Genomic DNA, 122,320 nt, shown 5'->3' with positions numbered 1-122,320 from the left:
TATATACTGGTTCTTTTCAGTAGTATACTTGTAATTGGTAATCAATAAATTTTCAATGAATAAAATTTAGAGTGTACCATTATAAAGAAAATATTAACCCTGATAACCAAGTCATTAAAATCCAAACTTTACAGTGATTAAAGTTGTTTGAATATTTTCGGGCCGGTTATGACTACGCCTTTATTCGTATGTAATTGGTATGGTTATTGATGGATCAATCGATAGGTACAGACGGTACTAAGATATTCAGAAACGGTACATTTACTCTATTTTCGAACACATAGCGAAACTAAACGTTCAAAGATAACAGAGAAACGAATCGGAAAAGCGAGTAAGATCGTGTTTAAAAAGTACGATGTACGATTATTGGATATGCATCTCGATAAAATAAGCTACAAACAACAAGAATATCCGCCGCAGTCGATTAATACCACAGAGCAATTTTCGCTGAATACTAATAACTGTTTGTAGAATAGAGTCAACAACATCACCACCGTACACGTCAATGTGCCATTAATTATTAATCCATGTTAATCACGTATCTATCTATAGCATGTGCAAAGTATATAGCCCTGTACCATAAACCACGCATATATGATTAATGTCCTCACACAGTTGGTAAAAGAATACAGCTATAGTCGAAGGAATATGAAAATCGATTCGCATCAAATAATTTGTTTTTAAATTACGCTAATTGATTTTCAGACCTCATATTGAATTAATTTATTTATTTATATGCAGTTCACCAACGTGCGCTTGAAGCAAAAAATTTAAGAAAACATCTGGCACGTACTTGATTAAGTCAAAACAAAATTATGAAAGAAAGATTTAGAAATTGCAACCGAACTTCGATTTATATTCAATCGGAATAACGTACCATATTATAAGTAAACTATTTTGCTTTAATGTTATGCAGATGTTCATATTTCGATAGATTTCAATGCGTTACGCCGGGCAACACGAATTTTGTGTCTGGATTCTAGATGTCAAATTTTTATTTCCTTCACGTAACTAATAAAAGAAAACATAGTTTTATTAGATTAAGTTTGTTTTTTATTCCAACGTGCTGCTACCGGGTGGTTATGCTATCCACCAAAAACTTCAAGATTTAATTATACACGTAAATAAGACAAAAACAAACTTAATAAGTAATAACTGAAGATTTCGGTTATTATTCGATGTATAGAATCAAAATTTATTCATTCAAATATGAATAAAAAAAAAAATTTATTTTTTGTTTACCTATGTTATAGCTCATTTTGTTTGCGATCGAAAATTTTCTGATGGCATAAATTATCTGAAGTACAATGATTATGTACGGGAAAAAAACCGTTGGATTTACACATGCACAACGGTAATTACAAGGACATCACTTTTTTTGGAATAGATATTATAGGGACTGCGGTGAGAAGTACTTATCATTATGTTGAAGGAACTATTTTGATTGCTTATCATAAACGAAAAATATAATTCTGGGTCCAAGATAAGAACGAGTTTCGTAGATATAACTAGTAAATCTAGTATGAGTTGCTTGAAGTCTTTTTAATTGCGATCACTCCTATACTTTCTTGTAACAATTGCGACGATTTCATGCTGGTGCTACAACAAATTAAGGCCTTATCAAACTGTAAAAATATAGTTAACTGAATAACCGGATTTAATGTTGCTTTAACCACAAAACGTATTGACGTATATGATGAAACTAAATAGATAATCATACCACATTTACTAGTATTTCCAACAATATTCAAACCGTCATTGTAACGGTATTCATTTGACTATGATTTTTTAATAACTGTGTTAAACAAAAAATTTCTGCATAAATAATGAACACTTGCAATAATAAGCTTCGATTCATCAAAATCGAACGACCCACAAGAATTTGGCTCTACACTATTCAAGGCCATATTTTCAGCCTTTGAATAAAGGCATAAGCGTTAGGATTACAAAGTGGAAAAACATTACTCTTCGCGGATATCTGAAAATGTGTACTAAAATTTGTTTTATTTCTTGTAGTTACTAAACAATTCTAGTAAAATGATCATCGTGATAACAACGGTTTATACATCGTTGGAACTACAAAAAAGTCGGTAAGGCAGAGTCACACCTACTAGATTTCCTAGTTACGGCTGCAAAACTCCGTTTCATTTTATAGTCAGAACAGTATTTTTCGGTGATGGTATAAAATGATATTGGTCGATTATTGTACGGTAATCACAAGTAGAAATTCCTGTCGGCGTGGGTAAATAGCCGACGATCGAATTGGGCAATAAAAATGATATGAATCGCCTGTAATAGAAAATGGCAAGCCGGGAAGATATACGCCAAACTCGTGTGTATAATCGACTTTGACACTTGGCGATCAAATTCCCTGAAACGCACAGCGTTTATCTGTGTGCACACATATGTCCTCAGGTTATGTTTGACCAGGAACTGTCTCCTCGCGTAACACGCCGCGGCGATGCAAACGAACAAGCGAACACTCGTGTTTGGCCACTAAGTTTCCATGGCAGCTAAAAATTGATTTATATTTTCCGTGTTAGTAGATCAATGAGCCTTAGTAAGTGCTCTTTATCAGACTGCGGCTTTAGCCACGGAATATGACGTGCGAAGGTATACATAGGTATGTACAATAAAAATAACTAGATCGGGCAACGAAACATTTTATCCTGACTTATTGTTAGCCTGACGATTCGATCAAATCGTGAGCTAAATCGCTATAATTTTACCATACCTTAAAGTAAAAAATATATACAGGCTTAATTGCTTCATGTTTTGCTGATTTAGCACGTTTCTCTTCACTTTAAACATTATTAACTTAACTTTTCACGATCCATTTACATCCGCATCTAATTATAAAGTGAAATAAAACAACCAGGAGTAAGATTTGCGCTACGAGTGGCCAAATTTGTCCCCGTCGACAGGACTTGCACCAACGTTGATGGATGGTCTGGCGGTCATTTGTTAACATTTTTCCGAAAAAACAAATATTCGTACCCAGAAAATGCCTCCGCCCGGAATAAGATAAGGAAAGGTTCATTTTTGCACTATCAATTGTTATTGTCTGCTGCCCGTCGGTTAGGACAAATACGGCCAATTCGGCGCTATCGTCAGTTTTGCACACGTTCTCTATAATACCCGCCAACCAGGTGTGCACGTCTATTTATAGAAGTTTCATACGTACCGCTCCGTGCATTGTCAGTAATTAGCAAACTTTCGATAGCATCAGTTCCGTGCTTGGAAATAGCATCAATCTATTCCAAACTCACTATATAAACTCAAAGTTTGAGCAAGATCTTCGATTCTGTCACATCTATACATGTATAGTATAAATCGATTTGAGAGAATAAAAATTTCGACATATTGAAAATTAAAACAAACAAAATACTACATTTGCTACTATGTGTAATATAAATTTGTGATGTAGTATTTTTTATACGTATATATAGGGTATCGGGTATTACAAAATTATAACAATAGCTGTATTGTTATCACAAGATGTAAGATTTACTTTTTATTAGAAAATAAATTACAGCGAGGGCGAAATAGTATACAATAATATACAATGAAAAGGGGGTGGGGAATTTTTTTGGGATAAAAATTTTTCGAAAGCAATTGTTGTTTGTTTTCTTCAGTATCACATGCCGCACAAGAAGAATACGCAATTGGAGTATTTTATAGAAAGTCGTTTTTTTTTTTTTTCTTTTTTACCGTGTAATTTTTTTTATGTGTATATAAATTTTTTTTTAAGAAATATAGATTTTTTTAGTTTGAGTGCCTGGTCTGCAGTCCCTGGATTATTCACACGATTCGCGCGACATTAATTAACGCTCTTATACTATATATCATAATTCCTAGGAAACGGAGATCGAGTTCTTCCAAGTTTACGCTTATGAAATTTTTATTCTTTTTTTTTTCCATGACGTAATCGTAGCTGTGACACAATCAATAATTTTCGCGACAGAAAAACAAAGAGTAATTATAATTATATTAATAGTAATAATGTTTATAATAATAATCCAACCATCTGCATCAAGTGCAAAATTTTCGCGAAGATGACTTCCTTTCTCTTTACCTCTTCTCGAATAAAACTAAACCAGCGAATATTTTTCCAAACTAATTATAACATTATCGATGCGAAACAAAATACAACTGCAGTAGCTGTTGCAAAGTTTTTCGCTGATAAAATTTATTTAATTCTTCCCAAATACTCTGGCCGCATTGATAAGTAAAATAAAATACAAAAAATCAACATACTTCCAGGTGATTATTACGTACATAGGGCGTTGATTTGTCTAACGTTAGTGAAAAGCCGGGGACTCGTTTATTAGACGGTGGTTTAATTAATCCCTAATTTACCAGGGATGGGCTGGTGCGGCATGAACCGTCTTGTGGACGACAGCATGCTTGGCGATGACTGGCTCGGGTTCCGGATGCGAAACCTCAACGCCGATCAGATGGGGATGACTTATGTGGACGTGACCAACGGGCAGCCTGACCGACTGCGTGTGGGGCACTTTGATGTTCAGAGGCTGCGGGTGCAGGGCCGGTATCGGGGCTGGTTGGGCGACCTTGACGTACTGGGGATGAACAGCGACCGGAGCATGCCCGTGAGAAACCCCGACGTAGTGATGCTCGGGAGCAGCGACCACCTGGAAATTAATTTTCCTTTGATTTTCCACCTCGTACTCATCACGTGCAGGTATTGCCGACAGAGATAGCTATGCAACAACGAGTCTAGGAGGGGAATAAAACTCTCGCAGTCTTCTAGGACGATGGATTTATCATTAGAGAAAGTCGACTCGCGATCAGCCGGGTCACTGCATCACAGGAGTGTACGTCAGACGACGTTTAAGGCTTGCGCAATTGCGGAAATTCCGTGAAATGTACAATGTCAGTTGGAAAATTTATGGAAAAATACAAAATGCGAATTTTTTCTATGTAAATCGGTAGATGGAAAAATCTCTCTTTTCTCTGTTTGAGGGTACGGATTCTCTTTTCCCGCTCTCGATCGCTTCTCTCTCAGTAAAGGCAAAATATCGAGAATCCAACTACTTGTCCCGAGTTAGTTTCAATCTCGAGATGTGGTTAACCGGTGCCTGTGCTTATCGGTTAACATAGGTGGGTTGATGTTCCACCCGATAACCTACTGGTGTTTAATCGAAGAGTAGTCTACCTAATTTTCAAAAAAGCCGGCCTTGTGTGCTAGATAACGTGCCTGGAAAATGCAAAATTAGGTGCAGTGTGGTGCAATGGCGTTTCGATTCTTTCAATATCCTCGCGGAATAAATGTATAAAAATACGACTGTCACAGCGTATAATGGTTCCTACGGTAAGCATGACACTGAAGCTATCAGCCAAACGTTCTGATATCGATCCAAATAAGGTAGTGAAGACCGAGAATCAAAATTTTGTGAAACACCTTGAACCTTCAATACTAATAGAATTATGAATATTAAAACTGAACCGTATTTTTCTATTTCCGAAAAATTTACCACATTTGGCTGCTAACTTTGGCTGCTAGCTTCAGCTTCATACCGTAAACCAACTCACATCGAGTGGCTTAGGCGAAACGAAGCGGCCGATTGCGCATGCGTCGCGCGACCTGCTTCTGATTGGTTCACCGAACTCGACCAGGGATGCGAGCGATTTGACGCTTGCGTGTCAGACTGTTTCCTTTCACAAGAAACTCGGTCTGAGAATTGACGTAACGTGATGTGGTAATAGTGTAAGCGAACGGGTGAAGAGAATCGTGAGAGCGAGAAAGAGTGCGGATTAAAAGCTTTAAATTGATTCTTTCGAAAGCACCAGTATTAAAACTTTACCTGTGGTGCCGCCCACGGGTCGATCAAACCTGGGTGTGCGCTGACGGCCACAACAACGGCGAACAGGACAATCTAAGAAGAAAAGAAAAATTATCTTGTATCACTATTTACATTGTTTGGACTTTCGACTAGAGGAACGAATAAAATAAATATAGAAGTTCGTGTTACATATACATATCGACAAATTTCATATCACCGGTGTACAGATGTTAGGTAACTTAATTTTGTATTACCATTAATCCCGACAAGTCAAAAAAAATACAACAAACGAATCGTATTCAGCTAGTGAAATATCACCGCATTTCAGTAAACTCTTCAATGTGGAGCGCAGGATAGGAGCAGTGGGAAAAGTATGCAATAATCGATATGAATTCCTGCGATATGCCCAAACGAGAGAATTTAATACGCTGCATCGTCGCGTTAACAATCAAATGGTGTATCGGCACTTGAATTTAATTGTACGAGATACCGTAAATGCACTTGAACAAATAAGAGTTCAACGAATAGCGAATTTAAAAATGCTCAAACGTATGTAAAATTTCCAACTGATGAACAGGTTCAAAAAACATGGTGCAGAAAGCACCATGTGCGGTTCTGTACAACAGATGCTTAAAAATCGTAGAAACGATCCTAAGAAATATCTGCTGTCTGGTAACTTACAGCGAGCTGCATGGTGGAGAGTTTTTCTTGTACGATTTACTGGAAAATACTACTTGTTCAAGGGGCAGTTGCGTTTGCTTTTATACTGGGGCCTTGCCCTGCCCAGGCCCAGTAAAGTACGGGCGGGGGCCCGCTGCAATTGCAATGTAACGAGACCGCCTCAAGACCCCTTTCACCTCGCCTGCCGACCCTTCTGGCCCCTTATTAGGCTCTTGTTACCCCCCAAATCTGAGCCCATTGTGCATATCCAATTCGATTTATCTTCCAGTTTTCGTGACTCGACTCTATGAACCGATTTCTCGGACAAGAAAAAGAGGACGATCTTTCTTTGAACAATGGAGCTTCTGGATCGCCCTTCAAAATCGTTATCTTTGTTGCCCTCAATATAACCACTTATTTCTACACACATTGATCCTTATAGAAGTTGAACGTCTCGACAAGAGGTTACCTGTACCTTGGCACGGTTTACTTCGAGAACGTTTGCATCTCCGTTTGGACTATCCATGCCATTTTAGGAAGACTAGCTATTCGTGCAACATTTTGTCAGGTAATTAGATCCTCTATTCTCATCTTATCAACCATGATTATCGCTAATTAAATGCAAGGCCAGTTTCAATAGTGAAGAGGGCCAAAGTTTTTGGTTCTCTTAACTTAATGGTTTTAGTGTGGCGCCGAAAAGACAGAAATTGGTCATTCGTTTTAAGTAAATTGTGCAAATACCAGCAGACTAAAAAAAAAAACATGTCAGACATTGATTCTTTAACACCAAGTTCGAATCCGATAATCAAATGAAATTTTCTTGGAACATTAATTTCAGCTTCTATATACATAGACGGTATCTTCAGGTATGGCAAATCCGAATTGATCGCAATGACGCAGTGCACCTTTGTAAATTATAGATAAGTGCGTTGCTATATTGTATCAACTTGGAAGATGCAGACATCTATAGCTGTAAGTGTCATCATTGCAATGGTTTTACAGAAGTGTTACACGTGAATCGCAAATTACGAGGCTGCATTGTTATTACGGCTACAGTAGGTTCGACGAGGAAAATCGTTAGGAACTGTATCCGTGCAGTACAGTGAATTGCAGGGAGCTTGAAGTGCTCGGAGTGGTAAATTTATGATTGTAATTATGCATGTATATGTATAGCTACCGTACACATGGACAGAAGCGCGGAGCTATGAATTCTTGCAAAACGTTTGAAAGCGTATGCGCTACTGGGTGCTACATTTTGTAATAAACCTTATCGGTTATGCATGAATCATTGTATATAAGAACGCCGGAAACGCGGTAAAGTTGCAGTTCGGTGCGCAGAAATCGAAAGTTTGTTTATAACCGTACATCGGCAAATCTGAAGCGAACGCATCAAATTCCACACTTCCGCTGTAACTCGACTCTCACAAAAAAAAGGCTAGATATGTCGAGTCACTCTTTCATATCTTTATACCTATGTGTTAGCAACATATCAATGACACTAATGTTTTCCGATGAAAAAATTGGTTGCCGATGGTTTTTCATCGATTCTCTGGACCTACGAGGTGGACGGTGACATGAAGAATAAGAAAGGATTCGTTATTCAGTATACATGTTTCAGTTAGATAAAACGAGGTTGCGATTAGTTGGTTAGTTAGTCGGGCACTATAAGACTATGTGCTCCAGTTTCGAATCCAAGGATGGAGATTGCACGACTTCTGAAGTGAGTCCCCGGAGGCAATACAGATTCACATACCTGCGACCGTGCCGATACTAAAGTCTAGAAAGTACACTGAAATCCCGTCTCTACAATCTACTTCCAAGTTTTACAATTCTCAAATACGCCTTTTACTTTTTCAGCTAAAATTACTATCGATTATTTCTTGTTCAATCTAAAGCGTAACTCGCGACGCCAACGTTCGATATCATAATTCATAAATCTCCCGCGTCTGTTGTGATAAACGCCGGGGCTTCACCGAAGTTGCGCGCCACTCCATGCACAGAGGTTCGATATTTACATTTGCACAATGTTGTATCAAAACGGTTAATCATTCAACTCAATCGATAAGTAATAACGATTTAATTAACCGATTGATTTTTCGCCGAGTTGGTTATCTCTTAACGATAAGTGATCGCTCCTTTATTACCCACACTGCTGTCAGAATAATTGAACGCTAATTGGAAAGAACTTCCAATTACATAAGGTACACGATGGAGTTTATAAGGAAATTCAAGTGAATTCAAAATAATTGTCAGTTGCCGGAAGGATATTTTCATTTTACAATGAGCCGTGCTGAAATGTAGAGAAAAAATTGACTTCCCAATCCGCATGAATTTCAGCTCGATCACTTTTCATCGTTCGCTTCGAAGAAAGGAATGCCCCTCGTACCGGATTGCCGGCGTTCGTGATCTCGATTAAATAACACGACGTAATACTCTGCAGTTGCCTCGTGGGCATAGCATTGACGAACGGCATGAAAAATTGCAAGTGCACATAGTATAAATTATAATGATGAATTTTACTTCGGTTTGGTTGTATGGAGCCGAGTAAAATTCCTTTCATTTTCGCTAGCCATGCACGGCGTGTCCGATTCTAAGACAAGTATCGGAATTCCTCAAAAAAATAAACTTTATACGTTACACGTGAAGTAGAGCGTCGATTTTCCGAACTAATTTGGACCGGGTACCGTTCGGATAGTCGAAAATTTGGATAACCGAACAACTTCGTTCCGTGGGGAAAAAGGCGCTAGTTCATTCAAAGTGATGGAATATATTCATTTAAAACCAATTAACGCGGTAACAGTAAACTTTACCAATTGCGTTGGAAAAAACTCGCGGATTTTCTTCTGTTTTACCGCGTAAACTCGTTCATCATAAAATGTAAAATTCAACGCTATGTCTCATTTTTGCACAACTTTGCGAACGGGTGAAGCTTGCCAATGGAAAAAGAATGCATGTAATAAATAGACATTCAGATAAACGAAATAGTCATTCAATAATCTACGGTTCGATTAATTGACGTTCGGATAATCGGCATTCTACGGTATTCCGATGAAAAACTTGACTCTTTGAGTCGTAATGGTAAGTATTCTTGCCACCTATTTCATATTCATTTTTTGTACATGTAGAGAGCGTTTCAAAATATTTCGTTGCGGTTTTTTGCTATTTCTGCTAGTATACTAATGTTTTCAGTACTCAAGAGTAATTATTGCGATATAATGTAAATTATTATTGTTAAAAACAAATTGATTGGAAAAATCGTGAAAATTGAAGTGATAATTCATTTCCGAGAAACGTACCCCTTTATTCATATACATATTTTACATAACTTAAATGTTTGGGGTACCTGATTACGAATTTGAAAATCCAGTATAGCGAATCCAATCAGCTACTACAAAAACTCCTCCACAGTTTTTTTGACTGTATTCGATCAAATTTGAAATTTTCGTCCACCATATTGTATCTGTCATCTTGAATTTTTGAAAGTTGAATTCAGATTTGTAATCAGCTACGCCAAAAACCGTAGAACACTATCTTCTTATAAAAGTTGACACAGCACAATGATGTGTGAGTCGAAGGGTTAAAAAGAAAACAGAACTTCAGCATAATTATCACTTTCTAGTAAAACTAAGAAAAAATTTTTTTCAGAGTAGCAATAGAATATCGTTATTTGTTTCAAAAAACGTTAGCAATCAATATTCTCCATAATAGCACTGCCTATTATCAAACTGACACTGTCATTTCGTGTTACCTCTGAAACCCTCAAACCTTTCTAATTTGAAGTATTTTATGATGCAAAATGTATATTTCAAGCTATCCTGATGCGGCATTGGACATGAAATACCTTGTCTGTATTCCACTATATGTGTTCTGTTCCAATTTGAAAACACATGCCATTCCCAACTTATTATTTGATTAATGGTATTGATGATATGGATTATCATCAGAATGCTGATGCGTAAAGCCTCCTGAAATATTTATCTAGTTCTGCCTTACGCAATTTACCGGTGAACTGAAGGATAGCAAACTCCCGGAACTCAGTTTTAAGGATCGTATTGCACGCAAAGAAGTTACAGCCAGTAGAGAAAGCAAAGGTTTCCCTGTTAGCATACAACCAAATAATACGTTATTTCATCGGTTATTAAAAGAATTGAAATTGAAGTACAAGTTTCAAAGTATATCGCGTAAGATCCACGGGAAAATATTGCTATAAGTAATACGAAATTTATTGCGATCTATAACGAAAACTTTTCCTGTGGCGAATGCAGTGGTAATAACCCAGCGTGATTTGCAAACATGATGTAAAAACCGTTTACTCAACTCGGAATATTAATTGGAAAACAGCATTAATTTTCTCACGAGATGGCATAATAATTTCCTTGCGAGTTGAAACGTTGCGTCAGTCACACCGTAGATATTATAGTCTAGCCTATTGACAGTCGGGCAGCAAAAACGATGAATTTATAAATAATTTCGCCTCAGCTTAACCCGGCAGACTGGACTGGCTTCCCCTATGCACTTTCAACAGCTCCAACTCGAGCGGTATTTGATCTCTGGAGTCGGCATTAGTTCACGGAAGAACGTCAGTTTGATCAGTCTAATTTTACTACCTGTACAAAATGCATAAGCTGCATGGAAATAAATGAAGGAGAATATCTTTTTGCAACTTCAAATACAAACGTTACTGTACATTTTTTTTAACCACTTCGAGACAGAAAATCGAGAACGAAAGTCCAAACAGCGAGAAATAATTGCGTTTATAAAAAGTAAAGTATCAGACATGCAGAGAGATTGTACTTGATTATTATTATTAGATGTGATTTTAACTTAAACACGACAATTTTGAAATAGTCTCTTTCCGCGCCATTTTAGTGACATCACTCTTCAGTACACCTACACCTCATCATCTTTGCGAAAAAAAATGTCATAAGTTGACAATTCTTCGGAATTGTTGATAATATAATTGATTAGTCCAAACCAATAAGGGCAAAAAGAAACGCTTCGTAATTTAGTTTGATGTCGCAAAAGTAACACTAAATAAATTTTTTAGACAAATCTCAGAGGCAAAATTGAGAACGCGTTCTACTTGAGCAAGGATTAACTATGTATAACCAAATTCATATTTCGAGATTGCAACACTCTGCCAATTTCTATGATTTCATGCAAATGGTTTTCCTAATTTTCTCCGTAACTCCCTAACTTTTCACAAAATTCTATAATAGGCGCTGCAAACTTTTCACGATATTAATAGATACTCATAGGCTACCTGTAGCTGTCTCAATAACCTTCATTTTTCCGATAGAGTGAATGTGTAACCCGTTGATTGATCAACTAATTTCTCTCGACCAATCATCGTCGGAACTAACTGTCGCAAAACCAGTCTATGGAATTTTGTCGGACGGTATGCTGTGTCGGTATAATAAACTGGTTGGATACGCGTAATAAAAATCTACCCAAGCTTTTAATAAAATTTTCTCAATAACGCCTCTATCTTTAAATAAGCTCACTTCACGGTATCGTCTGCTACCATATATTCAACCTGCATAGCAGACGGCACAGGCGGGCTTGAATCTGTCAGAATTCACCTCGGAAGGTGTACCTTCACTACTTGCCCCCACATTTACGGCTATTCACCAAGCCCACGAAAAATAGGTCTAGCATATAGTATGAATGTAATTACAGGCCTTAGTGCTACTGCTACAGATATGATGTAGTTTATGTATTACAAGTATGGTTTACGCGTCTTTTTTAGCCTATGTTCCATACTTTATGTAATGCTTTCTATATGACTGTACTATGAAAACTCTCCGAACAGTCCAAAAAAGCAAATTAACGGTCTAGTACTCGAAAGTTTTTTTTTTTTTGTAGTCCTTGATAAAAGAAAACAACAATAAACTATACTTTTGGCACATAAAATATAGTGTGCAACAAGGAGGCAGTCTCTTTATGTCTCGCATATTAAGAACATAAGCGACAAAGTACCTAGAATTTTCTAAAAGGGGTTCGTATGCAATCGATATTTGAAGAGCGCGGGTGCTGAAATGCAGCACCCGGTGTTCATTCCACTTTTTCTCAGCACCGCGCGAATGCGCAAACGAATTATTGTTTTTTTTCAGGTTAGGGCGATGCGCAAGCCACGCGAACGATTTGAAGTGATTGAAATTAGTTCAGCTATTTACCACATTAGTTACGGTCAGTCCTCTGACACACGCTGCTAAAAGTGGTTCGCAAAATGTCGTTCGATTCTGCCGCCAATCTCCACCACTAGTAGCGCTAGTAGTTGTCTGACAAGCTTGCGCGCGGTAAGCGAGGGCAGCGAGCGTGTCAGAAGTCTACTAGCGCCACGTAGAGAAACTAACAAACGGGGACAAAACGCATACACTTGTTTAGTATACGAGCAGTGGTGAGTGCCAGGGGGCTGGTTACGGTCTATCCGGTTGGAATCTGAAACGCACGGAATTGAACGGCTCTCGGCGCATGCGTAATAATTTATTCCGCTGGTAATATTGTTAATTATAAAAAATAATTCTTTTACTGGTAATTTTGATATTTTCTACCTAATTACTTCGCGGTGCTGGTTGTGCAAACGACGTGCAAGCGATTGACACGACAACATATCCGAAATTCAATGAGACCTTCGCATAATACCATTTTCAAAAACTGGGTGCTGAAATTCAGCGCCGATAAACAAGAGCGAGTGATATTTTTCCTATTCAAACCACGCGCAAGCGAGCTAAGCTGCTTTCAGTCGATCATATTGACTTCGGGTGCTAACTTTATCAACCTCAAAAAGTAATGCATGAGATGATTGCCGAGATAAAGCCATCTTCGAGTGCGTTCCGAAAATAGTTGGCAACGCTAAAAACTCCTTAGGACAGAGGCAGAGTTACTCACGAACTCGCCAGCACAAAAGAGATGAAAGATTCGTGACAGCACTGAGCTGAAATCGGAACGCATCTTTCATAATTAACAAGTTGTCACTAGAGTCCCGAAACACCAATGGACGTCGATTCACTCTGGTGCCATAAAATTTATGAATCAAAAAACAAAACGCATGTGTTGGCTCAAGACCAAATCACAGAACGCTTGAGAAACATGTGGCACTGCTTATCCGATCGAGTCCTTCCTTCTCGTACAACTACTTATCCACGGCTGTGTCTACCGGTAGAATATTGTAAATGGCCGCCGTGTCAATAAAATTTCGTTATGTCGATAAACATTTCCTTATATTCATTCATTTCCAATTATTCGAACCGTTCAAATTACTGGTATGTTATCTATAAATGAGAACAACCTCCTGTACGATGAAGTAAGTATAAACTGGGCCACAACTTGAAGCCGGGTTTGTTGAAAAGTCAAGTATTACCGGGACATTATATTCCGAATTTCTACCTTACCCTCAACTACGCCACGAATGAGATGCATTTCGTATTCTAGTTAAAGCCATAGACCTTATACTCCAGGAGTACGCATCTCAATGGCCGCTCGCGAGACTACACAAGCCGTCCAACCGTTAAATGCTATCTCTCTCGCTCTGGCACACTGTCTAAAGTACGACAGACACAGAGTTCGCCTTGAGTTCCGTGACCCTCGTTGCCTTTACCCAGTCTCGAGAGTAGCCATTGTGATACACAATGTCTATGGTCAAACAGGTTTAGTTCGCCAGCCAATCATACTGTTGGGTTAATTGCAAGCAGCCAATGATTGGTGCAAACTTGATCGACCAAATCTGTTTGACGGAATTTCATGGACCTACACGAGTATCTATTTTGTTTGCATATTTTTCCAAAAATCGACTAGGTGATTCACTAGCATTTTCATGTATCTATGTTATACACACCAGAGCAAAACCGGAGCAAAATCATATTTGAAACTCTTTGTACGGCGCCGTTGGTTGAGTTGACTTCAAGTTAATTACTCAAACTAAAAGGATGAAATATGTCAGAATGTCTTTCAAACCGGTTGTATTGTAAAAACCACTCATTATCGACTATAATGTCCACCACGAAAACTGAGCAGGGGCAGAGCCTTGTTCGTAGTATTAAATCTTATCTCTTAAATTTAGGTTAATTTCCTCATTTCTCGACGTTCCTTACGAACTAATTAATGGTTATGTACCTGTCAAAACAGTAGCAAGATGTTCATTCGATTGTATGAATCGCTGTTCCCTTTATTTTAAGATTTCTGTAACTATTAACATATTTAACATTGCACAGTCACTGCAATCTTTCAATTCGTAATTCGTTATATGATAGAGTTCACCAATTCTTATAAATTCGCTCTAGGAAGGGACTGGCGGCAATGATCAGGATGAATACCCTCAAATTCCAATTGAAGCCATGACCCCTCATGATGAATGGACTTACACAATGCGGCGGAAAATGCAGGTCTGCTTAAACATGATGAAGTAGCTTTGTCCACCAATGAATTTGCACATTCATTGCTGAACCATATTTTATAAGAATAAAATTGATGCTGCAACTAGCAGACAAAATAAATGCTAGCTTTTGTTGCCCCTTTTAACATTGCAGTACGACATCTTCAATTTAGTCATAAATTTTATATAATGTTAAACAATGTTATTCCCATGATTTCAGGAGATACTTCCCGGTCTTTATCTCGGCCCTTATAGCGCCGCGAGTCCTTCAAAATTAGAATCGTTGCTGGAATATGGTATAACTCACATAGTTTGCGTTCGTCAAGATATCGAAGCACATTTCATAAAGCCCAACTTTCCTGACAGATTTCAGTAAGTCAAAGTATTCAATATTCTTATAAATTATCAACGATATCTGGATAGACAAGACGAGGACGCAAAATGTTGGTTCTTTTCACCCTTTACTCTAGCATTGTAACTCAGTAATTTCAGTACCAATCTTTTTCCATCTTAATCTTATTTTAATCAAATTTTTCACCATCTCAAAAATCGGTTCCAATTTTTGGAAGCAGTTTTTCTTGCAAAATACTATTCCATTCAACAGAAATTTCACTTGCAGAACTTGGATAAAATTAGGCTCAAAGTAGGAACTCATTTTATCTAATGAATCTAAAGATGTCATATTTTGCATCATTATATTGAACGTATTGAAATAAACTGTTATGAAAAAACACAATCAGCTTGTGTAATGTTTTTACAAATCCGATGGAAAGGTCAATTTGTATTGAAAAATGGATAATATCTTTACTTGCAGATATCTTGTACTGGATATAGCTGACACAGCTCACGAAAATATAATACAACACTTTCAGAAAGTAAAAATATATATAGACGATGCTCTGAGTTCCCGTGGTCGGGTTCTGGTACATGGCAATGCAGGAATATCCAGATCTGCAGCATTGGTATTAGCCTACATGATGGAAACCTATGGATTAACGCTGCGGTAAACCTATATTTTTTAATTCAACTAATGATTACTATTTATTTTGCTTTTGAAATATCCATCATTTGATCATTTGAATAACGAATCAGTAGCGAAATAAAATTAATTGTTTATATACGTCGTCAATCGCGTAACCCGTTCTGATAATAAACACCACATTTATTATAGAAGAGCCTTCGAAATAGTACAAAGGCGAAGATTTTGCATCATTCCGAATGAAGGGTTCTTGGCACAATTAAGAGAATTTGAGCCTATTTATCAGGCACAGAAAACTCTCAGACACGGACAGCAGAGTTCAGCAAGACAGAGGAGCAAACGTACTATTCACCAAATGGACACTGAACAAACAGATGAACAACCTGATGCAATGGATAGTTGATGTAAACTCTAAAAGTATCAAAATTCATACACCAAATCTTAATTAACACCTAGGAACACAAAAGTAATCCGATCTGTACCGCCGTATTTGTGTACGGAATTGAGTTCTGGTAATGTAACAAGCCAAACCACGTTCTGGTCAAAACGCAACGTACTCAAATTCCTCATAAAGTAATGTTTATTCGACATCTTACGTTGAAAAAACATACGCGGAACAACTGTTTTTAATGTTAGTAACTCTGCAATAAAATAATTTCACGCATAATATTAATTAATGATTAAAAATTACAAAACCTAAAATGGGCGATCATATTTTGATATAGGGTATATAGTAGCATCGAGTACCCCTTTGGTGCTGCTTACCATATTCGCCAGCTAAAATATATGCCGTACATAGAAAATAAGACCAAAATCTACTGCTAGAAATGATGTTCACGTTAATGTTTGTATTATTTACCTGGTCTATCATCGCACCCTTAATATTTGTATTTAAAAACTGAATTTATGTAATTAGATAACTTTAAGTTGAATAATGCTACCTTATGTACTCTGTTTTTTATTTATTGATAATTGAAGTTTATTTGCATATGTAATTAATCATCCACAAAAGAATACACATAATATTTTCAAGGACCCTGCTTTTCTCAACTCCTTGAAACTTGGAATTCTAAAGTCTGTGTGTTTAGTGCCAGTAACATAATATAAATAAATATGTGCATATATTCTTGCTGACACTGGACGATATAATGATTTGATAGTAGAGTCACATCCGGCCACGATATCAACGTGTTGATATCGCCATACCAAGAAAAAACCAGTAGTAATTAAACAACTGTTACCACACTACTGGTTTGGTTTTTACTTCTCTTTTGCTAACAATTATCTAAATTATCTACCTATTAACCACAATAATTATTTCTAATACCACAGTAAAAAATATTATTTATTAAATCTGTTATGAATACATAATCACAACATAGTTATAAATTCGTATTTTTATCGTATTACAGCCGGAAGTTTGATACAGACAATGTCATTTCCATCTTGATCTTGAAGTTCCCACTTGACTTTAACGGATACCTATGAATGATATTCATATTAGGCATTAGTACTTTGTACATAAGGCATACCCGTAATGTAGGTGTTTTGAGGCAAGGATACTGATTTCATTAAGAGCTGAAGGCAAGTCAAAAGCGAATACCGAACAGAAGTCAGAACTGACATATAAAATCTTTGTACGGCAGTTCAAGATGTGCAGTTCCGAGCTGCACACCAAAACTGCGGCATAGACTTTATATGGTAGTTCTGAGCTTAGCGGTGTAAACAACCACTTTAGGGATCGAAAACAGGAGTCATGTTACTTTTTCTTGCCTGTGCTAGAGAAAGATATTTATGTCTGTTTCATAGAGGAAACCTCCTTGAGATTTACACCATTTCTATATCAACTAGTTTTTCACTTTCATTATTTGCAATTTATTATTATATACTTATTCCGAACTAACCGAAGGGTAACGTGTGGCTACTGGTAGCTCTGCCTTGTATTTGTAGCTTTGGCCCTTCCTCATGGGACAAGTTATCCCAGACTTAGAGTATTGGCATGCGTCAGCATTTGGCAGATCAAAAGGTATGGGCACAATCATAACAGTGCCATGTACTACTGCTTTCAAGTCGGTAGCATCTTCGTCTGAAAATATTTTTCTTTTTTTTTTTGTCAAAATTGTGAGAATATGGGTGTATTAATTATATGACTATGCTTTCAAACAGATGAGCAGAATAGTTATTAAGAATATTTATTGAGAATCAAATGAAAACGAATGAGAAAGACTATTTATCATATAGTTATGATTTATGATAAAAATTTTCGTTGGTTTCCTGGAAAATTAGTACGGGAAACACTAAAGAAAAATGGCCATCCCAAAAAATTAATTAGACATCTACAAGAACCAAGAGTAGATAAACATTACAACAGCTATAATGATGATAATTGTGCAAACAACAATGAAGAATGTATAGAATCAATTCCCTTTATTGAAGGCCTATCGCATAAGATAAAAAACATACTGCGTAAGGAAAACATCAATGTGTCATATAAAATCACCAACACTCTAAATAATTTATTTACATGTTTAAAATCAAAAACACCTGCGCTTGAACAAACCAATATTATTTATAAGATCAATTGCACAGATTGCAAAAAATGCTACATAGACCAATCTTCGCAACATTTAAAAAAAAAGGATCGCTAATCATAAATACGATATCAAAACACATGATCCAGACAGATCGGCATTAGTGTATCATGCATTGGTTGAAGGACACAAGTTCAATTTTGAAAATATTATAATATTAGACAAAGAGACAAACTGGCACAAAAGAATTACAAAAGAAATGATACACATATCAACAAATAATACTGTAAACAAAATAACTGACATTGACAATCTAAGTCACCTTTACATAGATATTTTATAAGTCGCAAAAAACATATGTAAGAAAGGTCATATAAACAAAGTGCCAGCTCAACAATAACCATCTATACAAATGTATGAAATTAGATCATTGTTGTTATAATTAACATTAAGGGGGTCGGAATGACAGACGGATAGTCACTTCCTTCTGAAACACCATGTAAGCAACAACTAGTAAGCTAAGGAATGTCTAAAAATGCGACTGGGTAATATATTATTATGTTATGACAACCTAACAATAATAATTAATTAGAGGCATTTATGTATAATAATTTTAATTGAAAGTGATAATTGCTAAATTTATACCTGTAAAATTTATATATATATATTATTTTTTGTTTTTTTTAAATTTTTTTAAGAAACCTGACGATGGCAGTCGGGTTCCTGCCGAAACGTCGTAATAAAGACATCATTCTCTATGAACTGCATCTTGTCATCACTGACTATCGAAACCAACAAAAATTTTAATCATACAACCAATACAGGCACGAACTTCTAACTCGCATATAGTTATGATGTTCGTCTTAGTGCGAAATTATACTTTTACTGATTTAGTATTACTTTATTTAATTGCGCTAAAGTTTATCGAAATCAATATAATTGCATTTCAATAATGCATCAAAATATCAGCTTACATGTTGTAAAGTCAATTTCTATCGATGCATTCTTTCCTTTATGCAAAACACAGGGTTGGTCTGAAGTGTCGCAACCTGCTATTTGAACTCGGCTGTAACTTCCTAACTTGGAACCTGTAACAAAGAGAATGTAGAAAATCGAAACTTTTTTTCTCACATATTAACTGCGATGTGGAAAATTTGTCAATGGCGATAACATCTAATTAATACTTTTGTTACAATATCTAAACATAATCGATCAGTTATGCAATCATTTAGTAAATATATCATCTATGCGTCATAACAAAATGTTTGCACAGTAAAAAGATAAATATAATTTGTGTAAGAATTGCACTCAAGTATTGTCTTCAATACTTCATAAATTCGGTGAAGCCAAAAATGGGTAATAAATATTGAAATTATACAAACCGCAATCGAGAATTGGAACTCCATCCGCAATGGATGAGAAACAGAAAAGAGCCACAAAAATTAACAGTAACATGTTAACGCCTTGACAAACTAACGAACACTGACGGTTACGAGAAGAGTCGCAGTTGGCGAGGTTATCAGAAGACAGAGGAAGTACGTGATATCATATTCTTTATTCGTCGAAACGGGATGTACACAGCATATTTTCGAATTTCAAGGGTATCGGGATCAGTTCAATTAGTCAGCGGCGTTAATCTTATCTTGCCAGGTAAACAATACATGAATCACGAACAGATGAATAACAACGTTTGGGGATTGTACTGTGGACGCTTGAGATATCGACTTGTTGCCACTCATAATCTTAAAAGTGCTCAACAAAGCATTAAAAAATTCTTCATAGGAACATCTTTTACCGGCGTAGTCAGTTGCTTGGTTGATAATACGTGAAACTGCTAATACCCCCAAACCCGGCCAGACCCGACTAACTGTTACGAAAAATGACCCAGGATTATCAGTCTTCGTATATCCTCAGTCATCGCATTATAGTTGTCTACTCGCGAGAAAGTTGCAAACAAGAACCGCTGAATCGCCACCTATAGTCGAAATTCGAAGTATATCAGTGAGCAGCCCTTTACGTATCTGTCATTCAACCCACGCTGCAGCAGCATGCAACATTCGTACCCAATTCTGCCGTAAATTCAACCCACGCTACTATGCAGCATGCAACAATCATGCCGAATTCTGCTGTAAAGTAATGCCGAACCACGGTCTTGCATGATCACCCATCTCGTCAATCTCGCGAAAACTGCAGCCGAAGTTATGAGAGATAAGGATATATATTCAGGTTGCTCCGTCTCTTTCACACAATGAGGTGTAGAGCGAGGTGCATTATAACCAACATATACCTCTTTCTCTCTCTCTCCCCCTCACTGCGCCGCTACACTTTCTGTAACCGAAAAGCTACCTTCAGTAGTATATGCTCCAAGGACTAAGCCCAACAAGCCATTGTGGCACGCGACGCTTCCGTTTCAGTTTGTGATCGTAGTGTCACGTCAATCGAACCGGAAGTTACGTATTTCTATACGTCGTCCACGTAGCTGGTGAAATTAATGTCAGTGGTGGTTTTTCGTCAATCACAGAGAACAGTGTTTGAAGTAAACGCAAGCAGTAAGGAACGTAAGTAAATGTCTCGTTCAGAAAAATTACTTAATTATTTTAAATAAATAAATCAAGTACTTATTTATCTTTATTATACTCTTGAGGAGGAGCAATTTCACTTCATAACCTTTAAATATACAAATTAATACACGTTCAATTTACACGACTTTTCACATTTATACCATATGTATCTACTCAGTTTTTGATTGAAATGATTCAGATATTTTAACGTGATTTTAACTATAGAAAACACAATCAACGATGGATCAAGTCACGAAATTAGTTGAACCTGGCCGCCAGTTTGCCAAAGACAGCATTCGTCTCGTCAAAAGATGCACAAAACCAGACCGCAAAGGTATTTAAACCTACCTTGTAACAATCATTTTTAGTTTGCCGCACCACGTTACCTTATAGCAATTAGATTAATAGGCTAAGAAATCTCAGAATTATGTCAGATCTAAAGTTGCCTTATATTAGCCAAAACTTGTTACTACATCCTTATGCTAATAAAAAATACTGCTTGAAGCCAACTAAATGAATCTAAACGCCAGTACGTTTTGAAAATTAAAATACAATCAGGAAATTGTCAATTAAAATTACTGTCCTAAAGCCAGAATTTCAGGAGAGTCAGTACTTCCATTAAAAAAGTATAACCTCAGAGTCAAGTATAGCTTCAAAGATTTCTATTTACCTTTTTCTGCACACATAAGCCAGCTTCTGATTAAAATTTTTATTCAATGAATGTTCAATAATATATAACAATGTGTTATAAAAGAGAATTCGACTAGAATTGATATTCTTGGTATTATGTATAGACTTGCTATTTGAGCAATGCCCAATGCTACATTATATTTCTGTTGCTATTTACATATAATTTTAGATATACGACTGTAATACTGATCACATCCATTTCAACGTTGGTTTTTACATTGATTAAAATTTCTTTTTGCACAGCACAAGTGAACATGCTTGAAGTTGTGTGTAAAAACCTGAAAACTAAAGAATTCACAAAACGTTCCTATGTATTTTTCTCCACCATTAGAAGAACTTGATTATGTCAGAAATATTACATTCTAAATTCAATCAGAACCCTGACAAACGAATTCAACTGAGGTAGATGAATCTTAATTATTTAATGGATATAACTCAAATACTAAATATAATGAATTTACTGGTTTAAAAATGTAATACTAGGTAACAAAAATATTTTCATACAACTTTTTGTGTTGTTATTCATTGGAACGAAAAAAAGACAGAATTTTAAACCAAGTTGTAGAAGTAAAAATAAAGCAAGTCAACGCGTGTTCTTTCTCCCTACAGAATATAAACTTTTTTTTCATCTTTCGTTATTGTGTTATTCTCAAAGACCGTTGCAAATGTTATTGTCATAACTATAATACTTTTGGTAAAAACCAATTTTAGATTGTATCTGCGGTGCACTGTAAATATTGCTGTAGTTCATATTTTGGCACTCACGGTTACAGATTAATTTCTAAATCGTCGAAAAGCACATTAGACTGTGATTTTCTGATTTCTCTAATATGAATACTATGTGAGATTTTAAAAGACCAACATGGCTATAGAGTGACTCTTTAAGTATCAAATATTTTACACTAAATTGTTATATTTACTTTACAGAATTCCAAAAGATAGCTATCGCTACCGCCATTGGATTCTGTATCATGGGCTTCATTGGTTTCTTCGTGAAATTAATCCACATTCCCATCAACAATATCATTGTGTAAGTAGTCCTTTAACATGGGAAATTCATGTATCATTTATCTGCAATATTTTGGTAAATCAGTCTTTTATTGGTACAGTTTCTGAATCCCAATGGCACTGTATACTAATTATTATTTTTCTTTTAATTTCTGTTACAGAGGCTCATAAGGCTAGGCTACAACTGAATTGTTTTAACTCTTAAGGTCCATCAATGTTAATTTTCCCACCACCACCCCACCCATTCTCCTCCTCCCGACCTCTTTAATTTATATCAACGAAATTATTATGGCTGAATTACAGTATGTGATGATATGAGTGTGTGAAAATGAATTTTGTAATAAAACTAGTATTGAACAAAAATCATTTCCCAAGTCATTTGTCCTTTGAGTAACAGGTATAATGTGCAGTGAAAAAATTTGCAATTTGTAAAGATAATGGGAACGAGGATGTAAATTGGGAATAAAAGTGACAGTTCAAGGCACTTTTACACTTTTATTTAAAGAATAGAATTTTTTTCTTCAAGTACAATACATAGTAAAATTTGAAAAGCCATTTTTTCCAATGATTTAAAAAAAATTTCAGGGCAATTTCACTTTTCAATTCGTCGATATCTTTTTCAACGGAAAAATAACTATCGCATGGGAACCCATAGCCAGGTACTGAGTATAGAAGGATATAAATATCAATTCAGCCACTTTATCCGATTGATGAAAATAAAAATTGGTATTAAATATTTTTGTAATAGAAAAAAATATATGTATATATAATATATTATGTAAATCATACTTATAACTAATGTGCATTGCGTATCACGCTGGCAGTATGCTGTGAACAAATATCTCAGGGAGTTATTTTTTTTTTTTATATTCCTTCAATTAAATTGATACCATCAAATCGAATAAAAGGTTTGGCAATTAATAGATTATATTAGACGAAGTTTAAAGCTAGGAAGCGTTAAAAAAACAAAAACATTGAGACTCTTGATATATGTGGAGATTTCTTTTAAGGAAAAATAAGCTATCTCCAAATAGTTATCGAATCTCCTGCTAAGGCAATGCAACGTCATTTAAAACATTGATAAATTTGAAAGAAAAAATGTTGTAATCTATCATTAAATGGTGATAACGTTTCATGGAAGCATCTAAGTCCTTGGACTTTATGCGTTTGTTTTCGTTTTTTGTGTGATTTTTTTTTCTCTACAAGCATTTCGCTAGTATGCAATTAACTAGTTAATTACGCGAATGCTCAATCATCATCATTCAAAGTGTGTTTGTAACTCGCAACATATTTCCCCCATTGATATATTCTTCAAAAAAAAAAAAAAAATACATATACAAATAATGGTCTTTGAACATTGAATACAAAATCTCGCGAGAACAAGAGTGACAAATTGTTGATCGTAACGAGATGTTGAGGGTATTTGAATTAATATCATAACTAACTAATGTACCTCGTAAAAATCAAAAAAATAATGCCAAATCTTTCCTTAGACGTTCGATTGCATATACGTACAGCAAAATAAGTAAGGGACAAGATATAGACCGGCTGAAATTTATTCGTGTTACAAACGCACTTCAAAAAAGGGTAACTGCTACCCACAGTAATAATGAGGTATATCGTTAGGCACGTGGTTCTCTGAACATTTAATCAAATCGGTAAATGTTCATTGATTATCGACAGATTATAAAATACGTGTACATATATTATATAACATATTAATATACATACATTTATATGTGTATATATACACTATAATTATTAAATACTAAAATTATTGTAAGTATCTCTTGAACGTTGAATTGATTCGTTAGAAAACAATTATTAAATTCAAGTGTCAACAAGTTTTCCATACACTGGTGTATACTTGAATCAGCTTCGTCAATTGGGAACGAGAAATATATAATATATTTCGCAAAATATTGCTTGCGTAATAATTTTCTGCACAGCACTGGTACGCTTAGAAGGATTGATTTTAGATTTCTTGTCTCTCTCGTACTAATTACAGCAATTCTTGTCACACATGCGCGAATATAAAAGTAACAATCTAAAAAACAGTATATCCCTAAAATCGATACACATGCACCACAAGTATACATACATACAAATACAGGCATTCATACATAATTGAATATGAAAAGAAACATCAAAAGCTAGGCCTCTGTACGTCTATAGAAATGCATTTTTTAGATATTGAAATATGTTAGTCTGGAGCAGGACGACTAATTTTCAAAATGGATCCAAGAACCTTTGAATCACTCATTGCGACGCCGCATTTAAATTTGCAGCTAACATTATATTCGACTAGAGCTCACTCACCAACAATGGCATCAACGTCACACAAGCAAGATTACGTAAAACGATTACTTTGCAAGTAGAAATTATATCATGTACATATCACTACAAGTGACAACATTCTATCAAATATATACTTATACTCGTAGTGCGAAATGTACGTTAGTTTTCAGTAGCCAAATAACAATATAACACATAGTACGTAAAAGTGTGTTTGCAAATGCAGGTTTGACTATCGAGCACGCAATTCGCAGCTTGTATTCGTGTAACAAGGCATTTGAAAATTAAAAAGTCAAGTCTGAAAAAAAATTAGCTGTAGTTCACATAGGTGTACAGTAGCCACGATGTAGTTTTTGCAACTGTCAGAAAAAAGGAAAAATATTTATATGTTATTTCAATATAATGATGATCGTAATTTCATATTCGCACATCTAAAAAACGCATTTCTTTTATCTACAATGTCAAAGCTTTTAGAATATCGCAGTAGATTTACTATAAAGGAATGTTTGAAAGTTCATTGAAATAAAAATTTTACGATTCTTATAATACGAGTAAAAATAACGAGTTTTCAAACGCCATTACTGTAGTAGTAATAATCAGAGAAAAAAAATACTAAAATAAATCTCGATAATTAAAAAATATTATTATACACGTATAGTCTTACCGCTGAATCTAAGAGTATAGGGAAAGAGTGCTCGCTATTAATCTTAAATTTGGATTCATAAAATACTTATGTCACTAGTGACATCGAGTACAAGAATTTCCCATAAATCCGAAACAATACCTTTTATCTGGAAGGGACACTTGTATCATAAGTTCGAAAATTTAGGGTCAATTTTGAAGAATATGAATTCGTATTTCAATGAGTAAAAGTGAGTTTATCAGAAGCATTGGTTTTCTTCCATTTTATGAAACAATTAGCAATCCCCAATCGCTAAGCGCTTTTGTGCTGTATTTCCATAACACGCTTCGTGAGAATTGACCACAATTTCATTATTGAAAAAAGAGGATTCCTTAAATCTATTAACTTTGTTTATAATTTTTAGTCAAAAAGCACGATCCAGTAATGTGACTAGGTTTTTTCAACCATAATACAATGCGTGAGCTTGTTACTAATTATCTCATTATTTCAAAATTGTCACACTCTAATTTCATATATAATGAAGAATTTCAGAGTGGTTTCCACTTTGTCACTTTAAAATTGAATACATTTCTTCTTATCTTTGTAAAATGAACCACGAAATTTTCGAACTTGCGAAATACAATGATCCCTTTTATTCATTTTTGCCATTGACGGAGAAGTTATTATCAATAGTTAATTACGTTTGAAATCGCATTTGGCGAAACGCAACAGCGTAACATAAATCTACTTTGATCATTTTTTATAGATAAATATCGTATAAAATAACGTTATAATATATCAGAGTAATAATAATATTAATAATAACGTTTTGGCGCAACTATATCACAACTGCCGTTTTAAATAACTCCTCTTTTTACGACATCAAAACTCTGGTATCACAATATATAAGTGGTAAATCACTATTCATTTAAGTGATTCACTCAGTTATATACCTGCAAAGTTTCGTTGAAAGAGTTAAAAAGTGCGCAAAACGAAGCATCGAATCCATAGATATATTATTATCTGTTTTTTTTTTTTTTTTTCTCAACGGGGAGGAAGGAAAATAAGAAATTTAACCAGAAATGAGGGAAGCACGACAAGAAGTTTGTACGACTTGTTAAGGCAATGCTGCATACTCATGGAAGAACTCTAATTCGTCGGTAACTGAGACTCTATATATAGTTTTGCAAATACATCAAAACCAGAAACATAGAATAGGGTTACCGTCTGACATTCACTGATTTGGTAAGAACGGCGTTGAGACAAAAATTCGTTATAATCGTGAAGTAAAAAAGTTATTTTGGCCCGCAATGCAATACTGCCGTTTTTAGTTTTCGAAACTGTCTTCTTATTTTTTATAAGCATAAAAGAGAAATGATTGTCTGGACATTCTGCACATAATTAATACATCAAAATTACTTGCATTACATTTCAAACATTAAACGGCTTGAACTTTGCTAGTCGGTGTAACGCTCAAACAAGCAGTATAGATATTCTGATGGTAAGAATTTTTTTTTCTCCCGATTACACTGAAGATCTCACTGCAATTGATCGACCGAATGCGATAACAAAAATCAATTTCTTTTTTCCGTTTGTAAGGTCATCCGAGAATCAGCATTAATATGACGGGGCCAATTTCAGTCGGTAAGATAGGAGTACATAACACGTCGCCTTAATGCATGTATTTTCTTACGATTAGTATATACGCAGCACTCTCCCCAAGGTACGTGGACACGCTATACTCTTGGACTAAACCGTACAACCGGCATCCGACGTAGGTATATAAGGACTATTTTGCCGGTAAAAATCCTGCCCGGAGTTTCCATACCCTTCAACTTTTACGGGGTAATCCGTGACGCAGTTTTGAGGTTGGTTCAAGGTGGATTGGGCGAAGTTTTCTTGGTAACTGGGCAGAGGTAAGGGTTCGGTAAATTGTTGAAAAGAACTTTCGTTAGCACCACCTTGTTTCAGACACGTCGGACTGTGAACGCTCAGCATTTCCACTAATCGGCGCCTCTGCGTCTCAAGTTCCTGTATCTGTGATTTTAAATCGTGGTTCTGGGTCTCTAATACCTCCGATTCTTGCACGAGTATCACCGTTTTTTCACGTTTTTTTAGCCGGCATTTCGTCGCTGCTATTTTATTGCGCTCCCGCCTTCTTCTACGCCGCTCTTCATCCTCCGGTGTCAACTATTATAGAGAAAATAGAAGATTAACATTACCATCGGAACTGGTAACAAACTTTTTTTTACTGTCAATTATGCATTTTGTACAGCGAGAAAAATTTCATCAGTCACAGTTAGTAATAAAATTCTAGGAAACTTCGTATCGTTACAATGACAGTTTGAATTTTGTTGTAGAAATTACAAGTAGATATAGTACAAGTAACTATCTAGTGTGATCATAGTTGGCAATACTACATTTCTTGGTATAGCAATTTTAAACCTATTTGTTTTTTTCTAGTCAAATAAGGCCTTAATATCAATTTATTGTTGCACCAACGTCAAATCATTGCAATTCTTACCAGAAAATACGGTACGAGTGACCATAATGAAAAAGAATTGTAACACAGTAAATTTCTTGGTTACTGAACTACATAATCATTTTCATTTTGTAGCTAAGGACTGTATAGTAACAACAACTAATAATTTCTCTTTGTGTATTGACACATAATTCGGTGAAATTTCTCAATAGATATTTTACTCACCCCACCACCACGACCGCTGGTGCTACTTCCTTCGTCATCTTCTTCGTCGTCTGCACTACCATCTTCTTTTCTTGTTTTTTTCCTGCACTCGTCCCCGCTACCATTGGCCCGTCTTTTCGTTTGTAACGTCAACTTTAAGCCTACAAGAAAAAAAAAAGTATTTATTATCAAATTTAATAATTTAGGGGGAATAATTCCCTGGCATTCATGCGTGCAATGAATACGTCACATTTAATTTCACGTACACTTCATACGTATAGCTGTACAATTTTTACAATCGAATGAAAGTTTTATATTGTATGATTTCAAACAGGCGAAACCGAATTTAGTGATATTGTGCAAGAATTTAACGCAATGCAATTTCTCGAAATATTAAATACTATTATAAAATGTTAAACTCCGGTCTAAAAACTGAAGGGCATGATGTGTACAGTATATGTTCAGATACACATAGGTACAATATTTATTGCAGTGTATTGTTAAGGGGCTCCAATTCCAAACTTTCACATCATTGATTTGCAAACAAATATATAACTAATATTGCAGAAAATTCTAAATTAGTCAAATGATCAATATTTGTAAAGTATTAGTGACCAGGAGGTAGATTAAAGAATGAAGAAGGTTTGGTCGAAATCCGGTCAGGTAAATAGAAATATTTAATTGTTGGGCAAACGAACATGTTTGCATTTACAACGTTTCGGCCGGGTCCTGCCGACCATCATCAGGCTATAATAATTACAAAATGTTTCAATGTTTCAATCTTCCGTCCAAAATACTGAACTAACAACACCTAAGCAGGCACAGGTCGTCAAATTTTCCTGATGTTTTGAAGGCATTAAAATTACGTTTAAAATTGAAAATACTACTAAATATCCTCTCTTTTCTCATTTAAAATCTGTAACTTCTAATTTAGAAAAAATCAATTGTGTGTACAAAATACCATGTCGGGACTGTAGCAAAAGTTATATTGGACAGACGTCACAACATTTAAAAAATAGAATCTCTGGCCATCGCTCAAATATTAAATGCCATGATACTGAAAGATGCGCTTCAGCAGAACACTCCTTGAGTCTTGGACATCATTTTGATTTTAATAACTCCATAACCTTAGCTACAGAACCTAATTGGTATAAACGTAATATTAAGGAAATGATCCATATTTTTAAGAACAAGAGTAACTGTCAACAAGCACACAGATATCCAACATCTCAGCCATCTATATTCTAACATTCTCTAGTTTTCAAAATTGGCGCTCTTAGTACGTTGTTATCAGTCTCAAATCCATATTGCTCCAACATAGATCAATATCACACCCCATTACCATAGATTTTTGGATCGATATCCGCTAATCTTCACTTCCGTCCAAAATGCTGACCTAACAACACCTAAGCAGGTACAGGTCGTCAAATTTTGTGAGTAATCCGTCTATATCTTGTTTGATCTCTTTTTAATTCAATTCTTACACAATTATTAACTTCTTTAGTCGTCAAATTTCATCCATGTGAACCATATTTTATACCATTTTCGCTAACCGCAATTTTCACACGTAACCTAAAAATTGTCACTTAAACATGTGACAATATATATTGTATAACTAAGTTATAATCACAGCAACTATTCTTACTAACATAGTCTCTGTTCCAATTAGAATTGTTTTCTGAAACATTTTGTAATTATTATAGCCTGATTATGGTCGGCAGGGCCCGGCCGAAACGTCGCAAACGCAAACATGTTCGTTTGCCCAACAATTAAATATTTCTATTTACCTGACCGGATTTCGACTAAACCTTCTTCATTCTTCAATCAAATGATCAATATTATCTCTATGAGTACCACTACACGCTATGTATGCCATTACTATTATAACGCTGCACTGTTTTTCAAACCTTTAATTGCTGATTTCTCACGACGTGTTTGTCAATACTTGAAAAAATGCAACAAAAAATATCCTATACGGATTGAAAAAATTTCAGCCTAGTAGAAAGGCACCTAATTCAATTTCACCTTGAATACTATCCAAACAAGATTAATGTATCCATATATATACAGCGCGTATATTACGTTAATAATTGTGGTTTTTGTGCGCGCTGTCACTGCTGATGAATCGCTTCTTCTTTGTCCCGTTCTTTTTACCCAAGAACCAGCATATACGTACGTACGTATACGTTTTAAACTGTATAAACTGTGACTAATTTAAAAGAAAAGAAAAAAAACACTCGCAATTTTTGTCAAACAAAACGATTATGCGCGAACAATTCCGACGGTGCCCTCGATAAACTTTCGTCGCAATTAAACCGCAGACGGTGATGTGCATACACCGAATAATGCCAATCAATTGGCGAGGAAAAAGAACTTAATGCTGTTAAAATTTACTCCGAATTAACAATTGTCAGACATTTCTTGTACGCCAGAAAATTTAAGGTATAATGCAATCAACAAATCGAACATAAGATTTAACAACCCGATTATTTTCAAATTATCGACGTACTTTGTTCCCCAATTAAGAATTGGTGTTCGACAAAATCGGTTTTTTACTAAGTGCTGAAAAGAATTACATACTATCACAATTTCAAATCTTGCCTACATGCCTTATATGTTATACGCACAACAGATAGATATAATATTCGTAGAAAAAACCTCGCATTACAACGGACTACACTACAACTACAGTAATTAATTTGAAAAAAAACAAACAGCGAAAGACGAGGAATAATCATGATTACAATCAGACGGTCGAACATTGATTGTGAGTATTTACGATACTTGAATATTTGCAAAACGTGATGATTTCTCTGGAAATGCAAGGAACAAAATTTATGAAATTATTAACAAGGACCCAGGTATCATTTTTCTGTTGCAAATCGCTTTAAAATGGTTGAAAGTCTAGTAGATTCGTTCGACAAGGTTTTACTCTTATTATATGTATACGATTGCGTATTTTGATCGAGAATAGTTATTTTCATGGCAAGTGTGTACAAAATGGGGATTTCTTGACGAGTGCGAAACTCGCACAAAGCAAAAAATCTCTATATGCGCATATGCTAAAAATCATATTTTCTGCGCTATCTCCTATCAAAAACTACAAAGTAGTCGACTTTTTGTCGGAGGTTGGAAACTATTTACATTTTATTTATGGTAATTCCGAGTGAGACGGCCATAGGTAAAAGATGGCCGACAGTGCAGTTTCACATGTAGTTTACCGTATTGGACTATAAATCAGAATATACTTCACCCGGAATTACTCTATCACGTCGGCAATAGTAAATCATTAATTTTACATTATTATAACGAAATTAATTATGATCGATTAACGGCGAATCAGCCAGGGTAGTGTAAAGTCGAACGATTTCACTTGACTTTTAACCATATTTTTTTTATCTTCTTCTCTAAATACGTAAAACCCACCGTCTCTCTGGCTGACTGTACGCTTATGACTCCAGAACTACCGAACCGATTACGATTCGTTTTTTTTTTCTATGGATAGCTACATCGTCTGGCCAGGTTTAACGCTATATTTCCTTACAACCAGATCAACAGTTTTAGAGATATTACAAGGATATTTGTAAGACAGGTCAGAACGGGATCACACACTTCCGTGAACCTTGACTAAAATCTTAGATGGAAAAAAAGTTATGCTCAAGAATTTTCAAGGTCTGGAGACGAGCTCTACATAAAAGTCCGGGAGAATATATGGCTATGTCTAATAGTTTTGCCAGAAAGAATATTTGTAGATATTCGCGGGCCGAGCGGCAATATCTAAACTTGAGCTTGCAATTCCAGTATTCTCAATGAGATATTCATAGTTTACGAATATAATGATTTGATAAAAAGTCAGTGTATAACTATCTCGTAACAGAATAATATAAAGTATCTGTTTTCGGCCAACCTGCAACCATCGTAATTACCGAGCACGACTCGACCGCATAACATTAATTGGGTAAAATGCAAAACATGCAGGGTGTGTACCTTCTTTAATAAGTTGACTACAGGTGTGCTGGACGCTTGGAGGGCTCGGTTCATTGCTGCTGCTAGAATCCGCCCTCTCGCGGTTTCGCTCGTGTGGATAACCCTCGAAGGGATTGGTCATGGCGATTAGAGAATTCAAAATTTCTGGCGTCCTTGGCGTGACCTCGGCCGCCGCGACGCCTAGCAGACCTGCAGCTGCGGCGGGGCTGGGATTCACGTTCACGTTTAAGTTATACATTCTTCTTTTTTTTATCTATCTCTCTCTCTCTCTCTCTCTCTTCTGCTTACAGCGGCTTCTCACATTTAATCTGAAACGAAAACAAGAAAAGAAGAACCACCGTTAAAATGAATATAGACCAAAATAATGCAACCTATATCACAGGCGTCGGATTGGTAAAAAGGGCACTGCGTTCGCTGACTCTGATCAACACTAACCGGGATTATTGAAAATCCGTACTAACGGAGCTAGTCTCTTAAATCACAATCATAATTCATAAGCAACGTATCTCAATGCTTTGGTTTTCCGATTTTCTCAATCGGTAACACGCGCATGGAATCAGGTAGTCGAAAAATATCCACGATCATTATCAACGGAGACAATTTGTCCGACACAGTCACAGAAGGACCGTCTACGAGCCGCGTATCGTGAAAGACACGACGGCATAAGAATATGTATAAGGTATACCTCAATACCACCTTAGAATCGCCGTTTGCATAATACACGTGTACGAACGTGTATCGAGGTGTGAGTCGGGCATGCACGCGCGATAGTGTATGTATCATACGTATGTACATCTGTACACAAAACGAGCACAAGACAGTTTCAGGCGGACTCGACGATCGCATCCGTGCCTGCCAGCTAGTCTGTCTGCTCCCGACGCGGTCGGTATCTCAAGGACAAAACGTCTATCAATTTGCATTTTTGTGCATATTTTATCAATTGTCCCGTGACGGTGTTGTATACACTATAATGAAACGTTCCAGCATCGCTTGGTTGATTTCGGAACGACCGGATTCCAATTTGGGTAAAAAGGATATCACGAAAAATTAATTATCATTTATGCACAGTGGCAAACAACGCGCGCGGTTGTTCTCTTGTTGTTGAAGCGTAGAGTTTGGAGTTTGCGCTATGACACAAGAGAGGAAAAATACGCTATATGAATATATTATGGAGATACTCGCGGATGCAACACTGTTGTATAGATTTTGGCACGTATTTCGGATAGGAAATTTATTAATATCCGAGGTACGTATAGTAGTCCAGAAAAGACTAAGGAGGAGAAAAGGTAAAAAACAATAAAAAAAGAAACAAAGTACTTTTGGCCCATCGCTGACGCACGCATGCGGCTCTTGGTTACACGGCTCTACATGTCAAACCGTAAGATAATCGTTCAAAAGTTTCAAGCGCGAGACACATTTATAATATTTATGTTACGAGTCCGGCATCTGTCAATTCGTTTCTCAGAGCTCAGGGATATTCTCGTTCGTTTCGCGAGCCGTTAAACTACAACAATAAGCGAATATTTCAATAATAATAATAATAAACACATCGCATATATTACATTACATCCATGTCGGATTTTAAATATATTGCATATCGATACAGATGTAATGATTATACCGGCGCTCGCTCGCGATCAGAGAATATAGGTATTATACCTAACACATGTATGCCTACGTTCATGTATGCAATATAGGTATTGCTGCGCTCAGAGGCGATGAATGCGATAGGAGTAATCGTGCAACGATGTATGAGCATATTCACATATGTTACATATGTATATATATATATATTATGACATCAGGGTATTGCGTACGTGCGGTTCCCTGCACGTATTTCTCTATATATGAGGCATTCCATAATATCTCGATCAAGTTTCTACCGTGGATGTCTGAGGTTGAGTTTATAATTTTTTATATGAAAGTACATGACAAAAAACGCAAAGGCAATTTTTTTCAGAATTTTTCGACTCAGCGTATCTGGAATATGATTTAAAAACTAGGAAAAGACCTCACTTTCTAAAATCTGAACAAATTGAGAAAAATCTTATAAAACATGAAAAAAAATTTTTGACACCTATTACAAGATGGAGATTTCATAATTTCAAAAGATAAATAAGCAAAACGAAAACAAGAAATAGTTATTATTATTATTTATATTTTTTCGTTTTTCTTATTCATCTTTTGAAGTTATTAAATCTCCATCTTCTGATAGGTGTGTAAAAATTTTATTATATTTTATAAGATTTTTCTGGATTCTTTTATATCCTAGAAAGTGGGTTTTCTTTTTTCAAGTTTTTAAATCATACTTGAGATACGCTGGGACTAAAAATTCTGAAAAAAATTGCGATGGCATTTTTCGTCATGTACTTTCATGCAAAAAATTATAAAGCCAATCTGAGACATCGGCGTTAAATCTTAATCGAGATGTCATGGAATGCCCTATATGCATATATTAAATGCAGATAGTGATCGACCTGATGTAGCGATGCTCGTATAAAGTCGCGCGCGGAATGGAATCTCATCAACGTTTTCCATGGGAATCTGTAACTTAAGCACACATGCGTGTATGTGTATACATTTGTAGCAGAATACTCATCGGGACAACTAAATCGTGATAATTTACTAAAACATTACGCCGCTAAGTGTAGACAATTAGATCCAAAAGAAATGAGTTCCTAACTGATTGTGAGTTTTCTTCCCACTTATAGTTACTAAATGTGCGCAAGCGCAGTGACTTTCATAATGACCGATGTTATACCATGTCTTGCGTCTAGTCGCCAAGATCAGAGGAATTATGTCATTATTAGAATTTGGCTTGAACAGATGATTAGAAGAAAAAACAAAAATGCAGAGAGCCAGCCCGCACATTTTGATAATTTTCTAAAAAAAAACTGGTTTTTTCTTACATTTTACATCAAATTTGGATTAAATTCGAATGTTTTCGCTACGTGTGGCCTTGCAAAAAATTTTCCTAACGATAAAAATGTGTATCAAGTATCAGTCGAAAAGTTGTGGCACATGAGGCATGGGCCACCAACGAAGCGTGAATGCCGACGTGTGCTCGCGTTGGAAATAGTACTTGACGAATGTGAGCTGTCGTTCCTCGATGAAAACCGACGTGAAAAAAAAAAACAAACGCGACGAAAATCGTCACGTCTTTCGTCCAAGTCTATTTTACTACAGCCACACGCATGTTACACATATATTTACTATAGCTCTTTACTGACCGCGTTAAATGTCATATCCGATTTTGACCATAATTATCATATCTTGTGCATTGCTGATTCAAAAAATCGTACCGAGCGCAATTCAATGTAAACTATGCCGAACACAAGTAGCCAAAAAAAGAAAAAAAAATTGTATGCAAAAATAACGCCAGTAAATGTATGCCAGTTGTTTCGGGAATACATTTTCTGGCGTTATTCTCACATGATGAAATAAAAAAGTTTTCGGATATTTCTGTTCAGCGGTGCATAATATATAGAATTACCCTATGTGCGATATTTTAACGTCAGTGATGCGTATGCTCTGATAATAGTCAAAACAGATGACATTTTACTCGGTCGGTAAGAACTGATCGCGAATTTGACCAAATATTTCATTGCACGCGGCATATACGAACTTTCGAACTCCAATCATTTGACTTTTGTTATCTTTATAAGATATTTCAGATGAAATCATTCGGAATTAGCCAATTGAAGAATAGTGATAAATATACAATGAATCGTATATTGCGTTCATAATTTTGTCGGGTGAATTTCCGAACACATAAAACATTATTGTTCTTGGACTTTATCATCTGCCGACGGTAGGACTAACAAGTTGTTCACTTTAATAGTAAATTAGATATTAATGCGCATATTCGTTAATAATATCACGCCAGGTGTAGAATATAGGTAAATCATTGTGTCGATTACAGCTGGGACTGTAAAAAAAAATGTAAATAATCTAAAGAGGAAGTTTTTGTTGCCTCACGTATCCAACGAACAAAGTTTATACGCTGCATGGATATTTCATAATAGTACTTATCGCCTCGTTTCGTATTCAAGTCAAAGGGCCTTCTTTGGCTAACAACGGCACACACACGCAAGTTCGTATGTGTGAAACGCGCCGCGTTTCCGATCACGGCATTATCACATGCACCAACACTTTACGCGAGGATCAATTTATACATTTGTACATTCCTATACAATAACGTGTAAACCACACATCAGCGCGAGCGCATAAAAGGGCCTTGCTTCTAGCTAACTTAGGTATGTACACGACATGCGTGTACCTAGGTTCGTGTATGTATACCTAGTGACCTATATACAAGCGTGGCTCACGATATACATGTGAACGTAAAAGTATAAACTGTAATGCAATACCCGCGCGTTTTCGTGATGATCATAAGCGATGGGACCGAACGAGTTTTCGAACTTGTTCCAAAATAGATGTACAAATAATAGTGATAATGGTGATGATGATTATGATTAGTACAATCTGTCGACGGCTATTTCTCATTGCCAGCAATCAAAGACGTATCGAATAAAATTTTGTCGATAGATTGTTTAAGAAGCAAGTGTCTTCGTTGCATTCGTGCAGACAACGACGATCGACGCTTCGTAAGTGTGACGAAATCCTTATCTGGTTCTTTGGATTATCATACATTAGTGAAATGAATTTCGAATCGTAGTTCGCACGATGCGTTTGTTCGTGTCCATTGATCGTTTTTAAGGCTGCAGCAAGAGAGCTAGCCGCTCGTCAAGGATTATAAATAGAAATCGTTTGATTTTGACGTATGGGTTCAGGCGCTTTGGTATTTGATACGGCAACCAATCGTTACCGAGAATATCTTGTATAACGAAGGTTGGTGATGCACGCGTGTGTGCTGACATGTAACTGGACGTATAGACGAGAAAAATTTTTGTCATCGTAGGTATAAAGATTTTTAGAGATTGAACTAATGCCGAATTTGATTTTGCAGTATGTCAGGCTGTAGAATGATAAAAAGTATAACAGAACAATGAAATCCATGCACTTGTTACTGCTTTTCGTTTTTTCTTGAATGTATCATATTTGCGGCAGAGTAATTATACTTGGTTATAGGGAAATAACGCTCCGTTCATATACGGCGTTGTTAAGATATGATGGATACAGAAATAAATGCTCATTGCATTACTTCCGCATATTTCAAACGTTATTCGTTTGTATAGAAATAGCGCGATGTGAAGGAATATTCGTTTAACGAATAAGAGGAAATTATATGAATCATTGAATGAAGAGTATATTGCGAAGCACAATGAAGAACAAATTTATTTACTATTTAATAACTTAATAACTCATTTTCACATGCAAAATAACGATCCAAGAGTATCGTCTTTAAATTGAATTACGTATGTAGAAGTTTGCATCACGAATTCTTTGGTTCACGATGCACTAAATCAAAGACCGAATCAAAAATAAGTAGCTGTAATAACGTAGTATGTTCAATTATGAATTACAGTAACAAGTTGAAACTATAGATAGACCGTAAACGAATATGTAAGCACGCAGCATATCATGATGCATTATGTGTGCGAGGTAATCGGTTTGTCCGTTATCGACACTAAAGTATCTTGATCGTATCTTGAGAGATATATAATGTATAAATTGAACCTCACGAGTATAGAAAACAAAGAAACACACCTACGAAATACTGATTAACAAGTATTTTCCATTTTACTGATACGCCGTTAAATGTATATGTATACTACTTACGTTCTATACGCACATGTGCATATACCTATAGGTGTACCGATCGATAACTAGAACGAGGTGTTTAAACGTATTTCCAAGGACACCAAATTCCGTTTGGTCTTTTTATTGATGTTTTTATTTTCGTGCACAAATACGCAAATTTCATCATTCAGATAACTAACAAGCACTTATTGATACCTCGCAGATAATGAAGATCTAGAGAAGAAAAAAAAACAGAAAGATCAATTTGTGTAATTTCAGAACCAGATGTAATTATGTTGCAATCTCCTTAAAATTTATTTACCATTGAACAAAGATAGTTTGCCGATTCTTTAGTGAGCAAAGTCGATCAAAAAGGATAAACATATTGTACAAAAAATGACGGTAAGTAAACATATAAATTATTCAACGAAACATGTATTATTTCAGCTGTGTTGCAACTATAATTGATTTATATGCTTGCGTATATACCTATATACGTCGAGGTTGCGTCTGTAGTTCGGCATTCTTTATAAATAATTTTGTAACTACTTTCGCGTACGGGAATGACATTAAGATTCAGGATTCTTTCAGATTCTTGAAGGCGACCCGATCTTCAGCAATATATGTACGGTGTGCAAGTGTACGTACCTATATGCCTATGTAATAAAACTGTAACGTGCGGGAAAGTTACGCAATCGCGGGAGACCATCTGGTCACAAAATTTTTATCATGTTTTTTTGGTCCACTCGACGACGTCGACGCTGCATCGACATAGTTTAAGACTAACAATAAAGCGCGACTGTACAAAGCTCTATTCGCGGAGTCTTTTTCCAGTCTGCGCAAGATTTGCCAGCATTTGCAGTGCGTATCGTTGATGAAGGGAATTTTTAATCTGTAAAAAACAATCTAAAAGAATTTTCAGAATCAGGTTTCACGAAATGTATCACGAAATTTTACACTTACAATGTTGCGTATTCAATCCGAACTTGGAAGGATAAAAAATACGACTGATGATTCACGTATACGAGGAAGTCAGTTTTAGAAGAGTCTCCAAGAGTCCGAAAATTTTTTCAAAAAATTTTCTACAATTTTTTTCAGACTTTATTTGAAAAATTTTTGTAAACTCGCGCAAAATTTTTCTAGTGTTTTTGTGGATTTTTAAAAGTAATGTGAAAATTTGAAGTTCATCGGCTTTGCAACTTTGGAACGATGATCGTGATACCGAGAAAAAAAATACAACACTCCATACATGCACGAGGCTGAAATTAGTAAAGTTAAAGTATCGCAACCTTGAAACAAAAATTACTATTTTTCATCTTAAGAGTAACTTGGATTTTACAAAAATCTGAGTTTTTTGATTGTGTATTTACAATTTACTGAATTTAAATTAATCCTGAAATCGCAAAATAACGACTTTTTCTAAAGATGCATAATTACAATAACGTTACAAATTTCAACCTGATATCCATGCAACTAAAATTTCCGAGTTTTATAACTTTTGATCCATATTTTTCTGCTTCTATCTCAGAGTTACAATTTTTCCCCGACTATTCCAGTACAAATCTTATAAAACGTTTCGGAAAGGTTGAATTTTGTAACCTCTGTCGAAGCGCTGTTTTTCGGTAGAAATAACACCAAGTTTTGCGTTATATGATTGACTAATGCAGTGGATTTTCGAGTTTTTCTACCTTTTATTTCCTGCCGACTACAATGACGATTCTGGAATTGCCTTCATTTCCTCAGACGACACGAAACGTCTGTTACAATTCGCTTAATTCAAATTTCAATATTTCACCAAACCCGCCGATTGATTCAAATTGTTTTCGCACTCAGCGATAAATACCATAAATATATTGACTACAATTTCTTTCAATAAAGTGCAAAACCATACCAGGTCGAACCAGGTAAATAATACAATTTTCTACGGTAATTCCGATCACGAGGCTGAACCTAACAGCCCGAATAATCAGCCAAACGTTCCAATATTCATTCGCATAAGGTAATGAAGTGAAAAATCAAAATTTTTTTCAAAACGCCTCGAATCCCCGATACTTTTATAAAATCATGGGGATAGAACTGAACTACATTATTTCTATTTCAAAAAAGTTTAACACGTTTGGCTGCTAACTCTGGCTTCTGCTTCAGCCTCATATTCCGATCCAAAAAAGTAAGAGAAATAATGTGTTTGTTTTCCTTGAAGAGCGACATTTGGGCGGACCGACTTAAAGACGACGATATTGCATTTTCCGTGATTTCAGTGAGGCGCGAAAAAAAGACTTGTCAGAAAGGTGCAGCGATATATGAGAATAACTATAAGAGAATGTTACATACAAGTGTAATATAGGTGGATAAATATACACGGTATATATAAACATATATCGACTCCAATTACATACGCTACATAAATGATACACAAGATTCATTGAAAACGACGCTTATAGGCGCGGTGTATATTATACCTATATACATACTTATGTACGCATGTGCGACATGGGAATATACAAAATATTCCTCGGTGTTTTATTTCCGCATATCGTACACGTACATAATGTATATACCTATACCTACGTAGGTATACAGGTATGCATACATTGCACGCGATTTCCTCGTCTCTATGTTTGGTGTTCGTGAAATTTATGTTTCCTGCCAGAACCGCGCGCAGCTCGCGCACACAATGAACCTATGCGTGCGCATCGCGACAAGCAAGCAGGCGTCGGACGCACCGTTTGAAAGTATTCTTTCGATGTAGAGGCGCTGCTGCTTTTCGCGGGGTTTCCAAGGCGGCCGCCTACCTCCCCTTCCTCTTCCTCCACCTCCTCATCCCAAAAACCTCGAAAGTTATAGGAAGGATCCTTTCAGAGTTCTACAGCCTTCGCCTTGGGCTCGGTTATTATCGCCTAGCTTTCACGCTGCTTCGACTTCGCGAGAGAGGAGCTAGGGGGGGGAGTTGTAGGAAGGTCCTCTTCGATTTTGCCACGCCGCGGAGGCCGAAGGATGAGACGCCACCTACCTAGATGTTGGTTCTACACTTATGCATATTATACTTTTAGTTCTGTTTAAAGTAAATATGTACCGATGTACGTTATACGTACGTACACATTCAACCAACGCGGTTTATTCCGTTTAGGAGTGTTCGCTTGCTAAAAACTGTTTCTACGCAGGGGCATCCCCGTATCGAATACAAACCAATTTAGGCTATTACTGTATTTTTGATTTTGTTTGTAAAACCGCGAATTAAGTTCTTTGTCTCGGTTTTGATTTTTCATGAAATCATTTTTACTTTACAAATATTCAAACCTCCAGGTTTCACCGATTTTTGCAATTCTTCGAGATTTAACAAAACTTTCTGTCTCTCTTTCGGTCATCTTGTGATTGATCTCATAATGGAACGATCTTTTTTTCTAATCTTGATCGGCGCTTTGACCGATAATGTTTCAGTGTTTAACATTTAGAAAGTATAAAAATAATTCTCAAACATTTTCCACTGTAAGAAAAAAAATATTGAAGTCATGCAGAATGTGAGTATACAGATTTTGGAAATTATTTCGAAATTCTTAGGAGATATAAGTCAAACTGGATTTAAATCGAAGTAATTTATGACCGTGCGTGAAAAAACAAAATAAATATATTTAATTAAATCTAGCACAAGGTCGAATAAATAAAACAAAAAATTTAATTTCCTAATTTTTCAAAAATTGGAATATTTGAATCGGAAGAGTGAACGATTTAAAAAAATGGCGGCTTTAGAGATGCTATTGTCATCTAAACAAGTTGCAACAAAATTGAAAATAGTGAGAGTCAAAATTGGTTGATTTGGTACGGAATAGAACAATTTTTTCACCATTTTACTTTTGTTCATCTCATTCCATTCGTGAATCTTTAATTAGCTCATCTTCCAAACTTCAACTTCCAAGTCCAAATTATAAGTTATCAACGACTTAGATGGCCGTTTCAAATTGGCACAAATATAATTCAAACATGTCGACTGATTGTTAATTTATATTTTTGTGTATAATTATTCGGTCTTATAAGGATCGTCACGAGTCTCTCTTTAAGTTTTCGTGAATCAGCGACTCGTCACTCTACTTTAAGGTGGTTCTTTAGTCAATCCAAAATCCTTAGCTGTAATTGAGACTTGGACTGATTGGTAATTGGAATTTTTTCAACGGAAATGCTATCACAATGATTTCATAAAATCCATAGACCTTAACAAGAAATGATATAACGGTTGTTGAAATAATGATCTTTTCAACGATATGTTGAAAAGTGGACACGAATTTTATTTTCGCGCATTATTCCAACAACTTTGATTTAAATTATACACTTTTTCAAAAAGACGTTCCAGTGAATCCGGAGTTACCAAAGAACCATCTTTCCTAACGATAAGATATCGCTATCTTTGCACAGGCTTACAGATTTGAAAAGAACCTCACTTTTACCAAGAAACTATTTGACTGATGTGTAGATGAATTCGACTACGTAAAAAGTGCTAGTTAATATCATTCCAAAATTGTTAGAACTATTAGATTCAAAATGGCGGGTAGTAAGAGGAATGCTCAATTAGGCGGAAAAAAATGTGAATAATCGATCTTAGCAAAGTTCAACGGTATGCGGACATTTTTTACGTCGATTTCAATATTAATTTGTGTTCTATCGAATTTTGCAGTATGAGGATAACTTAGGTGCCCGAAAGTTGAAAGTTTCGTGTAAAAATTAACACGTTCTCAAGTTTGACCTTAGATCGCGGATTCGTATAAATATTCTTTGAAATGTGTTAAATCTTACAAGTAATATCAACAATCCGCATATTTTTACACAGTTAATAAATCAGTGTTGACACGTTAAATATAATCATCAAATGTGCCGCGATCAAATCCGGAAGTCGGATATATCGCTGCGTAATTCGCAACGTTTCGCAAATGGAGCTGAGAAATTCTACTATATCAAATCTTTTCCACATTCTTTCGGTGTATGAAAAAAGTATCGAAATCGACATAATTATTTTCTCTCACACATATGTTACTTTACTTTCAACATGATATGTATCACACTTGCGGACACTATCATGAAAATTCATGAAATTTAATCGAGTCAAATACCCGAACCCGCATCTCTGCGTCCCGTCTCATACGGGCATAATAATCATCTATCCGGTGACACGAAATTTATGATTGTCAAGATATTCTAGTCTTTATTTTACCTTGCGGCCGAGAAATATATAGCGGCACGCGTAATTATATGATTATCTAATTAAGGACTGAAACAAACTATAATATGATATAATACTTGTGATACGTCGACTAAACCCGAGAAGACTTATTATTTTCATGTTACGCACTCGCAAATATATGTTTATTACAACAGCTTCAAGAAAATTGAACAAATTCGGAGTGTCACCAGAGAATTGCGAGGAAAAACCAAGAATCGCACTTTTTATCGCTTAAAATTTGTTCATCTTCTTCGAAACTTTTGCTACGAGAATAATACCACGTAAGTTTCCTTCAACTTCCAACAGATTCCGCGTACTCGACATTAAAACTTGTAAAAAATTACCTAATATTTACCCTGCAAGTGCCACCGGCAATTATTGGAAATAAACTGCAGACAATAATTCTCTGTATTATATATTCTTGCCGAATTTTCGCATGATGTATGTTTGTATAACTTATCAAATGAACGTACAGACAATACAGTATATGAAGTTAACATGTTTATAGCAAGCTAATATATCACCCTGCAATTTTGTTTATTTATATTTATCTACGTTTCGTTCGCATGCGAACAACGGCAAACTTTTTCCTGTAACCTTTGCCATAGTGGCATATGAATCAACGTGGATTCGCGCGTTCATTCAATCACCGCCGATATTGTCATTCTTATTATTATTATTATTATTATTATTATTATTAAGTAAATTACTTGTCCGATGCATAAACGTTTTGTATAGTTCACATCTATAACACAGCGTATTACAATGAGCGTAGTAAGAAATAGTTATGAATAAATACAAATATCAACTGTAATGCAAAAACTGCCCATAACCGTAACATCTATTGCAATGCGAAGAAAAATTTTTCATCGTAAATGAATTAGTGTTGATTACCGATTTTTGACAAATCTTCAACGATCTTAACTGACCGTAGGTACGTTTGGGTAGTTTTTTGTTTTATCATGGTTGAAATTGGGGTGCTGTTTTAATTTATTTAAAACACAAATTTCACCCGGCCACGGTCATGACGCAATCGTACCGACGATAAATTAAATTGTATACGTATATGTATAATATTGGTGGGTATAATGCGAGTTCCAAAGAAGGATAATCTGAGAACCAGATACGCGCCGGCGAAAGAATAAAGCAAAAGAGAAACTGAGATCTTTCGCAGCTTGAGTTGCGTGCATTTACATATATCATGTATGCATGTGTTTAAGAATATTTATTGTTACAAAGCTATTGACATAATTTCACTCCCAGCTGACAAGCCTTGCTCGACAATATTGCAACGGCTGGAATTGCGGTCTTCGCGAGTTATATGTACCATATTGTTAATCATAACAATAACACTTATGTTCGTCAGATTGCGGTAGAAATTTTTACGCGAAAATGCCATAGTTACCATACACTTTTAACAGGAGAAGAAGAGTGCAAATCGATACCGTAAAATGGATAACGCGGTTGATTGGTCGATCGAATAATAAAATTGCACCCCTCACGCTTGGGTAATTATACTGCAATAATTATACTATAATGCGTATACAATGCACATACATACATAAGTACGAGGTGTACGAGAAGTCACGTACGTAAAAGAAAACAATCGGGGAAAAAAAACAAGGAAAATACTCTGCACCTCATACTACGCAGTGCAAATAGTTATACATGCTTGCAATGTTGAGTACGATACTTTGTTTTTTCATGTTATACGTATTTTGCACAATTTCTATACCGGATTCTTAACGGAGCTGTCATTCAGCAATATTTAGTAAGACTTGAAGAAGAAAAGACTAGATAACAAAGAGAAATTGGTACAGAATGCATATGCATAAGAAAATACGTTTCGAGCATTTTTAGTACACATATTATTGTAACATATTATATGTTATATATATTACAGTGATAGAAAATAATTAAAATTTTTTAATTTTAATTTGTTAGAAGGTAGAATTAATTGAAAAAAATTTGTTTTCACCAGTCAAACGTAAAATTAGGCGCTTTTGGCCACCTGCTGAAAATGAACAAGAGACGCTATTTCCGAATGAATGACATGCTAGTTGGAAAATGACGATTTCTCCACTAGTAAAGAAAAGCTGGTGAAAATATTTCGCCACTAGTGGAAAATTGGTTTGCCATTTCCGAACTAGCACCAAATTTGTCAAGAAATATGGTGTTTTCTTCATTTACAGCTAATTTTACATTATTGTAGTGAAAAATATCGTGTGCAACAAGTGGGCAAAAGTGACGATTACGAGTGAGTGTGATATCCGCGTAATATAACTTCGCAGTTTCACACTCGTTTAGAATCGTCATTTTTGCCCACTCGTTGCACAATACGTATACTATTCTCGTTTCTTTTCTACCGAGCAGATGTCGCATAATATCCACGCATATCGCACACACGCGGCACAACTCCTCCGTAAAATTTATATTTTCCTCGTCTACGTTTGAAATTTATTTACTTTCTTAATCAAGTCGTAATTGGTATACCTATGTGTGTAATACGTGCGTGCAGTTTAATTACTCTTATTTATTTATCTTACTATCCTGTATACGTAGGTATATAGGTGCACATACATTATACAAACGCTCAATAGAACGCATGGACAACTCTCTCATATACAACTCGATGACAAAACACCTGCTGGCAAACGTACGCTTGCGAGCGAAGTGTATTTTCGCAGCGTCTATTTTCAACCGAGATTTTAAAACCCCTTCTTATTTATTTCTCTTTATTTCAATACCGCGAGATTTCTCTTTTTTATTTATCCGAGGCGTGGAAAAAAAAAATAAAGAATGAAGAAAAAAGCGAAAGAAAATAAGAAAAAAAGAAATAACCAGTAACTGAAAATCGCTACCATTTTTTATTATTACATTTGCGATGTGTTAGTTAAACTTGTATAAAAGTCAGGTCGAGCGAAACGCCCGAGCATTGCAGTTAAGAAACTTTTTTTTTTGTTTCAATCAGAGTAATTTCTGCGTAATCTTGATCAATGTATACAATTTATCGGCCAGGATTGAGTAAAACCCGAGAGTTGAAATAATGTTCAGTTTTCTTAATTACTTTCTGCAATACCGCGGAAGCTCGCCCTTTACGTCGCTTATAATTCTTCTGATTATCGTTATTGCGCTGAACGGTGTGGTTTTTTCCTCTCACTCTGTTTCGCGACTGTACGGACGCTATTTATTATATCCTTATATTTCCTTATGTTATCAAAAAGGAAGCGGTTTTACAAGCGGCTAACAACCGGCGGTGTTATACGGTTCGCGATTAGGATAAAGCATTTATCGAGCGAGTGCACGTACATAGCACGTGGTGCATTCCATGCCAAATCACTCAGCCTTTAAACCTCACTGATTTGTATTTTTTAATTCTGTGATTTCCTTATAACAGTTCTCAACCGCAGACCACCGGAAATATTTGAGGAAAATAATTTTTATTCAAGCTATTTCCAATAGATACTTCTATGCACTGAGAAAAATTCAGTAAAACAAATATCGTTAAAAAAAACTGTTTGAATATTGTTGGACTTGCGAAAAACGAGGTACACGTCAACATTTTGCGCTATCGTCGATCCCTTTTTGGTAATAGCAACGCAAATCAGTTTCAGCAATCAGTTTCTTCGGTTTACTCTAGTTTTTTAGTTAAACAAGGCTTTGACATGAATTTCTTGTTGCACAAGCATTAAATTTTCGCAACAGTCGCAAGAAAATCTAGTAACAGTGATCGTAATGAGAAAGAATAGTAAGAGATACTAGACTTTCCGGTAACAGCTAGAAAACTAATTTTCATTTTGTACCTGGAACTGTATTTTTCGATTGTGGTAAAAAATGAAAATAGTTAAGGACCGAGCGGTAACCGGAACTAAAAATTTATCTCAGTGCGGTTTAATACCTATGTTCAATATATCTATCTTTTATTTACGTTGAAATTATTTATATTTATATTTGAAATTCGTCGCGAGAGGACACATTTTTGGACTAGTGTGTGAAGCTTGTTGACATGTGCACACATGAGACGTCTGTATGTGGTTATTAATGTGATATACATTATTTTAGCCATTTAGAACGGCCCATGAAATTATTGAAATTAAATATTAAACTTCCTTTACAAAAAATGTAAAAAGTCGGAAGTTGATTCTCATTTTAACCTTAAAATCATCGATTACATCAAAAAAATGTTTGAACACTTTTTCGGTGGTTTCGAATGAGAACTGTGAAATATTTAAGCACACAAAATAGTTGGGGTACCAGGCTGGGTGATTTAACACGGAATGCCCGATATAGATTATGGAGTTCCATTCGGAGGCAACATTTCTTGTTCACTATCGACTGAAAATCTTATTCTACGTAGCAAAAAAAAATCCTCGCGAAAGAATACTTCTTAAATATAATTTTAAAAGATTGCTCTCGAAATTCAAAGTTTTTCCATTAGAATAAAATGAGGCAGATGTAATTTTTTTTAATTGCTACCACTCAGCTGCATTTTAATTAGACTAACTAATTTCTTGAAACATTTGATTGAGAGTTGAACTCTGTACAAGGGTATCGTTCGAATTTTCGTTGTAAAGTCAATAGCTTAGCCACTAATGAAATGACGTGATTGAAAGATGAATTTGTATACAAAGTTTATCCCCGAAGCAAAATTACAACTTTTCAGCCACATGAGCTGTACGGATTGTGTCCATTCGATACTATTGTAGAAAATTTTATTCTCTGCAAAATGCTTTTACGATCAATTCCATATTATCAAGTGTAACGATATGTGGAGGTGAAAGAATGAAAAAAATTAAGAAAAACTTGGAATCTTAAGAACGAATTTTTAAAATTGGATTTAAGAGAGATTCTTTTGCAAGTATTTTCTTTTGCAGCGCACAACAAATTGAAAAAAAAATATTACTTTCAGACAAAACACCCTATGATATACACACATGGCTTCATACACCGTTTTATACAACATTTTCTGTTCGACTTGCAGTGAATTTCGATCCGTGCCTACATGTTATTGCGTAAGCAGATGTGCTCGTCCATTTTACACTATTGAAATAATTTTTTTTTTTGCTTACGTGCCGTGCGTGGCGAAATTTCATTGCGAAAAGTCCAAGTGTTCACTGAATGTTCTTTGCGTTTTATTTATTTTTCTATTTATTCGGGCAGAATATTGGCTGAATACAAAAATTCTTGCTAGTTGAAGGTATATAATAGTAAATACGCGCAAAAACATATAGATGTAAAAATACCTTCTCGGCTGCTAAACCCTGGTGTTGGCGTTGAAAAGACGCGTTGGAATTCAGCGCGATGTCTTAAAACTTTTCCCAACTACATACAGCTTACATGTAGGTTTATGTATGCTCGGTATATGGGTACGCACTACACTACAACCACGCATAAGTATAACGGCGACTGTACTTTACTGCATTTTGTGATTGTAAAGCTCACTATACCTGTATTATAGATATTATAGGTATATATCTATACGTAACGTTGAGATTGCGAAAGGCTTTAACCTGTACGAAATTTCAATCCGAGCTATCCAAGATGTGAAATACATATGTAGGTATATTATAATTCAGGGTGGCGACAATTTTGCTCAAATAAAAGTCCGTGACTTTTCCCATCGTAAAATTCAGCATTCCCTGTCTTTTCTCACGAAACTTAGGTAATGTTGGGCAGCTTTTATAACCAAAAGCTCCAGAAGTTATGCATCTTGAATAGATAAGTTTAGATCTAAAAAACACATAGTATTGCTTCGTTTCACACAAATATTTAGAAATTGAACAATACCATTTCCGAACGTTTGCTTGACTGAATTTACCAAGCATAGCTGAAGTTTGAACAAGATTTATGAAAAAAGTAGATTTTTCTCCACGTTCCGTCATAATTTCCTGACTATTTGCGGTTTTTCCGGTCTGTCGCCACCATGTATATACATAATACACGATAGCCTTGTTTCGTGGGTAATGTTACAATATATCTGCTCTGTAGGTACATGGGTGATGATGATGATTTGTAAAGATCCCTGAGAAAGAAAAATAATTTCTGAAACTGAAATTTTCATGCAGTGGGATTCGGAAAGGACCGACTGGCAAATAAGTTCTATAAATTTTCCTGTTTTTCTCGCTCTTTTGAAAATATTTTTAAAAATCATTATCTCTTAACACGTAGAATAAGATACGAAATTAACGGAAGAATAATATTTTATATGCCGGACGGCGAGGTGAGAATTGATGAAGTAGGCGATATGCAGATAATAGTTATTGTGCGGTGTAAAAAGATAAGAGAATTGTAAGCGAAGAGAAGACAGAAAATTAACGCAAGGCAAAAATTGTCGAGTATAAGGAACTGCACGAACGAGAATTAGACCAACGGATAATTAAATCACGCGGATAATTAAATCTCACAATCAGCTATACATCAACACAGCTTCCTATACAGTTCCCACTTTCTAAATTTGACTTATTCTCGATTTTGGCAGCGTGGTAGAGCTTTTCAACATCGTCGGCGACGGCGATAAACTTGCGGGTACAAATACGAATATGTAAACTTGAGGCATACCTATGTATCAGATTTCCGGTGCTAACTATAAGCGATACCTGTAATGACTACAATATGATAATTTGAATAACTTTATGCATATATTAGAAGCAAAGCATGCGTGAGGTGAACACTTCACGATGTGAATAACAATTTTTGTGTTTCATTCGTCGATATTATAATGGATGGCTCAAAAATGTACTATTTTCTATGTTTATTCAATAAAATTCACCGCATATTATATGCTTAAGAATGTGTCACGACATTGTCTATAAATGGCTTGGTTCTGTTTTTTCTTTGAAAAATGATCGAGGAGAAAACAATACAGCTTCTCAAGCTTGTTCGTTAAATGTGGTGGTACCTGCTACGCATATTCTATATGCGTTGATTTTTGGTAATATTCATTGATTTTCTAATGGGCCATATAAAATTTAACATTTGTTTCCTATACGTATATAATGCTTTTTTAATTAAGTGATAGGCCAAATGAAAAATCTACCTCGAGCGATATCATATACGTTGTCAGTCATTTGTTAAAAAATTTCGTTTTTTCCTTCTTCTTTTATATATACAATGATTGTGAGAAAAAATTCATTTGTTACAGTTAATAGAAAAATGTGGTAAAATGAGTACCGTTACAATAACGGTTTAAATGTTATTGAAATTACAAGAAAATGTCGTACAAGTGACTATTTAATGTCGTCGTAGTTATCAAAACTAACCTTTTTTTTCTCGTTGGAAAAACAGATCTGTTTGTTTAGTTTACTACATTTTTTCGTTAAATAAGCTCTTGACAGCAATTTGTTGTTGCACCGACATCAAAGTATCGCAATATAGTTGCAAGAAAATATGTTTGTGTAAGTGGGCATAATCAAAAAGAACAGTGAGACATACTGGATTTTCTGGTTACAGATTGTACAAAACAAATTTTCAACTTTCATCCAGCAAGATATTCTTGGTTTGTGGTAAAAAAAATAAAAATAGCTAACGACCGTATAGTAACAACAACTAGGAATTTCTCTATTGATATGAATATATCATAACGGGGATACAGTTCCAATCAAATGTTACTCGATCCGTTTTAGTTTTACCTCCATATAAAACTCATTGCATTATTTTTTGACTCAACTCGACGCTCGAAACATTTTCAAACTTTTCCCGCGTCATTTGAGAATCAGATCATGCGGAATACACGCCCGTAAAGGTTTCCACGTATCATCAAATCCGCAATAACTTCGCCAAGATGAATAACGAGATCTGACCGAGAAAGTAGGATCATTGTTGAAAATGGTAACTGCAACATCGGTTTGATCGGTTGGTAACAGTTTTCTACGTATAGGCCCGTTCGATAACGGCGTTCCATTGGTTTCTCGAACTTTTCAAAAACCTACTTCTTTGGTCGAGCATTGTCTTAGTTACTATTTGTCCCTGTGTTACAGGACACGAGGAATAAAGAATCGGTGCGAATTCAAGCCCGGGATATTACAGGTATAGTGCACGAATGCAGTGCAAGCAAGCTGATTTATTTACGCGTATTTTTAGAAGCTAGCTATTTAGAACCGACACGTCCCGAGCAAACTACAAGTGTTTACCACTCCACGATTTATTTGCCGGTCATTTACAGTTCGTCGCAGTCACGACAGCAACAATTCAGGGGGTTTCTACGTGTCACTAAAAATGTGAAAGAAACAAAACTGTTTCAGGTGTTGAAAATTTGGATCTAAAATTCTGTACTGTATGTAGGTGTGTAACTAGGTAGTTACACACGCGTATGTATACTGCATTACGTAAATGCCATATACTGGAAGTCTGCGACCCTGCACGTGACTTCCCTCTCCTTCCAAAAAAAGAGTACACAATACACAAGTTTGACGCGTAAAAAACGTGTATGCAGGTATTTGTGTGTTCGTGGGTTAATACCCAGTGCGTAAAACTGGACGGAATCCTCGAATCTACGGGAACAACGCGAAGTAAGTACGTACGTACGTGCAACGAGAATTAACATTAAAGTTCAACGCGGGACCGAGATCCGTTGTTGAAACTAAACTTGGAAGTTGTCCAAGGCCGCGGGAGAAGCTGGAAATGTATTGGAAAGGACTCGGTCGAAGAACACGTTCGTAATGTGGGAAGGTGGCTTTACCGATATTCCGTGTAACCATTGCACTCTGGGGGCGGGAAAAACGCGCTTTTCAAATCTCTTGCTCCGCGTATCCTTCCGTCTGTAAAATAAGGTTCGTCGCGTTGCTTAAATATAGGTATGTAATGTACGATATACACTTCTGGTCAACTATATCACTGGTGCAGCAGGAGAAGGTGCGGAATTTGATTGGTTGGGGATTTCGGACCAGCCGATAAAAGTCCTGCACAGCATCCAACACCGCACTATGTATTACAGGTAGTTAAGAAACGCGACGAAACCTCGAAGCTGTATATCGATACAAGTATGTACAGCGATAGATGTAAAGCATGTTGTAGCGTGCGCGGTTTGTTGCGGGACGTTACATGCGCGTTCGAAAAGCATGATGTAGGTTCGAATCCTACCTTCAAGCTAACTTCAAGGTATCAGACACGACCACCTTAGGCCTTCTCCCGTCGGCTGCCGGCGCACGACTGTAAAGTATTCGCGGCCGCAACCGGCCTAGATATATACAAGCTATTTTTAGCACTTGCCGTCACCGAGCGGCGACGCGATTGGCCGAAGGTGACGTACTTCTCGCCCCCTATTGGCCGGCCGCTTTTCAGGAGGGAATTGAAGCTGGGTGCGACTCGCGGACGCGACATTTGTTGACATGAAACTGTCAGGGAATTCGCGGTCGGCCTCATATTCTCTCTCTTTCGCTCTATCGGAGAACTCAAATCGCACCGATATACCGATTGCTGGGTATAGCCATTGTGCATCTCGCCGCCGCCGCTGCGGCTGCGCCACCCGCCGAAGCATCTGCGACGGCCTGTGGATCGCCTTTATGCAACGTTAGCCGATTATCGTGCCCGACGTGTAACCCAATATTTACGTACACACCGGCTAGTTGAGATTTTAACCCGACGCCGTACTCTCATTGAGCGACGGATTCGAAGTCGCGGTCACATGTAGAATTCATTTCAATACGGAAGTCGATATTGGATTTCGTATTATTGTTCTCGGCGATTTATTTTATTGCAGGGTAACATCTCGATTCGTTCATTGATTCAAGTCTGTATTTACGAATAATTCGGAAAACTGCAATAAGGTAATCAACCTCGAAGAAGTGGTGAAGCAGCCAATCAACAAATTACGAACTCTTGAGAAATTACTTATCTTTGAACATACGTCAGGTTCAAGCGTGCAACTTCGTATCTACACGCAAATTTTTTGTTTAACAAGAGTATGCTGAAAAAAAAGAAATCAAAAATGCAGCTGAAAGGCAAAAATGAAAATCAATATAACTATACGAAAATAAACCAATCCTGTCCTTAGGGACAATGGTCTCAAAATGTGTAAATATAACCCAATTTGAGCAATAACAAATCTACCAGAAAAAAGATAAAATTTGAATATTCCGTTATCGAAGAAATGAGACAAAGACAGCTTGTAAATTTAAAAGCTGAACATAGTCGATTGCAGATCACTCCTGGAAGCTTTTATTAAATAATTCTTAGATAATATATCAAACCAGCTGTAGCTTGGAAGAAACATCCTAATACGTTACCTGCAGTGCCTGAGAATCTTTGTACATCTGTAAGGTCATTCGATTTATTTCGAAATCGCGGTACGTAGGTTTTATCGAAATGTTTTTATTTTTGGTTTTAATAATATGTGTACGTGCTGAAAACCTATTGCAATATGCAGATATAGATTTATCGTATTTACGCTGGATAATATATGTATATATATATATATGTGTGCGTGTATTATCGATTACATGCTACTCAATTTGTAATGTATGCCTAGTATGTGTTTGTATTATATATACTCACGCACATATACGTACACAAACTTGTGATTAAATGAGTTACGCATAATATACGAGATGTGTAATTAGCAACGTATCTCCGTTACGCATGTGCAGTATAAGGCATATACCTATATTATAAATATCATATAGGTATAGGCAGTAACGTAATATTGTTGTGAGAAAATGTACGATATTTTTCCAGCCCGTCCTCAAAGACTAATCACTTATGACTAATTTAGGTGGAGGTATAATTTTCATATAATAGTCACTTCGCTTGCAGGAAGCTACGCTACACATAGTCGACTGCACTAGGATAGAATGATTTCATAGAACAAAAGGTATGCCGCTTCGTCCGCTCGCCGAATGATCGCCTCAAGGCTTTTTGAAAGCTCACTGCTCAGCATTATGTATCCACCTATGCATATTATACCTAGGCATAGGTATAATAAATTAATAGTAAGGTACTCTGCATAAATTTAAGCAGATTGTGTGTAATTCTTTTAGCTCGGCCTATTCGCGGTACATAGTTATATACGTATATACACGTAAGCGAGTGCTTATAATAAACGTGTATAAGGTACACAAATTGCGAGTGTATATCACCCCCACGTATGCACATACGATCGCGCCTGTAGCGTCGAATGTTATTTTGTATGTAATTAACATATTCGATGTGGTCACCCACAGCACATAATGTTCTCATAGTATTATTAGATGTTCCCGTGCGTGGTGAGGAACGTTAGTGAAAAAATTCACTGCATGCTTGCGAAATAATGCGTGTAGGTACATACGTAGGTATCGTACGTGTATATCTATATAGGGTCTATCCATATGTATAATAGGCGCGTTGCGTGTATGTGAATCGCCACATTTATTCTCTGCACACGATCTCGTTCTCTCGTGTATTTACTCGCACCGTTTCATTTTACAACTTTCAAGTCCGGGCCAGATTTTCAATCTTCGCAGTAGGTGTATACAGGCTATTTACCACCTTGGTTATTATTATGGATTCTAATTCAAGAGCGGCCGCACTTCATTTAGCTATATTTTTTTAAGGGGTTGCCATAGTCGATTTCGACGTTGTCGTATATATCTCCAAATATCGAAGTCCACGTATCTCAAATACGAAACTGGTCTTGAGAGCCCCATTTTATACACGATTCTGAACGAAAACACTCCAACACATTTTCATTTGACGCAGAAATACATAAATGACATGAATTCTACGAATTTGCTATTGCGATTTCGTAGGATCCATGCCATTTCTTTATTTCTGCCTCAAATGTAAATACGTTAAGTGTTTTGTTCAGAATTGTGTACATTCAAGGGCTGGGTAGCCCTTTTTTGCGTTTGAGATATACCACGTCAACGTCGAAATTAACCAGGACACCTATTTAATAGAAAATATAGCATGGAGATGGAATTACCTCATCTATCGTCGAAAAATGATCGATAGGTCAGATTTTTTAAAGATGTTCCAAGTGACGGAATTATAAATCATCGATTTGCCGTTGAAATGAATTTTCACTAATTCGTCTTACAATTAATCAGATAGACCTATTTGATATTATACCTTATTTATTTCCGTGATCGACAATCGATTCCAACGTTTGACTTCCAGCCATTTTTTAGCCGTTGAAGTTTAACGAGCACCAATAAACTAAATTAGCATGCGCGTTGATGCGTTTTTCAAATATATCTTTAGACGGAACAGAATTTCTCCCACGTCATTTTTAACTATTTTATTTTCAAACTGTTGATAAGGAGACTTAAAAAAGGCTGTAAGTGCTATTTTTTCGTCTTAAATCAAGAGATAAATAATGCAGCGAAGGAAAGGCAGTTTTTCTCCAATTTTGAAACTTTTTGTTGCACGCAATTTTTTTAACAGCTTTTTTACAGCCTTTTTTTAATTCTCCGTTTCGATAGTATTTTTTTCCTACAATGAATTCAGCATTTATTTTAAAGTTTGATTCATCCATTTTTGATAGCTGAATATGTTGATGCGAAGTGATTAACGAAACGACGTGTCCCGCAAATTTCCAATTGTTCGCAGTTGATAATTTTTAATGATTTCTGTAACGATGTCTGTCTTACCGACGGATCCTCTGAACTTCGGCCTTTAATTATCGACTTATGCTTTTTAGTACTAGAGCGCGTTCAATGCGCTACCTGGTGTTGAAAATTCCAATGCACGTCTATTATTATTATATCATGACATAATTTTGTATTTTATACATACAAATGCATACACAGGTTTCTCTCTGCATACACGAAGAGACTATGTGTAGAGATGCCCATTATCAAACTATCATCCCTTTAAAAATGGGTGCCCGCGTAACTTTTTGAGAGAAATGTTCAAAGACTCTTTTAAGTATTACAAAAGCAGGGACCCACCCCCTGATCTTGATGCTGTTATCGATCTTAAAAATCCAGATTTATCCAAAGTAAGATCCAGCTGCTCAGAATGAGAATTTAACAAATTTTTGACGGGGATGTTTTTCAGGTTAGAAAAATTTCACCTGTTGCCATTGAGGAGGAGCAATCTTCGCTAGGGCTCAAGTCTACCGAGGATTGGAATATTTACGAAATTATCGCCAAACCGGGTAAATTAATCGATCAAAATTTTAGCAACTAATTCAAACCAACACACTTTCCGCTAAAGCATTCTCTTTTTTTTCAGGTCTCATTTTTATCGAAAATCCTTTCACCAGCGCCGGTCAACGGTATTGGATAACAAGATGCGTTAAAGATTATTCAAAGAAGCCAAACAAAACGAATCTTGATTTGCACCAAGTCTTATCAGAGAATGAAAACTGGTGGGATGTGTGCTCCGAGTATGTTAATTATAGGGTGAAAGCAGCTCCAAGAATTATTTATATTTTAATTTATCTGACTACGTTATGTGTACAACAATATCTGAGACCTCTATTGCACATTTCAAAACTGTTACAAATTGCATACTAATTAAGGTCGATTGAAGAAAAACTTTTCTCTCATTAACTCACATTTAAACTTGTTACTTTTCAGTAATGTTGAGCGAGCCAAAGTTCTTTTGCCAAAATTAAGATGGGCAACGCTAGGTTATCACCACAATTGGGACACAAAAGTGTACTCCGAAAACTTCAAAGGCGAAATGCCCGATGACATGGTAGACCTCACAGAATATCTTGCGAGAATTTCTGGTCTATGTCATTTCAAAGCGGAATCAGCTATAATCAATTATTACAGAATGAATTCAACTCTCTCCGGGCATACGGATAAATCTGAAATAGATTATGAAGCACCATTATTCTCTGTCAGTTTTGGTCAGACTGGAATATTTTTAGTCGGGGGCTTATCGCTCGAAGATCCAGCCGATGCCCTGTTACTACGAAGTGGAGATGTTGTTGTCATGTCAAAAGGTTCCCGCCTCAGGTATCACGGTGTGCCTAAAATCTTACAAGCAGATTCTATGCCTTGGAAAAATCAAAATTCTACGAACGATTGCAAATCTAAGAAGATGTGCATCGACTGGGATAAAATAATGTCATACATCTCTGAATCCCGCGTGAATATGAATGTCAGGCAGGTCTTAAGACCAGGACAAGTTTCGCTTGATGATAAAGTTTTGTAAATATATTCTTATATTGCAGTATTAACCAAAGTCAATATTTTTTTACACATATAATCAATTGGTAGTATAGAAAATTGAAATTTATTGATAGATATAGCTATAGCGGCTCGATAAATTCTGAAAAAATTGCTCATTGCTCAAAACGTAGATGCAGTCAGATTTTCCATATTTAGAAATCAAGAACTGAAAAATCCTACGTTATGTTATTAAAAAATTGTCATATTTTTTCAGTCATTTGATCTTTGGCTTTCTGTTTTAAAAATGGCACCGAATATTTTAGTTCGTTTTTTACTATCAATGCATTTGAAATAAGTGCTCAAATTAAACCTTGGCTTTAATAAACTTGAAACCTGAGTTTTCAAATTCATAGAATTCAAATTCTCCGAGTTATCGCATGTTTAATGTATGAAGTTATTTATAAACACTTTATAAATTAATTGAAATTAGAAGTTATATTATTAATACCGGTTAGATATGTTTTTTATTCGTAATATAATATCAGCAATAATATAAATTACATATATTATTACAAAATCATACGATATATTGCTTGGCAGAATTATGTCATATCTGTCTGGTGAATCCTTTCACCATTTCATTCGGAGCTGAATTATAAATTATTTAAAAGTTTTATATTTCTTGCGGGAATATATTTGAAATATTCAAAAAATTCCAAGCAATAGACGCCATTTTAACAAGGAAGTATCTGCGTGTATTAAGACGATTTTTTCTGTTCAAACTGTCAACCTTCAACTCATCTTCTGCGAGACGAATATTATCTATTACATTTTTCGGCTTTGAGAATACTCCATTTACAAAATACTTGTCTGCTACGTCTACATTGGCAACATGCGGTTTGAGCAATATCGAAATTGCAATTCGAATTCCGTTTTTTAGGACAAATTTTTTCGACGATTCCGAATCACCGATGCTGGTCATTTTAGACTTCAAGCAGGTGAAAAATTGCTGGAAAAAGAGGCAGGACTCACTTACAACTGTCATTTAATCATTATAGATTTAACATATTTCACACGGGAACCGATGGTTTCTGTCCACAATTTTACAGACTTTAAAGAAACTGTGTAAGACTCTTATTTGCGCTGGACGCTGCAAAGTCTGCGAGTTAATGCCGCGCAAAACGTGAACAGAAAATCAAAAGCGGATTTATTTGACACTAAAATTAATTCCCTTTGATTTGAAATCCTCGAAAATAAGTAAATAAAAGGATTTGAGGATTGAAACTTACTGTTTTTTTGTTGAAATTTCAATATATTCATCCTTGTTAAAACTTTGTCGCAAGCTTGTTTTAAATTATTTCACGCTGCCATTATCTTCTTCCGTGCGGATTTGAGGGCTTACCATATCAGTTTTACATGACATTTTTTACACATAAAAACAACGATCTTCCATTGTCAATAATATTTCACCGCGTGATCCGTTAATTTTAGCATAAATTTAATAGTGATCCGCTCGACTGCAAAAAAAAAAAACACACTTCCTCTCCTTATTATTATTATGTGTAATTATAACAGATTCGATGCTTTTGAATCAAAATATAGTATTACAAAATATGTAGCACGTATACTTTTCATGTAATGTTTTTTTTATAGAGCGCTATTTTTTCTTACAAATTATAATCAATCACTGATGATAGCAACAATATTTATAAAAAGAAGTTAAAAAGTTTAAATATTAAAATCGTCAAAAAATCTATCTATTAGTATAATTCTAGTCATTCTATCGCAAAAACGAATTTTTTTTTGCTGTTGCATTAAGAAATATTCTTTTAATTTTCTGACGATTTTTAAAAACTGAACAATCATATTTGCGCGCATTGAAAAAAACTTGGGCAATATCATATGAATGAATTACATAATCTCTGATAATATTAACAATCTGCCATGAAAATTTTATTCAATCGGAATGCAGCCTCAGGACTATAGATAATCGTGTTGTTTCTAACAATTAAGTCAGCAAATAAACGGCAGACACGACCGCTCGATCGGTAATACAGTTGCGTCGCTAGTACGTTTTGTGGTACAATTGGCACATTTGGTGATATTTTGGGGTAAAAATATGAGACATAACATACGCTATCATTTTGGTGCAACACAATTATTTATATTGAAAGCTACGTCACATACAGAAGGTTTCATTGTATTATTATGTACTCTGATGCGCAAAACCCTGCGGATCGAGCCAGACCTTAGCAAAAATATGTAATGTCGTACTAAAAGTATAAAAGCAGGTTTACACAACCATATATACGGATCGTAAATTAAACGTTATGCAGTTCAGGCAGTTAGTTCACGAGTTGCAACGATTTTCGACTTGGCGCGTAGCCGGTATGCACCGATTGAATGAAACGGTGTGTGCCGCACTTCCGGTTGCGCAGTCGAGCAAGGAACGGTCCGTTTCCACATGTCAGCTGATTTAACTCATTCCTGTCTGCTCGCTGACCGAAAGAAATATGTCTGGAAAGGATAGGCTACCGATTTTCCCTTCTAGGGGGTGAGTATTGTGATTAACTAACGTCATGATCAACACCCTACGCTTTCAAATACTCACAGCGCATATCATAATCTCGTAAAAATGTATTCACATAACTAGGTGTCGTGTATTTGCCATGCTAAAAAAGTGGGTGTAACCCCTCTACGAATAACAGAATTGCTATAACAATATCAATAATTTCGTAATATTCAAACTAGTACATCCTCGGTATTTTCGTGATGGTAAAATTCTTTTCACTAAGAATTATGGGTTTTCGATTTTTCAAAAAATCCGAATTGTCAATGAATTTTCAACACTAAACCAATAAATTGCTTGACAAGTTTTTCGACTCTATGAAATAGTTTCTTCGTGTCTTTAAACACAGGTGGGAATTAAGTTTTTAAATTCCTTTACCCTCACAATTTACGTCATTTAAGCAGGTAATCAACACCTCAAAATTAGAATTTGATGAAAATTCATAGGTAATGTCTTCGTCAATTATCTTTCATATTAAGGACGCAATACGATATTGTCGATGAATTGCAGAGAAGAAATCATCGGTAAGCTTCAAATTTGCTCCGTAAATCGATTCTGATGCTCTTCATCACTTTTATAATAGTACAAGTATTTGTATAAAATCTGTTAAAACCTTCGAGAAATACAATGCTTAGAATAAACGTTTGCATGTTTAAAATTTTATGTGTTGAATACTTTTAGATTTTTGTCCGAAGTCAAAAGGAATTAAAAAAAAACGTCAGTTCCTAAACTCCTTGCAGTATACATTACCTACATAAATTTAACCTGATTTTGATTTTGGTTGAATTTATAAAGCAAGGGCGTCATAGTTAATTGAGCACAACTAATTTCTCTGCATTACTTACAGTGCCCAGATGTTGATGAAGTCTCGTCTGGCAGGAGCACAGAAGGGACATGGATTACTCAAGAAGAAAGCTGATGCCTTGCAGATGAGATTCAGAATGATTTTGGGCAAAATCATTGAGGTAAATTCTTAGTTTTGTAATATATACATTCAGAATGTACCTGTTGCAATTTATTGATACTTGAAATTCAAAGAGCGTACAAGAAATTGTTATAATCTATACAATTCATTTTGAGCCTAACACCAAGATTAATCTGAACTTCATTTCATGTGTATAGACAAAAACTCTGATGGGTGAAGTCATGAAAGAAGCGGCGTTTTCTTTAGCAGAGGCTAAATTTGCCACTGGTGATTTCAACCAAGTTGTACTTCAGAATGTGACTAAGGCACAGATTAAAATTCGCTCAAAGAAGGACAACGTAGCGGGCGTAAATCTTCCAGTTTTCGAATCCTATCAGGATGGTACAGATACATATGAGCTAGCTGGATTAGCTAGGGGAGGTCAACAATTGGCCAAATTGAAAAAGAACTATCAAAGGGCAGTGAAACTGCTTGTCGAACTCGCTTCATTGCAGACGAGTTTTGTCACTCTGGATGAAGTCATCAAAATCACAAATCGTCGTGTTAATGCGATCGAGCATGTCATTATCCCTAGAATTGAACGCACTCTGGCATACATTATTTCGGAATTAGATGAGCTTGAAAGAGAAGAGTTTTACAGGCTGAAGAAAATTCAGGACAAAAAGAAGATTGCCAAAGCTAAGGTAATATACATCTAACTTGAAAATTTAGTGTACGTTGGTCAATTATAGGTATGAATTGATCCCGAAAACTCGCGTATTTACCTTCAAAATATAATTTATAGTTTCTTTTTTATTCACATTATGATACTTTCACATATTATTATGTAGTTAACACCATCAAATTTTTCCAATTTTACTCCAATATCTTATTTACTGCTCGTCACCACAACTCGGATTTTAATTGAAGTTTGACTCCGAGTTTGTATGCCTCAAATTCTTTTGTTCCGCCGATTTTCTATAAGCAATGTTTTTCATTCGACTGAGGTCTGATCTGTCCTGCTATTACGGATCCTTGAATATAATATATTTAGGGCACAAATTTTCTTAGATCAAATATTAATAATATATTGATATTACTGATATATTCTTTATTTTTTGTAGACCGAGGCCCAGCGATTAGCGAATATCGAAGCTGGAAAACACGTAGATGCAGCTAACATGCTGGATGAGGGTGACGAAGATTTACTTTTCTAAAAAGTTTGAATCAGTTTCTGATAAAATGCGTAGTACATGACGCAGAATATGCAGTGAGAATGAAAAGATTTTTACATATTGTATAATCTGTGTGATGCGCTCCGACAAAGTTGAAAATTGAGATGAAAATGATAGAAAAGTTTCGTAATGATTAGACAATACCTGAGAGTCAAAATGAAGAAAAATGAAGGAAAGAAAGAAAAATACCTTTATGTTATGACGATAATATCGATCGATACCAAAACTGTTAATAATACGCATATTTAGGGCACAAAACTTTTTTGTTCCGTGTTGGTACTCTTTCTTTTTGTCTTTCATTTTTATTTCATTGCTCTTAGCCAACGGCATTTTGAGAATGCATGCAAAAATGTTTCTATTCAAGAGTCTCTAATCAAGGAAGCGAACAGCTCCCTAGCTTCCTTTTTCACAGACTCTTCAGCACAGTCGACAGCGGCCCAGCCAGTTTGCAATAATTTATATGTGGTACTTGATGGCATACAAGGTTTACGTGAAAAACATTGCAACGCAATATGTACCTACCAATTTTGCCAATACACATTATATATTTCAGCACTCATAAATCTACTAGGATGTACAGTACATCAATCAGTCGTTTCTGATCAGAATAAATAAAAGTATCACCAATGTATTAATAATAATAATTAGTTTAATTAGGCGATACGATATGAGACGTGATACCTTGCTATCGTTTTGAAAACGTACTTCTACTGTTACTGTTTACTCACATGGGTAGGTCCCGTAAGTGTATTATAAATCATTTGTAGGCTAACATTACATATTGCTTGGAAAAAGATTATTATATATCATCGCAAGGCGTAAGAATGATACCATATATATAGCCATTATTATTTGAACATAAAAAAAAATATGTAAATTAAATATAAAATACGTATAGATGGTTTTGGCTTATTCTCTGTACCTGTATGATATAAAGTGAATTATAGTTATTATTGATCGTAATTTATTCATACATAAGTGTATATTTTCTTTTTGTAACGTTGAACAACAGTTTGAGAGATTATTAATCTGAACAGAATGACTTAAATAATTATGAAAACCGAATTGGTAATTTGGTTGATTTCCGGTGGTTCTATACATGGTATTCATGGTTTCTGCGATAATTATCATTGATGATTGAATAAATGACGCTTATTCTCAGAATCATGGAGTATTATGTCCGCGGTTTAAACACCCGGTCGAACTTCAAATAGTAGCACCGAGATCAATGCAGAATGTATCGCCAGGTACATACATACATTATTAATTATGTAAACAAATTGCTATTTCGTGGGGCTAAATCATTGGATCAATAAGTTATCGTTTAAAGAACGTTGTAAAGTAAAAATTTAAACGGCATCCATCAATGAAGTTCATAACATTTTAATGTACTTCCTCGTATTTAAAAATTTGTTTCAATTGTAACGGAGAGAATTCCTGTGACGTAAATATTGAGAAATGACAAAACAGTACTTCATGCGACGGATTTCAACTATTTCCATTGTAACTAAGCCATTAGCCTGATTAGTCCGGTAAAAAGCATGTGTGAAAATTAGCAAAAATGTTCGAAAAATTTCCCGTTTCCAAATATTATCTACCCCGAAAGTTTTTCCTACGCATGAAGTCACGTTCAATCCAATCTGGAATAAAGGAAAAAAAACTTCTATACAAGCAGAAAATGTAGAACACAATTTTCAAATTTGCCTACAAATTTTGATACATTGCAATCTAACCTAAGATCTAACTGACAACTAACCTCTCAAAGTTTAATCAGTTTTGAATACATCTAGCTCCTGCAGAATATAGTTAAATATTTTGAGTACCAAAACGCTTCGTTATGTCGTGCAAGAATAGAGGTCCTATCGGTATAACGAGATCCCAGAGGCTTTGGAACGATCCCAAAACTGCTGTAGACGAATACTTGTTAGGTTTTGCCCTGACACATCCTGGGACTATAGTTCTTGAAGGTCACAGAGCAATTCTGCGAAGAGACCATGCTGAAATGCCTGGGCAGGTGAGTTTGAATTAGCTTTGATGTCTGTTTCAATTAGTGATTAGCTATGCATCTAGTAACTTTCAATTAGCCTGCATGTGCCCATTAGTCATGGCAATAGATCGATAAGTCACAGTTAGTAGCGTCACCCGACGTGCAACATGTTAGGAAGAAAATCTTATATGTGAGTGAATATTGAATACAGCAAGCGTGATTTCTTTAAGGGACTACCACAATTGGATTGCTATTAATATAACAGGTAAAATTAATATCTGGTGGAGGAGCGGGCAACGAGCCGACACATGCTGGGTTTGTTGGACCAGGAATGCTGACTGGCGTCGTTGTGGGCGATATCTTTTCAGCACCTCCCAGCAAATCGATTTTGAAAGTAATTCAACAATTAGGCACCAATCATTCACCAGGTGAGACTTCTTTGCATACATGCAGATGACATTGCCCCATAAAAATTCATCAATTTCTAGTTTCATTGCTCTAACTACACTAACTTCCTACTGCATCTCTTATATGAGAAAATTGCCTGGGAACAAAGTCAACGATATCTGATAAGCATTAAGAATATCCATAAAGTGAGTTTATATGGTCACCAATTATGCAACAAAAGTGGACACTATCAAAAGCAAGAAAACCCTGTATTTTGTAATGGTGTGGAATTGTCCGAAATACTTGACAAAGATGATTAAACCCTCTAGTGCTCACCTGTTTTCATTCATATTTGAAATACACATACAGCTGGTACAAATTAATAAATAAAATGTGATATTCTTAAACATCTAAGACGCAACCAGACATAGTCAATTTTTTACTTTAACTACTCCCATAAATTGCGTATCATTAAAGAATATTGTTCTCTTCATTACTTTTCATAGAATTTACTGTTGTTGAATATCAAACTAAAGGAACCAGTGTCAATAGATTCTCCGACATCGTGTATCAGTGTGGCTTGTAATACTAAATCAGCAAAAATAAGTATTCTCATTTAGGAGAAGGAAAAACAGACAGTATAAGAATTAATGCTTGAATTTATTTTGTTTCAGGTGTACTGATCATCATTCAAAATTACACAGGCTACCGCATCAACTTTGGACTTGCTAAGTCAAGGGCCCAGAATGAAGGCATAATCGTTTCAATGCTCACTGTCGGTGATGACACCTGTTTAAAATCATTTGAAAAAACAGCTGGGCGGCGAGGCTTAGCTGCTACTTTGTTCATTCACAAGATTGCAGGAGCCATGGCTGAAGAAGGCAGAAAGTTAGGAGAGATTTGGGCAGTGTGTAACAGAATCATAACTTCGGGTGAACTTGCTACCATTGGTATTTGCACTAGGATTCCACCATCAGCTGGTATTTGTGCATGCACTGGAAATTCAAGTACAGAACAGATGGAGATCGGTGCGTTTGGTGAATAATTAATCATTGCCATCACTTTCATCAAGTCATGTATAAAAATTTGTCAAACTACAAATCAGAGCTTGCTGAAGGTACTTTTGGTGATGTAATTCTGTGTCAGAAGTTCTATTCAAATTAAATTTACAGTGAATTTCCACAGGCTTTGGGATCCATGGCGAACCTGGAGCAACACGAGTTGACTTTACAACTGCTAAAGATATTGTTTGTCAGTTGATAGATATCATGACAGACATAACAGCTGAAGCAAGTTTGAAATTTGCTGAGCCTGATGATTCCAAAATAGCTGAAAATAAGGTTGCTGTAATTATTAACAATCTTGGAGGTGAGAAAAATGACAATTTATTTTTCAGTTTGCTAATATGTGCGTGGGATTTTACAGTAGGGTGAATGTGCTAGTGGTCGGCCACCAGGTGATTGGTCACAGCTATGTTACCATGGAAATTCATTACTTGACAATTCATTGAAAAAGTAATCGCACCATACAAATATTGATATAAACCAAGAAATTAACGTGTGTATTCATGTAAAACAATGGTTGGTTATGAAAACTGTTGTAAAAGTCATAAGTATAAATGAAATGGGAAACTTTCAAGTCAATCGATATATTTTATGGCAGATAAAACAAAAGAAAATTAAACAAGTGGCCGACTACTAGCACATGTACCCTACCTCAAAAATTCAGCTCCCATTATTCTTATGTTATTGTTTTGTCATTCAAAAAGGGTCAAGTCAAATAGAATTAGGCATATTTACAATGGAAGTCATACAACAGTTGACCTCTCGTGGTTTATGTGTTGAAAGAATTTACGTTGGAACCCTCATGACTTCTTTGGATACCAGTGGCTTCCAATTGTCAGTGCTGAAATTATCATCAGATACAAGACTGATTAAATATCTCGACGCTCCGACAGCTGTTCCAGCTTGGCCCAAAGTATTAGACTGGGTATATAGTCGTTGTATGTTTGTATATTTAGGTATAATTTATAACGTTACACTTAATTGAGTTTTTATTGTTGTATTTATAGAATGGCTTGAGTACTAACGCGGAGGTAATGAAACTAGGACGAGGCTCTAAGATATCGAGACTTAGTGTTAGTATTAACTATACAAATGTATTTATATGTACCATCTATTTATAATTAAACAACTTAGTCATCGAATCGTATCCAATACTAAATCTAGGGTTTTGTATGCATATACACATTTTAAGTACGTAATTAAATTTTTGTTGGTAAAACTAAGGAATTTTACTTTGTTAGGTTGTCAGTGGCGGTGATATACCGGAAATTGAAGCTTGTGGTCCTGTGCTCGATGAACATACAGCACAAGTCTTTCTTATGATACTAACGTTTGCATGCGAGGCGTTAACTAGCTGCTCTAAGCAGTTAAATATCATGGATGAAGATTCGGGAGATGGAGATTGTGGTACATCTGTTGCACAGGGCACTAGTGCCATAAAAGCCGCAATCAAAGTATCTCCATTTATATAGTACTTGAATCTACAGACTCTCAGTGTAAACTCTCATGCATATGTTACCTTATTATATTTATGATGTTCCAGGAAAAACAAATTTCGGGTTCCAGACCATTTGTTACACTCAGGCAAATTAGTTATATCATCGAGCGAGTGATGGGTGGAATTATGGGTGGGCTTTATTCACTGTTTTTCGATGCAGGTGCTAAGGCATGTGTTTTTTCTATCTTTATATTCGTTTCTTAAACTGCTACTATGTATAAATGATTGGATAGGCCCAAATATAATATGAGTTACCTTAGGCAAATGGATAAGTAGTAGCAGAACGTAAATTCAATGTCAAATGATGATAGAAATGCTAACAATCTTGACAGTTTGTAATTATTACAGGAGTTTGCAAAGAGGTCCCAAAGAGAGCCAGTTGATGCTTGTATGTGGCTCAATGCGCTTGCAGCAGGAAATAAAGCAGTAGCAGAATATGGTCAGGCAACTGCTGGAGACAGAACAATGCTTGATCCGCTGCTCGCAGCCCAAGATAATCTTGTGCAGGCATTAACGTTAAACTTACATCCTATCAGGGCTTTCGAAAATGCTGTGAAAGCAGCAGAATCTAAAGCTATTGAAACTATTAAAATGCCAGCAGCTGTGGGTAGAGCTAGTCTGGTGAAATGCAAGGTAAATTTTCCCATTTTTCGCATTCTTAACTCTACTTGAGCAATGTATAAGACGAAATACTTGTAAACGCATTTCATCATTGTTATTTTAACTTGTCTTTAATTTTTTCAATCAATTTTTTTCTACTTCTGTGTATCATCTGATTTAAGCGATTTGAATATCCGGATCCAGGAGCACATGCAGTTGGAATTTGGATGAGAGCCGCATACGAAGGTGTTAAATTAAAAATGTCATGCCAATGTGAGGATAAACATCTCTATTGACTTTTCAAGAAATTTATCATCACTGGATATTTTTCAAGTACGACGTATTTCACCTGGTTATATTTAAATGTACACTGGTATATACGTATGTATTTACTATAGGTGGATATGCCCACTAGGGTCTATACTTATGTCTGAGAAATGTAAAATAAAACTTTTGTATGCATTTTTTTTTTTTTTTTATGAAGTCGACTTTAAGAACCTGTACATGTATATGATAAATGACTAATACTTTTTGATGAAACGCATTAATCATAAAAGATGTCTTTTCTGATTTATAGTCGGAAATTATAGATAATGTGCGTCTTTTTCACACAGATTAGTTTCTTAGAGTTGCCTACAGTCAGACGTTTCGACACAATAAATCTCGTTCATGTATGGTACCGACTGTGAAGTGGTCTACATTAACGATATTATGCGGTATAATAATCGAGCGTAACGAAACAAAACAAGGAGTTTATTCGTTTGATAAGGCAGTACTTGATCTTATCTCAAAATGTCATGTGCTTCTGCCTGGTTGTTATTTATATTGTATTCCGGGAAATGACTGCCAAATAATTGTTTGCTTGCGCATAACTATTAGTGAAAAGGCAAGTAATTAGCAGCTTTACCACATCGCGTTCATCGCTTACGGTTAGCGAACGTTTTTAAAATTTACATGGTCTCTAGGTTATGTCATATCAAATGTATTCTATTTACAGCAATACGTATTTATCAACTATATGACAAGCAGGTTTTACTCTGAAAAATCACTCTCCGTACAAATATTCATGTACCAAAGTAGCTTTTACTTTCAACTTGTGATATATTCTTTTCTGATTTGTCCAAGTCGTAAATATAACAAACTTCTTTAGTATTTGTTGTATACGTATGTACAGAAGAACACATATTGACTTACTCTAGAAGTACATCCATTCGTATTCGTATAATATTGTCTTAGCAGATGTATATCAATATTAAAAAATTACCTTAAATTCTAGGTAATGTCACAATTACCAAAGAAAAAGAAAAAAAAATATAGATCTCGTGCCGAAGGATTGCTGCCTCTGATCCTTTTACCGAAAGGAAAATGAACGCAGTGATTGCGCTGTGTACATTCTGCGAAATGCACGGGCCTCAAGTAGTATTCACAACACAGACTTATCGCAACTGTTTCGACAACGAGAGTACAGAAAAGCTTAAATTTTATGGGCCTAAGGATGTTCTGAAGAAAGCTGACAGCCTCCAAGGAAAAGCTCAATCTGAAGGCTGTGAAGGCTGCAAAAGTTTGGGAAATATAAAATATTTGAGCAACGAACACGAAACAAGAACCTCCTTTTTGTCCGCTCAATGTCCGCTCACTCAGGAAATAGGAAGTCTATTGAAAGATGCATGTATTAGGTACACGTTTAGCATTGTTTTTCTTTCCATAATGTAACTGAAATAATTTCGGAGTTATCGTGCTCAGTTGAGAACAATTAAGAGGAAGGGTGAAAAAAGAGGATTGAATTAAAAATATAATTTTGTGAACTGAGCTTAAAAAATGGGTAGAATTACTTCCAAATAATAATTTAATATCAATAATTCAGGGTCAATAATTTAATCTCTGAGACGAGGACAAAAGTGGAATAAAATTTTTATTCTTACTCTTTCTTCAAAAGTCCAAGCTTACATTTGGAATCCAGCAGCCTTAGTCTGGGCAACACGAAATGAATTTATTTCAATCATTGATTTTATTGTTTTATAATCTGGAATTTTCAGTTTTTTCGTAGTTAGTACAAGCTTCTACATGTACTAAAGTATGAAAAAATATGTGCTATATTTGGTGTGTAGTGTATTCATGTTTTGTCTCAGATAATTGATCTTCTTAATCAAAAAGAAATTTGATGTGGCTCATTTTGCCAGATATTACATGAGTTTTTATAGTCAACACTCCCTAACAAAATTCCCCACAATTATGCGATGTTAGAGCGACTACGAAAAAACTGTGGTGGAGTGAATTTCTAATGAATGGGTGTGACTTAATTATTCTCCCCTCTTTCTAGTCCTTTATTTCAAGCATCTTATTCATGTACAAAAGTGTAGGAGTAGCTTTGTGCAAAACGCGAACCATTGAATGCAGATGTCATATATTCTAACTACTTCAGTTGCGTATTACGTGAAATAAATTTGTGATTATATTTCTCACATTATGTTCTTGTAAATTCCAGAAGTTTAAGCTGTGAGGTACACTCAGGAAAAGAAGGCATATGCTATTTCGGTGACGACCATAGGGGTCATGTTTTGAGTCAAACGTTCACGTTGAAAGATGCCCAGGTGATTATTATGAGAATACAATGCATCTTTTCTAATTATATAAGATGAAACATTTTCTTGATAAATTGCATAGACACTAAAATAGCACGCAACGCATTTAATGTCAATTTTTTTTTTTACTCAGACTCGAGGATTCAGAAGGTGGTACAGTTTCATAGTGTTTATGCGCGATAAACAATTTCTCTTGAATATGTGGCCCTTCTTAGTTGATAACTTGAGAGAAGTGATTAGAGAACTTCAAGATATTTCAGAGAAAAAGTACAACACAGAAGAAGCTGAATGCCCCCAAAGAGCTGCCAGATTAAAAACTGCTAGTAGCGGATCAGAAGCTAATTCCAATAAGCAGCCTAGATCACTTGGAGATATTACAAATGAAAAGCATGTCTTTGCGAGGTAAATATTCAGTCATCGTCACCATATCGAGCATTCCATGTTCTCTGTATCTAATCCTTTGACAAATGTCAGTGTTTATCAGTATCATTATGTTTCTAGGATACACATGTGGTTAGTGTGGATACTTAGTGCAGGAGCTCGACATTTTGTCGAAATATTACCAATGAATTTGTTAGATGATGAATTGAGCTATGACTTGGAACATCACATAGGTATGTAAAATGACTCAATAGAACTGTTCACCTAACATATTGTCACTATTTTAGGTAAGAAATTACATTATGCCTATCCTACATTCTAAATTCATACTGTTACTTTTTTACAAAGATATTCTGGGCCATTATCGCCATATTTCTGGACTAATTTTGTGCTGAATCCTTCTTCCAACATACCCTGTGACAAATGATATCACTTAGACTATGTGTTCCCATCTTTCGAGTAAAATGCTCAACCGACAATCATTGAATTAATTGAAGGGCAAATTTTACCTAGAAGATAGAACAACAAGCTTTTAAAAACAGTAGTTTACAAATATTATTTTCAATTCTTTCCACAATTATACCTTTCAATTCACAATTGAAAAATGCTTACATGATGCAGAAGTGGACGAAGGCTTTACCCTGGTCAATGCAAAATCACCCATTATACCAAAACTTACACTCGAGGAGACAAAAGTGGCACCAGAGTTTTTAGACGTTTCTTATAAATCGCCAATTACCATTTTGAAGGAAATCAAATGTATTCTTGGAAAAGAGCATTTCCGACAAGTATTGTATGCAAGTTTGACAGGCATTCAAGTTTTAGTACGCGGTTCAAAACTAGAAGTTCTAGAGCTGTTATATGGACTGAGCTACTTGGTTCCAGTAGCATGTAGACGAGTTGTCACGCAAGCAACTGAATATATGAACCCAAATGCGTGCAATTTTATTGGTGAGTGAACTAATTTATAGATCCACTTTTAAAATTAAACTATAATTATACGATACACAGGCGTCGACACATCTGTGGCAGTCCCGTTGCTGAGTTCTGAAATATGTCGATTGGATATCATACCAAAAGAGCATAAAATGGCAAATGAAAACTCGTACCTCATCAGGTGGGCCGGTACTCTGCCTGCAAAGTTACCCACACTATTGGTTAAAATAGAAAAGGCGTTTGATAATGAGAAGCTTGGAGAACCTGTTTTGAAAGCACATTTTGTTGCTCTGCAAGAAGAATGGGCAAAGTATGTATGCATATGATGATCACAAAGAATAGAGTCTTACTGTGTATTATCTACGAAGAAATTTTAGTTCTTGTTTTTTCAGCATAGCCAAAGTAGTGCATGCCATGAGAGGCCGAGGTCACAGAGGAGATTTGTCTGGACTAATGGTGAGTTTAGGAGCAGGTCCTCGTGACCAAAAATTATTGGATGCTTGGTCAATGGGTTTACCATCCAATCCTGCATAATACGGACAATGTATTTACAATTTAGCCGTTTAGGTAATTGATTTGATTCGTTAAAAGAATGTGTACAGTGTGGTTTTGATGAGGGAAACAATGATTATTGAAGTCCGGTATTCATTATTCAATCATTCAATACTCTTCGAGTTGTGTCTATAACTACCTGTAACAATAGACTTTTTTTTATATATTTGAAGTTGTGTTTCCACACATACCGCGAACTTTTTTTGCCACAGTGAGAAAGAACCGACGTAACTAGGATTAAATAATTTAAAAGTATGTAAGTAATATATAACAGTGTTTAACATAGTCGAGGGATGTTGAATAAAATATTCTGTGATCTTATAACAATCTTATAACGTAATTATTTAGATGATATTTCTCAAATCAAATCGACCGTGGTCTGATTGTATGTGCCCCACTACGATATATTATAAAAGAAACAGATTGTGAATAAGGATAGAGCTTCTGGGATATTTGTATCATAATCTTATCCTCCCGTAGCACAATTAGTAATGAATTATTACATCGGCAAATTTCCAAATCACAGTAGAAAGACCTTTATAGAGAGAGTATGCACAGTCGTAATTGCACAAATATCTGTCTTATTTGTGGATAGTTGTTTTCACATGTCTTCGTACTTTCTCTTCTTTGTAGACACAGGATCGTTTTTCATGTCTCTGAAGTTGTCGCAACGTTGCATTCAGTAGTTGTCACCAATTATATTGAATTAATGTGAATCTATTTAAAAATTAGTCATTTATCTATTTCAGTATAGGTATTGAAACGCTGAACGTAGCCATGTACGAACGAGAGGCACAAATATTTAAATCATAAATTTGTATTATTGATCGGAAAGAAATTGCAGTAGAAGTGTATGATTTGGTGGCAAACCTGCAGCAAGGAGTGAACCTGTGTTGTTCATTTTTCTTCAAACAAAGCAGTTTGTTTTGCAATCATGCGCAACACTCGAATCTTACCCACACTGGACAACCATGGAATTGTTATTTCGGTGCGACTACGGTCTTCCGTGCTCCTAGGTGCCAATAAAAATCACAAAAAACAACAGATTCTTTTTTCCTGATCAATCAAGTATAATCGATTATTTTTTTAAATCGATTAATCGGTCGATTAGATTATTCTTCTTTGCAATCGGTTTTTGTTTTTTGACTCCCATTAATGACGTAATACAATATCAAATTATGTAATTAAGGTATTACAAGGATTATTATCATTTCGTACTAAGTATCTATTTGATGTAATTAGTGAAAGATAACTAAATATTTTCACTTGAACCTGAAAAATGGTTTGCATGAAACTATAAATTATAACAAATCTTTTCCACCATTGATACTAACGTAGTCAAATTTACGAAATTTTGATTTCATTTGGATCGTTTCAAAAAAATACGAAATAATCGATTAATTTTTATCGATTCAATCGAGTCGTATTCGATTAAATCGTTAAAAATTATTCGATTCATCGTTTATTTCGTGTTTTTTTCAAACTATGCGTTTGACACCAAAATTTCGTGAATTTCAGTACGCAGTCTTAATGGTAGAAAAGTTTTTAGATAATTTATAGTTTCACTCAAAATATTTTTCAATTTCAGGTAAAAATATTCTTTTATCTTTCTTTTGTTACATTAAATACGTACTTAGAAAATAAGACAATGATAATAAATGATACTTCAATCACATAAATTGATATTCTATTGCGTCGTTCATGGGAGTAAAAAACAAAAAACTGATTGCGAGGAAAAATAATTGATTATACTCGATTGATCGGGAAATAATAATGCATTATCTTTGGTTATTGAAGCTATTTTCAATATAAAGTTTACTACACATATCATCATACATGTATTAAATTGTTAACCTCATATCAGATTTTGAGTCCAACATCTCTCTCATTTCACAGGTTCTCAGAAACCAGGCTAGGATACAATTTACTAATGCATTGATGAAGCCATCAGATTGACTAGCTCAGAATTTCACAATAAAAATCGTTCCTTGATCTATGACGCATTACGCAAGAACGACTATCCTGCCTTCATGTTGTATAAACATATACAGAAGAGGCACCTCTCGATTTTGTCATCTAATGAGTCCAACAACAATGATCTTGGCGACGTTCCTGTTGTTCCAAAAAATTTTGTGTCTATCCCTTACGTCGCTGGCCTTTTTGAGTCGTTAAACAGAATTTTCGCTAGGTACAACATCCAGTTCGTTGGAAAAAACAAGCATGACTTATCCCCATTTTTTTACTCAGGCAAAGACCGTTTACCCTTGGACAAGCGCTCTTGTGTGGTTTACAAAATTCCCTGCAAAAACTGCGACAAGATATACATTGGGCAAATAAGTAGGCAATTACATACTAGAATTAAGGAGCACAAACGTAACATTCACGGCCGAGATGAAAATTACACTGTTTTAACCAGACACTCCATTGAACTAAACCATGTCTTTAATTATGAACGAACTAGCGCATAGCGTCTTAGCTGTGGAACCGGTGTATTACAAACGCCTTCTTCTTGAGATGGGTAACATTGTTGCACATCCTCTTTCAGTTAATTTACGTCAAGATATTGAATATCTCAGTAATATCTATACGTCGGTAATACACCATTTTTTGTTCCCCTAAGTTACCTATTGTGCATATCTCTACTCTATCATCAAAATTGTCTTGTTTTCGCTTCTATGTTCCTAGGCCATATCTATGTCTGTTACTGGCCGGTAAGCCTTCTTCTTTTCCGACCGTTGTTGTGTCAACGTCTCTAACGGTCATCTAATTTCAATGTCGTTCCTTCCTTGCCAGTAATTTTGTTCCACGATGTGTGCTTGGGGGTTCTGTATTGCACTGTATAATGTAACAGTGTATTTCAAAATTTTATTTTGTAAAACTGGTTCATCGGTATGTTCCACATCATGCTTTTTTATCCAAAAAATTCTTGCACCAGGTGATTATAATAACGTTTTCTGTCAAATTAAATCGCATTCACTTGGTGATGTATTTTCTATGTTAGCTATTCGTTAAGTTGTATATTTTATTTTTATTTTTAATTTAATTTAATTATTATTTATCTACTTATTAATTATTTATTTCTTTTACTTTTTTTCTATATATGTTTTGTTTCTTCCTTCTCACCTTCTGTATATAACCTTGGCTTGTTCTTGTGACAGATTATCATATGAAAAAAAATTCGTTCTGGGTAGGGCCCCCACTCGGGTCGAAACGTTAACAAATTTACGTCTGCTTCATTGTCCTTCATATCCAAGAAACAAATATTCATTCATAGTATTAAAGTTCGAAACCAAAGTTTGGATGTTCGGCTGTTCAGAAAGTGACGTCACCGAAAATTTCTTTTGTCTTAACGTTATCGATCTATAGTAATTGTCGACGACGAAAATCAGCCGAATTCCTCAGTCTGGAAACAACCGCGCAGTAGAGAGGACGTATGAGAATCGCGCTCCGTCGATTTCGAGTACCGGTTTCTCTACCTCTTGGATCCTGCGCTCCAGGGCCGCTACCTGGTGAAACTCGACTTCCAGGACAAGCGCTCCGTAGTTACGGCTGTCCAGGTCCTTAACCTAGTGACTTTTGACTTTCAGGACTATTTTTCAAGTTTACAAGTTTGATTATTGAAAACGTCATGTCTTGTACTATCAAATCAATATGCATGCTTCAGACAACATTTTGAATCCGCAAAAAATCCGATCGACTAGCATCAACAAATTACAATTGGTGAGTATTAGAGGTAAAATTGCTGTGCGTCGTGTTTCACATCTGTTAGCACTTAGCTGATTATTCTGTGGTATTATTTGACGAAATTTATTGTCATAAAATCACAATACGTTATACTTACATGCATGTGTAAACGTGATTTGTAACATTATATAGGAAAAATCTTACGGGCAGATTCGGTTTGTGTCACATGCGCAAAGACAGTGTTCATTCTGTATATTGTGAAGCAAATACCAGACTTTTTTGGGGAGTCCATCGTGCCCCAGTCTCCCCTAGAACTATCATATGGCATATGATGAAACATTGACAACTAGTAAGCGAGCGCACGAGCTCAAAAATCAGTTACACTAGGCATCCGACCCCGAGCGAGCTTTAGCGAGCGAGGGTTTTAAAGCTAGTCTAATCTTAAAGTCCGAAAGTTGACGAAAATTTTTGATCGAACTGACCATTTCCACGATGCTGGGAATACTACCACTAGTATATTTAGGCTCTCCGCGCATCGATCGTATAGATATAGGGCTTAAATGAAGACTCTTAACATCTAGAATCTTACGAAACTTGTCAAATCCCGAATTTCATCGTGAGAGGGAAGAAATAGTGATAATATTTTCGCCGGGTAGGCAAAAGGCTTTCTCTTCGCGGTAAAAGGTAGTGCATCGACTTGCGCGCGTTTACTTATTTTTTGTCGATGAACTTGGTCGGTCGGTGACCGCCGATCTTGATGTATATAAGTTTCAAGACTGGATTAGTCAAATTGGGAAATACCTTATAAGTTCTCATACCAATCGTATTTCTTGATGAGAAATAGAAAAAGAAATTGCTTACACAACATCATATGAAATACATGTTTCATAACGGAATCCATGGCATTGAATATGTACTCATTAAAATTCATAAACTTCAATATGTGAGCGAAAATGGGGAAACCTATTCGATATTATTAACTTATTATTTCTGAATTTTCGCAAAATTTCTAATTGAAAATATATCAGTATATACTAATAAAATTACTTTCAACACATAATCTCTTTAACTTTTATCTGCATTTCAATCATAAAATCGCATTTAAGTTTGATCCTTATCCGTTTTGATAAGCATATTGCGAGAATTACCTTGTAAATCTATTGAAACGTAGAACACGTTCTCCTAAACTGTCGTATCAGAAAAATTGCGCATCCTTCGTAAACCTTCACCAATTCAGACATACTTATTTATTCATGTAATGTACTTTACAGAGTTACATGCCGTATAAAAACTTGATAGAATATTTCGAAGATTACAAAAATTACTCTTCGCATCAAGAATCGCATTTATTAACTGGACCGAAATTGAAAATGTTATGAATATTAACTGCAGATTGATGAACTGTAGGATTTACTGTGGTACCAGCAGGGTCCTGCGTTTCTGAAGGACTTGCTTGAACCCAGTTCATTTCTACACTCGACCGAACACGAGGTAATTCGCAAACGTAGACGAATTTACTGTTGCAATTTTCATCGTTCATCTTGCCAGTGGTATGAACGTTGACACAATCTTCGCCTTGCGATCCATCGTTTGGTTCCCCTGGTAGCCACCCTTCAAATCCAGCTTCGATCAGCGTTTCGTCGTGGATAGTTACAAACTCGCCTTCGTGATAAAAGTCATGGACACCAACCCAACCGTTATGTTTGCCCGCTCGATTAATGAGCTGACCGATAAGTTCTGCCTCGGCTATGGAGTTGAGTATTACTAGGGATGCATTTTCGTCGTGACAATTCCGCCGGGCATCATTCCAGCTCACGACTTCGGTATGTAACTTGTGAGCACCAATCCCGGGTGTGTATCTACAATAAATATAAAATATACTTTTTTCGAACACCTGCTGTTGAAAATTATGTACAAATGTAATGCTATATCTTAATTAGACACTAAGGCTTTCTTTGGCGCATGCGCTCTTTCGAATAACTCAATTTTACGCACTGTGTCATTTAGCATAAGTTGGCTAACCCCTAATTTCACTCGATATCAGTGGCACGTTAATAGTTTCTCAAATGAAACTTTCCTTGGCAAGTGTTGGAAGTGGCGTGTATTACACGTGCCACGGCGGATCCGAGGGGAGGAGACGATCTCACCCCCTAAAGGCTCGTATATTTGTAATTATTTTACTTAGGCTTTGAGCCAAATCAGAACTTCAAATTTCAAGGCTCATTTTCATGAACCAATATCGCGAGAAATATTAATTTTTTACTAACCTAAAATTGCCTAAAAATATTGCATAATTATAAAATAAATTTTTAAAATCATCTAACAATATGGAACAATGTCACATCAATATTTTTATTATTATAATAATTGCTCTTTCATTTAGATTATTAATTAATTAAGCGTCATTAAAAAATATTTCTCGTAATTATATATCGCTTCATGAAAACGAGCCTTCAAAATTAATTTTATAAAATTGTTCGCTATTTTACTCACATTAGGTACTTTAAAATACATCTATGGAATCAATGGAAATCGTGAAATCAGATAAAATATTTGTGTTATTGTATATAAATGTCATTTTAATACCGATGGCACAGGTAACTACTCTCCTAACTTCTACTGTTATAATCATTTACTCCAAAAAAAAAATAACGGATCGGATCGCAACGAAGCGATTTAGTACGATTTTTTTGTGTTAATACTGTTGGTACTGACTCTTCTCAAGTGTTGGTTGTTAAAACAGTGCTCAAACATCATCTTTAGGAGGACAAACCTTGACTTGAAGGTTGTAAAGGAAACGTATTCAATTATTATTATAATTATTATAATAAAAGAATATAATAATATAATTATTATAATAATAAAAATATTGATGTGACATTGTTCCATATTGTTAGATGATTTTAAAAATTTATTTTATAATTATGCAATATTTTTAGGCAATTTTAGGTTAGTAAAAAATTAATATTTCTCGCGATATTGGTTCATGAAAATGAGCCTTGAAATTTTTATGTACAATCATGAATACTTTCCAATTTTTATAAAAATGTTTTTAATTTAAAATATTGTAACTAGATGCATATACGTATTAATGTCTAGCAAATCTTCTGATGTCGAATATTCCAATTTCATCAGATATTTGTACAAAAATAAGCTACATGGAAAGTTGTGCAGAGTGAAAGAGACAAAGAATTTCGAATATATTATATATGTATCTTTACTTCGGCTGCAGTTTTCGCGAGGTTGATCGGATGCGTAGCTACATCTAGTAGTATACATGCTCTAAGGAATACAGCGCTCGCTTTCGGTCACGCTGCAAACTTCACACTCGTCCGAAATCGCCCACTTTTCACACCAGTAACACAATATTCTATTTCTGGCGCATTATATAAATTTCGATAAAAACTGCCCATCACTCATAAGATAAGCCTGTGGAGTAAAGGAAGACCATCTTAGGCAAGTATTTGGATAAAAATTGTTTATCAAAATGACACTGTGAGGTGAATTCTGAAATTGGAATCAACCATTTTCGACCGTGAAATTACTTATATAGCGTAGGCATATTTCCCGATGTGTACAATCACTTTATAAAGAAGCTAATAGTACTCGACATGAATAAAATCGCACAAAAATTTCACCGAAGTACACATTTCGGAAGGTTAACAAAATTTTGCCTTACATGTAATCAGCCCGATGTTGAGTCGCCTCCTTTTTCTTAATTGCAGTCGAGTTATTTGAGTTAGTTACCGGCAAAGCGATAGAAACTGCGCCAAAGAAATAAGCCCATCCAAGTAAAAAATACATGAGTGTGCACGACATGGTGACTCCGCAAGATGTAGGACCAAATGCGCATTATAATGATGGCCACTTGATCAAAAATAATCGATGCATCGATTAATCGGGTTCAAAAAAATAATCGAACATGACTCGATTCAATCGGCGAAAATGAATCAATTAATCGATTGTTACGTAATTTCTTAAAAGATTGTATATGAAGACTAGTTGCGAAAATTTCGGTATGTAATCTTAATGGTGGAAAAGTTTTTTTGATAATCTATCCTTTAATTCAAAATATTATTCAACTTTAGGTAAAAATATTCATTTATTTTTCACTGATTATATTAAATAACAATCGAAACGTTAATCACATAAAATAATATAGCTTTTTTATACGATATTCGAAAATGGCTTGTCTAGTGAACCCAAGAATACCACCATATCTGTCCGTGCTGAAGTCCCTGGGAGTGAACTTGATGGGAATAAAAACAAAAACTGATTGTGAGGGAAAATAATCGAGTTGGTCGATTAATCAGGTTTGAAAAATAATCAATTACACTCGATTAATCGGGAAAAAGTAATCGATATAATCAATTTAATCGAAAATCGATTATTTTTGAAGTTATACTTCTTTAGGCGCGTTATGAAAAACTGATGAGAGTGAAATTTCAAGATGCGCGCGCATCACTGCAACACAAAATTGTAACACAAAATTAACAGGATGAAGTTGCCCACTCAACCGAATTCATTAAGTCTCGAAACAAGATGCGCGCGCATCACTGTAACACAAAATTAACAGGATGAAGTTGCCCACTCAACCGAATTCATTAAGTCTCGAAAAAAAGCTAATGTCGGTACGCTTGTCGCCTCTGATCACTGTTTTCATATTTATTTATAATATTTATCCACATGGTTTTAGTTTTTAGTTTTTACAGTCACAACACGTGTTTTATTTTCATACAAGTGCGAATTATATATGTGGCAATAAAATATATTCAGTAGTGATTTAAATTGAATATTTGGATTAATATTATTTACTATTTGTGAATATTAGTGAAAAAATTGTGCTAAAATACTTTTTCAAGTGCTCCAATATAATTGAGGTTAGTTATCCGTATGTATTATTTATTGATATAAATTAAAATATCATTATTTAATATAATTAATACTAAATATTATTAAATTATCAATGTTGAATATTTATTATTGGTTTTTTAATATTTACAAAATAAAGAAATAAATTTAATAGAACATTTAATAAAAAGTTCGTGACAAAAATTTAATAGATTATTTAAATATAATGTAAGACATCCGTTATTTGTTTTATTGTTTTTTATTACATACTTCTTTTCTTTATCATTGTGTGACAGAAGATTTTGACATGTTGTGTATTTTTTAATGATGCCAAAGAAGTATAACTTCTCACGCGCGTACATAAGTACACGCACCCATTTTTTTACCATTCTTAGTGTATTACTGGAGAGGGCCCCGAAAATTCATGCGATCGTGACGAGCGATTTTATGAGCCCGCCTCCGTTCAAGCTCCAAAATACGTGGTAGGGATATTAAGTGTGAATTTTTGCTTTTTAATTTTATTTACAATACAACGTGATTAGAATGTTCCTCTGGAAGATCCTACTATGGGAGAGGGGGAAGCTTATTCATCTGTGCGGCGGAGGATAATTGTCTTGTAGCGAGATGTGTAGTGCTGGCACATGGATAATAATGAAGTTCCGTTGTGTTGAAAAAAATCACGGAGTTACAGGGTACTTCGATCAAGATTTGTAGGTAGAAATTCGTCTACGCCAAATACCACTTGGGTATTCTCATGGATGACAACGGGAGATTGTGCATGAAAGAGGCAAAGTAGGTATTTTTACGCCGAGTCTAAGATTGCAATATGAGTAGTAGTGGTGCGAAACTCATCGACGATTCTTGAAGTATCGATCTTTGTGACGTTAGATCAATCGATTATTATTATTCGATTTCTTAAAGATTCGATTATTATCGAATCGCTTCTATTTCTATACGACTCGATAATTATGACTAATGAGTCATTAAGAACAACTTCCTACAAAAATGTAACGTCATACATGTCCTGTTTGTATTTTATATTGAGATGCAATATTCTAATAAATAACGACTATCTCTCATAATTCATAAAACAAAGTCATTTACTATTCTTATTATCTGATTATGTGGAAAAGTTAATAGAAAACTTCAAAATATCGTTTATTTGCTGCCAACAATAGTACACTGAATAACAGAATTAATGCTATCAATAATTACTACACTGTTACTAAATGGCCAAGACAGATTCTTGCTATGGTACGTAATGTTCATTACTTTGGATTTGACACAGATCCGACACAAAATCCGGTGTTATTCTCCACACGATAGAGAAGGATGGAAAATTGTGAACGGATCCTAGTCGGCTCTGTCGTAAATGAACTTGGTTTGCGGCTTGGTGACCAAAATTTTATTTCGGAACGTTTCCGGTTTCTATTCCTGCGTTCCGATGAACCTCAATTTTATAGTCCAGAGTGTCGGGACGTATCCGGTTTCTGTGAGATCCGGACACAATTCGCTACAAATGTCGGACACAAAATCCTGTCGGATTTTTTATGTAGGGTGGGCACCTCGATGTGTGCGTGGAATCGCGGGATATCAATCCTCAAATCGTGTCGCCCCGGAAATCGTACTCTCCCCAACAAACCGTACTTCACGCTCGTAATTGTAATATAATTACATACTCGGAACTTTTCATCAGCGTAAAATTTTTCCGTACGTTTACGTATTAATCAATTGTGTATTTTTTGAACTTGAAACCAGAGACTAGTAGAGAGATTGCCAATGCAGGTGCTCGAAGGGGTCTCCGCTGGCCGAGGTAGTGGGGGTAGTTCGCGTGCACGTTGGCTTGGCCGATACGTCAGATTCTGGAAGTCGCTTCGGCAGCTGCGTGTACATCAGCTACCTGGGTAATGCAGAGTGACTGCAGAGCTGACTGAGCGGTAGCGTGCACGTGCCTCGAGTGTATCTATCGGGTGAACCTTTTTGTTTGGAAACTGCGCCTTTCACGTTCGTTGGAGAAATCAACAAATGCCAGAGTTCACGTTTATTCACAGACTCGATTGTATTTTGCTGATGATGAATGAGTCTGTAACTGAACATATAATTGTGATAAGCATATATTTATATCACGGTCTCCTCAATTGCGCCTGTTTTACTTTTACTTACTTTTTTTAATACTTTTCCACAACAGGCCCAATTGAGGAGACCGTGATATAAATATATGCTTATCACAATTATATTTCTCCAACGAACTGAGAAGGCGCGGTTTCCAAACAAAAAGGTTCACCCGATAGATACGCTTGAGGCACGTACACGCCGCCGCTCAGTCAGCTCTGCAGTCACTCTGCATTACCCAGGTAGTGATGGGCACGCAGCTGCCGCAGCGATCTTCCAAAATCTGACGTATCGGCCAAGCCAATGTACACGCGAACTACCCCCCCCCCCCCCCCCCCCCCCGCCGCGTCCAAATCCCTCCGCAACTTGGTTCACCCGCAGGGCAATCTCTCTACTAGTCACTGTTGAAACAGCGATATCGCTGTGTGCGTAGTCGTGGTGGGGAGAACCAGCCCCCTGACACACGCTGCTAAAAGTGGTTCGCAAAATGTCCCTCGATTCTGCCGCTAATTTCCACCACTAGTGGCGCTAGTAGTTACCTAACGAGCTTGCGCGCGGTCAGCGAGGGCAGCGAGCGTGTCAGAAGTCTACTAGCGCCACGTAGAGGAACTAAAATACGGGGATAAGACGCGTACCATTTTTTAGTATACGAGCAGTGGCGAGTGTCAGGGGGCTGGGGAGAACCAAATCGACTACTAGCATACGAAGTGGATAATTTAGATATTGAAGAAGGCTGTTTTTAATTTTCAAGCGAACAAGTACACGTGAACATTTTAATTTTGTTTTAATTAAATAAATATAAAAAATGAGCCACAAAAGTTGCTGTGTTTTGAGCTGTAAAAATACAAGCAGAAAAAGTGAATGTAAATTTTATAAAATTCCGACAGTCAAATGGAAAATAAACTAAAGAAAAAAGTGGATAGCTGCAGTAAGAAGGCAATAGTAAGTAGTGCCATAACCTTTAATTTAGTAGCAACAATAACACTGAGAATATTAGACCTGCGGATATTCATAAGTCTCTGTATAGACCAAAAAAAAAATTTTGAGATGAATAATTTGAAAAATTTCATATTGGGATGCTTTGAATTTTTCGGAGTTCTTTAATAAAAAAATTTTTTTAAATGTTTTTTCATTCAAAATATTTGCTCTTTGTCAGATTCAATATTATACTAACATTATATGCCCACCTATTAAAAGAAAATTTATGAACGATGTTTTATAATTTATTATCTAGTGCTGATGGATCACCGTGGGTTCCCAAACCACATGAATATATTTGTAGTGAGCATTTTATTGTAGGTAAAAAATCCGAAGCAGAGTCAAGTCCTAGTTACGTTCCTACCATATTCCCTCCAATCTACAAATCTACAATCAGATTCTCAATTAACAATAGAGTCGGGATTGCTGAATTTATTAGAAGGTGGTGACATTGTTTTGGCTGACAAAGGTTTTCCAGAAATTAAAATGGTTATTGATGCAAGCGGTAAAAAAGTGCGAATGGCAATACCACCATTTTTAGAAAAAAAAAATTAATTTTCAAAAGAAGAAACTCAACAAACATATAGTGTAGCAAGAGTTAGAATTCACGTAGAAAGAATCATGCAGCGGTTAAGGACCTATCAAATATTGAATAAAATTCCCAAGAATTTATTTCATTGCGTAGATGACATCATGCACATCTGCTGTGTTTTAGTAAATTTACAACCTCCAATTATTTCTAATAAAAAAGATACAGATAATGGGAAGTAAAATTTGGATAATCATTTTATTGAATTATATATATTATTTAATATTTACATAAACTATAATTGTCTAATTTTTTTGTGTAATTTGTCACACATAAACACTTGATACAATAAAAACATATTGCTTTGACTAAGTGTTAATCTTAATAAAATACGGTTAATCCAAATTTGTAAAACAAACAATATAGCTCTTTTCTTAACCTAACATCAATCTCTATTTGAATTATAAAAAATATATTAATTTTCTAAAGTATTACTGATATCAATTCCAGTAAAACTTCGTTTTTGTAGTACTTCTTTTTCAGGACTATCGATGATTTCGCAATCATTCAAATTTTCAATTGTGTCATTCTTGTAACCAACATTCATACTCCCATTAATCACAGCCTTATATAACGCAGATAAATAATGTTTAAAATAAAATTCTTCTCTTTTCAATATGACTGTCTCCAAAAACTCTTCATCACGGTGTACTTCCACCAAACAACTGCCATTTGGCATTGGTGAATACATAAACAGATCACAGACTGTCATACCAGTGATATACATTTGTACTTGCACTTGAGTGTAATAAGAATCAGTCTTTTTTAATATAACTTTGCCATCAATAAATTGCAAGTACTTAACGTTACATGACTTATCAACTAAATCCACAATATTTTTTTTCGATACACAGCCATCTTCTATGACAACACCATCAAGACTCGCGCAGAGCCAAGGCTGAGACTTAGAAACAACACCAACTTGTTTAACCGCGCAATTATAAAGCTGCTCGTAATTATCTTTGGCATTACTTTCATGTTTTAAACCATATCGAGTTGAGGCACAATCGATTTTATAAGGGTATAAAATATCTGATACCAAACTTTCGATAGGCTTTCTTGACAATATTTTAATATTGTGCACATTTGTACTTGCGGATATTCTTAATCGTGTAGCTTTATACCAATCAGTCAATGAGGATTGTTTCATTGTTTTACAGGCTAAATCAATAATATTTTCCTCAGATAGTTGCACATTTTTAATGTAAAAGTCTTTTATATTTGTATCTAGTTCGTTAGCATTCTTATAAGTTGCATGATCATCACAAAAAATCAAAGAATTCCTAATACATTCAGCACAGTCTTCTTCTTCAATATTTACTTTTACTTGTGATAATAATGAATTTAGAACGCTTCTAACTATATGAATATTATTTTTTTCTGATTTTCCTGTTAAAATTTGTTTTAACGGTGATTCGGACAGCAACTCACAGATCTGGACTTCCTGAGTTGCTTTGCAGTTATTTGTACTTATGTGGGACCATATTCTCAAAGTATTCTCCTTTCGTATATTTGTTATTGACAAATTGCCAGGCACTTGGCTTGTCCGATTGCTGCTCTTGACTTGTCTTTGATAAACTTTTTAATCTAATTCAAAATAAAATTAGGGCAGCAATGTGTTTGCGGTTTTTATTTTTGCTATAAACGCTATTACATTGCACATCAATGACATGTCGCACCGCATTTATATAAAATATTAAAATTAAATCTCGATGAAATAATCCTGATACTACCATTAGCTACAATATAAATTATAAAATTTTCAATTACCTTTAAACGATGTAATGTAAGGCGTTGCATGAACAGATGCTTGTCGAATAATACGCGATTTTATCAAATAACTTTCGTTATTTCGCCGATGTTCCTCGACATCTCTTACATGTTCTGCAAGAGCAAGATTTTTACCCTTGATGATACTCTGTGGTTGAAATGCTATTGACTGATTGATTTGAACCCTGTTTTGATGTCCATCGTTTATTTGAAACTAAACATTAAAAAAAAAATTGTATATTGATTCAATAATTATTTAAAATTTTATTGAGGGATAACTGATTTTTTTTTTTCCTTGTCTTCATTTATTTATAGTCACTTTGGCATTTAACTTAACCTGATATTTACTAAGTTTCATGTTATCTATTTATTGATTTTACTTACATTTTTTGGCAAAAATCATACACATATAAATCAGGAACAATTACGAATCATCACTTGCTTTTTAATATAAACAGTTTTTTTTTAATTAATGATAAAAAAAATTTTATTAGGAAGTCCCGTTTACATTCATATAAAAAATCTTTTCAACAGTCTCCTTTAGTTCATACATGCGCTGGCGCCACGGTCACGTACACAGCGGTCGTGCCCACGGTCGCGTATACAGGCCTGGGAACTCCCGTATATTTCGTATACCCCACAAGGTGCCTCTATCTGAGGCACATGTTTGCCACACTGGCCGCAAACGCGCGGAGCGCTGCAATCTCGGGGGCACGTGTGTGATAGAGACAGACCGATATAGACCGTGGCGGGACTGTAATGCGCCCATGCCCCTCCGTCACTAGCGACGTGGCGAAATTTGGAAATATCGGCCTCAGCTAGAGGCACAAGTTTTTGGACGGAGTTCCCAGACCTGTGTATACGAACGTGGTCATGCCTTCCACTAGCTGCAGTTGGCCCTAAAACCGACAGTGATGGAAGCTGATTCACGTTATAAACTGTATCAGAAATGGAAATATTACAATAATCTTGTCAAATGAACATATCAAAAAATATAGCAGTCTCCTAAAGAGACACTCCTTAACGTGTCAAATACCTATATGTAACGCGTGCAGGCAGTAGGATACGAAACCGAACTTAGTTGAAGGTGCATCATTGGAAGTATTGCTTGACGTCGCTTCCATCGCGCTTGACCAGGCATAGTGATTTGGCCGGGCCATTGGAGAACTGCAGAATTTACAAACCTGAGTCCTCGATGCGGGATCGTTTCCTTAGACCAATTCAGAAGTGTCTTGGACCAGGTATCAAGTATACTGATTATTCTAACTTATTCTATTTATTGACAAATTCTTTCTCGAGCAAATTGCTGTGTCTGGGTTTTTCTGCTTGAGCACCTCCAACCACCGTCAACCACCTTCTCCCATCTCCGACCACCTTTGTCCGCCTCGTCCAGGTCGTCCCCGTCCTCCTCCGCACCCCCCCCCCCCCCCCCCCCCCCTCTCGTCGTCCTTGTCGTCATCGTCCTCCTCAACCACCGCCGATCACCACCAACCGCCGACAAGAACTTCCTACCCCGTGCAACCACTTCCGAACACCTCCAAACACCCTCTACCATCTCCGTCTACCTCCTGCACCCCTTGCCACCTCCTACGACCTCTTACGACCTCCTACCAGCTTCTACCACCTCCTACCATTTCCGAACACCTCCGACCAGCTCCTACCACCTCCGCCATGTATTCCATAATATTAATATTCATAATTATTCCAACAACTTTTTATTTGCTCTCTCGATCTTGAATTTTCGTAGGCATAGAATCGAAACGCTGTTTTTGCTAGTCGCAAGTGAAGTATCTACGTTGGGTTGAGAAGAAGAATTGTTTTTCCTAAAGTGTTCATATGGAACAAAATTCAGAGTAACTGTAATACATCCCAGATGCACTAATTTTGATCGAGATCAAATGGATGCTCCGTATATGACGCAGTATTTAACGCTGTGTCCTGATTTAAAGACGTAAAAAGGTGAATGTCCCGCAATTTTTGTTTTTTTTTGATAGGGAGAGAAAGAACGAAGCTTCTTAACACTTCGAGTGTATTCTAACACACATTTGAAAGATACGAGCAAAATTTTTCATCATCCAACTGTCGCAGAACGGCAGCGTTATCAGCTGACCCGTTAACCGAAGGATATATCTTCAGTCAACGGCTGACCATCGAAGGGCCTGGCCGCTTGAGTCTGGAATCGGCAGGACAGATAAAGTGTGTATTTCTTGCATGAAACGTGAAAACTAAAATCATTATACATCATATCATATCATCATACATCATACATCATACATCGTACATCATACATCATACATCATCATACCTAGTATTACAGTTCGAAACCAAAGTTTGAATTTTCGGATGTTCGGAAAGTGACGTGACCAATCTAAAATCGGCTAGCCGAGTTCCTCAGTCGGGTAACAACCGCGCAGTAGAGCGGACGGTTGAGAGTCGCGCTCCGCAAATTTCGAGTACGGGTTCTCAACCTCCCGGATCCCGCGCTTCGGGTCCGCTACGTATTTCGAGTACCGGGTTCTCAACCTCCTGGATCTCGCGCTTCGGGTCCGCTACGCGGTGAAACTCGACTTCCAGGATAAGCGCTCCGTGGTTCCTGGTTCATGTTTACAATAAATTATTTCAATTCGTTTTTCGCGCAAGCCCAAATTCAGTAGCTGTCAGTGCGCTAATGAAATTTCTCGACTTCCAGGATAAGCGCTCCGTAATTCCTGGTTCATGTTTACAATAAATTATTTCAATTCGTTTTTCGCGCAAGCCCAAATTCAGTAGCTGTCAGTGCGCTAATAAAATTTCTCGACTTCCAGGATAAGCGCTCCGTGGTTCCTGGTTCATGTTTACAATAAATTATTTCAATTCGTTTTTCGCGCAAGCCCATATTCAGTAGCTGTCAGTCCGCTAATAAAATTTCTCGACTTCCAGGATAAGCGCTCCGTGGTTCCTGGTTCATGTTTGCAATAAATTATTTCAATTCGTTTTTCGCGCAACCCCAAATTCGGTAGCTGTCAGTCAGCTAATAAAATTTCTCGACTTCCAGGATAAGCGCTCCGTGGTTCCTGGTTCATGTTTACAATAAATTATTTCAATTCTTTTTTCGCGCAAGCCCATATTCAGTAGCTGTCAGTCCGCTAATAAAATTTCTCGACTTCCAGGATAAGCGCTCCGTGGTTCCTGGTTCATGTTTACAATAAATTATTTCAATTCGTTTTTTGCGCAACCCCAAATTCGGTAGCTGTCAGTCCGCTAATAAAATTTCTCGACTTCCAGGATGAGCGCTCCGTGGTTCCTGGTTCATGTTTACAATAAATTATTTCGATTCGTTTTTCGCGCAAGCCCAAATTCAGTAGCTGTCAGTCCGCTAATAAAATTTCTCGACTTCCAGGATAAGCGCTCCGTGGTTCCTGGTTCATGTTTACAATAAATTATTTCAATTCGTTTTTTGCGCAACCCCAAATTCGGTAGCTGTCAGTCCGCTAATAAAATTTCTCGACTTCCAGGATGAGCGCTCCGTGGTTCCTGGTTCATGTTTACAATAAATTATTTCAATTCGTTTTTCGCGCAACCCCAAATTCGGTAGCTGTCAGTCCGCTAATAAAATTTCTATAACTTTATAATCTTCTCATAATCTTTTTGGTAAAATATGTCGATAAAAAAATTATATCAAACTTTACACATTATTTTTGATTTGTTCTCACGCTGAAAATATTTATTAGTATTCGAGGTATAACTCGAGGTGGTTGGCGGTTTTCGTTGGAGGTAGTTAGGGGTGGTTGCGGGTAATCTCGGTGATTCAGGAGGAGGGGGACGAGGATTTGTGCTCGGTGAGTAAAACATAATATTTCAAACTTCTCATGTTTACATTGAATTACATATTTCAATTCATTTTTCGCGCAAGCACAAATTCAGTAGCTATGAATAAGCTCATACAATTTATTATATTATTAATTAATTAAATAATATTCCTATAATATTTAATGGCAATTGTAATTATATTTCATCTGAAATATTACAAACTTGTCACGTTTATAATAAATTATTTCAATTCATTTTTTGTGCAAGCACATATTTAGTAGCTATGAATAATCTTATACAATTTATTATATTATTATTCAATTATTTAATCAATTACTCAATCATATCAATCCTTACACAATATTTTCGATGTGTTCTTATACTGAAAATATTTATTACCATTCAAGGTATAACCTGAGGTGGTTGAAGGTGGTCGGAGGTGGACGAGGAGGAGGACGAGGAGGACGAGGATTTGTGCTGGGTGAGTAAAACACTTTTATAATATTTGATTGCAATTGTAATTATATTTCATCTGAAATATTACAAACTTGTCACGTTTACAATAAATTATTTCAATTCATTTTTCGTGCAAGCACATATTCAGTAGCTATGAATAATCTTGTACAATTTATTATATATTATTAATTAATTGATTAATTACATTAATCCTTACACAATATTTTTGATGTGTTCCTATACTAAAAATATTCATTACTATTCCAGGTATTACCCGAGGTGGTCGGAGGTGGACGAGGAGGAGGACGAGCTGGACGAGGAGGAGGACCAGGTGGACGAGGAGAAGGACGAGGTGGACGAGGAGGAGGCGGGGTGGGTCGTGGGAGAGGACCTCTCCTCTCCTCAGAGGAGGGGAGGGGGAGGGGCAGGAAAGGGGGAGAGGAGGGCTGGGAGGGGAAAGGGATGGGAAGGGAAGGGAAGGGAAGGGAAGGGAAGGGAAGGGAAGGGAAGGGTCGGGGAGGGGACGGGCGCGGGGAAGGGAGGGGAGGGGGCGGGAGGGGGTGGGAGGGGGGGCGGGAGGGCGGGCGGGTGGGAGGGAGGGAGGGAGGGAGGAAGGGAGAGAGTGGAGGACGGATGTCGATGCGAGCCCGTTAGACTTAATAGAGCAGTACACCCCCCCCCCCTCCCGCGCCCGCCCGCCCGCCCTCCCTCCCTCCCTCCCTCCCCCGCCCTCCCTCCCACCCCCTCCCCTCCCCTCCCCGCGCCCGTCCCCTTCCCGACCCCGACCCTCCCCTATCCCGCCCCGCCCCGCCTCCTCCCCCTCCCTTCCCGCCTCTTCCCCTCCCCCACCCTTCCCGCCTCTCCCCTTCCCAACCCCGACCCTTCCCTTCCCCACCCCCTCCCCTCCGCTCCTCTCCGGCGACCCACGCCGCCTCCTCCTCGTCCACCTCGTCCACTTCGTCCTCCTCCTCGTCCAGCTCGTCCTCCTCCTCGTCCACCTCCGACCACCTCCAACCACCGCTAACCACCTCGGGTTACACCTGGAATAATAATGAATATATTTAGTATAGGAACACATCAAAAATATTGAGTAAGAATTAATGTAATTAATTAAGTAATTAATAATATAATAAATTGTATAATCTTATTCATAGCTACTGAACATGTGCTTGCGCGAAAAATGAATTGAAATAATTTAATGTAAACATGACTAGTTTGAAATATGTTATATAAAATATAATTGCAATTGCCATGAAATATTATAAAAGTGTTTTACTCACCGAGCACAAATCCTCGTCCTCCTCGTCCTCCTCCTCGTCCACCTCCGACCACCTTCAACCACCTCGAACAACCACCGATAACCACCTCAGGTTATACCTTGAATAGTAATAAATATTTTCAGTATAAGAACACATCGAACATATTGTGTGAGGATTAATATAATTGAGTAATTGAGTAATTGATTAATTATTTAATTGATAATATAATAAATTGTATAAGCTTATTCATAGCTACTGAATATGTGCTTGCTCGAAAAATGAATTGAAATAATTTAATGTAAACATGACTAGTTTGAAATATTTTAGATAAAATATAATTACAATTGCCAGCAAATATTATAAAAGTGTTTTACTCACCGAGCACAAATCCTCGTCCCCCTCCATCTGAATCACCGCGATTACCCGCAACGACCCCTAACCACCCCCAACGACCACCGCCAACCACCTCGAGTTATACCTCGAATGCTAATAAATATTTTCAGCATGAGAACAAATCAAAAATACCGTGTAAGGTTTAATATAATTTTTGTACCGATATATTTTACCAAAAAGATTATGAGAAGATTATAAAGTTATAGAAATTTTATTAGCGCACTGACAGCTACTGAATTTGGGCTTGCGCGAAAAACGAAACGAAATAATTTATTGTAAACGTGAACCAGGAACCACGGAGCGCTTATCCTGGAAGTCGAGAAATTTTATTAGCTGACTGACAGCTACCGAATTTGGGGTTGCGCGAAAAACGAATTGAAATAATTTATTGCAAACATGAACCAGGAACCACGGAGCGCTTATCCTGGAAGTCGAGAAATTTTATTAGCGGACTGACAGCTACTGAATATGGGCTTGCGCGAAAAACGAATTGAAATAATTTATTGTAAACATGAACCAGGAACCACGGAGCGCTTATCCTGGAAGTCGAGAAATTTTATTAGCGGACTGACAGCTACCGAATTTGGGGTTGCGCGAAAAACGAATTGAAATAATTTATTGCAAACATGAACCAGGAACCACGGAGCGCTTATCCTGGAAGTCGAGAAATTTTATTAGCGGACTGACAGCTACTGAATATGGGCTTGCGCGAAAAACGAATTGAAATAATTTATTGCAAACATGAACCAGGAACCACGGAGCGCTTATCCTGGAAGTCGAGAAATTTTATTAGCGGACTGACAGCTACCGAATTGGGGGTTGCGCAAAAAACGAATTGAAATAATTTATTGTAAACATGAACCAGGAACCACGGAGCGCTTATCCTGGAAGTCGAGAAATTTTATTAGTGGACTGACAGCTACTGAATTTGGGCTTGCGCGAAAAACGAATCGAAATAATTTATTGTAAACATGAACCAGGAACCACGGAGCGCTTATCCTGGAAGTCGAGAAATTTTATTAGCGGACTGACAGCTACTGAATATGGGCTTGCGCGAAAAAAGAATTGAAATAATTTATTGTAAACATGAACCAGGAACCACGGAGCGCTTATCCTGGAAGTCGAGAAATTTTATTAGCTGACTGACAGCTACCGAATTTGGGGTTGCGCGAAAAACGAATTGAAATAATTTATTGCAAACATGAACCAGGAACCACGGAGCGCTTATCCTGGAAGTCGAGAAATTTTATTAGCGGACTGACAGCTACTGAATATGGGCTTGCGCGAAAAACGAATTGAAATAATTTATTGTAAACATGAACCAGGAACCACGGAGCGCTTATCCTGGAAGTCGAGAAATTTTATTAGCTGACTGACAGCTACCGAATTTGGGGTTGCGCGAAAAACGAATTGAAATAATTTATTGCAAACATGAACCAGGAACCACGGAGCGCTTATCCTGGAAGTCGAGAAATTTTATTAGCGGACTGACAGCTACTGAATATGGGCTTGCGCGAAAAACGAATTGAAATAATTTATTGTAAACATGAACCAGGAACCACGGAGCGCTTATCCTGGAAGTCGAGAAATTTTATTAGCGCACTGACAGCTACTGAATTTGGGCTTGCGCGAAAAACGAATTGAAATAATTTATTGTAAACATGAACCAGGAATTACGGAGCGCTTATCCTGGAAGTCGAGAAATTTTATTAGCGCACTGACAGCTACTGAATTTGGGGTTGCGCGAAAAACGAATTGAAATAATTTATTGTAAACATGAACCAGGAACCACGGAGCGCTTATCCTGGAAGTCGAGAAATTTTATTAGCGGACTGACAGGTACCGAATTTGGGGTTGCGCGAAAAACGAATTGAAATAATTTATTGTAAACATGAACGAGGAACCACGGAGCGCTTATCCTGGAAGTCGAGTTTCACCGCGGAGCGCTTATCCTGGAAGTCGAGTTTCACCGCGTAGCGGACCCGAAGCGCGGGATCCGGGAGGTTGAGAACCCGGTACTCGAAATACGTAGCGGACCCGAAGCGCGGGATCCGGGAGGTTGAGAACCCGTACTCGAAATTTGCGGAGCGCGACTCTCAACCGTCCGCTCTACTGCGCGGTTGTTACCCGACTGAGGAACTCGGCTAGCCGATTTTAGATTGGTCACGTCACTTTCCGAACATCCGAAAATTCAAACTTTGGTTTCGAACTGTAATACTAGGTATGATGATGTATGATGTATGATGTACGATGTATGATGTATGATGTATGATGATATGATATGATGTATAATGATTTTAGTTTTCACGTTTCATGCAAGAAATACACACTTTATCTGTCCTGCCGATTCCAGACTCAAGCGGCCAGGCCCTTCGATGGTCAGCCGTTGACTGAAGATATATCCTTCGGTTAACGGGTCAGCTGATAACGCTGCCGTTCTGCGACAGTTGGATGATGAAAAATTTTGCTCGTATCTTTCAAATGTGTGTTAGAATACACTCGAAGTGTTAAGAAGCTTCGTTCTTTCTCTCCCTATCACCTTTTTAGGTCTTTAAATCACTACGCTGCGTTAGATACTGTCTCATATACGAAGCATCCATTTCATCTCGTTCAAAATTAGTGCATCCGTGATGTATTACAGTTACTCTGAATTTTTTTCCATCCGAATACTTTTCGAAAAACAATTCTGCTTCTCTACCCAACGTAGATACTTCACTTGCGACTAGCTAGAACAGCGTTTCGATTATATGCCTACGAAAATTCAAGATCGAGAGAGCAAATGAAAAGTTGTTGGAATAATCTTGAATATTAATGTTATGGGATACATCGAGCGCGTGTCGAATAGAATCCCATTTCGAAATGAATAATTCTTTTATTTTCATATCATAGCTAATCTAGAAATATCGGTAAATAGGATGGTTGGAGGTGTTCGGAAATGGTAGGACATTCCAAAAGTTAAAGTCAACGATGATCCGGTGCATCAATTTTATCGTTACAGATTTTCTTTTCCCATGAGGCATCGAGTATTCAACAACGATAATGCAGTCCTTAAAATTCATCACTCATCTCTGTCTGGTAAGCTGATTCGCAAGGCGTGGTATTCTAGATGTGTCAAAACTAAGCTAGCGGCACGTGTTTGCATTGTTAGAAAAGTACCCGTACTCTACATACACTGTTTCTAATCTGTTGCTACATTTGGTTTAATCCCCATGCTTCCACAGCACGAATAGTCAGAAATGTTTTTTATTATCCATAATAAAATAAAAGAAGTAACAAAGCTTAAATTTATTGTTAAAGCTCTAATGAATACATCAAACTGCGGTCGAATCAATTTATTTATTATTTGCACATGACCTCTGTATATTTGATAAATTATCGCTAAATACATTGAAACGTATGTATTTATAATGAAATATCATGCAATGGGCTGTGTAAACTATAAACTATATTTTCTATCAAATAGCTGCTTTCATGTCAACAGGGCTTTGAGACTCAGTCAAGTTGGATCTCGATTTTTGCCATCGTATGTAGGACATTGGGTTACAAGAACAAATGCGAATTATGAAGAACTCCGTATTAGGGATACGGATATTTTAGTTCAAGTATACATATACACAGAAATTCGTATGTGAATATACTAAAACCTCTGTGTTTATTGTAAAAATCTAGTTTTAAACATGTGTTTATATGTATATACACATGCATAAGTATACATATACATATATACACATACATGTACATAAATAATTGCCAAGAAATTAGAAATACTCACAACTTGTCGCAAATAGAGTAAAACGTAAGGTTAATAATATACGAATTACACAAGCGCACCATAAAACGTGGCAAGGGTAATCCTAGAGCAGTGATTGTATAAACTGAAGAAATATACATTTACATATACATGATATAAATTAATAGTCTAGACAAGAGTGTTTAGAGAGCTTATCTAATTCCGATCTTGTCACAATAGATCATTAACATAATCAATATACGGTTAAAGCTGTATTAGCTACATTCACTATTAGAGATAATATTTTTTACCCATTTTCATAGTTATCTAATTTCTTGTACAACAATTTTTCAAATTTCACGGCAAAATGCCCAACGAGTTCTCGTAGTGCAAATACGAGTCCAATTACCTTACAGATGGCATTACATTGATTTTTGCCTTCTCGCGTCGAGTTATAAATACAGAGAAATCTCAATGAGAGCTCATTTCTATAAGATTTATTGTAGTGCTATATTCGTAGCTGTACCTGTTATTCTATATTATACATATACTGTCCTTAATTTTAAACACACAGCACAACAATGGCTGAAAACACAATGGCAAGAAGAGAGGAGCAATCTGCATCTTAATAAATCTTTTCTTCTTTATACGTAGCACAGCGATGTCACGTCGGAGGATATGTACTAGTGGATCACTAGGTGGGGCACAGATCTGAAATATAATTATGTTAAAAATCTTCAACATCTCTTACAGAAAGTAGGTACGTTGCCAGACCTTATATACCAACAATGAATATTCATAGAGGCTATATTCATAAATACTTACAAAAGTAAGCTAATATTTTACCCGCAATTGCTTATTAGTGATAACTTGATATGATTATAATTTGGTTTATTACGGTTTACTTATTTTCAGACAATCCTGAAGTTGTATTCCAAGTTTTTCTAAAAATTTATAGCCTGAATAACATTACGAACTTCAACCTCATGATAATAACGGGACTGTGAAATATACAAGTGTTTATCTTGCACGGATTCAAGACAAGGTGAAAGAAATCAACCCACCTTTCAATATGTAGTCCGTTAATAATGTGGGCACCGTTGGACTATCCTCATTAATAGCCTTCAATACTGAAAACAAAACATATTATTAATTTCGAATGATGTTATTAAGTAATTGTTGGTACTGTTACCAAGAACTTCTAAAACTTACTCTTAATGAGGACTTGTAATGCTTGATTATTAGGTGGGCCAGTGTCCATGTGATAAGGTATCACTGTTGTCAAATACTGTAAATTTTCAATATATTTTTGTCTGGTTAGAAACGTATCTCATAGGTCTAACAAGATTGACAAAGTACTAATCAGACTTTGCTCGTAAATCTAAGATGCCTACCTTGGAATCTTGTATGGATCTATGCTGCGGCAAAGGGCTGTTACTATTTTGTATTTGGTTTCTCTTTTTTGTCACGTGGTGATGTCTACGCCGATTTTGAACAGCGAGAAGCAATGAAATAAACTGGTTTTTAAGCTCCTTCTCATACTCCAACTCGTCTCTCAATGCCAACTCAGCTATTAAAGTTTCGCTGAGCTAAGAACACATCAAAAGTATTATGTAAGGATTATGATAATTAATTTATTAATTAATATGTAATAAATTGTATTAGCGCGTTTATAGCTACTGAATATGTGCTTGCGCGAAAAATGAATTGAAATAATTTATTGTAAACATGACAAGTTTGAAATATTTTAGATGAAATATAATTATAATATCCATCAAATATTATAAAAATGTTTGACTCACCGAGTACAAATCCTTGTCTTCCTCGTCCTTATCCTCGTCCACCTCCGACCACCTCCAACTACCGCTAACTACCTTCGGTTATACCTGGAATAGTAATAAATATTTTCAGTATAAGAACACATCAAAAATATTGGGTAAGGATTAATATAATTGAGTAATTAATGAATTAATTAATTAAATAATAATATAATAAATTGTATAAGCTTATTCATAGCTACTGAATTTGTGCTTGCGCGAAAAACGAATTGAAATAATTTATTGTAAACATGACGTTTTTGAAAAATTATAATTGTAACATAATTACAATTGCCATTAAATATTATAAATAATTTACAAGTCGTTTGAATTTTTCGTCCCGACCTTGCTTGGTGGTTTGAAATGGAATCAGCCTATACTCCTACTCCTACTCCTACCCCTACTCCTACTACCGCCGACAACCTCCGTCCTCTTCGTTCACCTCGTCCCCCTAGTCCATCTCCTTCTTCTTCTCATTCTTGTCCTCCACGTCCTCTTCATCCTCCACCTCCGCCTACTCCTCCTTCTCCGACCACCTTCAACCACCGCCAACCATATCCAACGACCATCGCTAGCCACCTCGGGTCATACCTCGAATACTAATAAATGTTATCAGTATTAGGACACATCAACAATATCATATAACGATCAGTATAATTTTCTTATTGATACATTTCACCGACAAGATTGCGAGAAAATTATAAATAATTATAGAAATTTTATTAGCGCACCGACAGCTACTGAAGTTGGGTTTGCGCGAAAAACGAATCCAAATGATTTATTGTAAGTGTCAAGTTTACAAAATTTCAGATAAAATATAATTACAGTTGCCATTAAATATTATAAAAACGTTAGACTTACCGTGCACAAGTAGTAACATAGTATTCATAGTAATATCTCATAGGTCTAACAAGATTGACAAAGTACTAATCAGACTTTGCTCGTAAATCTAAGATGCCTACCTTGGAATCTTGTATGGATCTATGCTGCGGCAAAGGGCTATTAGTATTTTGTATTTGTTTTTTCTACTTTGTCACCCCCCCTCCCCTCCCCTCCCCCCCCCCCCCCCGCACCATGCTGCTATTACTACTACCACTCCTATTTCTACACCTACTCCTGATCCTACTCCTACTTCTACTCCTGATACTACTTCTTCACCTGATCCCACACCTACTCCTGATTCTACTGATGATCCTACACCAACTCCTGATTCTATTCCTGATCCTACACCTACTCCTGATCCTTCTTAATCAAATATTATAATGATGTTAAACTCACCGAGCACAAATCCTCGTCTTCCTCGTCCTCCACCTCGTCCAGCTCGACCGCCTCCATCCACCGCTAATCACCTCCAACGACTACTGCTAACCACCTCGGGTTATACCTGGAATAGTGATAAATATTTTTGGTATAAGAACAGATGAAAAATATTGTGTTCGGATTAATATAATGAGTTAATTAATTCATATGTAATAAATTTTGTGAGCGCATTTGAAACTACTGAATATGTGCTTGCGGGAAAAATGAATTGAAATAATTTATTGCAAACATGACAAGTTTGAAAAATTTTAAATACAATGTAAATGCAATTACCAATAAATATTATAAAAATGTTTCACTCACCGAGCACAAATCCTAGTCCTCCACGTCCACCTTGTTCTCCTCGTCTTCTTCGTCCTCTTCCTCGTCCACCTCCGACCGCCTCCAACCACCGTCAACCACCTCTAACGACCACCGATAACCACCTCGGGTTATACCTTGAATATTATGAAATATTTTCAGTATAAGAACACATCAAAAATATTGTGAAGCATTAACATAATTAATTAATTAAGTAATAATATAATAAATTTTATTAGCGCATTTATAGCTACTCAATTTGTGCTTGCGCGAAAAATGAACTGAAATAATTAATTGTAAACGTGACGAGTTTTAAAAAGTTAGATAAATATAATTACAATGGCCATTAAATATTATAATAATGTCATTCTTACCGTGCACAAATCCTCGTCATCCTAGTCCACCTTGTTCTCCTAGTCTTTCTGGTCCTCTTTCTCGTTCACCTCGATCACCCACAACCACGCCTAACCACCTCGGGTTATACCTCGGAAACTAAGAAATATTTTCATTATTAGAACACCTCAAAAATTTTGCGTTAGGATTAATATCATTTTTCCATTGACAGATTTGACCGAGAAGATTGTGAGAAAATTCTAAAAAATTATAGAAATTTGATTAGCGCATTGCTAGCTACTGAATTACGGCTTGCGCGAAAATTCAATTGAAATAATTCATTGTATACATGACAAGTTTAAAAAATTTTAGATACAATATAATTGCAATTGCCAGTAAATATCATAAAAATGTTATACTCACCATGCAGAAATAGCAACATTGCTGTTTGTTATTGATTTACGTGAAAATAGTTGATTAAAATTATTTATTTTATACTTTCATCGTATACAAGTGGTTGAAAACTGAAAGCAATCAATAATCATATAGCTAAATATTTAAGTAACACTGAAAAAAGGTCGATAATAAAATCAGATAATGGAGAAAAAATATTTTCCACGTCGCGCGTCGGTTCAAAGTGGAAACCGGGTTCTTTAAATGCTGCCATATGAAAGATCGGGAAAAGTGCAGATATTTTTTTTTCAAATCAATCAAATACGATAATTTTTACGCGAAACGTTAATTGTCGGCTTTTTTTTAAATGGGAGATAACTCACGAAGCATCTCAAAATTTCAAAGTGTATTTTAACTCACATTTGGATAGTACAAGAAAAATTTACTCATCAACAATTGTCGCAAAATGGCGAAGATATTAGCTGGCCATTGGCGCCTCACCGCTGGAATCTCGAATTAGCAAGAAAGATGGAGTGCGTAATTTCTGTCTGCAGTGTAAAAACTAAAATTACTTTGAATTGACTATATTTCTATCATCGATGAACTAAAAAACTCAGAAAAATACGTTAAATTACATTCATTTTCGTTCAGAATTTTCTTGGTAAAAATCGTTACCTTGTACGTTTGAGCTCGACAATTAATATGATATCACGGTTTTTTTGGTTATTTTGGTACATTGACAATAGAATAGTACGCGAATTGAAAATAACTATAGTTTTAAAACACCCGCTTGCTAAAGGTCGCTCGGGGTCGGATGCCTAGTGTAACAGGTTTTTGTGCTCGTGCGCTCGCTTACTCGTTGTCAGTATTTTGCCAGATGACATAGTTCTAGGGGAGACTGGAGCTCGATGACTTCCCAAAAAATTCGCACGTAAGATTTTTTCTATATAATGCTACAAACCACGTTTACACGTGCATGTAAGTATAACGTATTGTGATTTTACGACAATAAATTTCGTCAAAAAATACCACAGAACAATCAGCTAGGTGCTGATAGATTTGAAACACTGTGCACAGCAATTTTATCTCTAATTGAACGACGTTATTGACATGTATTCCTATGTATACAATGCCAACGACTCACCAATTGCAACTTGTTGATCCTGGTCGTTCGATTTTTTTACCGATTCAAAATGTTAGCTGAAGCATGCATATTGGTTTGATAGTACAAATCATGACTTTTTTAATAATCAAATTTGTAAACATGAAAACGAGTTCGGAAGGTCAAAAGTCATCAGGTCACGGACCTGGACAGCCAGAACTACGGAGCGCTTTTCCTGGAAGTCGAGTTTCACCAGGTAGCGGACCTGGAGCGCAGGAACCACGGAGCTCTCGTCATGGAAGTCGACTTGCACCAGGTAGCTGACCTGCATGCGCAGGAACCACGGAGTGCTTGTCCTCGAACTCGAATTTCACCAGGTACCGGACCTGGAGCGCAGGAACCACGGAGCGCTTGTCATGGAAGTCCAGTTACTGTAGGTAGTAGACCTTGAGCACAGAAACTATGGAGCGCTTGTCCCTGAAGTCGAGTTGCACCAGGTAGCTGACCTGCATGCGCAGGAACCACGGAGCGCTTGTCCTGGAACTCGAGTCCCACCAGGTACCGGACCTGGAGCATAGAAACTACGGAGCACTTGTCCTGGAAGTCGAGTTGCACCAGTTACCGGACCTGGAGTATAGAAACTACGGAGCGCTTGTCCTGGAAGTCGAATTGCACTAGGACGCAAACCCGGAGCGCAGGACCAGGAGGTAGAGAACCCGGTACTCGAAATCTGCGGAGCGCGATTTTCATACGTCCGCTCTATTGCGCGGTTGTTTCCAGACTGAGGAACTCGGCTAGCTGATTTGCGATAACTATAGATCGATGACGTCAAGAAAAAAAAAATTTCGAGTGACGTCACTTTCTGAACCTCCAAACATTCGCCATCCAAACTTTGGTTTCAAACTTTAATACTATGTATGATATGATGTATGATGTATGATGATATATGATGTATAATGATTTTAGTTTTCACATTTCATACAAGAAATACACACTTTATCTTTCCTGCCGATTCCAGACTCAAGCGGCTACACCCTTCGATGGTCAGCCATTGACTAAAGATGCATTCTTCAGTAAACGGGTCAGCTAACAACGCTGCCGTTCTGCGGCAGTTGGATGATAAAAATTTTTCTCATACTTTTCAAATGTGTGTTAAAATACACTCGAAGTTTGGAGAAGCTTCGTTCTATCTCTCCTTATCAAAAAAAAAGTCGCACACAATCACCTTTTTAGGCCTTTAAATCAGGACACTACATTAAATACTGTCTCATATACGGAGCATCCATTTCATCTCGATTAAAATTTGTGTATCCGTGATGAATTACAGTTACTTTGAATTTTTTGCCATACAAACACTTATCAAAAAACAATTCTGCTTCGCTATCCAACGTAGATACTTCACTTGCGACTAGCTAAAACAGCGGTTTGATTCATGCCTACGAAAGTTCAAGATCGAGAGAGCAAATGAAAAGTTGTCGGAATAATTATGAATATTAATGTTATAAAATACATGGACGAGCAGGGGGTAGGAAGTGTTTGGAGGTGGTCGGAAGTGATCGGCGGTGGTCGATGAGGACGATGACGATGACGATCACGCGGTGAGGAGGAGAGGAGGAGGAGGAGGAGGACGGGGTCAAAGTTGACGAGGACGACGAAGGTGGTCGGTGGTGGGACGAGGTAGTTGACGGAATTTGGCCGTCCTCGGGGGTTGTGGTAGTTGGCGGTGGACGCGGCGGTCGTCGGAGGCGGTTGGCGGCGGACGTAGTTACGCTTCTTCTCAGGGGGATGATCGAGCTGATCGACATTCCTAAGTCGCAGTCGACAAGTAGTCTTACGTACTCACATTTTACCGACTCAATCTTAAGCTTTCATATCGACACTACTTTGACTGCTACGATTGTCGGTGCGAGCTCGTTAGGCAGAGTCGATAGAGCAAAACCCTCCTACGCTCCCACGTCCACCTGGGCCCAGTTGCTTGACGAAAACTGTTCACAAAAATTTACCCAGGGGTATCCGTCTTTATATTCTACAGTCAACGCTCAGGCTAAGTACTGGCTTGAATTTATCATTGCCAAGAGTGTGTTACTTGGAAGGCGATTGCAGCCAGCAGCATGTCGAAATCGGTAACTTTCTGATGTTCTGCAATAAGTTCTCAACGCTACTGTTGGAATATCTCAGGGAGCGCAAGCGCACGACGATTTTTGGTTGTCACACCAAAGCCCATTAGGGTAACTATCTTTATATTCTTCAGTCAACGGTTAAAAGTACAAATTTTGCAATTCAAAAACAACGCTCAGACCTCAATATCTTCATTTCAAACCGCCTTTGAATGGTGGAAAATCTAATAGATCCGTTAGTTCTGATTGACGATAGACACTCTAATTAAAATAAGCCACCGTAGAGTCAAGTCGAATGAATCTACTAGAGTTTTAACGATTTGGAAGTGATTCGAGATGATGCAATGATGCCTAAATTTTTATATAAAATCCTGTATTTTGTACCTACATATTTATTTTTTAAGAGGTTTTCGTAGCTTTATACGGATATAAACGTTTGATAAATACTCAATGTACGACTATCTTGTAATAAACTTTATAAAAAGTGTTAATCTTTCGCGAACCAATCCCCTTAACACTATGAATTTCCTTACGTTTAATTGTAAGTAAACAGGGATGGTGAAATGTCATTTGAATAACCGTAATCATGTTCTTTCTGTAAGTGCTCCTCTTTGCACCGGTATACTATACTTTTTTTATTAAAGAATTAACAGTCAAACTTTAGCGATATAGTCTTTCGTTGAAGTATTTTTTTTTCGTAACGTAATTTGTTAACACTTCATAAAAGTTCGTGTAAGTTCAGTATTACTTACAGAACTTGAAGGTGAAATCGCATAAACCAACAAAGTAAGTCAATCTTATCAATTTAGTGAAACGAACATTACTTTCAACGTTGATTTTAAAGACGTCACAAAGTTAAGTACCTTTCTTTTGAATTACTGAAAACAAAATAAAGGATCTGTAGAAATTGCAGAGAATGATCGTGATACGTGGAGAAATAGTCACTGAGAATTTGTTTCAAAAATGGCTTCCTGAGCTTTCTATTCCTTTGTACAGTTTGAGCCTCAATTCTGACCTTAATTTTCCTGTTTTGAAATTGTACAAAGTAGATTTTTGACTCTTCTGTTTTTTATAGTGCGGTCATTTTACTTTTTGACTCCCACCTGAATTTTCGCTGTCGGACTGTCGAATATCTGGCCGGATATTTTATATCTGGCAATGAACTAGCAACAGATATTCCGTATCCGGCTATTCGGTGAATTCGCTAGTTATTACCAAAAATGATGGAGCAAATCAAAGTCCACGATGTTAGTAAAGGTGAAAGAAGTCGATGACCCAGAGCAGTTCCTGCGCTTATTTGACCATATTAAACGAATTACTTTCATGGATAGAAATACAACGTAAATTTACTCACAATTAGTAGGCAGCATTGTTAGTTTGAAGTCAGTTCAAGTATTCATCGCATATTTCTGTTCACCTTCGTTTCACTCAAGTTTACATATACCTCATAGCTCCATTGTATTCAATATTATTTTCAACGCTTGCAGATCACCCACATAATATTCATACACAACCACTTACTCGTATTTTAGCTGGCTTATCCATTTGATTGTATTTCAGTCATTTATTATATGTCTCGTATGAAATTCATTTCCGTGTACTTAGCACATAGGTACGGTTATTGAATAAAGACTAATTTTTCGGCAATGTAGCGAATCGCATTGATTACCTTCACATTTCACTCGTTATGGGCCCAAATGTGGAAACAAACTACCTTAACGCCTACAGATAGGCAACCGGAGTTACAAATTGTCATTTCATGAACGACATGGAAAGCCCAGTTGCCTATCAGCAGGCACCGAGGTGGCTTGTTTCCCCGATTAGGCCCGGTATGCACTCACTCGCGTGCAATGTTTACCTGTCAATCTCTGGTTCAAATCTTGCTGCTTGCCCGTTTCGTGCCTCAAAACAGATTAGTTTATTTTATCAGTATATTTCATGTATTGCTCTACTACCACAAAATCAAACCCGAGTATCATCTATGTATTCTCTCAATTGTGTCAACCTCAGTTATGGTTCTGTTTTCTTGCTATGCAGGTCGTATCGGTTTCTATCTACTGAAATAAAGTATACCTTATTGTTTATTAATCATCATCTCGCTTTGCTCACTCCTGTTTGTTATCACTAATTCGCAGTTCCCACTTCAATGATCCAGTCTATCGCTATCTCTTTAAACATCTCTTGGTTCCTCGAGCCGGATTAGTCACGAATCGAATCTACTTAAATTCTGAATCGTCGCGATTTACGAGAAAACGAATTATTAGCCATTCAGTGGAAAGGAACTGTCGTGTGTACATCAAGTATATCTATCAAATTGGAAACCTCATTATTAGTGGAGACTATCGGCAAAAATCATTCGCGTCTGTTAATTTCAAACGCGCAGTATCCTCTACAGTGATCGTGACTAGACTTTGTGCATGAACAACACACCGGGGTTGTAAAGTGTGTGTGTGTGTATCAGTGCGTTCGAACCGCGCATGAGTTTAACATTACTCGCTTATCAAAATAACGATCAAATAATACATTAATCGTCAAACCGATCTCCTCCGGCGCATCTCTCGTGCACTCGAAAACTAGCACAAGCTCGGTGAAGTGAAAACAACCCTGGGGCAAGTCCAATCGCGGCTCGACGCGTTAAATTTAAATTGGCTGAAGTTCCAAAACATGCACGAGAAAGTCAATCAAATTAGAATCGAAGCTGAAGGTCATCAACTCGATGCGATGATAACACTCTCGTGTTTGGCGAAAAATTATTACGGACAGTGCGAAGAACGATACATAAACGCGACGGGAGAAATGCTCGATCTACTCGAATTGCTAAAGCCTGCGTCTGCACCGATTGCGCCAATCATCGCAGCAGCTCTCCAAGCCACTACTGGAGGAGCAAAACAGTATCAAAAGTATTCCTCACGATCCCGAGCAATTACTCAGACTGGAAGTCTTTCCACGACCTCTTTACATCAATAGTTCGCAAAAATTCGCACCTCTTGGAAGTGAAAAACTGCACTACATCAAAACAAGTCTAACCAGTGAGCCGTTACAACTCATAAAAAATATCGCTTCAACCTCGGAAAACTTCTCTCGAACCTGGGAAACTCTTGTATCACGGTACGAAAACAAAATACTTTTGACCGATAGCTGCAAAGCTCTCGGCACGCTCGAACTTCTCGACTGTTAAAGGAGGCTCGTAATCCATTATAATCATCACTAAATGTATCTTCAGAATCCGAAGAATTCTGAAATGAAAAGTAAAACAATACACCTTCTGTCAAGTAATGATATAGTATATTGTGTGATAAGGGACGAAAGTTTACGATCGCCAACTTTTAGCCCGAGTCAGACACGACTGTTTTTATAAACAGTGAGTGAAAAGTAGTGGGCCTTTGCTTGGTAGTTTTGCGGGACGCAGGTGGTCAATTTCTTCTCCCTAGGGGCGAAAGTGAAGCAATTGTGGATTGCGCATGCTCGAACCTATCTTTACACCACTGAGACGAAATTCTCTACTTTCGTGTTCGGCCCACTTTTCATGCTAGTGTGATAAGAAATTCACTGAGTTTGTCGATGTTTGAAATGTTGATGTTTCAGATCAATGTTTCTTTTATAATTAAGTGCAAATAAATGGAATCAAGGGTAGAATTGATATTCGATTCACGAGTTAAGATACCAAGAAATTAAGTTCATTTCTCCGGCAATAGTTTGTATTTGAAATATTGCGGGCAAAAAATTGTCACTCCCTACGGTGCTGCACTCTGCGCCGCACGCTAATAAAAAAATGTTCATTTCCAGCTGCGACGCTTGTAAATGGCTGCCCGCTGCCTGTAGGTAGAGTTCAAGCATGTGAAATGTCAAACTGTTAGATTTTTACCAGAATATTATTTTCAAGATATATTTTACTTGGTCCGAAATTGTTCACCATGAATGCATAGTAAGTCTCATAATTCCTACGTAATCTGTTTGACTTTATTGATCGCGTATAATGTTAGTGCCGTAATATTATAAATTCAGTTTACCGTTTGCATAGGGCTGCCCGGAAACCATACACTAGTTTTTATTCTTATCTCTTGACTTTTGATAAGAAACCTAACAGCATATATTAAGAAGCAGTAGTTTACCAGCAATGGTGTTAAGTCAAAATGTATCAATCAGACCATAATCGTACTGTTTCTCTCTTGAAATGTACATTTTTTTACTTAATATCAGTATAATTTGGAAACATATTATCAACAGTATGCTTTCAAGAAATATGTTGTTTTTTTTGTATTCAAGCGATAGGGGCACATCCGGCATGTCAGGCAGTGCCTTTGATCGCTGGGTGCAAAAAGCTGACTTACCAGACGATTCGGCAATAACTAAAATGCAACATCAATACTGGGTGACAAAACAAGCTTTATCGCAGAAACTTGGTAAAAAAGAGGATGAATGCATTGTTGCTTCGGATGCGGAACTTGATTCTAAGCTGGAATTATTTCGTAGTATCCAAGAATCTTGTTTGCATCTGCAAAGAATAATCGACAAATACCAAGAACGTTTATGCAGTAAGTGCTTTACTTCCTGATATCCTTGTACTACTGGCTCAATCAAAAATCAAACTTTCTTATAGATCTAGCGCAAGAAGAAAATGCCATGGGTCGATTTCTGAAGGAAGCTGGTAAACAGGATAAAACTAGAGCTGGCAAGATGATGTCAGCTGTTGGGAAATCTCTATCCTACTCAGGGCAACAAAGACTTGCTCTCAGAGCACCGTTAGTCAGATTGTATCAGGAGGTTGAGACTTTTCGGCAAAGGGCAATTGAGGACACTTTGCAAAATGTTCAATCTATGGAAAAAGCTAGAACTGAATATCGGGCTGCCCTTTCTTGGATGAAGAATGTATCTCAAGAATTGGACCCAGATACTTTTAAGCAACTGGAACGGTTCAGAAAGGTTCAAACTAGAGTTCGAAGGTAGGCATGTGTAGTTTCAATGTAGAAACACTATAAAATGAACTGCAACGTTTTAATTTTAATCAAATCAGTTTGTCATTTCTACTCCTATAATCAGGAATTTGAGAACCCCAATTTTCTTTATTTCTGAAATTTCTGAAAAATAGAGTAATAGAATATAACATACATGTTTTCCATTCTCTTTGAAACGTGATATACTAGAATAATTGGCTAGGATTTAAAAAAACCCTTTTATATGTTACAAGTGTGGCAAAACTGATTTTAAGTCTTTGTAAAATCGAATACATTTTGTAAAACATAGTCGCAAGTGTTTCAATTTATGTAAGATTCGTAAAGCATTATTTTTTCAAAGAACACTTTTGTTGTTCTATTGCTATGATGTTATCTTGGTTTTAACAGAGGTAAATCAGCGTTTGATCACTTGGCTCTGGACTGCCTGCAGAAAGTGGATTTATTGGCAGCGGCGAGATGCAATATGTTTAGTCACGCACTTGTTCTGTACCAAAGTACCTTGTTGAATTTTACCAAAAAATCTGCTCAAGCATATGCAACAATTGCAAACAGCTTCAAGGGCTACCAACAGTACGATTTTATGGTTGTAAAGGAACTTGCGGAGACTTCTATCAAACTGGCACAAAAAACAGGCGGCAACGAGGATCTGGATGACAAAGATAAGTGAGTGAACTAGCAATTTAGGTAATCTAAATGCTTCTACCAAAAACTGTTGGTTTTATATTGATATTATAGATTATTGTTTTTCGAGTCTGACTATCATGACAATGTGGAGGAAGCTCAAGAAGTGAAAGCAACTGATGAGAAGAAAACGGAAGCAGGTAACATCGAGAAAGATAATGATGAAAAATTACTGGATATTGGAGATGATTCGCATATTCCAGACAATACGGAATTGAGTCTTTCACAATTGAATTTGAATACTGACGATGAGAACAGAGATAAAGGTCTTCAGAGCTTTTTAAACAGCACCGAAGACAAGGAGCTTGCTGATTTCTTTAATAACATAGATCCACAGACCAAGAAATTGAACGAAGAGAAATCTGCAAAAAAGATAGACCAAGTAAAATTGGATGAAAGTCTGACACAGCTGGATTTGGCAATGGATTCATTTACTGGCACTGGTGTTGGTTTTGATTTTACCAACTCTCCACTCTTTAATCCTCAACAACAACAACCGCAAGCACCTCTTGACTTGTTAACTTCAGAAAGTGTAGCCTTATTTGAAGAAATTTTAAATACCACACCTACTACGAGTGCCAATGATTGGGAAATGATGTCTGGTGATACTTTCTTACCACCCGGTATATTGAAACAGAGTTTAGGAGCTGCCACACTTGGTACAAATCAGAAAGATCCTGTTAGCGCAAGCAACGACAATAAGGCGAGCACATAAACGAAATAAATTTTAATCTTAGTAAAATAATACTTGCTTCTATAGCAAGCATTGAATTTTCGAGACTTGCTATTGCTATTCACTAAGTAATAATTGCCAAACATTTTCATTTCAGCAGAACAAAAGTAAATCAAATAAAACAGGAAACTCTTGGCTGGACTTATTTGCTGAGTTAGATCCACTTGCCAACAATCCGATGGATAGTCTAATCAGCGATAGAAATGCCCCTGCTTAGTCCAACGTTTTTATATATATATATAAAATATTTGAACTAGTAATACGTCATTATTTATATGATGTGGCCATGTTTAATTTTATACGGCGTTACAGGTCTGCCGTTGTTGAATACATTATATGGCCATTATTCCTAGTCATTTAGCATCCTTTAAATTTAAATTATACTTTTAGTTTTAGAAAATGTAACTTTTAATTATTATTGAGAGTGCAAAATATTGAAAGAAATCTCTATAACGTAAGTAAAAATAACCGAATTAAAAGTTACCTATATGTCTATTTGTACTTAATTGAAGTATCTATCGTTACTAACGAACATTCCGACATGGAGATGAGCATAGCAGTTTATAAAAAAAATTAGTGAAATATGTTCACGAATCTCGTACAATGTTTAAACACAGAGGAATTTATACCAAAGAGTTTCTACCGAAAATAATCGTATTATACATATTTAGATGTATTAGACTACATTCAAAATTCTATGGATTTGATCGTAATTTTTAATAATAATATATTATTACATTTTTACAGGAATTTATTATTTAAAAATGGCTCCTAGAAATACGAGACCACTCTTTGTTGTGTGGGTTTAAATTAATTTAATTTAATTACAAATTTTTCGATATTTTCTGTACTGTACTGATCACCTGTCAAATCCATTATGAAAAGGGACGTGTTGACCACAATAAAAGTATTACAAATGACGTTACGCTATTTCACGATGCATCAGTTACCCATACGATCCTTCACATTTTGACGTAAGGTAGTAACTGATATTTCACATTTGTCATTCCATAAAATGTATTACCATGATCAGTTTGTAATATTGTGTGATATCAATGGGATTCGTTTCAATGTTACTATCGTAAAAACTCCCGGGACGAAAAATCTTATAAAGACAAACAAATCTGCAGTAATTTGATTCAATTGATTAAAAGCTTTTTATCAATTGTACGAAAAAGAAATACGAAGGGAGACTTTACTCACAGGCATAGCTTAAAGCGAGATTTTTTTAAAATCTTGAGCACCTAATCTACAAACAGGGAGCACATAAAAGTACATAAACGATCACAGTATGGGCTGGGTTTGGATTTGAGTTTACAGTGACTGATTGTTATTTGTGAATTTTACGGTTGCCGAAGGAGGTTTAAGGAGTTAAAACCGTTTTAGTTGGTAACGTAACTGAATCAGTCGGTCGATTTTGTACTCAAGCATCGGTAAACTGAGACATGGCAGCCTTTACTCTGAAACGAAAAATAAATATAATTTTCAGTAAAAAGTTGACTTAGAAGTTTGTTCTGATATTTGAAGAAATTAAGGAACTGTTTCTCGTATTGTTCGAGTTGGATAATTTCATAATAAAAAATCTTAAATATTTGTTTTTTTATTTATGATTCTGCATGATATAAAATCATAGAGTAAAAACAATTCGTACTCAAATTTTTTTCGAACTATTCGAAAAAGTCAAACCCATTGAAAGTGTTAGCCTTTGTTGACAAAGTAAATTATGTAAGTGAATGGAGGATTGTAACTCATTATCTTTCATTATCTTCAACTGATCATAACTAATTTCTCGTCGTGGTAAAAATAAAGGTCGTAAAGGCCGAAAATTTTAGTGATTATATTTATGTACATGTACATACTTTTCGAATAGCTGTGAATCCTTGGTGTGTCGTAATTGTTGTAAAATACGGTAAAGGCCTAGTTCGCGTAATCGTGCCTGACGTTGCGCAGCCCCGTCCTCTTCCCTCCAGACCAAATTACATACACAGAAAATAGCTGCCACTTGTAGCTTCACATTACTGTGCATCTGAAGACATTAAGATCGTTAATACTGATATATTTCTATTTGTTTTATGTCAATAGTTAGAAATATGATGTGATATGAATTGGTTTTGTTAGAAAAGAAACGGAGTAAATAATGTATGCACAAACCATGTAATCCATGAGTTTCTTCAAGACGTCTTCGTTTGCCATGATATGATCGCGTGCGCGATCCCCATCGGCGACATTTGCTAGAATACACAGAGCTTGCTCTTTGACATCAGCTGGGTGTTCAGGATCTTCCAATACCAGAATGACAGCTTGCATCACGTGGGCAGCGTGCTCTGCCATAATACGATCAATGTGTGCCTTTGTTGACAGAAGATTTCGTAACAAGCCAAGTGTTTTCATTAGAACAGCCAATTCCGGATCAGCAAGTAGACGAAATATTTGATCGGTACCGAGACAAGAGAGGATTTGCGATTTGACACGCTGTTCAGCCTGGAAAGCCACATTCATCAGCGCCCAAATACCGTTTAGGCGTAGCGCAGGGTCTGGTCGCCTGGTCAATGAACATAACAACTCCACTCCACCTGATTCGAGAATAGGCTCCTTACTTGGGCTAAATTCCAATAGCAGGTTGCACAGGGTGCTAGAGGCCACAGTTAGCAAGTCCTCTTCGCCTTCTAATCCCCTACCTAATGGTGTAATATAGGTAATACAACCAAGAGCGATGGGAACCAAAACAATACTGATTGGAATAAAGTGCAGTACATCGGTTCCCTGTTGAGATGATGGCGCGACTCATGCCCTGCATCTCCAACTTCTAAATGACTCTTTCACAAATCTTCAAGAAACATATGTGTATTGGAGTATTTTTCAATACTCAGGGCTGGCAGCAGAAAACTCTCAAAATAGTGAAGCAAGAGGTGCAATTTTGCAAAAATGAGTCAAGATTTATAGCAAAATAATGGAGATTGGAAAAATTTGGTAATTAGTTATGTTTTTGGTGTGCGTTTGATTACCGTTCTTACTTTTAATTAGTTTATTTACACCTTATGTTGTAAAACCCTGTCGTGAGTGCAGTCTTCCAAACAAACAATTTCTATTTGTTTTTTCTCATGGCCTTCTCAAAGTTTTAAAAATTGGCTCTGTTGAAAATTGATTAAGCTCGTGGGCCGACAAATATAGGACAAAGTCAGGAAATTTACAATGATATTTGTTAATTGCAGGTACTTGACGCAGTTTGTGCAATTGTAAAGCTCAATTACGATAAAATGACAGAAACTCGATGACAAATAGCGCACTATGATTAATCCAACTGTCAAAATTCAAATGCGACCTGCACCGCGCATAAATTGAATACACACTTAGCAAAATTGTCACTAAAAGAGAAATGTGACTCCTACCAGCGCTAATTAGATATTTTAATGGTGGTAAAACTAAATTGAGTAATCATGTTGAGTTATAGAAAAATTCTTAAGACCAATTTAAATGTATTACCGACTGTGGAGTTTCAAGGGCCAACGCGAACCGGAATGTAGCTATACGATGTGTCGTATCGTTTGCGTAACATACTGGCACTCTTTCCATATATCATAGGCTTATTGCGCTTAGCATTCGTACCCTCTAGTCCTCTGTCTGCTCCATGTAATAGTTGCATAAGTGGTCGCCATACTGCGTGATCTTGAAATGTGGTGCGCAGTTGTTGCACACTTCTCGATAGCGAGTGCAAGCATCGAACTGCCGCAAGTCGTACTCGTGGTCCACCGGGATCTTGCAAACCGCCCACCACCTGCTCCATCAAGTTCTCTGTTTCAATGATCCTCTTACGAATATCTTCATCATTTGCACCCAAAGATGCAAATGCTCTGAATGCCGCTTGGCGCATATCCTGCGAAAGCGTTGCATCTAGCACCTACAAGAAATAATGTAATGTAATTTTCACCTTTGCATGTTCAAAACTTAGTTAAGCTGATCACAAGTCTATTGAATAGATACGTGTAAGGATCACTGTACAGATATTCAGTTCAGTGTCTAAAATGCTCCAATTACGTTCTGAGGTTTTTTTTTTTGACGAACAAGATGCCTTAAATGACATAAAAAGTTTTTTTGCTTCGACTACGCTGCAACTATGAAAATTAAGAATTCTTACAGGGTGCGCGAGTAAAAATATTAGAAAAAGTTTGTATTATAATAATCTTACTGCACATACACTAAGCCTTCAAAATTGGAATAATTTGTTAGCATAATTACCGATGGATGTGGCTTCAGCAATTCTGCAAGGTTGGATATAAGGTGATTGCTAATAGATGCTAGTCGTTGTAGGTCCGTGTCGACTTCGGTCAGGTACGCGAGTGTTTCTGCTGCAGCCACTCTTTCTCTAGGAGGTCTTTCTCGATGACAAAGCCTTACCAAACAAGGCAGTGCCCTATATACAACTCGTGGATCTGTCGAAGTCAAAGCGCCAGCTCTATGCATATATGCAACGCACCGAGCTGCCTCGAGTTGGACTAGTGCGCTTCTTTCGCGACCCATCAGCTGGCCCAATGCAACTGGCACGGCTCTGTTCAGAATATAAGATAAATATAACAAAGAACATAGTGTGTAATTGCAGGCATAGAAGAATGCCAGATATCGAAAAATCCAATATATTTAACCAGGAATGCATTATTACTAGTTTTACAAATTCAGATCACGGTTTTTAGAGCAAATAGTACTTCAAATATTTCATACTACTTAATCATATTACTACTGAAATTTGGGTACTATTTATTCTATTACTGTTAAGAAACTGGAAAAAATGAAAATATAAAAACAGTTCAAATATTTATGAGTTGTATGAAAATCTATGATGAAATTACGAGAGTATTGTGATTGACTAAAATTGTCTGCAAATTACTCAATCTGATTAATTCAGGGTATAACTGACCTGCCTTGAGAGCTGTTGGTTGTAGCTGCAGCAACTAGTGCAGATACCGTGTGATTCTGATAGCACATATTTGCAAGGCAGGCGAGAGCTGGTAGTTGAACATCAGAAAGAGGAGAGTCTAGCTGCGTTGCAAGCGCACCAACAGCTCCACCTCGGGATAGTGCATTCTGCTCTTCAGCTGTCTGCTGTCGCGTTATACATAAATGAATCAAACATATCAATGAGTTCAGAAACATATTTATCATTTGGTACAGACTTTGGTTTGAAACAAGTATGTAGAGTTGTCATTGAAAATGTGTATGTATGGTTGATCGACTTTACTCACACTCATACTCGTTAGGCAAAGTCGCATGCACCTAATGAGTATAAGTGGGAGTAAAGTCGATCAACCACATATACACAATACTATCAATGTGCACAACAATAATACTAGACGAGAACGATTAACGTGACAACGGCGGGGATGCCTCGTGGTACAGTGGGTATAAGTCCATGGACAGGCTTCCGCTGGTCCCGGGTTCGATTCCCATGGTCATCCATTAATTTTTCTCATTGTAAATTTATTTCTTTCATATACGTTATCGAGAAAGTTCACTTCAAAAATTTTTGTATATTAATGTTGTTTACTTTCAGATGATAATAAGATGGGGAAAAAATATGTTGATTTAGATGAATTATTGGCTTGTATAACGTTGTAACTTACAAATTTTGAAACGTAATTGTTACTCTAATCCATACATATAAAGTGAGCGTAAGTTATATGCATTTTTCACAATTATTAATGAAAAATATCTCAAAATCGTGTTTTGCTCTACAGTAGAGCTTTCACAGTTTAATACTTTTCTTTGAATCACATTGCAACTTCTGTCGATTGTATTATCGCAGTGGTCGACTAATTATAAGATGAATTAGTGACAGAACACAGTGAAAAGGGGAAAAAACGTATGACGATATGGAATATGACAAATTCTGCAACATTATTTCGTACTTGGCTATAATCTGACAATATTACTCTTCTTAGCTTTTCCTGAAAATTTCAAAAAGTATGCCTTACAATGTTATTCAAGCTAATGGTTCCAATTTTGCTTTCCCATTGAGGTAAAGAAATATAATTATCGATGATTCAGAGTTTGGATAAACTATATCCGAAGAATATGGGTGACAAAGAAATGTTTAGCATAATCGCAACAATATTATTATGACTATATTCATGGCTTATCCAAACTCTGGATTTCATAAAAAGCCTTTAGAAACCCTCGCAATATTAGTAAAAATTTAGTGACATCGTTGATGAATACACACATGGTTTTATACTTTCAAGATTTGTATGAAGATCTATACAACCACTGTACAAAAACTCAGAGATACCAATTAAAAATACCAGGATTGAGTTGATAAGAAGTAAGCAAAAACAAAAATTCAGCTACATATTGTAGACAAAGCTTTAAAGAATGCTGCAAAGATTGCACTAATATAGAATTAAAAAATTCCACGGAAGGAGATTAACATGTATTACAGGCACTTAAAAAACCAATCACATAAACCAGTTTTTCATTAATATGAGGTTGAAGGTTATTAATGCTACCATAACGAAAGGTGATCATCTTAATTTTGGAACTTCAGACTATTTTAGAAGATGTTAAATTGTAATGTATAATCATTTTAATACTATGTTATAGTTTACTGAATTCCAGTTAATCCTAATGTTACGAAGTAATTACTGTTGCCAAAAATGTACTATAACAATACCATTACAAACTTCGACTTCTTCGATTAATGAGGGTTGATCACAGAAAGTTTCAAAGAAAGATATGATGCATCATTGCAACACGTAGTAATATGTAGCGCAAAAGTGAAAAAAAATCAGCACTATAAACGTGAATGAGAATAATCCTTAGTACCTTGCACGCTGCTGTTAAAATGGTAGCAACACACACTTGATTGGTAACAGATTTAGAAGCTAGTGCCAATAAGCGTGGAACCAATCCAGGATCCTGATATATAGCATGAACAGGGGCTGCTGTGTGGTGAAAAACGGTCCTCAAACATCTGAGACATGCTTCGACCAATGGTGTTTGATTATCATCGTCAGGTTCGTTACAACGATTGGTGCTGGCCAGCAGCACTTGCAGCAACAGTGGAACTACATTCAGTTCTATGAGCGCTCTGACATGCTGATCAGTTCCTTTCGCTAGGGAACCCAAAGTAACAGCAGATTCAAGCCGCACACGATCTCCTACTCTTCCGGTCGAGTCACTTAGCAACTGCAGCAGTCTAGGCACCACGCCTTGCGCTATAACTGAACCCTTTTGCCGATTGCTTCCAATGACTGAATTTTTTAGGCAGCTGTTGAAAATTAAATGCAAATGTAGACAAATTGATGTAAATGACCTGCTTTGAGGATAAATCATGAAATAATTTTGTTTATTTCACAAGGTTGAATGCTCATGTATGACTTAAAACGCTGCTGTTGGTCATTTCCAATGATCGATAAATTTATGGAATTGTAGAGTAAGAACAGTCCCGGAAAACGAAAACATTTTATAAAGCTATGCATGGAAGAAATACTCTTAACAAAGAAGAGAATATTGCTCAGGGGTACTTGAAGTAAGGTATAATATATGACAAGTTATGACATGTAAGTGTCTAATGGATGGGAAATGAGACTAGATATTTTATGTCGATGAGACGTTTTGAGGTTAGGATAGTTGAAAAAATCGTTTATAGATACTCACATAATAGCCTCCAGGCATTTTTGGCCACTGGGAGAATATAACTCGTCGATGTAGCTTCTAGAACTTTCAACGTCCTAGAAATGCGATGACATATCATTGAATAATCGAAGTAAAACCGTTCATCGACATTCAAGATACAAGTAGTGAAAACGTCAAGTTGCAGGCCGGTTGTCACATATCAGGCAATATTGTTGTATTGATATACTCACCATATACGGCTGCATCAACGAGACCATGGCTCTTTAAAATAGTAAATACACTATTACTCTTTAGATTAAGATATTTTCAGATCGCCATTTGACGCATGGAGTATTTAAATAATTTATTATTATTTTTATGTAGACGTAAACGCGCTTCTGCTACACAAGGTTACGAAACTTTTAGCCATGTCTGGCATTGAAGCGTGACGGTAATATGTGAACTAATCCGCATACGAACTAGGTTTGACTTAAAGCCTGGAGCACAAGAAACGACGTCTGCCGAACATGGATCTCTGTGAACCAGCCCCCTGACACACGCTGCTAAAAGTGGTTCGCAAAATGTCCCTCGATTCTGCCGCCGATCTCCACCACTAGTGACGCTAGTAGTTGTCTGACAAGCTTGCGCGCGGTCAGCGAGAGCAGCGAGCGTGTCAGAAGCACGGTCTTACGTACAGGTCTGGTAACTCCGGCACTTTTGAGTGGTAGGGGGTGTCACCGGTAGTGAGGCACACGGTCTTGTTTCCTATCTATCCGCTAGGGGCGCCACTGGCCCGGGCTATGATAGATATAGATATATACCGATAAGATGACCTGCTCATCGAAGTTTTTGACAGTTCATAACTCAGTGTAAAGTGTGTAAACGGTGGATCATCTACACAAGATCTCAAACTGTCTCAAAAGTTGTGAGCCCTCGCTTGATGTTTATGGATTTTATTGACTTAAACATTTGAGAATTCCGTTAAAATAAAACAATTATCACGCCCGCCATGGAATGCTAATAAACATCTCAATCATTTTTATTCGCATCTTTCATCAGTTTTGAGTGTTATTCAGGATTGTTGATTCTGAAAAATCAGCTGTTCGGATCTGATTTATGATTGGCTCACCCCGAGGGGGCAGCGCTGCAGACGGCGAAGACGAGAACCACGGTTTTGCCTCATTACCTGAGTCATTCCCTACCCTACTAGTTTCCGGACCTGTATGTAAGACCGTGGTCAGAAGTCTACTAGCGCCACGTAGAGGAACTAAAAAACGGGGACAAAACGCGTACAATTTTTTAGTATATGAGCAGTGTTGAGTGTCAGGGGGCTGCTGAGAACGCATCCGTCCCATAGACTTATAGTGATAGGATACGCGGTTTTACGTGGCTACTGAAGCAGAGACCGAATGAGACCGAAGGACAGAGTTAGTTCTGTCCACGGTCTTACATACAGGTCTGGAAACTCTGGTGGTGGGGGCTGAACGCTTGAGAAATAGCATTTAATTTCCGTTGGAACCGCTAGAGGCGGGGTGGTAGAGTAAGGTTGTTGGGAAAGAGATAGAAAAATTGCAGGGCAGTATCAACAAAGATTCTCCATCAAATTATATTGTTTCTAAAATTCTCGAGGTAAATAGTAAATGATATACTTGAAAACATCTTTAAGTACATTTGGAAAATTTGGGAAATTTATAGGTTGTGTTTGCAAACATTACCTTACGACAGTGCGAACTAGCGGCAGCGTCGAAAAACCAAACATGCGGCGTAAGCGTATTTCCCTCACCTCGCAAATTTCGATGAGTTTCAAGACCTGGGCCGTGTTCGACGATCTCTTCTTTTTGATGAATTCCTTCAAAATGATAGGAGCGCATGCGCAGAACGTACTTCTTGCTGCGCGAGACCGGCACTTGCGTAAATTATTACAATGAGAATATAACCTCAAAACCTGGGTAAATTGGTCAAACCACGAATCGAACACTGTCGGTATTGTTTTCACTGGCGATTTTCCTTTATGCCTAGAACAAAAGATGTCTCAGAAGCAACAAGTTATGGTAAAACACATAACTTGTTGACACATTTTACCAGGTGTTGAGGTTATATCCTCATTGTAATAATTTGCGCATGTGCCGGTCTCGCGCAGCAGGAAGTACGTTCTGCGCATGCGCTCCTATCATTTTGAAGAAGTTCATCAAAAAGAAGAGACCGTCGAACACGGCCCTGTATGTAAGACCGTGGTTAAGACGGACTCAAAAAAACAGGAGTGTCAGGGGGTTGAGCGAGAGATGCGTCCGTCACCATTGGCGTATAGTATGGCCATAGTATGGACTATGCCTAGACCAGTAAAGGGCGTGTTCGGATATTGACTGAAAGTACTGTCAGTACTGAAAATGGTGAAAATCCAAGTGACGTATACTGTAGATTTTCAGTACTGACAGTACTTTCAGTCAATTTCCGAACACGCGCAAAGTATGGTCGGCTGGTAGAAAGAGACAGCGATTAGAGTGGAATGAGAGTGGAGGTCAATCTTTGTTTCTTTCTATTCAAGAACGCAGTAGTATGATTTAGGGCCCTTAAACGCACTATAAGGTGACGCGAGTAAACAGTCGCTCCTTTTCTTGGATTTTCGCCAGATCTTCTTACGACGTTGAGCCATACTGACCGTATTGGCTCAGGTGCTAACACTCGTGACTGCGGAGCGGGAGGACTCGAGTTCAAATCCCCGGCCTACCGATTGGCTCCTGAATGGTACTTGCAAAAATGTAAAACGGATCACGCTGTTTAGGCGCTGCGTTGCTGGTCGGTGTTTTGGACTGGGGTCTGGCTACACCTGACCAAGGTATTCGGCAGTTTCCATTATCCCTCGTGCAAATGCGGGTGTTTCTATCTACCACTGCCAACGCCCTGCTCTACTTTACTCTTACTTCCAGGTATTAAGCGACTGACTTACGGAATCACCGATTCTTTGCTAATATACTTAAAATACAAGGCATTCTAACATAATTTTCAGATATTGTTTAATTGAGGCAATATTATTTACATCAATCCTATGAATTCATATGAATTTAGTTTCTGAAGGAATCAGTCGCTTATTTGCAATTTTACATAGGGTCCTAGCTTGACACCCATCCGATACGATACTTAGGTGAAACGAACCACTTTAATAAAGGATTATTATTACTATTTTTATTATTGTTGTTCTCGATCAGAGCAGTTAACGGGAAATCTAAAATTTGCAACAAAATTATCAGTCTCCGAATTCGTCAACGATAACTTGAATACTTTATAAGTATGGCATAAGTAATTTACTTGTGGAATGATGAATCTTTTGATTTGACCGATCTTTGTTGACTCGATTTTCCATTGGGATCTCGTAAGACGCGTCGGTACGTGCAGAGTACTAGAATTACCCCCGTACCCGTTACTGCCTCCGTTGACTGAAGACTATATTCAGTCAACGGTGCCTCACAAACCATTATGAAACACAACTTAGGGCTGGCGATCTTCATATATCTTTAGTCATCGGTAGGTGTGAGAAATTTAACACGGCCAATGTATGGATATGAATTCGGGTATCTTATAATTTGGTAAAGATAAAAACATATGCTTTGAAAGAAAATAGTCTTATCCCAAATTAAAATGGCGCTTATGATTCAAACTGCGTACAGAGCGAGTCAACATGTAGGTGAGAGATAAAATTCTTGCGAGTTACTTTAAAATATTTTTAGGTTAGATTGCGTTAAGATGCAAACTCGAAAATTTAACAGCTTACCGATGAATATTTCCAAATGTTTCAGATCACACGTGTATCATACTAAGTGTAAGAAGATTTTCAACATCTTTGACATTGCAATTTGACCAAAGATGGAGAGCTAAGTAAGAAATATGTTTGGTCAATCTTGGCATTGACCTATATGTAATTATGGTCAATCACTTTTACAAATTTATCATCTTTCAACTATTTTCTTGCAGAAAAGGTCTCACAGCGAATCCCAATACTTTTGGTCCACTCACAAATTTACCAGATTATTCCTTCAAGGATGGTCGCCCAACGCCTTTGGGTGTCAGACATAGAGATCGCCTTGAGAAACAACGGGAATATGCGGTGAATATACCAATGATTACATTATTACGTGATGTGTATAAGCTGAGCTGGTAGCTATTTATTTTTCTCATTATTCCTCACCTTTTAAAAATGCAGTTGCGATTTATATATTGCGCAGTTCATAGTTTAATTATCCAGTGAACTCCATACGATCTTTTTTGGTGGTTTAATTCTAAGTTTCTATACCATTTTAATACAAATATTGGGCTTTAAAGACTACATGCATCAAATAAATGTAATAAGCCAATATCTTCATGAATTTTCTCAGTGTTTCTTACTTTGCAGTTTGTGAGTTCAATTTTTATGACTCATTTCGAAATGAAAAGTTTTCTGAAAGATTCCTACTTGTCAAATTTCTTATAATATATCACAAAGAAACACATATATCCACTTTTTTCCACCACAATAGTAAGAACTTAAAACAAGTTTGGCTACTCTATAAGGTAATACATGCGATATTTCATAAATCTGGTTGAAAATGTAAGTAAAATTATAATGAAATCCAGACCTTGCAGCATTAGATCTTTAAATTTAGGTTATCTCATTTGGAAATTGATTAATACTTAACACTAAACTCATGTGCACTACTGCCTAATCAAATAACAAGTAAATGAGGTAATTACATGTAAATGATACTTAAAGCACCACTAATTAAAAATTAGCAATACATCTCCAATTTTTTCCATTTTTAAAACTAATTGAAAGTTACCTGTTATCAGTCTCAGTCTTTATAAACTGTAATTTACGCACTTTGTGTTAAAACCTAGATCTTTTCGGTTTTATTTTCAGGAAAGAATTATAAAATTGACACAAGAAATTGATTATGCTGTGGAAAGACACGATCGATTACAAAAAGAAGAAGCGGCTAGAATTCAGGCAATTTTAGATAGGAAACTGAAACCCAAAGGTCAATTACTGGCAGCAAAACAACTTACGATAGACCAAGACAATTAATTGCTGGTAGAGGATTGTCAGTCACCAGTTCATGAATGATTACTGTATTATTTGTATTGTTATTATTTAGGATTGCTTCTTAACATGAATAAAATTATTCTACCAAATGATACTGATTTCAAAGGCAGAAGTGATAGCTCGATTCCCTTATTCCATTAGGTTGAAGTTAGTAACGTTAACGTTCCGAAACAAGAAGAAAAATTGTAACTTAGTGTGATACTTCGGCCACATGCACTTTAATTCCACATTAATGTTGGGCACCAATTGTTTTCTGCAATAATAATTGAAGACCAAAGTGGAACTATAGAAGTGAAAAGCAACAAGATCCTTCTTGGGACGTTTGGAATAAACCATGGGCTGTCTAAAGACCTTAGGCTAAGTAAATGAACGTGGATAAAGATTCGGCGAGACAAGAAATAACAGCGACGTAACAATCAAACTTAATCGCCGGTAA

General features: G+C 36.5%; 12 protein-coding genes and 3 long non-coding RNA genes across 21 annotated transcripts; 9 read left to right on the top strand and 6 right to left on the bottom strand.

Annotated features, from left to right (window-relative positions):
- Nucleotides 1-3,673: 3,673 nt before the first annotated feature.
- On the bottom strand, nt 3,674-6,520 carry LOC124221479 (uncharacterized). The gene is made up of 3 exons (XM_046631547.2): nt 6,486-6,520; nt 5,826-5,897; nt 3,674-4,652 (listed from the first exon to the last, which is right to left on the bottom strand). Exons 1-3 carry the CDS (start codon nt 6,495-6,497, stop codon nt 4,356-4,358), a joined length of 381 nt encoding a protein of 126 aa, XP_046487503.1. The 5' UTR covers nt 6,498-6,520; the 3' UTR covers nt 3,674-4,355.
- A 7,129-nt stretch (nt 6,521-13,649) lies between these two features.
- On the top strand, nt 13,650-17,828 carry LOC124221466 (serine/threonine/tyrosine-interacting protein). 5 transcript variants are annotated; one of them, XM_046631532.2, is made up of 5 exons: nt 13,650-13,770; nt 14,747-14,848; nt 15,059-15,210; nt 15,653-15,841; nt 16,010-17,828. In XM_046631532.2, the coding sequence occupies exons 1-5, from the start codon at nt 13,732-13,734 to the stop codon at nt 16,218-16,220; spliced, it is 693 nt and encodes a 230-aa protein (XP_046487488.1). In that variant the 5' UTR covers nt 13,650-13,731; the 3' UTR covers nt 16,221-17,828. The 5 variants fall into 5 exon arrangements, with proteins under 5 accessions (XP_046487488.1, XP_046487490.1, XP_046487487.1 ...); XM_046631534.2 differs by lacking the exon at nt 13,650-13,770 and adding an exon at nt 14,151-14,261; XM_046631531.2 differs by lacking the exon at nt 13,650-13,770 and adding an exon at nt 14,266-14,340.
- Nucleotides 17,145-20,089, bottom strand: LOC124221477 (NPC intracellular cholesterol transporter 2 homolog a). Its single transcript, XM_046631545.2, has 4 exons — nt 19,731-20,089; nt 19,323-19,436; nt 17,722-17,903; nt 17,145-17,299 (listed from the first exon to the last, which is right to left on the bottom strand). The coding sequence occupies exons 1-4, from the start codon at nt 19,801-19,803 to the stop codon at nt 17,216-17,218; spliced, it is 453 nt and encodes a 150-aa protein (XP_046487501.1). The 5' UTR covers nt 19,804-20,089; the 3' UTR covers nt 17,145-17,215.
- A 657-nt stretch (nt 20,090-20,746) lies between these two features.
- On the top strand, nt 20,747-24,014 carry LOC124221481 (protein transport protein Sec61 subunit gamma). Its single transcript, XM_046631552.2, has 4 exons — nt 20,747-20,906; nt 21,135-21,243; nt 22,527-22,629; nt 22,769-24,014. Exons 2-4 carry the CDS (start codon nt 21,150-21,152, stop codon nt 22,776-22,778), a joined length of 207 nt encoding a protein of 68 aa, XP_046487508.1. The 5' UTR covers nt 20,747-20,906; nt 21,135-21,149; the 3' UTR covers nt 22,779-24,014.
- Nucleotides 24,015-26,525: 2,511 nt separating this feature from the next.
- On the bottom strand, nt 26,526-52,317 carry Atf3 (Activating transcription factor 3). The gene is made up of 4 exons (XM_046631529.2): nt 52,188-52,317; nt 32,198-32,505; nt 28,232-28,371; nt 26,526-27,714 (listed from the first exon to the last, which is right to left on the bottom strand). The coding sequence occupies exons 2-4, from the start codon at nt 32,433-32,435 to the stop codon at nt 27,274-27,276; spliced, it is 819 nt and encodes a 272-aa protein (XP_046487485.1). The 5' UTR covers nt 32,436-32,505; nt 52,188-52,317; the 3' UTR covers nt 26,526-27,273.
- Nucleotides 52,318-55,775: 3,458 nt separating this feature from the next.
- On the top strand, nt 55,776-58,819 carry AlkB (alpha-ketoglutarate-dependent dioxygenase AlkB). Its single transcript, XM_046631528.2, has 4 exons — nt 55,776-56,022; nt 56,082-56,181; nt 56,259-56,412; nt 56,606-58,819. The coding sequence occupies exons 1-4, from the start codon at nt 55,930-55,932 to the stop codon at nt 57,189-57,191; spliced, it is 933 nt and encodes a 310-aa protein (XP_046487484.1). The 5' UTR covers nt 55,776-55,929; the 3' UTR covers nt 57,192-58,819.
- A 745-nt stretch (nt 58,820-59,564) lies between these two features.
- Vha36-1 (V-type proton ATPase subunit Vha36-1) lies at nt 59,565-62,809 on the top strand. The gene is made up of 4 exons (XM_046631535.1): nt 59,565-59,702; nt 60,565-60,682; nt 60,840-61,325; nt 61,746-62,809. The coding sequence occupies exons 1-4, from the start codon at nt 59,662-59,664 to the stop codon at nt 61,836-61,838; spliced, it is 738 nt and encodes a 245-aa protein (XP_046487491.1). The 5' UTR covers nt 59,565-59,661; the 3' UTR covers nt 61,839-62,809.
- A 139-nt stretch (nt 62,810-62,948) lies between these two features.
- BHD (folliculin) lies at nt 62,949-72,170 on the top strand. Its single transcript, XM_046633133.2, has 16 exons — nt 62,949-63,870; nt 64,109-64,271; nt 64,905-65,267; nt 65,416-65,598; nt 65,999-66,219; nt 66,302-66,367; nt 66,536-66,748; nt 66,838-66,960; nt 67,141-67,425; nt 68,710-69,068; nt 69,878-69,983; nt 70,108-70,376; nt 70,476-70,588; nt 70,977-71,306; nt 71,367-71,601; nt 71,684-72,170. Exons 1-16 carry the CDS (start codon nt 63,694-63,696, stop codon nt 71,823-71,825), a joined length of 3,348 nt encoding a protein of 1,115 aa, XP_046489089.1. The 5' UTR covers nt 62,949-63,693; the 3' UTR covers nt 71,826-72,170.
- Nucleotides 72,171-77,249: 5,079 nt separating this feature from the next.
- Nucleotides 77,250-86,404, bottom strand: LOC124221472 (uncharacterized). The gene is made up of 3 exons (XR_011177445.1): nt 86,212-86,404; nt 85,828-86,041; nt 77,250-77,386 (listed from the first exon to the last, which is right to left on the bottom strand). It is a non-coding gene; the product is annotated as an uncharacterized lncRNA (long non-coding RNA).
- LOC124221485 (uncharacterized) lies at nt 83,145-97,392 on the top strand. Its single transcript, XR_006883826.2, has 4 exons — nt 83,145-83,432; nt 94,723-94,799; nt 96,109-96,214; nt 96,370-97,392. It is a non-coding gene; the product is annotated as an uncharacterized lncRNA (long non-coding RNA).
- On the top strand, nt 86,717-90,085 carry LOC138191129 (uncharacterized). Its single transcript, XR_011177446.1, has 3 exons — nt 86,717-87,068; nt 87,822-88,023; nt 90,024-90,085. It is a non-coding gene; the product is annotated as an uncharacterized lncRNA (long non-coding RNA).
- LOC124221480 (fasciculation and elongation protein zeta-2-like) lies at nt 95,064-101,486 on the bottom strand. Its single transcript, XM_069137111.1, has 9 exons — nt 100,762-101,486; nt 99,648-99,748; nt 99,266-99,383; nt 98,895-99,028; nt 98,550-98,655; nt 96,849-97,043; nt 96,667-96,742; nt 96,519-96,584; nt 95,064-96,165 (listed from the first exon to the last, which is right to left on the bottom strand). The coding sequence occupies exons 5-9, from the start codon at nt 98,604-98,606 to the stop codon at nt 96,149-96,151; spliced, it is 411 nt and encodes a 136-aa protein (XP_068993212.1). The 5' UTR covers nt 98,607-98,655; nt 98,895-99,028; nt 99,266-99,383; nt 99,648-99,748; nt 100,762-101,486; the 3' UTR covers nt 95,064-96,148.
- Nucleotides 101,487-106,615: 5,129 nt separating this feature from the next.
- Nucleotides 106,616-110,294, top strand: ICA69 (islet cell autoantigen 1-like protein). 2 transcript variants are annotated; one of them, XM_046631519.2, is made up of 6 exons: nt 106,616-106,761; nt 107,103-107,371; nt 107,437-107,779; nt 108,179-108,454; nt 108,527-109,175; nt 109,306-110,294. In XM_046631519.2, exons 1-6 carry the CDS (start codon nt 106,751-106,753, stop codon nt 109,420-109,422), a joined length of 1,665 nt encoding a protein of 554 aa, XP_046487475.1. In that variant the 5' UTR covers nt 106,616-106,750; the 3' UTR covers nt 109,423-110,294. The 2 variants fall into 2 exon arrangements, with proteins under 2 accessions (XP_046487475.1, XP_046487474.1); XM_046631518.2 differs by having other exon boundaries at nt 109,303-110,294.
- On the bottom strand, nt 109,916-117,341 carry LOC124221459 (armadillo repeat-containing protein 8). Of its 2 annotated transcripts, none has more exons than XM_046631517.2 (9): nt 117,062-117,341; nt 116,853-116,926; nt 116,019-116,463; nt 114,118-114,299; nt 113,442-113,751; nt 112,812-113,103; nt 111,357-111,883; nt 111,065-111,231; nt 109,916-110,665 (listed from the first exon to the last, which is right to left on the bottom strand). In XM_046631517.2, the coding sequence occupies exons 1-9, from the start codon at nt 117,086-117,088 to the stop codon at nt 110,629-110,631; spliced, it is 2,061 nt and encodes a 686-aa protein (XP_046487473.1). In that variant the 5' UTR covers nt 117,089-117,341; the 3' UTR covers nt 109,916-110,628. The 2 variants fall into 2 exon arrangements, with proteins under 2 accessions (XP_046487473.1, XP_068993074.1); XM_069136973.1 differs by having other exon boundaries at nt 114,118-114,302; nt 117,062-117,340.
- Nucleotides 117,342-120,317: 2,976 nt separating this feature from the next.
- On the top strand, nt 120,318-121,973 carry mRpL52 (mitochondrial ribosomal protein L52). Its single transcript, XM_046631546.2, has 4 exons — nt 120,318-120,492; nt 120,605-120,683; nt 120,780-120,912; nt 121,702-121,973. Exons 1-4 carry the CDS (start codon nt 120,447-120,449, stop codon nt 121,864-121,866), a joined length of 423 nt encoding a protein of 140 aa, XP_046487502.1. The 5' UTR covers nt 120,318-120,446; the 3' UTR covers nt 121,867-121,973.
- The last annotated feature ends 347 nt before the right edge of the window (nt 121,974-122,320 follow it).

This window comes from Neodiprion pinetum, chromosome 6, assembly GCF_021155775.2.
Source record: "Neodiprion pinetum isolate iyNeoPine1 chromosome 6, iyNeoPine1.2, whole genome shotgun sequence".
Taxonomy (NCBI): domain Eukaryota; kingdom Metazoa; phylum Arthropoda; class Insecta; order Hymenoptera; family Diprionidae; genus Neodiprion; species Neodiprion pinetum.
Note: the sequence above shows the minus strand (reverse complement) of the source record. Positions and strands in the feature narration are given on the sequence as shown.

What these genes read in the sequence shown, in the direction of transcription:
- LOC124221480 (XM_069137111.1), bottom strand. Translation starts at nt 98,606, where the DNA reads ATGGAGGCGGTCGAGCTGGACGAGGTGGAGGACGAGGAAGACGAGGAT. An exon ending in GATCCATACAAGATTCCAAG is followed by an intron (nt 96,743 to 96,848) that starts GTAGGCATCTTA and finishes GAAAATTTACAG; the next exon opens with TATTTGACAACAGTGATACC. An exon ending in ATTACAAGTCCTCATTAAGA is followed by an intron (nt 96,585 to 96,666) that starts GTAAGTTTTAGA and finishes TTTTGTTTTCAG; the next exon opens with TATTGAAGGCTATTAATGAG.
- AlkB (XM_046631528.2), top strand. Translation starts at nt 55,930, where the DNA reads ATGTTCAAAGACTCTTTTAAGTATTACAAAAGCAGGGACCCACCCCCT. An exon ending in CGAAATTATCGCCAAACCGG is followed by an intron (nt 56,182 to 56,258) that starts GTAAATTAATCG and finishes CTTTTTTTTCAG; the next exon opens with GTCTCATTTTTATCGAAAAT. An exon ending in TGGTGGGATGTGTGCTCCGA is followed by an intron (nt 56,413 to 56,605) that starts GTATGTTAATTA and finishes GTTACTTTTCAG; the next exon opens with TAATGTTGAGCGAGCCAAAG.
- LOC124221466 (XM_046631530.2), top strand. Translation starts at nt 14,400, where the DNA reads ATGTCAGAATGTCTTTCAAACCGGTTGTATTGTAAAAACCACTCATTA. An exon ending in CTGAGCAGGGGCAGAGCCTT is followed by an intron (nt 14,493 to 14,746) that starts GTTCGTAGTATT and finishes AATTCGCTCTAG; the next exon opens with GAAGGGACTGGCGGCAATGA. An exon ending in AACTTTCCTGACAGATTTCA is followed by an intron (nt 15,211 to 15,652) that starts GTAAGTCAAAGT and finishes CTTTACTTGCAG; the next exon opens with ATATCTTGTACTGGATATAG.
- Atf3 (XM_046631529.2), bottom strand. Translation starts at nt 32,435, where the DNA reads ATGTATAACTTAAACGTGAACGTGAATCCCAGCCCCGCCGCAGCTGCA. An exon ending in TAGTCAACTTATTAAAGAAG is followed by an intron (nt 28,372 to 32,197) that starts GTACACACCCTG and finishes TTTTTCTTGTAG; the next exon opens with GCTTAAAGTTGACGTTACAA. An exon ending in CCAGCGGTCGTGGTGGTGGG is followed by an intron (nt 27,715 to 28,231) that starts GTGAGTAAAATA and finishes TCTCTATAATAG; the next exon opens with TTGACACCGGAGGATGAAGA.
- LOC124221479 (XM_046631547.2), bottom strand. An exon ending in ACCCGTGGGCGGCACCACAG is followed by an intron (nt 4,653 to 5,825) that starts GTAAAGTTTTAA and finishes ATTAATTTCCAG; the next exon opens with GTGGTCGCTGCTCCCGAGCA.
- mRpL52 (XM_046631546.2), top strand. Translation starts at nt 120,447, where the DNA reads ATGGCGCTTATGATTCAAACTGCGTACAGAGCGAGTCAACATGTAG. An exon ending in CAGAGCGAGTCAACATGTAG is followed by an intron (nt 120,493 to 120,604) that starts GTGAGAGATAAA and finishes CAAATGTTTCAG; the next exon opens with ATCACACGTGTATCATACTA. An exon ending in GACCAAAGATGGAGAGCTAA is followed by an intron (nt 120,684 to 120,779) that starts GTAAGAAATATG and finishes ATTTTCTTGCAG; the next exon opens with AAAAGGTCTCACAGCGAATC.
- ICA69 (XM_046631518.2), top strand. An exon ending in ATACCAAGAACGTTTATGCA is followed by an intron (nt 107,372 to 107,436) that starts GTAAGTGCTTTA and finishes ACTTTCTTATAG; the next exon opens with ATCTAGCGCAAGAAGAAAAT. An exon ending in GATCTGGATGACAAAGATAA is followed by an intron (nt 108,455 to 108,526) that starts GTGAGTGAACTA and finishes TTGATATTATAG; the next exon opens with ATTATTGTTTTTCGAGTCTG.
- BHD (XM_046633133.2), top strand. Translation starts at nt 63,694, where the DNA reads ATGTCGTGCAAGAATAGAGGTCCTATCGGTATAACGAGATCCCAGAGG. An exon ending in AAATGCGTGCAATTTTATTG is followed by an intron (nt 71,307 to 71,366) that starts GTGAGTGAACTA and finishes TACGATACACAG; the next exon opens with GCGTCGACACATCTGTGGCA. An exon ending in CTGCAAGAAGAATGGGCAAA is followed by an intron (nt 71,602 to 71,683) that starts GTATGTATGCAT and finishes TTGTTTTTTCAG; the next exon opens with CATAGCCAAAGTAGTGCATG.
- LOC124221459 (XM_069136973.1), bottom strand. Translation starts at nt 117,088, where the DNA reads ATGGTCTCGTTGATGCAGCCGTATATG. An exon ending in CGTTGATGCAGCCGTATATG is followed by an intron (nt 116,927 to 117,061) that starts GTGAGTATATCA and finishes TCGCATTTCTAG; the next exon opens with GACGTTGAAAGTTCTAGAAG. An exon ending in AGCAGACAGAGGACTAGAGG is followed by an intron (nt 111,884 to 112,811) that starts GTACGAATGCTA and finishes TTACACCATTAG; the next exon opens with GTAGGGGATTAGAAGGCGAA.
- LOC124221481 (XM_046631552.2), top strand. Translation starts at nt 21,150, where the DNA reads ATGGATCAAGTCACGAAATTAGTTGAACCTGGCCGCCAGTTTGCCAAA. An exon ending in CACAAAACCAGACCGCAAAG is followed by an intron (nt 21,244 to 22,526) that starts GTATTTAAACCT and finishes TTTACTTTACAG; the next exon opens with AATTCCAAAAGATAGCTATC.
- Vha36-1 (XM_046631535.1), top strand. Translation starts at nt 59,662, where the DNA reads ATGTCTGGAAAGGATAGGCTACCGATTTTCCCTTCTAGGGG. An exon ending in CCGATTTTCCCTTCTAGGGG is followed by an intron (nt 59,703 to 60,564) that starts GTGAGTATTGTG and finishes CATTACTTACAG; the next exon opens with TGCCCAGATGTTGATGAAGT. An exon ending in TTTTGGGCAAAATCATTGAG is followed by an intron (nt 60,683 to 60,839) that starts GTAAATTCTTAG and finishes TCATGTGTATAG; the next exon opens with ACAAAAACTCTGATGGGTGA.
- LOC124221477 (XM_046631545.2), bottom strand. Translation starts at nt 19,803, where the DNA reads ATGTTACTGTTAATTTTTGTGGCTCTTTTCTGTTTCTCATCCATTGCG. An exon ending in AGTTCCAATTCTCGATTGCG is followed by an intron (nt 19,437 to 19,730) that starts GTTTGTATAATT and finishes TCTTTGTTACAG; the next exon opens with GTTCCAAGTTAGGAAGTTAC. An exon ending in AGAAATTGACTTTACAACAT is followed by an intron (nt 17,904 to 19,322) that starts GTAAGCTGATAT and finishes AAATATTTTCAG; the next exon opens with ACGAAGATGCTACCGACTTG.